At 41.2% G+C, this 144,179-nt stretch overlaps 4 protein-coding genes across 4 annotated transcripts; 3 read left to right on the forward strand and 1 right to left on the reverse strand.

Moving 5' to 3' along the window:
- Window positions 1-8,053: 8,053 nt before the first annotated feature.
- Window positions 8,054-11,576, forward strand: LOC145392522 (uncharacterized). The gene is made up of 2 exons (XM_080266916.1): window positions 8,054-8,809; window positions 11,067-11,576. Exons 1-2 carry the CDS (start codon window positions 8,139-8,141, stop codon window positions 11,527-11,529), a joined length of 1,134 nt encoding a protein of 377 aa, XP_080123042.1. The 5' UTR covers window positions 8,054-8,138; the 3' UTR covers window positions 11,530-11,576.
- A 13,148-nt stretch (window positions 11,577-24,724) lies between these two features.
- Window positions 24,725-34,078, reverse strand: LOC145392475 (uncharacterized). Its single transcript, XM_080266871.1, has 3 exons — window positions 34,063-34,078; window positions 25,957-26,770; window positions 24,725-25,172 (listed from the first exon to the last, which is right to left on the reverse strand). Exons 1-3 carry the CDS (start codon window positions 34,076-34,078, stop codon window positions 24,725-24,727), a joined length of 1,278 nt encoding a protein of 425 aa, XP_080122997.1.
- Window positions 34,079-34,101: 23 nt separating this feature from the next.
- LOC145392477 (nose resistant to fluoxetine protein 6-like) lies at window positions 34,102-51,410 on the forward strand. Its single transcript, XM_080266872.1, has 18 exons — window positions 34,102-34,307; window positions 34,916-35,076; window positions 35,550-35,721; window positions 36,470-36,656; window positions 37,274-37,380; window positions 38,476-38,567; window positions 39,633-39,741; window positions 40,108-40,192; window positions 41,270-41,430; window positions 42,104-42,266; window positions 42,863-42,956; window positions 43,332-43,425; window positions 44,532-44,667; window positions 45,070-45,265; window positions 46,145-46,287; window positions 46,824-46,935; window positions 50,889-50,957; window positions 51,382-51,410. The coding sequence occupies exons 1-18, from the start codon at window positions 34,102-34,104 to the stop codon at window positions 51,408-51,410; spliced, it is 2,316 nt and encodes a 771-aa protein (XP_080122998.1).
- Window positions 51,411-63,391: 11,981 nt separating this feature from the next.
- On the forward strand, window positions 63,392-107,148 carry LOC145392389 (protein FAM76A). Its single transcript, XM_080266791.1, has 7 exons — window positions 63,392-63,540; window positions 67,364-67,428; window positions 80,966-81,182; window positions 94,971-95,107; window positions 99,232-99,310; window positions 103,427-103,573; window positions 106,835-107,148. Exons 1-7 carry the CDS (start codon window positions 63,460-63,462, stop codon window positions 107,063-107,065), a joined length of 957 nt encoding a protein of 318 aa, XP_080122917.1. The 5' UTR covers window positions 63,392-63,459; the 3' UTR covers window positions 107,066-107,148.
- Window positions 107,149-144,179: the final 37,031 nt, after the last annotated feature.

Raw genomic sequence — 144,179 nt, forward strand, 5'->3', positions numbered from 1 at the left:
TTTCAAAGGGGAAAGTTGATAGTATACTGTGAGTGTTATGCTGGTGTTTTTAAGGCGACTTCTCGTCCTAAAAACACTAGCGACTGAAGCGGGGTCCTCTTTCTGGACCGGAAGTAAAGCACCCACAAAGGAACAGGACATAAAAAGCAGGCAGTATACTTTAACACATCTATTGCCTTAATTCTAACCGTTACAATAAAACACAGAGTGATATTTGAGATACAGGGGACAGGGACACAGAGTTAACCTTCAGCACCACAAGATAGTCACACTTAGTACACAATACAATGCACATACATCGATGTCTTGAATTATATATGTTATTATCTGTATGTCACTTTTAGGCAGGATATACACTGAGTCGACAACAAAGGGAATAAGCAAGATTGGAAATCCGTAGGGGAAATACTACTATAAATAAGACAGGGTGCGGATCGCGACACTTCACATAGTCACTTAGTCGCGGCGACACTTACACACGGGCTTTTAATCTACCCGCGCACCCTAGTCTATTCATTCACAGAAAGTTCTTTTATTGGGGGGACTCATAATTACATTAAGGTTCATTCTCTGTCCTGCCGGGCACTGAGTTCTTTTGGACTAGTAGTAACTGTTACTGGTTTTACACGTCTTCACTTGGTTACTCTTCACTATTATTTCCCCTGGTTTGTTCTCGGCACAAGGGGCGTCACTATTTACCTGTATCTCCTGGGTAATGTTCACTCCGTGACAGGGGCGTGAGGGGAGAACCCTAGGGGGACCCGGCCTGCTGAGGGCAAGGTATTACCCACAGGGGAGTCACTGCCCGGGTCACACTCGTCGGTGAGATGCAGGGAGGCCCTCTTGTCTGGGGGCCTCGACCTGAGAGGTGGCCCTCGAGTCGGAACCTCGTCGGTGGGGTGCAGGGAGGCCCTCCTGTCTGGGGGCCTCGACCTGAGAGGTGGCCCTTGGGACTGGGGCCGAACAGCTGGAGGAGTCGGGCCTGTCGTCTCAGGTTCCATGGGGTGAGGGAGTCTGGGCCGCCTTCGTCGGGAGCCGGTGGATCTGGCCTGGGGGTCCTGGGACTGCGGGCGCCTATGGGGAGAGGCGCCGACAGGGCTGGGCTGCGGCAACTTCTCCGTCGGGTCTCAGGCAGGAACAAGGATCTCCCAGGCGTAGGAGGTAGGTCCGAAATCGGGCCTTGCCACCACTCTAGCGACACCTTTGGGGTAATATTCCCGGGTGGTGACGAAGGGCTCCCACAGGGGGAAGAGGCAGGAGAAGGACTCATGTAGCCCGTGTCCTCTCCGATACGTCCTGAGGCCGGAGCCTTGGGTCGCCTTACCCTGGTACGTACTTTGGCTGTGGCCGTGAGCCTACCCGTCATACAAGGAGCAACTGAAGGGCGTACAGGGCCGCTCCTTCCCCGCCACGTATAGGGACCGTCGGCGCGGTGTTGCTCCCGTAGTATGGGAAAAGCAGGAGTAGGGGGCACAGAGGCCACACTCTCTCCGGTACGTACTGAGGCTATCTTCAGGGGCTTCTTTACCCGGATACGTGCTTCAGCCGGAGCCATACGCCTACCCGCCTTACAAGGAGCAACTGAAGGGCGTACAGGGCCGCTCCTGCCCCGCCACATATAGGGACCATTGGTGCGGTGTTGCTCCCATAGTAGGGAAAAGCTGCATGTATGATAGCAGGGGCTCTTTACCCTGGTACGTACTTTGGCCGTAGCTGGGAGCTGATCTTCCCGACGAGAAGCAACTGAAGGGCATACAGGGCCGTTCCTTCCCTGCCACGTATAGGGACCATCGGCGCGGTGTTGCTCCCGTAGGAGAGAACAGCAGGAGAGGGATGCACTGGGGCAACTCTCTCTCCGGGGTGTACTAAGGCCATAGCCTTGGGTCTCTCTACCCTGGTACACTCTTTTAGGCCATAGCCTTGGGCCTCCTGCCCTTGGGCCTCTTGCCCTAGAGGGTGTAACAATAGCCGTCAATACGGTGTTACCTGGGACTGAATCTGGTTCAGTCCCACCCCAATTCTGACGATGGTTGTCCCGCCCGCAAGGTAGTTGACTTTCCCCGGTCACCTGGTGTTGGGGCAGTTGCGGGGAACAGGGGCTCAGCACAGTAGTGTCCCGGTGACCCTCTTGACCTGGGTCACTAACCCCACTGTTGTATCCTCCTGGGGTGGTGGTGTGGTAGCGGCCCGGTGGTGGGGTGGGGGGTGGCGAGGTGGGAGGTCCGGTGGCGGGCATTTTAGTGAGACAGCTGGTCATTCATTTTTATTCATCCAGGCGATTCTCGTATTTTGTAGCTTATTTCCGCTAACTCATTGGTAGAATAAGACAGTGCCATGGCTGAACATCTTTCCCATAGCACTCTTTCGTGATTACCCCTTAATCTCTTGTTAGTTTGGTATTCAATAAGAGATGACACTTTTACGCCACGTTACATTGAACAGAATATACTTTTATATAGATGCAGATAATGCATTCACTGCCCACTGGATGCTTCTGATTACCCTCTGCTGCTCCTGCAGCTAAACTGAAGTTTGCAGAAAACAACCTTGAAATGTGGCAAACTTAAAAATGAAATTTACATGTTTTTAGTGAGAAAATCTTGTTTGTGCTGGGTTTGTGTGTGTTTTTTTTTAATGCGTCTTGTTTACGTTACGTTTGTAGTGCATATCAGTGTGAGTGATTTTTAAGTTATGTCATTAAAATGCAGTGCAGTGCCACAAAGGGCGACCTAACACCCCCAGAAGGAGCCCACAGAAGAGCACCGACAGCGCGCCGGACTCAGGGCGACAACGACATAAGTCCGCCCGGGCCGCGCATCCCTATGACCCAGAGCTCGCCTACCGCCACCACAGCAGGAATACAAGACTACCTTCCGGGCGAGCCGTCCCCATCCAACATCAGGGTGGAGCTGTTACTCCAGCTCCAGCTGCCCACAAGAGACGGTCTGTAGCCGCTCCAGGGAGAATCAGGAGACAGCCTGTAGCCGCCCCCGCCTTCGTAAGGAGATGGCCTATAGCCGCTCTGAAGGTGCCCCTGAATCGCCCTGTAACCGCTCCTCTCCCCAGGCCACGGCCAGTAGCTGGGCCTTAGCGACGACCTGCAGCCGCGCCCCCAGAAGGCCACGGCCAGTAGCTGGGCCTTAGCGACGACCTGCAGCCAGGTCATACGGCAGGAGATGGCTGGTAGCCGCTCCTCCGTCAGGTGCTGACTCCTGCTCATCAACCTATGACCCAGAGGGAGCTCCCAGCCTGGAAGAGTATTGGAGAGGGCCCGTGACTTCTTCCACCGGGCTCTTCTCCCTGCAGCCGGATCCAGAGAGGACCCACCTGACGGACCCCGACGTAGGTCGAGGCGTCTCCCAACACCGGGGACCACAGCCCTCAGGACCTCCAGACCGTCCTCAGGACCCCAGGCCAGGACCTCCCTACACCCAGATGCCGGTCCTCCATCAGGCGCCTGAGCAAGAAGTTCAGGCATTTAATTGGCCCCAGACCTGAGGGCTGTACTCCCACCCCAAGCCCCGAAAGCACGGGGCCCTTTGACAGCCGCAGCCCCGGACGAGAGAGGACGCCCCTACGTGTGATCCCATGGCCCATGAACACAGAGGCCCCCGGAGGTACCCAGCCCCATTAGTAGGGAGACTGGGCCACTTCCGCCGCCCTTGTACCTGACCGCCACGACGCCCAGACCCAAAAGGAGTGACAGTGAAAGCACAGTGTCCTTGACTTAGTGACACGAAGGAAGAGCAGTGAATTAACCATATAAAGGTAGTCAGTGCGAGAAAACACCAGTGACAATATCAAAGTGGTGGAGTAAATAAAAACAACAGTGAAACCGCGAACACGGCCAAATAGTGATATACGGGTCGATTACAGTGAATACGCTACCATCTAGTAACGCCCCATCACGCTAAGATCATACCCAGACCCCAGTGTTAAAGTAATAAGTTACCAACAGTGAAATAGTGCCACCCACTCCACAAATATCTAACCTGGACTTCCTGCAGTAACAATATATAAACCTCTGCCCTAAATGCTGTTCACCCTACCCGACCTTGACCTAAATAGTATCCAGCACGATGCTGAATAACCCATATCTAGGCCTAAGAATTATAATTTAGTGTATCCTTATTCATGACATCTACTCGTTCCACTGTAGAATTTAGTAATACACATGTAAGGTTGTTGCCTTGAGTTTTTGTATCCTGCCTCTCTCCTATTTGTCTAAGCTCCGGTCTAGAAAGAGAACCCAGCTACACACTAGGCATTACAGGGACGGGAAGCCGACCCTAAAACACCTAGCATTACAGTCCTAAAAGGTCTTGTTTGCTCTTGGGTTCGTGGTGCATCCTTTATTTACTACGTTAACGATATTGTGTGCGTTTATAGTGTGTCGTTTATTTATGACATAGGTATTTTTATTTACGTCATGTGCATATTTTACATCAATAGGTGTTAATTTGTCATGTTCATTTTATTTACGTTTTTTTTTTTTCTTTGTACGCCCTGTGCGTCATGTACTTAGGTATTTTTAAATTACAGCGGGGCACCAATTTTCGTTCCTAATTGGGTCCAAAAATAATGCGCGAAAGTAGAATTAGCGAAAATTGGGGCATTGTCTTTATGGCAAAAAGGCTAATTGGTTCGCGGTTATCCTAAAGTAACATCAGATTTTCATTTTCACTTGCAATACAGTACATCAAATCACTATTGTACATTGCATTGTGAGATACAAACAATAAAAACTGTACAGTACACATTATATGAGGAGAAACATACCACAGAGACCAGGTTGAGGTGTTTAATGGATGTTGGGGGTAAGTATCCGAGGCGCGTGGCGGACTTACTTAGCCACGCCAGACGTATTGGCGCCACCTCTTGTTGCCTCGCTACCACCATGCTGTTTCCTCATACTACGCACTGTCAATTCTGGGATGTTAAATATACGGCAGATTTCACTGTTTTTTGCGCCCTTGTCCATGTGCTCAACTATCTTCCTTTTCATTTCATTATTATACTGCCGTTTCTTCACTCCAACACGATACTCTCTTTTAGCCTTGGCCTTTCCTCCCGACTTTGAATGTCCCGGCCACTTTTTATCACCACCACTGCCTCCCGGCCCTCCCCCCACACCACCAGGCTCTCCCCCCACACCACCAGGCCCTTTCCCCACACTACCAGGTATAGTAGAGGCCATTGAACCGTGAGAATCCAACACAATGGAGCTAGCACGCTCGTACACAATGGCGGGAATGGGTGGACAGAGTGTTGACATGACGTCATTCAAGATGGCGGTGGGTTGCGGGCGGGCGGTGCAGGAAATTCAAAGTTCAAAATATTGTCCCAAACCCAAAATTTGTGCGCGAAAATCGATTTTTTTTCAAGCGAAAGTGGAAGTTAGGGAATATTTGGTGCATGCCACAAAAGTGGATTCCGCGAATCCTGCTGTAGCGAAAGTTGGTGCACTACTGTGCGTCATGTGCATCTTTTATTTACAGTGTTTTTACGTCACGTACAGCTTGAAGTTACAAAGTAGATACTGTTTACATTAGTGTCATTTACCTCATAAGTATTGTTTAGGTTTGTAGTGCGTCTTTTACGTCGTATGAGTTTCTTGCGTTAGGACCTCAATAATTCTTAGTTACATTAGGGTTGTTCTGCATCATTTGTTTATCATGTCTTATTTATGGTAAGTTTGTGGTATATCATGATTACGTCACATCCTCCTTGCATTATTTTTTTGTGTATTATTTTACGTGGTAGAGCTAGTTTACCATGGGTTGGTGATGCTTTTTTTCCATCAGTTTTTTTTTTTTTTTTTTTTTTTTTTTTTTTTTAGCTCAGATTCGCGAGCAAAGATCAGATTCCTCTACCTGTGTGTGTGTGTGTGTGTGTGTGTGTGTCCTCCACTGACCATACCCAGGGCGAAACTGTATGTGTTTGTCTCTGTGTTTGCCTTTCTGTTTTTTTGCCTCCCTACCACTCGGATAATGCTGGGGGAAGCTGTATACTGTGTGTGTGTGTGTGTGTGTATCCCTGAGTATGTTGGGTGTAAGAGCACGTTTGTTTCTCTGTATATCTGTTTATATCTATGTTTACATTTATGTGTCAGTCTCTTTGTCCACCACTTAGCCGAGTGAGGGTGTACATTGCTTAGATTATGCTGAGTAAAGCTGTATATGTTTGCAATTTTCTCTGTCTGTGTAACCGCTACTCATAATATGTTGGGCGATGAGAGAATGGAAATGTGACCTATTTTACTGGCCACTCAGATAAGTCTCCATTTTCCTGTGTTTGGATTCCTCCCACGCCATGTATTTACTGTAGTGGGAACCAAGGAGTTGATGATGGTGGTGGTGATCTTTAGTGGAAGACAAGGTTCTGTTAATGATGATAATGATGGTGATTGTAGTGGATGTGGTGGTGGTGCAGTAGCACATTTGTTCCGACCTGACCAAGATCCAAACCCCTTTTTCAACTAAAATTATGGCCAGATTTAGTCAGGCGAGAAGGTAAATTTTACTTATAACTATGGAAACTTATTCTCTTGCCATAACAAATGCCTGTCGAATTGCATGCAACCACGACTTAACCCACCCCGTCCCGACCAATTTTACACCACTGACTCCCCCTAATCCCGACCAATTTTGGGGAAAAAAATTTTGGCTCAAACCTCCGCTTTTGGTGAGAAACATCGAAAATTCATAGAGAAATCGCTCACCTGAGGTTTAAGATACTCGATACAGGTAGCAGTACCCCAGACCTTACTGGATTTTCTATCAGGCTGGCTCCAAAGAAAACGAGTTCTGTGGGTGGGTAACTATTCCACACCACTCATAAACTGTATTTATTAATTTATTTGGTACGAATTTATATGTAGTATAAGAGTATATTGGTTTTCACACAGTAATATAGGCAATATAAGCATTGTTTCACTCACCGAACATCAACATGCCTGACCTTTTTTGGCGACCTTACCTGATCATCATTTCTGACTGTTTCTTCCTCTAATGCTACATAAACTTTGTCCTCCACATTGTCATTGATTGGGGAATCACTCTGGTCCTGAATTTCGTACCGTGGCACGACATGGCTTTACTGGCCAGGTCACTGATAACAGGTGAATTGCCAAGACAATGGCGTGCTTGGGGGGGGGGTCATGCAGGGTAAGGCATTGTCCCTGCCTGGCATCTTGTAGAGGAGGGTGTACCATGTACTGTATACATACCAAAAACCATGCCCAAAATTTGAAAATTGTGCAAATTAGGGACCTTGCAATTGATGTGCATTTATATACGTCAGTGGGACACGGCGGGTTAATATTTGAGTGACCCAGTACCGTCAGATGAAAACAGACCAGCTATAGTAGCAGTTACAAAGCAACATCCACCCTTTTTAGGTGTTCTGACTATTTCTGACTACTAATATTTTTCGTCACAAAACATCCTCACTTTTTTTTTTCTTTTTTCAAGTGTAGCTATTTAAATCTAATCGCATAACAGCATCTTAATTTTACATCTACCTGTGGTACTTTTGTTGGTAGTGTAGTTGCATCGTACCTAGAGATACAGTATGGGTATTAAATTAATCACATAGCAGCTTTTCCATTTTTTGGCTAATCTTTGGTACCATTCGTGGTAGTATTTAAATTTCCCTGAGGCATATAGTAAGTTTCCCACATTTTGACTATTTTATGGCAGTATTGGTGGTTGTTTACTTGCCGCTGATCTAGGGATACAGCTATTAATATTAAATTTTCTTGCTCACATTGCAGTTTTCGTACCCTTTTTTTTTTTTTTTTTTTTTACTGTTCTGTAATACTAATTTTCTCCTAGTCAGCAACTTCTCCACTTTGGCTCTTCTGGCTGTTAATTTCACCTAGTCACGTAACACCTTCCCTATTATGGCTTTTTCAGCTAATAATTTCCCTTAGTAACATAACACCTTCCCACATTTGGCTCTTCCATGTTACTACTGGTGGTGGTTATGTTGCAGTGACAGAGCGGGGATGCATGTCGAAGGATCCAGCGACACTCATAACGGACGACCATGTGAAGGCGGCGCTAAGGGCAGACAAAGGTGATGCCGCCCAGCTCTCCTCCTTCACCACCTCCGTCTTTGCTGAGAAGGGTGACAACATGGCCACTGTTGTCACCAGGGTCCAGGTCCACTTCCAACAGGGAGGCCAACAGAACCAGGCATCTTATGTGGTCAAAATAAACCCGTGTCGAGATGATGCTCTGCCCGAGGAGATTAACCACATGTTATTTGAGAAGGAAATCGACTTCTACACCAAGATTGCCCCGGAACTGAACTCTGTGCTGACTGCTGGGGGGCACGACGAAATTAGAGTGCCAAGGTTCGTCTACTCCTGTATGCAGCTCTTGAATGAGCTTATCTTCCTGGCAGACCTAAGGCCAAGGGGGTTTAAGATGTTTGACCGATATAAAGGACAGGATGAAGCACATGTGAAGTTGGTCATGCAGGAGCAGGCCAGATTGCACGCCTCCTCGTACGTCCTGCAGACAAGACTGCCCAACCGCAACCTCATAGACAAGTACCCTTCCCTCAAAAAGGACTGGTTGAACATGACCGGAGAAAAGAAAAAAACGTTCACCAACATGATGGCCGGGAGCTACAGCAATGCAGTAGTGATACTGAGGAAGATTGGGGGGTACGAGAAGGTAGCAAAGTGGATGGAGGAGAACACACAAAACTGTTTGGACACTGTGCTGAAGCAGATCACTCCTGTCCCACCCTTTGAAGTCCTGTGCCACGGTGACTGCTGGAACAATAACATGCTTTTCAGGTGGGTAGTCGGTCATGTGGAGCGTTTGTTTTTAGCTGATGAAGATCCCTAACCCATTTTGGCTAAGTTCTTGGCCAAGTGTTGCCAGATTGAAGCGTCGATTTGACAGGTAACCGAGGTGATTCATTCTTAACTTATAACTAAAGCGTATAACGTTTCACGCAACCACAACTTGGTATTAAAATTGTGGAAGTGGCCCAGTTCCTTCATGTTAAAGCAAATCGAGTTGAAGAGTGTGAGAGAGTTGCCTGAGTGATGATGTCGCCTTCCCACAAAACAATTACTATATATATATATATATATTATTGGTAATTATTGGGAGGAAACAGGCAATGAACAAGGTATTTCTCCAAGGCGGATAGAAAGCTGGTTGTAGAGAGAACTGAGGTTCCAATTTCACTAGCTCTGAGAACTCTACTCCTGACCATCTTCCTTTGCTGACTTTTTTTCAGTGTTTCAGTAATAGCATACTAATATAAACGTATTTCTACAAGCATCTGCACCAGAATGCACGTATAACTAATCTTTCGTAATATAATGAGGATGGTAATGATAACAGTATATAATGTTAATAATTATAGTTAATAATAATTATAATAATAATATTAATAATCATAATATGACAATTCAGCCTCCGAGTACCAAGAGAATGGGACCTCGAATGTCTCCCACCAGTTGTCATTATCCTGGTGATGGCCACTTGAGATGAGCTGGTCCATTGTTTTACATTCTTCTGATTAATTATATATGCATTAAAGTATTTTTTCTCATTACTTAACAGCACCCCATGAATATCTTATAGTACTTGACGGACTGGGCAGGGATCGTAAGGGTCGTATTCTCCTTGGGTAAGGAAGCTCCTAGGCGATTTATTGTTTTGAATATTGCGCCTTACTGTCCTCGTGTGTGTTACATAAATCCGTTTGATATCACTATCCTCTCCAGAAGGATATTAACCACCCATATCCAGAAATAAATTGTTAAAGGGGAGGTGTTATTAACCACCCAAATCCAAAAATAAATTGCAAAGGAGACCATCCACTCACTTGATGTAGAGCTGCTCTCAGGTGTCTGCCCTTTCCTCTCCTCCGTCCTTCTTTCCTTCCATCCTCTTCTGTCTTTCCTTCATTCTTTCCTCGTCCTTCTGCCTACGGGTGACTTTACACTCCCTCTTCTGTCTTTCGTTCCTTCATTCTTTCCTCTTCTTTCTGCCTGTGGGTGACTCTACACTGAGTGACAAGCCAAATGGTTTTCTGTACAACAGGAAACCATTTACTACGCTGGGTGGTAACCATATAACCAAATTATGGCGCCTGGTGGTTTAGTGGGTAATTAAGGTGCTCCAATCGGATTGAGCCGATGAAGGTTTATATCCAAGGGGTTGTTGGGGTTTATTGCTCATGTGATGCCACCCAGGGATGAGAGGCTGGTCACTCTCTTCTTAAATGTCAGGACCATCTTGCCTGGCCCCGGGCTCCTACGCTCCTCATGGGGCGAAGTAGGTTTGGATGATGGATGGATATTATGAACCACCTCTATCCAAAAATAAGTTGCAAAGGAGATATTATGAACCACCTATATCCAAAAATAAATCGCAAAGGAGGTGTTAGGGAGCTGCCTCAACCGACGAGAATACGGGCCAAAGTCAGTAGCTACAGACGGGAAAAAAGTACATGTTACAGGACATGATTATATTTGAACCATTCATTTCCAATCACAAGTTTCGTACAGTTACCTCTCTGATATTTTGACTAGTAGAGTAGCAAAATAAAACATATGAACATGATATGTTTGATCCTGTTATTAAATATTTTTAGCATTAATTGTTGATAGCAGATACTATAGTTTACGGGTATTACATTTATGTTCTAAAAAAAAAATAAGCTCGATGGACATAACTTTAATGGCACAAATTATGAAATGTCTAGGAACGGAATTTTTTTTGCAATGATTTATCCTTTGGTCCCCCTCTCCCTCTTTTTAATTCTAATCACATTGGTTCGGATTCTTATCACTGGAACGAATTCGATGGATAAAGCATGGGGTTGAATGGGTTAGATTTTTTTTTTTTTTTTTTTTTTTTTTTTTTTTTTTTTTTAGCGATCAGTTCCTTGGCCTCCAATTTTTAAAATTAATCCAAATCACAGTTATTCGAAGACTTAGCAGCAGAAAGAACTGAGTTGATAAAGCATGGAGTTGAAAGGGCTTAAATGTATCAGTTTGTAAATGCTGACTTATTGTGCTTCCCACTATAAAGGTACAATGACGACGGCACACCAGCTGAAGTTATGCTGCTCGATCACCAGATAACACGTGTTGCCTCCCCCGCCACGGACCTCAACTACTACTTCTTCACCAGCGTGTCGTCAGATGTCAGGAGGCCAAATCTGGAGTCATTCCTGACCTGCTACTACAGCACCTTCAGCAGCATCATCCAGGCGGGTGGAGCGGAGATTCCGTTTAGTATGTCGGAGCTCCGGCAGGAGTTCCGGGATAAGATGCTGTACGGCCTTATGTTTGCCGTGATAGCATTTCCGTTCATAATGATCGATCCTGCAGGAACCCCCAGCGCTGAGGATATAATGGGCAAGGATGCCAGAGAGAAACTGGAGACCTGGCGGGAGCAGCACATCACGGATGACACACTGAAGAGCCCTCTGATGCGAACGCGCTTCTTGGATACACTAGATGACATGGTGGAGGCCGGGGTTATAAGCTAGTGTGTATGCAGGCTTATATACTTTTGTTGAGTCTTGTGACATTGTACTCTTTTTCACTAACTTGGCCTAAAATGGTCACCTCACCCTCTTGAGTGCTGAGTTGTGACTAGAGATTAACAGTAGAAAATTGTGCTAGTCACAAAAAAGTGCCTTGGGAAGGATGTAGAGTCATAGAGCTACTTTATTCTGTCACTGACCAATGTGAAATAAGCTGCTAAAGGACGAAATTCTAGGCCAAGTTAATGTAAAAGCAGTACAGACCATATTGCCCATTATACCAGCTTAGTGCTGACCTTGTTTCAAAGTTTCAACACTGGGCACATTCACAGCATGGTAGAGATGGGAGTTATAAGTCAGTATATCTGTAGTTTCTTGTATTTTCGTTGATTACTACAATATGGGATCCTTTTGTTCTGTTTTTGTACCATCATTCCTTAATTCCCTGAGCGACTTCTTTTTGGAACTTGCTCTTCCTGATTACCTTTCTCCCCAGATTTCATCCCACAGCAATTCCAGTCAGACCACTGCTGATTTTTTTTTTTTTTTTTTTTTTTTTTTTTTTTTAAATAATGGAGAACACCTGTTGCCTGTTGTATGAATTTTTTTCTACATTTAATTTGTTTTCCTTCTTTTGTTCATCTGTAAAAAAAAATCTAGCACCATACCCACTTGGTCCATCACTGCACTGTCCTACTCATAACACCATATCACTGTCCCTTCCTGCACTCTTCATACACGTTCTAACACCATGTCGTCTTATTCTTAACACCACTCATATTCCTTTTGATCCACAAAATCAGGACATCAGGATTAGATTAGGGGCATGATTGGAGCACCAGCTGACAGACGATAGATATAAAGAAAAGTCCATCTGCCTAAATTCACTTCTTGGACGCAGTGAATGGGTGGAGGCAGGGGTTGTATAAGCTATAGCCACTTTTACGCTAAGTTGACCTAAAATTGACATCTCTCCATCTTAAATTCTCAGTTGTAACAATGGATTAGCAAAAGAATATGATGCTAGTCATGAGGTGGTGCCATAGAATTGCTGAACAACTGTAGTATAGTCCTACTGTGCTGTCGGGCTATGAGAAATAAGCTCCAAAGGGACGAAAATGTGCACTAAGAGTAAAAGGAGTAGTCAGTCTGTAGCCTTTTGTAGTTTTGTTGATCGTTATAACATTGGTTGGGTTTGTTCCGTCATGGTACCATCTTAATCATTTTACATGCTTATGGCTTGTTTTTATAGTTTATTTCTTGCTTTCTCCACACGATTTTATTCAGCTTGGAAGAGGCCTCCGTAATATGATGAAGAAGTTAATGAATGTTATATCTGAAACCCTCCTGTTTGAAAAGCCTCCCCTACGCTGAGCAAAATCGTGCAATGGTAACGAAAATAAAGAAAGCGTCATGGGACTGAAGGGGTTAACACGGTACCTTCTTGTGGCACTCAGCGCTTTTTCGGTCTGACTCAGAGTGCCGTCTCATCGTGCGTTCTCGTAGCCCTTTCACCACGAGGAAGCTTTATCTCACTTCCTTCTTGCTATTTACAAACTATTTTTTTTTTTTTTTTTTTTTTTTTTTTTTTTTTTCAAACTAAAAGGTGTTACTTTAATGTGTATCTAACCCCTCCAGTTCGAAGACCCTCTTAAGCTGAGTAAATTCGTCTGAAGGTAGCAAGAACAGAGTGAAACGCACGTTCTCGGGGTGTAGGTGTTAATTGCTCTAACGCTGCTCCGTTTTATTAACACACACACACACACACACACACACACACACGTTTGAAAGCGATTCTTGGATGCCTTATGTTTGAGGCGGGGATTTTAAGCTTGTCTGTAACTTGTTGTACTGTTGTTGTTGATGATGATGTTTGTTTTAGCTGCATAGTTTGTTGTTATTGTAAAGTTTTATGTTTTTTTATTCATTGTTATAACATACCATCATTTATTCTGTAATTGTACCGGCTGCTGTCATTTTTTAGTATTTATATCAAATTTGTTGTATGCTGATGATGCAGAACTACTTGCAAATACCGGACAAGAATTTGGTAGACTAGTGCAGAGTTCTGCTGATGTCTGTGAGCATCGTACCTTGAGAGTAAATGTAGAAAAGAGTGAAGTGATGGTTATTGCGAGAGAAGGTGACTCCCAGTGCAATGTTAGAGTGAGTGGAGAGAGACTGGAATTGGTGAGACTTCAAATATCTGGGTACAGTGATAGAAGAGAGGAAAATGTGCAAAAGAATTGGAAAATAGTGTGACACAGGAAAGGAAAGTAGCTGGTGCAATGAAGGCCTTGATAAGAAACAGAGGCTTGAGTGTTGCAACTGCACGAGGCTTACGTGAAGAAGTGTTAGTGCCAACATAACATATGGATGTGAGACTATGGTGTGGCATGAAAATGAAAAGTCAGGAGTAAGAGCAGTGGAGATGGGATTGCTGAGGAATGTATATGGAGCACAGAGAGTGGATAGGATACGAAATAATGTGATTCGTGAAAGATGTGGAGTGAGGAAGTCTGTGGACACCAGAATCGAAGAGAGTGTACTGAGATGGTATGGTCATGTGGAGAGAATGGATAACAATAGAATGGTGAAAAGGGTATATCTGAGCGACACTGAAGGAGGGAGTAGGCGAGGAGGCCAAGGAGAAGGTGGAAGGATATGGTGGATGAGTGTGAGGAAGAGAGGTATGGAAGTCGGTGAGGTTACGGAACTGACAAGAGATCGAGCTGGCTAGATGAACGTTGTGAGGAGAAACGCATAATCAGGGATTTGACACCCCTTTTTAACGTGACAGCGTCCGGATTGACACTATCGGATACGGTTGTTTGAAGCTACAGAACGTGGTGAATGTTTTTGGCATACGAGATAGAGCCAGGATTCCGGGAGCTTGAATGATGAGGGAATGGAAGCGTGGCCCATTGAACTGGACAAATTTGGCCTGTCTGGACATCGCTACTCCTCACCCTGCTCTAGGGTGGGAAAGGAGGTCCGGATGATGATGATGGTGGTGATATCATTTACTTGCATTAACTTCCAAAACATTGTCAACATCCCTTGGTTAACATTATACCCTCAGTAGTTATCACTGTTAACTCCTGTCCAGTGATATTATATATATATATATATATATATATATATATATATATATATATATATATATATATATATATATATATACAGTATACTGTATATGCTGATATCCACAAGGAAAAGGAAATACGATATACCCCAAGCGCTTTCGTATATTCACGTATTCACATCATCAGGGGAGAGCAAAGTGAAGAAGTTGGAGTACACCTGTCATTTTTATGACAGGTGCAGTACACTTTGGCTTTTTATTATAGAACTGTGTTGTCTTGATGTACTGTCTTGTTATATCATTGTAATAAAACTGTCATCATATTCAGTTATAAATAATATCCAATCTTATCTGTTTTATTAACTGTTGTCAGTATGCTTTATTGTTTTATTATTAAATGCCCTAAGGTAGTACTATAATGTTTTATTATTTTAACACACGGAATGCTACAGAGGGATGCCTTCACGTGGTGGCGTGCCTGGTTATACAAATTTCCCTTAACTAGGATACTTCTCTACCTTCAAAAGTAGGATGATGAACTGCTGGAGGAGGGGGAACTTAAGCAGGCGGTCCACTCGGTTCACGTTCAGATGATCCTGGGTTACTTCAACAACAGCTACTACTACTACTAGTGGGCAGGTTGCTTAACAGTCCCGTGTCCTGGTTCTCATTAACTGCTGTAACACAAAGCTGTCATTATGCTGTACACTGACCCCTTCGCCCGACCAAACACTCACCCGGGGACACCAAGGAGAAAGTTGTGATGGGAGTAGCAGTTGACAAGATGAAGAAGAAAACTCATCTGAAAGCGCCCCTTGGTTACAGTGGATGGCGCGGTTATAAGATAATTTGTTCATCTTCTTGTATTGTTGCTGATAATTAAAACATTTATAGTCTTCGTTCAGTCCTTGTACCATTATACACCATACCCTCATGTTCTATAACTCTCACAATGCTGTACCGTTTTATTCTTAACACTATCCCGTTATACACTTTCGTGAGGTTTATTAGGTAGTTTCTCTTTACTTTCATGCTCACTTAACAAAAAAGACCGAAAAAATCAGTTTATATATATATATATATATATATATATATATATATATATATATATATATATATATATATATATATATATATATATATACTGTACAGTATACTGTATATTACAAGGAATGTGTAACCAGTGATTTCATAAAATCCCAAGGGAATTCGTGAAATGAGTTTAAATTAGGATAAGTTAAATAAGGTCAGTTTATTTTAGGCTACGGTTGGGTTAGACTGGGATAATCTAAGTTAAATGTAGATTAGGTTAGGTTACATTAGTTAGATTAGGTTAGGTTAATTTAGCTGAATGCTACGGTAAGTTATGTTTAGCCCCGGGGTGGGCCACGAAGCCCGGAAGATTTTGGCCATACCTTGATACCCTGAAGGTTTCATGTTGATAAAACAAGCTGTTCATGAGATATAATGGAAACTGGCACACACACACACACACACACACACACACAGGCGGACAAAAACATTATCGGTAAGCCTTGGTAAAGGCGGGCGATAACACCAAATATATATATATATATATATATATATATATATATATATATATATATATATATATATATATATATATATATATATATATATATACGGTAGGTGGGGGCGCTCACCATCCACTCACTCGATGTAGTGCTCCTCTCGGGTGTCTGCCCTTTCCTTTCCATCCTTCATTCCTTCCTTTCTCTTCTGTCTTTCCTTCATTCTTTTCTTGTCCTTCTGCCTACGGGTGACTTTACACTCCCTCTTCTGTCTTTCTTTCCTTCATTCTTTTCTCTTCCTTCAGCCTGTGGGTGACTTTACGTTGAGTGACAAGCCAAATGGTTTCCTGTACACCAGGAAAGCATTGACTACGCTCGGTGGTAACCATATAACCAGATTTTGGCGCCTAGTGGTTTTAGTGGGTAATTACTTGGCTCCAATCGGATTGAGCCGGTGAAGGTTTACATCCAAGGGGTGGTTGAGGTTGATTGCTCATGTAATACTCGTACCACTCAGGGATGAGTGAGGCTGGTCACTCATCTTAAATGTCGGGACCAACTGCCTAGCCCCGGGCTCCTACGCTCCTCATTTGGCAGTGTAGGATTGGATGATGGATATATATATATATATATATATATATATATATATATATATATATATATATATATATATATATATATATATATATATATGTATGTATATATATATATTTATTTATTTATTTATGGTATTTATAATTACTGGTTGATGATGATGGTGGTGGTGATGTACCTAACAAGGAAATAAGCCTGCTTTTTCTAAAGTACTTCCTATGTTGTATCACTGATGACACACTTAACAAAGAAAGCAGTATATTTCTTCTAAAATATTTCCCGTGTTACAGTGCTGATGAAGCACTAAACAAGGAGTGCAGTATATTTCTTCTTTTTGTATATTTGCTGTTGCAGTACTGAATATGTACTTGACAACAAAAACAGTATGTTTATAATGCAAATTTCCTGGATCACAGTACTGATGATACAGTGAGCACTAAGTACAGAGTGTCATTTAAGATATTTCTTGTGTTGCAGTGGCCGCCCCTGGGGAATCTAAGGCACTGGATACAAGCAGCGTGATCAGTGATGCTCACGTGCGGGGGGTACTGAGGTCAGATAAGGGCGAGGAGGCTGAGCTGCTGACCTGGCACACACACGACTTCGCTGACAAGGGGGACAACTATGCCACCGTTGTCACCAGGCTCAACATTAACTACTCCCTCAATGGCCACCAGGACACCACCTCATGCATCGTGAAGATCAACCCACAAAGAGGTTTTTTTGCCGCATATCCGGGGTTTATTAGCACACTATTTAAGAAGGAGGCCGGATTTTACAGTGAATTAGCACAGGCTCTGTCATCTGAACTGAAGACCTGTGGTATGAGTGCACTGAGGATGCCCAAGTTCCTCTCATCAGACCTAGACAATCCTCACGAGTTGGTGTTTCTTGAGGACTTAGCGCCTCGAGGGTTCCGGATGTATGACCGTAAGAAAGGCATGGACGTGGCACACACACTCCTGGTGGTACAGGAACTGGCCAGGCTGCATGCCGCCTCACTCCTCCTGCAGGCAAAAACGCCTCAGGACTTGGCTGACAAACATCCTTTCCTTAAGCCAGACTGGACCACTTTTGTGCCAAATAGAAGAGATTTTGTCAAAATTATGTTTGATGGCCACTTGGACATTTCATTAGAGGTAATGAAGATGGTTGGTGGGCACAAAAAGGCGGAAGAGTGGATGGCAAATGCTAAGGAAAACACGGCAGATGTGCTAGAGACGCTGTTATTGAGAAAATCGCCATTCGAAGTTCTGTGTCATGGGGACTGCTGGAACAACAATACTCTCTTCAGGTTCGTGACATATTGCTGTTATGTTCAAGCATGTGACCGATATAATTTTTATAGTTGTCAAAGGGCTTTCTTTAACGTCTGTCGGTGTCAGTGATATATGTTGCAATAAAATTCGTAACGTATGAATGTCCAGTTCTTCTGGTATTCAGTATATATATATCATCTGGTATTTATAGTTAACTTGAGCCTTGATATACAGTTCATGTACCCTACGGTTTTCTCAACTTCAAGGGCCGAGGGACTCTTAAGATGCTTGATAGATTCACTTGCTTCACCCAAAATAACAGGTTGCATACAAAAAATTAATTGCGTCATGACAGGGTGAGTAGTTCACGTAAGGCATAGGATGTAATGCTTTGTGATGACAATGATGATGATAATAACGATGATGTCTCCTTACAGATGCAGTATCTCAAGTGATCCAGAGCTGATGCTTTGTGATGATACTGATCATGATAATATTATTTCTTTTTCTTGGCAGGTACAACAGCGCAGGTGAGCCCGAGGAGGTGATGCTGGTGGACCTTCAGGTGTGTCGAGTTGCCTCCCTAGCCACTGACTTGGCTTACCTGTTGTTCACCAGCCTCAGTGGTGACACCAGAATGACCAACCTCCACCACTTCCTCACCACCTACCACAATACCTTCTCAGCCGTACTGGAGGCAGCAGACATGGCCGTACCTTTCACCCTGCACGAGCTTACTCAGGAGTTCAAGGATAAGGAGGAATATGGTATACTCTTCGCCACAATGAGTATCTTTGTCATGCTTAGCGATAAGAGCGAAGTGCCTGATGTGGATAACATGAAGGAGGAGGACATACCCAAGATGATCGAGGAGGCCCGTCAGCAGACCATTGAGAAGATGAACAATAACACTGTGTTTCGCTCCAGGTTCCTGGGTTTGTATGATTCCATGAAGGATGATTAGACGGCTTGAAGTACGACTAGGATACATGGATGATGACTAGGAGAGCATGGAGGATGACTAGGGGAGCATGGAGGATGACTAGGGGCTTGGAGGGCGACTAGGGGGCAGACAGGACGATTAGGATACTTGGAAGATGATTAGGGGACATGGAGGATGAGTAGAATACATCGTGAATTGCTAGGGGCTGATACGTTGACTAGGAGGCATAGATTACGGTACTACAAGGGAGCATGGAGGATAACTGGGATGCATGGAAAACGACTAGAGGGCATGGAGGATAAAATCTTTTTTATTTATGTAAGAGCAAGGAAAGAAAGTAGTTCAGAATCTCCCCATGCCTCTTATATCCCTTCTGTAAAAACAAATCAATGTTCAGACGAGAAATCTCGTGTAGGCAGAGGACAAGAGGAGGAAAGTATAATAGTTTCCCGTGACTTTCGTTCTTCCTCCAAATAAATTTCTGAGTTATTGTTAAGCATGAACCTGTTTCAACAATTGATTTTCCTTTTCGAGATTATTTAAGTCTCCATAGGATAGATTTTCGCACTGGAAGGGATAAGATATAGCCTCGTGGGCTTCTCGACTAGAGCACCCTTCCAAGCTGCCTAAACTTAGCAGGAAGCAGTAGTCTTAAAAAGTGCGTTGCATCCTCTGGTTGTGTTTTGCTTTGTAAATGGTGAATTAATGATTGTGAGTTATGTGATAAAAAAAAAAAAAAACAGTTGATCATGTTTCTTAATAATGAGTGTGTTTGGAATCCAGTTCTACACAAGAATATAGCTACTCAAAATCTATTGCTGAGCCCGAGGTAACTGAGAAAAATCTGTTATTCATTTATTGACCCAGCTGGAGCGTAAGTAGCAGGGGCTAGACAACAGAATACAGATGTTTAAAGGAGAATATTAAGGCGTAGTATGCAAAATAAATCACAGAGGATCAGCTGCTACGAAGGCATCTATACCAACTATACTTCGTTCACGTTAACTTGGCAGAGACTTTTTCGTCTTTTAGCAGCCAATTACACGTAGCTAGATGGCAGAATAGGACACTGCTACATTTCCAAAGTTTTTCTGACACTTCTTCTTTACTAGCATTGTATTGTGTTCATCTGCTTAGTACAATCAAGTATTCAAGATAGTAAATTTACGCCTATACTTCTTTTACTCTAAATAGGTCTAGAATTGCCTTTGCTCCAACTTGAAGTTTGTTACAGCTTATTAACAGTAGAATATGATGCAAGTCACAAATAAGTGCTATACTGTGGAGAGAATATGGAGCAGTAACATTGCCTTTTTCTTCCACTGACGTATGTTAAATAGTCTACAAAAGGCCGAAAATCTTGGCCAAGTTAGGGTAAAAAAGATAAAGTGAACAGAGTATTGAATGTGGCTCTGCAATGGCCTGAGCTACACCAAGGCAGTTCTTGTCGCGAAGCCTGTACAGTTGACTGTCTCCAGTGATTTTATCCAGCTTTGAAAGGATACCTGGTAGTGAATGGGTAAATACACGCCGTATCTAACCCCTCCAACTCGACAAGTCCAGCTTTTGGGCTGAATAAAATCATCAGTATGGAGCAGAAACGAAACATGTGATGTCATCTGGTTGGAGTCAGTATTTATCCATATCGGCATAAATAAGTAAATATAACAAATAGATGAATACATAAATAAGCAAAAAGTGTGATTAATAACAAAATTACAGGACAAGTTAGTGGTTTTGTAATGTGGTGCAGAGTACAGTAGGCTTGCTTGTCGGTCTGTACTATTTCAAACCCCTGTTAAGTTGATATAGTTCTTTCGCTTTAACTTGGCCCAGATTTGTCCTTGTATAGCTTACCTCGTGTAGTTCATTGACGGAAAAAGAGTGTTGTTGTTCTGTATCCTTTCTATGGCACTTCTTCGTGATCAGCACCATATTGTAGTGTTAATCTTTTGTTACAGCTCAGCGTTCAAGATAGAGATGGCAGTTTTAGACCAAGTTACAGTAGTGTGAAAATAGTATAGGAGTGTGGTATGAAGGCATTATGCTGACATAGGTTTTAGTGTAGTTATGGCTGGCATGGGAGGCTTCGTAACACCACCTCTTTGGCGATTTATTTTTCATGCACAAACCTTAACTTTCTCTTACACATTATTTGTATTTTTTTAATACTAACATAAGTTTTGCTAATGTAACATACGAGAAGACGTTCAGGTGTAATGTGCAGAATGAATCGCTAAGGTAGATGTGTTGCGAAATATATATAAATTTTTTTTAATATTGTTTGCATCAGGAACATACAAGAGAATATTCAGGTGTAAAGTACGGAATAAATCTTTAAGGAAGTGGTACTGCCAACTGTTTATAGATTTTTAATATTGTTTGCATCAGTAACGTACAAGAGGATGTTCAAGTATAATGCGCAGAATAAATCGCTTAAGAAGAGGTGTTGCGAAATCTCCAAATATACGTGGAGAACGGGCCGTAATCCCTTCAGTCCGGTGACGTGTTTTCTAATTTTATTCATGCCGCCACCGGACGATTTTATTCAGTCCAGGACAGGCCTGTGGTAGCGAAGGAGTCATTGAAGGCGGTATCTTACTCCTCCATTTCGAACATTCTCTCCACAGCTGAAGGGAATCGTCTTGGTGGCAGCAGCGAGGGAATACAAGGTACGTCATCGGAGGGAAGGGGTTGACGACCTTACTATTTGCCCCTAACCCAGTGTATATTAACCCCATCATTCCAGTGTCCCCCTTCCCTTTTTTTTTTATTCTTGATACTGCCAGACGATTTTCTTCAGCTTCAGAGAGATTTTTCGTACTGGAGTTGTGTATACCCCTCATTAATATCTTTATTGATGTGACACAGTCATAATCGTATGGAAAATTGCAAGAATGAAATGAAAAATATGTCATTGGACTGAAGGAGTTAGCTAATGTTCTTAGGAGGTCCCAGAGAAGATTTTGGGTATGCGGCCGGAGCATGTATCCGGCTCAGGGAAGATGGACGCCCCTGCCCTGCATAGTCCCGGGTCGTTCTTGGGCAAGGTGTAGTACCCGTTAGCCCACAATAAAGGTAGCAGGTGGATGGTTACCATCGTCACAGGAGGTACTACCATGGGAGTGACGTGGAGCCAAGGCCTTGCACGACACTCCCAGGCTGGAAACTCAACCACATTTACCAAGTAACCAAGTCCGGGCTGTGACTACTACTCATACATTATCGTTTATACACAGTCAGTCCTCCTGGGGGCTATACCTCCTCCATTTTCCATGCCCCTCGCCATGTGGAAATACCCTGTTCCTACCCTGCCGCGGAACTGTCTGCCACAAGGAGGCATCTGTTTGCCTGTGGTCGATCGGTCTGATCGGTCAGGGGGACCGGGGTAGAGCAACAACAACAACAACAAGAACAACAACAACAACCAAAGAAGATTTGGTTGGAGGAGGGGGAAGTATCAGATTTACCAGTTACCTGTTCAGTATACTGTACAGGGTGGTCCATAAATGGAGCTCCACTAGAAACTTACCTAGCGGTATCTTGTGGTCCGGGAGCGGCTTGGTGTGCTGGGTTCGGTGTGGGTGTGGCAGTGGGAGTAGGAAGTGAAAAGGATAGATACTGATAAAGCCGAGTGAGCCGCCGCAGCAACGCGCAAAATTTCCCGGGGGAGTGAAAGAGAAGTATTATAATTGGAACACCATGTATGTGATGCTTGGGTATGAAAAGTTAATATACCCATGTTGATTCCTTTCGCTCTCTTATATTCCCTTTGTTCTTGTGTGTGATGAGCAGTAAATATAGTTACACTGTAGGGTCTTTATTGCGTCCCCTCAAACTTCAGCATGTGAGGGTACTAGCTGAGTGGGTATACTGTATCTGCATGGGGCATCAAGGTATTACAACACCATCACTACAACACTTATTGATATACGACCACATCACCACTACAGGGCCACATGATGTGCTCCAAGTCCATTTCATTCACTACATTACCACATGTTGCACTGCAGCATCACATGATCCATGCGCAATAACATCACATAATGCGCAACAATGCCACATTATACAGTACAACACCACATGCCACAAGACATGGAGTACGAGGTAAGTTTTTCTGTATTCTGAACAAAATGTAATGTGAAAGATACCATAGTCACTTTGTCTTGACTGCAGGGACGTAACGGGGTGAAAATTTAGGAGGGGGAGGAAGAGGAGTGGGGTGGGAGGATGTCGTGATTATACCTGTTGGGCCAATTTGCAGTGAGTGAGAGAGAGAGAGAGACTAGTCTGCCCAGCAGACTTCCAGTACGTTACACATTTTCGCATATCACCACTTCATTTCTAATACCTACCGTCCATACCGAATACTTGCGAGGGCAGTCTCATTTAAGAACCAAGGTACTTTATAGTTTGGTAGGAGCTGGAAGATAAGTGCAATATATACCTCTTGGTTATAACGAATTATTTTAACTTGATGAAGATCCCTAACCCCTTTCAGATCAGTGGGTGGCTAATCATAATCAGACTGGACCAAGGAGACTCATTCCTGCTTCTTTACCTAAGGGACGTACACTCATGTCGATTAAGGTTACAGGTCTTCTATTTTTTTTTTTTTTTAGCTAGTACGTCCATAATTTATTCCTGTGATACTTTTACAGTCAGTGTCGATACTAAAGAAATACAGTTAACCTAGAAGAGAATAATTAGCTCTAATATGTGAAGTAATCATTAAGGAATGGGGTTCCAGGTACAGGAAGCCTTCTGAGCCAACGACAATGCTAAAGCCTTAGAGAGAGAGAGAGAGAGAGAGAGAATCATCAATTGTACTAAATGTCGCGTTTTTATACACGTTACGGCATAAGGATTTACAATCATATCAGAAGAAAGGATATAATCACTACAGAAAATCAGACCAATTTAGTTTCGCCTGTTACAAATTTCACGTAATATGACTCAGCTTGGTTGCTAATCTCTTCACCACGATGACACCTTTTTTTATTTTTAATTATTTTTTTAACCGCCAGACGGTTTTCTATATTTTACGAGAGCCATTTCGAGTTGGAGAGGTTAGCTATGGCCTTCCTTAACCTCTGCCCTTCATCAGAGCTCCCTGAAGTCGAGCGAAAGCGTCTGGTGGTACGCTGATTATGAAGGGATTTGGGGACCATACACTATTAAAGATAACCCACAGCACTGTGCTGTATTATATTATCTCGATGGCTGTTTTGTCAATAGTGTACTCCTTAAGTAAGTTGACGTTTTTTCTTGTTTGATTTTTCTACCTCTAGACAACATAATTTACCTAGAGAGAGGTTTCTTGAAGTGGGGGAGGGGGGGTTAAATACAGATTACATTAACTCCCTCCGCCAGCAGATCGCACTCCTAGACTGAATGAAATTGTCTAATGTTAGCAAGAATGATAAAAAAAAAGGGCGCTCTTGTAAGAACACGAGTCCTTCATCTGATAAAGAATTGAATAACTTGAGCCCTACCACAGATAAAACTGGTATCCTAAACAGTGTTGGTTTGGTTGAAGCTGATGCTAGTGTGTTTTGCAGTTGAGGTTCTATGTGTCCCTTAGTCGTCCTCCATGCCCCCTAGTCGTCTTCCATGCCTCCTAACCACCCTCCCTGCACCCTAGTCGCCCTTCATGCCCCCTCCCCCTCCCCACTTGCCTTCCATGTCACCCAGTTATCTCCCATGCCTCCCAGTCGTTCTCACCGCTCCCAGTGCGTACTCCATTCCTGAAGTCGTCCTCCATACTTGTTCGTCCTGCATGCCCCTATTCGTCCTTCATGGAATCATACAAACCCAGGAACCTGGAGCGAAACATCGTGTTATTGTTCATCTTCTCAGTGGTCTTCTGACGGGTCTCCTCGATCAGCTTGGGTATGTCCTCCTCCTTCATGTTATCCATATCAGGCACTTCGCTTTTATCGCTAAGGATGACATAGATAATCATTGTGCCGAAGAGTATACCATATTCCTCCCTATCTTTGAACTCCTGAGTAAGCTCGTGCAGGGTGAAAGGTACGGCCATGTCAGCTGCCTCCAGTACGGCTGAGAAGGTTTTGTGGTAGGTGGAGAGGAAGTGGTGGAGGTTGGTCATTCTGGTGTCACCATTGAGGCTGGTGAACAACAGGTAGGCCAAGTCAGTGGCCGGGGAGGCAACTCGACACACCTGAAGGTCCACCAGCATCACCTCTTCGGGCTCACCTGCGCTGTTGTACCTGCCGAGAGAGTGACATCATCACAAATCCTCCTCCTCCTCTGTCTCACCAATGCTGTTCTACCTCTAAGGAGAGTTACATATCAACATCATCGTCACTCTCATCACCATGCATCATTTCCTGTGCCTCACCTATGCTGGTTTCCCAATGGAAGATGCTTTATTGAAAGCAGTCAACCTGACCTTCTTGTGCCAGGAACAGCCCTTATTTTATTTATTTATTTATTTATTTATTTATATATATAGGAAGGCGGTGCCAAAGGCTAGACGCTGCAAGGTTGTTACTTCCAAGAAAGAACAAAAGGCCAGATTCAAGATACTCGAGTCTGAACTGACACATGGCACTGCTACATCCCATTAACATTTTGTGTCTACAGTTCATTTGTCACATACAATATACAGCATTTGTATGATTCCTCTCATAATGCAGCATACTAATAGTTCATGCAAGGGAGGATGGGTAGGACAATTTAAGGAGGATGGAAGGGTTAGGGAGGTTATGTAAGGTATTTTGGTATATGAAATATTCAAGCATTGTAAAAATCGCCCGGACCTTAAACCCAGAGCGATAGCAACATGATACATCTTACAGTACATGGAGTGTAAATCATGGGATAGATTCACTAAAAATACAAGAAGAAATATCGTATGCTAGAAATAGATATCTACGCTACATCTTTTAAAACATGTATCATGGACACTGACACACGTAAAAGAAAGCCCATTGACAGTTATAAAGAATATGTCGGTCACATGCACGAACATAACAAAAAGTTGCCACAAACCTGAAAAGCGTATTGTTGTTCCAGCAGTCCCCATGACACAGAACTTCGAATGGCGATTTTCTCTGTAATTGTGCTTCGAGCACATCTGACGTGTTTTCCTTAGCACTTGCTATCCACTCTTCCGCCTTCTTGTGCCCACCAGCCATCATCATCAACTCCAGTGAAAGGGACAAGCTGCCATCAAACATACTTTTGACAAAATCTCTTCCATTTGGCACAAAAGTGGTCCAGTCTGGCTTAAGGAAAGGATGTTTGTCAGCCAAGTCCTGAGGTGTTTTTGCCTGCAGGAGGAGTGAGGCGGCATGCAGCCTTGCCAGTTCCTGTACCACCAGGAGTGTGTGTGCCACGTCCATGCCTTTCTTACGATCATACATCCGGAACCCTCGAGGCGCTAAGTCCTCAAGAAACACCAGCTCGTGAGGACTGTCTAGGTCTGATGAGAGGAACTTGGGCATCCTCAGTGCACTCATACCACAGGCCTTCAGTTCAGATGACAGCGCCTGTGCTAATTCACTGTAAAATCCGGCCTCCTTCTTAAACAGTGTGCCGACAAACTCTGCAAAGCCAAATATACCTCGTTTAGGGTTGATCTTGACGATGCTTGAGGTGGTGTCCTGGTGGCCATTGAGGGAGTAGTTAATGTTGAGCCTGGTGACAACGGTGGCATAGTTGTCCCCTTTGTCAGTGAAGTCGTGTGTGTGCCAGGTCAGCAACTCAGCTTCCTCGCCCTTATCTACCCTTAGTACCTCCCGCACGTGAGCATCGCAGATCACGCTGCTTGTATCCAGTGCCTTAGATTCCCCAGGGGAGGCCACTGCAAAACAGCAATTAAGTTTTTAGGAGAAGAAATATGCTGCGCTGCTATTGAAGTGCTTCATCAGTACTGAAAAATAAGAAATATTGTAGAGCATACTGCATTCCTTGTTTAGTGGATAATTCTTGTTACAATAAAGGAAATAGTGCTGTGTTAACTCGGCTCTGCCAGGGAATGTATGGGTGCGTTTTGGCTTTTTCCACCACGGTTTGAGACGTGATAGTTCCAGTTTTTACCGGAGAGGTTGCCCCACTCTCCTTTCTAAGTTTTCAGGTCGTGTCACCCGCCCTTCGTCTCCTTCAAGCATTCAGAGATGCAACATGTCTGTGTGTACTGACTGCGTTGATATACTAACAGTATCAGCAGTATTAGAGGGACTGTGGGTTAAGAAATACATGAGGAGTGGATAAAGCAAGAATATGTGTAGAACTTTGTGGCAATCTTATAAATGTTAATCTCTAACTTCCAACTTATGCTTTTAACGATGATACAAAATAAGTGTTATATTGAGTGCGGCCATTATGTAATACTTTTATAGCACTTTGCCGTATATATATAGGTTTCGTGTGAAGTGGAACTACTTGAAACTATTCAGTGAAGTTATCTGTGACAGTTAGATTATTGTTGCACGATTATTATGCACACAGTGGTTGTATAACAAAATTAGTCAGTCGTGCTTGGAGCAGTTTCAGCCAACAGCGGGAAAGTCAAATGTTCCGAATACGCATGTACATATAAGTGCGTTTTGTTCTTATTCATTGTGATACATTCTACCTTTTTGTAAAGCTGGAGGTAGTTTTTCAAAGACCTGAGAAATCCCCAAATGGAACATACCGGTAAGTACCTGACTCTTACTTTCTGTTGTTTACGGATTAACTCAGTGGCGAAGTTGTTAGTAGTCTTACATAGGAGTGTGTCCGCAAGGGTGCCATGGTTGAATTTTTTTTTTTTTTTTTCCTTTTTTACGTGGCGTAGGGTGACTTCCTGTGGCCTAAATGATCAAGATGAGAGTAGCCTAGTATGCCCTGGGTCCTCAGTGGCATCCATGTGGAGTGCTAATAGGCTGATACCTTATGTTAATTGCTTCCAGAATCAATTTTCTTATTCAGTTTTATTTTTACTTTGTTTTTATCCACTTTTTTTTCCTAATTGTGGCTCAAAGTTTACTATACTTATTAGGGTGATGGAGTTAAATTCTTTATTGTGTTTTTCTGTTTTATCTCATCACAATTTCTCTCTCCTCTCTTAACCCCTTAATCTGAGGAGGAGTAGAACTAAACCGACAACTTAGATTCTTGGGCCGTAGTTATGAGGTAAGAATGAGTCTCCTTGGTTTCTAGTTATATTTATCCTCCAGTCTGACTACAGTTGGCCATCAGTTGAGCTGTAGGGAATTAGGAATCTTCGTCAGGTTAGAACAAACGCTTTAGTCACCCCTTCCTAGGTCAGAAAAAGGTTACATATGATTTTTTTTTTTTTTTTTTTTTAGAACTGCCAGTCTTAGTCCTTTCAGTCCGGTGACGTGTATTTTCACTTTTTTCTTGCCTTTGAAGGAATATTTAATTCACCTTGAAAGATTTTTTAGACTGGAGAAGTTGGGTATATATAGCATACATTTTCTCTTACTATAATGGCGCTATCCCAGACTGAAGAAAATCGTCTGGAAGCAGATACTAATATGCCCCAAGGTATCAATGTAATTTTTTTTTCCCCATGCACCTTTCTCTGCTTGGCCTTCAGGGACACTTCCTCTGAGTGTTGGGGGTTGTACTGAATGGTAAATAAAGAACCTGAATTAAAAAAAAAAAAAAAGGTTAATTTAGAAACACGTCCCCAGACTGAAGTGGCTAACCTTCTTTACTCTGACGCCGGTGCTGGAAAGGGACGCCATCACGTGGTGGCACTGATATAACACCGGGTGGTTCCACTGTCCGGTTATGCATACATCTCTTAGTTTCCTTCCTACCCCCTGAAAAAAAAAAAAATGAGGGGGAGGGGAACTGTGGACAAAAGAGAGCACCTTCAGCCTGCAGTCCGCTGGGACCATATTCAAGCGAGCAGGCGTTGCAGCTTGACCACATTCGCATTGATCTGGACCAGATATTTTTCTCGTGCAGCGGTAATTAGAAAGACTGCGCTGGGGTTCTCCATCCTTTTCATTGCACTTCATCATGACTAGCTTCTTATTCCAGTGTTAATCTATTGTTCCAACTCTCGAATTGGGATAGAGAGAGGTCAGTTTTAGGCCAGGTTTGTGTAAAATGAGTGTACTACCACAAGTGGATGTGGTGTATAGAATTATAATTGAGATTAAAGTGATAATCATAAGTATTTTTCCTCGTGCGGCACCTAACTCGCTGTCACCCATACTCTCTGCTGCATTATATTCTCAAATCTTTCTTCAGCAACGTCCTCTCCTACGGAAAGCCTCAATGTGATTTAGTTTGTATCTGAGTGTGATGTATAGAAGGAATATTAAGAGATGGACATATTACCAGGGGTGTCTTTCCCTCGCACGGCACGTAACTCGCTGTCACTTTCAGTCCCGGTCACTTGATATTCTCTGACCTTTCAACAGAGTCCTCCTCCTACAGAAAGCTTCAATATGACCTAACTTGTATCTGAATGCGATGTATAGAGGGTATATTAGAGCGTGAGATATTAATACAGGTGTTTTTTTCCTCTTACGGCACTTCATTCACTGCTGCTCTCAAGTTCATTCGCTCTGTATTCTCTAACCTTTACCAGCGTGCCGCTAGTACTGAGAGTGTTAATGTTACTTTTTACTGCAGGTGATGTTTCGAGGTAATATTAGAGCTGGAGTTATTAACAGGGGTGACTTTCCCTCTTACGGCACCTAATAACCTCCCCTAAACTCTTACTCAAGATTTCCCCCTTATCAGCGTCGTCCTGATACTGAGAGTGTTAATGTTACTTACTTTTTACTGCAGGTGATGTTTGGATGAAATGTCAGAGCTGGAGATATTAAAAAGGGTGACTTTCCCTCTTACGACACCTAACTCACTGTCTCCTACACTCTGCATCCTCTATGATGTACCCTTATCAGTACCGATATCCTCTTATGGTAACAGTAGTTGTGTTATCGTAAAACATAACGCTAAGTACACATAGCCAAACATGGTCATGAGAATTTTATCTTGTATGAACCCAATGAAGCAGGGTGTCGCCCCCTCTCTCTCTCTCTCTCTCTCTCTCTCTCTCTCTCTCACACACACACAGCTATATTGTATCTACTCCGTATACAAAATTCTCCGTTCCTGCCTCATTTTGTTTTTGTGTAAGTGATGTGTGAATTTGAGTTTTGTGTTAGTACAGTTATTATTATATTATGTCTGTCTTACGGCCTTGAATGGGAGTTGAATTAAGAAAGAAAGAGAGAGTTGCATATAGACACACACACATGCAAAGAGATGGACAGACACAGACACAAACGCAGATAGGCAGGCAAAGGCAACGACGCACACAATCAGTCAGCCAGCCATTGTCATCCAAGTCCCAAAAGTCAGTGTACATCAGGAACTTGCAGGTCATCATGATTTTACTCTTCAACATGGTACGGCTGTATTACACAGAGTTCAGCATGATGCCATCTAATTATACAGCATAGTCCGTATACAGAGGCTCTTATTAAACTCGCCCGGCGGTGACTTGTGTGTTGTAGGGACGGCCCGATCCGCAGGTGTTAGGAACGCTGACAGTTTGACTCATTCATGACATTAATCATCCGTGCAATAAAGGAACGTAATATAATCAGCCATGCAATAAAGGAACGTAACATGCTGACATCATAAATCTTGAAAATGATGCAGGGTAGACACTGGTAATGCTGACAGAGCCGTCCTTGCAACACACGAGAATTGATATGCATAATATATGGACCATCCTTTAGACATACTGTCCACTGACAGACGGTTTTATTCATCGTAACCCCATGAATCCGGATGACGTTATTTACCAAACAATTTTACTCAGCTTAGGAAAGACCTCGTAATGGCGGTGTTTATTCATGCCATATCTAACCCCTCCAGTTCTAAAGGCTGTCTTAGGCTAATTAAAATCGTCAGGAGATGGCAAGAATGATATGAAAAAGATATCATTGAACTCATTTGGTTAAGAAGTTCCTGGAAGTGACGAACTTTAGAAATGTAAATTTAGGTAAATCTGGTATATGTGTAGTGTACATACGAGAGAGAGAGAGAGAGAGAGAGAGAGAGAGTGTGTGTGTGTGTGTGTGTGTGTGTGTGTGTGTGTGTGTGTGTGTGTGTGACTATGTTAACAGCAGTATTTTATCAGTCTTTTTCACGATGACAAGTAAACTTTCTCCCAAAGACGTGATTAATGATAATGATAGCAGCACAGATAAGCTGGTCTCTCGTTTGTGCGTATATGGTCAACGGTCGTGGTGCCGTGCAAGGCCTTGGTGCCGTGGATTCGAGCCCCTTCACTACGCGAGGTACAATCAAATGCAAAAGTTCGCTCCCCTTTCCTACATGTCTTTAATTGCTGGATACTCACGGGCTTAAATGTAGCGGCCTAGAGTGCATACCTTCATCCTTCTGTGGGTGATAATATATACCTGTTGTCCACTACGTCTCATTCAGGCATCAGTGAATCTAGTTTTAAGGCAGGCAGGAGAGGCGAACGAATTTTTGTAGTTGATTGTACTTGCTAAGATTAATAAAACGTCTGGTAGTAGGAAGATTATTATTTTGATTATATTCTTAAAAGTATCTCAAGCACTGTATAGGCGAAGTTGTAATTAAACAGATTTATGTTTTGGTTATGTAAAAAAAGAAAAAAAAAAAAGTCATATAACACTGTATAGGTGGAGCCGAATTTTAACACGCCTTCATAACTATAACGCGAATCGATCTGTAAATAAATGAATGTTTGTGGGATCGGTGATTTGAGTGCAGTTTATTTTAAGGTTTCCCACAAGAAGAAGAAGAAAGACAAGCTTAGGTTCTTCTCATTTACCCAGTTTCTCAGAGGGTTAGCTTCTTAATCCGATCTCTCTCTCTCTCTCTCTCTCTCTCTCTCTCTCTCTCTCTCTCGATTCTTGCTACCTCCAGACAATTTTAATGGCTTTCGAGAAACTTGTAGCGGCGGGTTTAGAAACAGCCTCTCCTTAGCAGTCATATTCTTCTTCCACGGGTAAAAAAAAAAAAAAAAAAAAAATGACCAGGGATAAGGGACTGAGTAGCGAGGCTGCCAGTGATCGAGCAGCATGAAGAACCGCCATTAGGTGACCAAGGCCGATGCATTCAAGCATGTTGGACCGTTTATAAACGAAACAAAACGAAAATAGCGAAAATAATATGGAAACCTACATCATGAGACTGACAAGGTTAAAGAAGTATCGAGTGAGAGGATGTGCTTGGCCCTGAGAGGCACTTACATTAGTTATTCCTTATGATAGTAATTCCTTATCTTATCCATAGTTATGATTACCAAGTGTAGTATTACCAAGGCCACTCAGGGAAAAGCGACTGGTCACCCTTGTCTCGGGTACCTACGCTCCTTATGATTATGATGATGAAAGCGATGTTGATAATAATGGCGATGGTGATGATGATGATGATGATGGTGATACTTGATGATGAGATAATGATGATGATGATCGTAAGTTTCTAGGCATCAGGACTCACGTTTCACAGCATCAGGATCTTAGTTTTAACACTGGCTTCTCAACTCAGCTGAGGAAAATCGTCCGGTTTTAGTAAGAGAAGAATATTAATGTTGCTTCACGTTAACTTGGCCCAGATTTTCGTCCTTTTGCAGTTTATTTCACGTACCTCTCTATCAGAACAAGACAATGTTACGGTTCTGCATGCTTTTAATAGAATTTTTTCGTGACTAGCATCCTATCCCAGTGTTAGTCCACTGGTACAACTCGGCACTGGAGATGGAGAGGTGGTAATTGACTGGAGAGGTGGTAATTGACTGGGGAGTTGGTGATTTACTGGGGAGTTGGTGATTTACTGGGGAGGTGGTGATTTACTGGAGAGGTGGCAATTGACTGGGGAGGTGGTGATTTACTGGAGAGGTGGTAATTGACTGGAGAGGTGGTGATTTACTGGAGAGGTGTTGATTTACTGGAGAGGTGGTAATTGACTGGGGAGGTGGTAATTGACTGGAGAGGTGGTAATTGACTGGAGAGGTGGTAATTGACTGAAGAGGTGGCAACTGACTGGGGAGGTGGCAATTGACTGGGGAGGTGGTGATTTACTGGAGAGGTGGTAATTTACTGGAGAGGTGGTGATTTGCTGGAGAGGTGGTAATTTACTGGAGAGGTGGTGATTTACTGGAGAGGTGGTGATTTACCTGGGAGGTGGTGATTTACTGGGGAGGTGGTGATTTACTGGTACAACTCAGACTGGAGGTGGAAGGGTGGTAATTTTCGACCAGGTTAGAGTAAAAAGGGTAATGAGACGATTAATGGCGGCAGTATTAACACCCTCAGGCTCGTATCACCTGAATAAAAATCGCCTGACGTCAGTAGAAATAAAATACTAGAGTTGTCCCGACCACGAGAAGGCCAAGGGGGAGGCGGTGATGCATTGGTTAGCATGACAATCTGCGAACTTAAAAAAAAAAAATAATAATAATCGTGCCGATCAGACTCTTGGCCAAGGTTTGTTTCCTCCCGTGTTCTCGTTCAGTCAGCACTTCAGTTAGGGACCTGGATGTATCGCCCGCCTATTTGTATTCTCGGACAGCTGGGACTTAAAATAACCTGGTTGCCTGAATGACTCCTGTAGAAGTGATGGAGCCTGGTTGTTTATTTTATTTGTGTCAAGTATATGTAGCCTCGCCCCAGGCCTTCATAACCCTGAGAGTTCGATAAAGGACTGCATGAGAGAGAGAGTGAACAGGTCCCACCACCGACCCCTAAAGGACTGCACTGGTATCTGGTGCATAGAGTGATTCTTCATCGTTTTAACTTTCTGCTTCCTTTGAGGCTCAGGGAGTGAGATTTGAGTCACGTAACGCCTACAGCAGTAACCTTTGTGCCAGTAGATTGCCTTCCCTCTATCACCGACCCATCAGCTTATCAAACACATGTGACCAGGTAGAGAGAGGGAAGATAGGGCGCTAATGCAGCTGATACTTGCATCACTGACCTGTGTCGCATAGGTTATTTATCCGTTATCACCGTGGCCATCAGAGTATCCTGAGAGAGAGAATAATCAAGCAGTCAGCGAGCCCAAGCTTCGGTGATAAACTTCGATAGTGACAACCGTGGGAGACAGACCCTTTCTGGAACCAACCACACCCCAGTGTCATAGTGCGAGTAGGTGGTGGCAGAGATGGCACTGTGGCAGTGTCAGGTGTTGGCAGCCATACTGTTGTCACTCTTCTTGGTGGCAGGGGCTTGGGAGGCAGAGGAAGGGGGAATTTGGGTGGATTCTGAAGCGTATCTGTTGGAGTTTCAAGACTGGGTAGGAAGTACATCCCAGAGAGGCTTGGAGAACTTGCCTAGGCTTCTGCTGGATAAGGATGAGGAAGAGAATATGTGAGTAAAAGAGAGAGAGAGAGACTCCTTCCATCAATATAGCGTCTTTATTTAGGAACTCGATTGTTGTTTTCATTTCTTTCTCAGGTCGTGGATTGACGTGTACCTATTAATTGATATCTCCTTCAGACGATTTTATTTCTTCTTGCTGCCCTCAGACGATTTTATTTTCCTCTTGGTACCCTCAGACGATTTATTTCCCCTCATGCTACCCTCAGACGATTTTTCCCATGGTATCTCCAGACGATTTTATTTCCTCGCATCCCCACATCTGTCGCTCTTCACTCAGCCATCTCTTATTACTCGAGCCTCAGACGGTTTTATTTCTCTCACAGATCCATTTATTCCGTATTTCATGTCACTCGGACGATTTTTTTCCCTCTCAGGTCCTGTGATGACGTGTACCTGTTATTCCTTTGGTCTTCAGACGATTTTTTCCCCTCAAGTTGTATGTTCATGTCACCTTCAGACGATTTTTCTCCCTCAGGTTGTATGCTTATGTCACCTGCAGACCATATTTTCATTCAGGTTGTAAGTTCTTGCCACCTTCAGACGATTTTCTCAGGTATATTCCCGCCACCTTCAGTACGATTTTTCTCCCCTCTCAGGTTGTGGGATGATATTTTCTCCGTGTACCTGCCCTCCGTGGACCCCAACGTGACGCAGAGCGAGGAGTGCAGTGCCGCCGTGGAGAAAATACGGAGGGTGTATGACAAGTTAGGCGTCTTGGCTACCGTGCTCGCGAAAGGACATCTATGGCCTCTGCAGTGTGAGTTTTGAGAGAGAGAGAGAGAGTGTGTTCCTCCCTTATTTCCGTACCCAATCCCTAACTCATTCCCCAGCCTCACTCCCCTACATCGTACTCTCCCTCACCCCATCTCTGCCTCACACCACACCCTTGTCTCACTACCATTCCTCTTTCCTCCCTCTCTGCATGTCTTCCTCACCCCATTTCTGCTCTTTCCTCCTTCCTCTCTACCTCTCTCCCTCAACCCATCCCTGCCTCACCCCATGTTCCTGGCTCACCACTATACCTATCTTCCTCCTTCACCACCTCTTTTCCTCACACCATCCCGACTCTCTCTTCCTCCCTACCTCTCTTTTTTTCACCCCATCCCTGCTCTCTCTTTCTTCTTCTCTACCTTTCTTCCTTACACCATCTTTACTGTCTCTTCCTCCCTATCCACCTCTCGTCCCCATCGACCTCTCCTCCTCACCTCGTCCCTGCGTCGCCCCCTGCAGTACCGGACTCGTGGGGCAAGCTCCCTGACGGCCTCCTCTACGGCAACATCCACCCCTGGGGCATGCAGGAGGAGTGTACCGCCCTGGACGTGGACGAGGAGGTGCACTCTCTCATCGGCAGGCCACTCTTCAACGTCACCTTCAGGGGTCGCTACTGCCTCGTGACCTACGGGTGAGCACAGAACACGGGTGAGCACGAAATATAGAACACAATGCACGGGCCATCACAAAACACGGATGAGCATAGAACACGGGTGAACAAAGTATAGATGAGAACAGAACACTGAACACAAAGCACGAGCGAACGCAGAACACGGGTGACTCAAAAATTCGCATTATCACTGGGCAAGGGAGCTCCGTAACACCTCTCTCTTACCAATTTATTCCTGCACATGCCACGGTAGCATCATCTTGTATGCTGAATATACTGTGTTGACGTTAAAAAGATATAACCAACATACAAGAGAAAATTGATGTGGTGGATGGAAAATAGATCGCTAAGGAAAAGATGCTAGTTCTCGTCTCTATAGCCCGTTTTCTATGAGGCTTGGTAGCAAATAAGTATGCCTTACTAGCTTATTTCCATTGAATGTTATTTATACAAGAGAACAGCAATAGTATGTGCCAAAATATTGAACAGGAGTTTGCTAGAGATCGAGCAGCCTGAAGGGCCGCCATTAGGTGACCAAGGCCGACGCATGCATGTTGGAGCCTTTATAAACGATACGAAACGCTACGATACGAATAGACAGGATGATCCACAAATAACACTCTACTGGCCTTCGTTAACCCCCTTCAGTACTGTGGACGTTTATAAAGTTGAATAAAATCTTCAGGAATTGGCAAGAATAATAATAAAAAAAAAAAAAAAATTCATTGGAGTGAACAGGCTAAACCAAAATTAATTCTCTCACCGGCAGGAGGTACGAGGAAAACAGCACGTCGGTGAGGGATGACGACCGTGAGATCCCCAACAGCGCCTCCGTCAGCTTTGATATACTTCCTCCCTCTGTCAGGTCTGGTATGCTCATGGCCTACCCCAACACCCCGGCTATCCTCTCCTACGGCACCTGCATCCCCAACGACTGCACCCTTCAGCACTTACGGGTACTTTATTTTATCTCTTAACCGTATTGTAGGTAACACAGATGGCTTCGTGACACCTTTTAAGCGATTTATTGTGCATGTTTCACCTTAACTTAAACCTAACATTTTGCCTTCACAAGCTTGATCAGTGGATATAAAGAGTGCGTTATGTAGTGTGGAATCACGGGTCTGAAATGGGAATCCTGAGACATAACACTAATGTTCAGGTTATGTGAACAGTTTAAGCTTTTTCTCCCCTGGTTAACAGTCATGCTAAGGTCTTGCCCTTAAAATGCAGTTTTTTTTTTTTTTTTTAAGCGGAGTACGTCTTAAGAATTTGTGCATACCCTGAACATTGTTTTGAAGGATTGTGTCACACCTCTGGCCTGCCATATCTCCGTTCCATCTCTCCCCTCCATCTCGTCACGTTCCCTCATATCCTATCCGTCATCATCATCACGACCATCCTCTCCTCTTTTCACTTATCCTCCTCTCTTCTCCATCATGATCATCATCATCAGGTCCCCTTCTCTTCCCATCCCTTCCGTTCTCATTCTCCTCTTCCTCGTCCTCTCTTCTGTTCTCCTTTCTGTTCATGCTCTTGTTCATCATCATCATTATCTACTCTCTCCCTACAGCGCAGCCTCAACCACGTCCTTCACCCCCTAGGGAAGGACGCCACGTACCTTAATTGCCATGAACTCGACGAAGCCATCACCCTCAACGCCGGGGACATCGCCTACATGTGAGAGACCCAGCATGCACAGTTTGATTCTTGCAGTTAGTCCAGGCACATAAATCATGGTCTAAGCCAAGCAATTCAATCTTAGCAGTCATCATCTAGTTGTGGCATTTAGGTTAATTTCACCAGTCAAAGTTTAATCCCAGCAGTCAGTCTAATTGGTTTAAAAAAAAAAAAAAAGTAAATCATGTACACGTAAGAAATTATGGCTACATTTTACGACCTTTCCTTAATGCCTTATTTTGTCTGGTATACTTTGGTTTTCTCTTCTTTGGAATTTATGGGGTTTTAGTGCCGATAAATATTCCATAAACATCATACCAGAGAACTTTTACGGATCATATAGAGAACTACTTACGGACCATATAACGAAAATTTAATGGGTCATGTAACGAAATTTTTAGACCATATAGCGAAAATTTTACCGACCATATAACAAAAATTTTACGTACCTTATAGCGTAATTTTCACGGACCATATAACGAAATTTTAAGGACCATTTAACGAAATATATATGGATCATATCGATTTTTTTTTACGAATCATACAATGATTTTTTTTTACTGACCATATAGCGAAATTTTTACTTATTATATAACAAAGTAAAACAACGAAAGGAAAAGGTTCTAGGAAGCCCGTATCCTAATTGTCTTTGGAGATGTCGTAACTCCTGTTCTTGGCGATTTATTCTGCATAGTACACATCAGTATCTTGTTCTATACTTATGTTAACCATTTCGATATTAAGACAAAAAAGAAAAAAAAAAACATAATAGACAAAATTAAGATGTGGTATGCAGGATTAGTCGCTAAGGAGAAGACGCTACGAATACAATACTGCATTAAGGTCCATAGTGTCGCTTATAGAGGCTCCCTAGTCCCTAGCACCTCTTCCCTAGCGATTTATTGTTGGATATGCCGGGTAAATATTCTTTTGTACATTATTTATCCAGTGTGGCGATATTAGAAGGATTTATGTGACACAGGGGAGGACAGTAAGGCATAATGAGCAAAATAAATCACTTTGGAAAAGGTGTTTGGTAGCTTCCTTACCCGACTAAAGTACGGGCCCAAGTCTTATTCCTCCGTACTTCCCCAGCACGGTCCTGTCCATCCTCGGCCTGCTGTTGCTCTCCTCCTCCGTGCTGGACATTGGCATCAACTACTGGCATAAACAGCAGCTGAGGAAGGGTAGGAGGCTCTGATTTTTCTTTTTTTTTTTTTTTTTTTTTTTTTTTTTTAAGCTGGCATCAAGACCAGCTTAGGAAATGTTGGGCTGTTTTATTGATTGTTTTTTTTTTTTTGTGTGTGGTTTTTTTTTATCATTCTAATGCCATCAACAGCAGCTTGGAAGAGGTGAGAGGTTGTTTATATATATATATATATATATATATATATATATATATATATATATATATATATATATATAGGCTATATAACCAGTATCAACTGTAGCTCTGGAAAGTTTAAACTGCAGGTACCTTTCTCGTGTTGTTTTTTAGCAGTGTACCGTTTTTTTGCTCTAAAAGTGGAATTAATGACAGTGACAAGTACTTGTTCACGTAAAATCCCATAAACCAGCCATTAATCACAAACTCCCATAAACCAGACATTAGTCATTTAGAATCCCATAATGCCATGCATTCCTTACTTAAAATCCCATAAAACCATGCATTCCTTATTTAAAATCCCCCCAAAACATGCATTCCTTATTTAAAATCCCACAGAACCACGCATCGATCACTTAACATCCCATAAAACCAGGCATTCTAAACATATAGTCTTATAAAATCTTGCATTTCTCAGACGTAAAGCCACTTTAAAAAAAAAAAAAAAAAAAAACAGGCAATCCTCGCATATTACTAAAAAAAAACAGTGCCTTAACAAGACGTTCCTCACTCAAAAATAACTTAAACCGTGTGACAGCATGAATAGATAAGAAATGGCGGATTCTAAAGGTCAAGTGATAGTTATTTCCCTTCAGTTATCAGGATTGTCACATTTTTACTCTTTATTTATTTATTGTTTTTCTCATTATCTCTTGCTTTCTTTCTTTCTTTCCTTCCGTCTGCCCTTCTTTCCCTCTTTCCTTCTCTCTTTCCTACCTTCTATGCTTTCTTACCTTCCTTCGTTTCATTTTTTTCTTTGTCTCATTTTGTTTTTTTTGTCATTCCTTTTTCCCGCCCTCCCTCCATCCATCCATCCATCCTCCTTTCTGAAACAATAATTACTAAACTTCACCTCCATTCTGTCCAGGTCCTCTCCGCTTCCTCCTCGTCTTCTCCGCCTACACCAACCTGCAGAGGGTATTTCACATTAACCTGAAGGAGAGTCCGGAAGTTGTCTCCTGTTTGCATGGGATGAGGTAGGTGGAGGGAAGGAAGGTAGGGATGTATTCTCTCTCTCTCTCTCTCTCTCTTGTCTATTGGTTACTTTGTCATTTCAACACACATGACTACCACTGTCCCACACCAGCACACTGAGCCGTCCCCGCAACACGTAAGGTTACCAAGTTTACGAATCACCCTGTATTTCAGTCTGTTTTCTTGTTCACTCAGTTTGAAATTCAGAGTAGTGAAAATATGATGTCATTGTTGTTGATGATGATGATGATGATGATAACTAACAATACACCGTCTCCCTCTCCCTCCACCCATGCATCCACACCCACCCACCCACACCCATCCGCACACACACACTCGTACACCCATCAACACACCCATACCCACAGAGTTCTTTCGATGGTGTGGGTGGTATGGTGTCACTCGTACAATTTCCAGGCCGCCGTCACCAACAACCTCGTACACTTCGTTGAGGTACGTCACTTTAGGGCAGGTGGGGTTAGCAGAGGTTAGAGATTTGCTGAGGTTAGGTTAGGTTAGTTCAGGTTAGGTGAGGTGAGGTTGGATTAAATGAGATTAGCTAAGGGAAGGTTAGGTAAGGTGAGATTAATTGAGGTGAGGTTAAGCTAGGTAAGGTCAAATAACATGAGGTGAGGTTATGCTAGGTTAGGTCTAATAACGTGAGGTGAGGTGAGGTTAGGATAGGTGAGATTAGGTTACGTGTCAGATAAGGTACAGTCAGATACAAAAGTTCGTTTGCTTCAGCCTTTCTCATCATTGGATTCATTGATGCTGGAATTTATCGTTGTGATCGAAAGATGTATGTTGTCACCCACAGGTACGCCTCATCCAAGTGTCTGTCAATCCATCAGAGAAAAGGAGGCAGGGGAAGCGAACGAACTTTACATGAGCAAATTTGAAGTTAGGGAAGATCGGGCTAGGTTAAGTCAAGTAAGATTAAGTTACATTAGATTATCATGAGTTTGGTCATTTTTTATTGTGCTATTTTTAACGTTAGATTAGGTTAGGTCTGGCTAAGTGAAATCAGATGGCCGGTATATATCAAAGTGTATTGAGCAACGTTAGATCTGACTGTGGCTGCTTACAATGGGTTAAGTAGAGTTAATATTGGTTAACGTGGATGAGGTTAATTTAGGTTTAAGGTTGGGTTTGGTTAAAGTAGATCAGATTATGTTAGTTTCGTATTAAGTTAGGTTTGGTTAGGTTAAAATCAGTCCTTCAACATATATTTCAGTATCATTTATATCTACGGTCCTCCAAATTTCCAGTTGCAATAAACCTTGAATCATCTCGCTCTGACCTCAAGATCTTTTTAGTAGTATCTGTCAAGTAGTATACCTCAAGATCTGTATAGTAGTATCCCTCAAGTAGTATACCTCAAGATCTATATAGTAGTATCTCTCAAGTAGTATACCTCAAGATCTGTATAGTAGTATCTCTGAAGTAGTATACCTTAAGATCTGTATAGTAGTATCTTTCAAGTAGTATACCTCAAGATCTGTATAGTATATGTATCCACGTAACCTGCAGATGTCCAAGGATGTGGTGGACCAGACAGTAATGAACGGGTCCTTCTGCGTCGACACCTTCTTCTTCATTAGTGGCCTCCTGGTGGCCTACGGGAGCCTTAGGGAACATCAGAGGGCTGGGCGAGTTAATTGGATCATGTTCTACGTCCATCGGGTTCTCAGGTGTGTGTGTGTGTGTGTGTGTGTGTGTGTGTGTGTGTGTGTGTGTGTGAATCTGTCTATTTATATCTATGTGTCCATCAACCCGTGTTTTCTGTTTCTGATATGTGTTTGGCAAAATACGTATCTGCAATATTGATATCCACTCAGCGATATTCGTCGAGCGATATATTGTAAACAAATAACGGGGTGATGTGGAGCCCTGTGTGGTGCCCCTGGTAACTGGGTGAAGAGAAGCAAATGCAGCATCCATCCAGGAGCCAAACTTCCACATTTCTCCCCGCGCCTCATTGTGGTGAAGCACTGTCTGCCGCAAGAGAACATTGGTTCAGTGCACGGGACGACTGCTTGCCTACGGTTAATACCGGTAGGTCTGCTCGGCCAAACAGACCAGAGTTACTCAACAACAGCAGCCTAACGGTAGTTACCAATATGTCTGTCTTAGTAGAAAATAGACTCTTGTAATATGATGTCTTAATTATTTTTTTTATATGTCTAGGTACAAGAACATAGATGTCCTGTACTGTCTTCTTACCTTTGCCCAGATTAATATCCTTTTGCACCTTATTTCAGGTAGGTCATTGCCAGAAAAATACAACAATCCTGCTGTGCTTCTTATCTGTAGCACTTCTGACTAGCATCGCGTATTAGATACATATTATCCACCTCTCCACAGACTAACGCCGGCCATCCTACTGACAGTGGCTGCCATGGCCACAATCGCTCGGTTCGTCATGGGTGGCCCCGCGTCAGGAATGGTGGAACTCGGCTACGGAACTTACTGCAGGGAACACTGGTGGGTCGACCCGTTATTTGTCGGCAATTTCGTCCACCCAGCGGTACGTCCTTTTTATGGTTAAGTACTAAATGTGTGAGTGTGTGTGTGTGTGTGTGTGTGTGTGTGTGTGTGTGTGTGTGTGTGTGTGTGTGTGTTTTAAGAATATAATTTACCAGGTTTCAGAAATTAATAAACGGCAATTCAGTAATTATAGCTAGTTACCTTAACCCCGGTAGATAATTAAGTACTAACTGTCTAGGTATTGTTTATCAGAGTATAGTTTGCCAGGTCGCAGTATTTGAAAACGGCACCTCAGAAGTTATCATCCAGTTACCAAAACTTCAGTAGTATGCTAGTTAGTGCAAACCATGATTAGAAGTAAAAGAGTTAATCACTTAGAATAAAATCATATCTTTAGAGATTTAGCATGGATACCGTAACGTTTTATAATGTCTTGCCAGTCACTTTGATATTTTCACGTATTGTTATACATATTGAACTAATTTTAATTTCATCTCAGCTTTAATCCTTTGTATTCCATTGCTTTAAACTCCTTTTTACTCATCGACTTTGAATTCCTTTGTATGTTTCGTTTAGGCATCATCCATTACTCTTTACGTCTTTGAATTCCACTGAAATGTTTTGTACTCCACCCAGTGCCTGCCTCAGTGCTGGTACACGGCGGTGGATAGTCAGTTGTACCTGGTGATGCCCCTCGTGCTGTACCCACTGCAGCGCTGGCCAAAGAAAGGTGAGGCAGGGGTGAGGTAGGGTGAGACGGGGGTGGGGTGGTAGGCAGGAATGGTAGTGGAGAAGGTAGAATGTTGAGAGGATGATAGAATGTTGGGATAAAGATAAAATATTGAGAGGAAGATAATTTTGGGAGGAAATGTTGGGAACAAGATAGAATGTTGGGAGGAAATGTTGAGAGCAAGATTGAATGTTGACAGGAAGGTAGAAATGTTGGGAGGAGATGTTGAGAGGAAGATAGGATGTTGAGAGGAAGCTAGAATGTTGAGAGGAAGATAGACTGTCATTGCTGCCGTAGTTATCACCACCACCACCATCATCATCATCATCAGTTATCATCATCATCATCATCATCATCATTATCACTGTCCCTCAGGTTTGATATGGCTGGGATTGGTAACTGTCCTGTCCTGCGCCATCCCTGCCATCATCATAGGCGTGTACCACCAACCTGCCGACCTCTTCCTTGCGTGAGTTGACCCTACCACATCTTTACCTAACACAGGGAGATTTATTCACCCGGGAGAAATTTTAGCATTGGGAGAGTAAGAAAAAAATAGATTGATTAATACAAATAATGCTATGGACTCAACTTTGGTCATTAGTCAAGCAAATGCGCGTCCACACCAGATGCTCGTTGACGCGGGCGGGAGTTCAGGATCACGATAACCCTTTAAAGTTCTCGCGTGAACCTACAACTTGTATGGATCACAGTGATACAAAAACACCCGCCCTCGTCCACATGGATTCGGTGTGGACGCAACCTTACAAAGGGTGATATTACTCCACTGAGAGAAATTGTAACAGTCAGAAGATTAAAAACCGTATAGACTCTCCTTTCTCTTTCCTAAACTCTAGTCTTGTCGGTAAAGGAGGCTGCTTAGCATATCTTCTGTCCCAGTTTATTTCTACTGCTGGTACATTCTCTTGGAGGTATGAAAGGGGTTGGACGGATGGACAGTACTGTATACGTCGATATGGATAGTATTCGTTGATAATAATAAGACAAGTATAACATGCACGAGAATGGAAGAATGTAGTATGCTAAATATACCATGAAGGAAGAAGTGAGGAGAGAAATAACATGTAAGAGAACTGATACATACAAAGAAAGGAAAACATGAACGAATGTGGACAAGTGTAGTATGCAAAATATATATAGAGAGTTGTAAGTTGATGGGAATACGACCTTATACTACTGGTTCATTTTTGTTAGACTGCCTTCTCACGTGCGGAGCCCCGACCCCGTTTAAGTTGAATAAAATCTGGTCATAACAAGAATAAACTTTAAATACATCACCGGCTTCAAAGGGTTATTGAAAGGCGTAAATCTCTCTCTCTCTCTTTCTCTCTCTCTCTCATATATATATATATATATATATATATATATATATATATATATATCAGGCTGTGTTTGTCTTTCTCACTTTGTTTGTTTACCCATCTAGTATCTGTATATCCATCCATCAGTCTCTTTCTATAATTATCGTCCAATCTCTCTACCTGTACCTGGTAGTGTGTTTGTCTGTATCTCCTGCAATTATCTCCTAACCAAGTACTGCCGTCCGTCCCCCAGAAAGCCGGAGGTGACCCCCGAGGAGTGGGTGGACACGTACAGCACGCCATGGTGCCGCGCCTCCGCCTACCTCGTGGGAGTCTGGGCCGGGTGGATCCTGTTTACGGTCAAGGGAAAGACTGTAAAGCTTAGGAAGGTGGGTGGTGCTGGTGCTGTTTCTTTATTCATCATCGTCATCGTCTCTGTAGTCGCTTTTGCCATCGTCTTCATTATAGTCATTGTCGTCATGCTAATCATCATCTTCATAATCTTCATCATAATCACCTTCAGCATCGTCTTCATCTTTTATAGTCGCCATTTTATCGTCATCATCTTGATCTTCATCCTAGGCATCTTCATCACCATCATCATCATTATCATCATCATCATCAGTACGTACAGCATGCTTTGGTTTGTACACATCGGCCCTCATGGTGGGCGTGTGAATAGGATGGACTCTCTTTCCTCTCAGGGAATAGTGAAAATTATTACTACATCATCATAGTCCAAGTTGAAAGGAAAAGAGTAGAGGTCCCCCACAACGTCTTCTTCTCAACAGTGGCAGTGGGCGTTGGGGTGGGTGTTATCGACTGCTGTGGCCTTGGCGGTAATCTACGGGGTTGCCAACTACAATACTTTCGACCACCGTGACCTCCTGCCGCCAGAGGTCAGCATTATCTACGGCGGGTTGTCGCGGGCTTCCTACGCGGTCTCACTCCTCTGGATCGTCTTCGCCTGTCACACCGGACATGGAGGTGAGTGCAGGCCAGGTAGGAAGGTAATTGTAGAGAAAAGTTGGAGTTAATTTGAAGGAGAATGCAGGCCAGGTAGAAAGGAAAGTGTAGAGAAAGGTTGGAGTTAATTTGAAGATGACAGCAGACCAGGTAGAAAGGTAATTGTAGAGGAAAGTTGAAGTTAATTTTGAAGTGAGCGCCAGCCAGGTAGAAAGGTAATTGTAGGGAAAGATGGAGTTAAGTGTGTGGTTAATACAGAAGAATGATAGACTGTTATAAAGTTAAATTTGAAGGTCAAGTGAGACAGTTACGAAAATGTAGAAGAAAGTTAGAGGCCATTATGAGGTTAAGGAAGAGGATATGTAGAGATAATTGCCAGGTTAATGTAAAGGAATGGCAGAGTTAATTATTTTATTACTGTAGAAGAAAGGCAAAGATGATAATGTTCCCAATAAAAGTCCTACTGTGTCTACTTCTCTGTATGACTTTCGGAAAGTATTATTATTATTAGTAGTAGTGGTAGTAGTAGTAAAAAGTAGTAGTCAATCAATCAATCAGTCATCTTTATTTCGTATTTAACATGCATATGACCAGTAAGAGGGACAACAGCCTAGCATTCTTACCAATAAAATCATATCCACTAATGTATCATTTAAAAAAAAAAGTAAAATTCTATTATGTAGTAATAGTAGTAGTAGTAGTAGTTAGTATTCGTCTTCCTAATCGTTGGAATGGTATGAGTAGTAGGAGTAATAGCAGTAGTGGTTTAGTAGTAGTTGTAGTGGTAGTAGTAGTAGCTAGTGTTCGTCTTCCTAATCATGTCGTTATTTGATTCTCCTTTTGCTCTTTCATCATCATCTCCCTCTTCTTTGTACCCCTCATCTTTGCTCCATCCCACAGGTCCCATCAACTCGATCCTTTCTCATCCTTGCTGGCAGCCCCTTAGTCGCCTCACCTACTGCCTCTTCCTCACCACCATCCCCATCCAGATTATCTACATGGGTGTCATCTATACCCCTCTCTACATCAGCCATATAAACAAGGTATTTTACGCAGCGCCTTTGTGTTTGGATGTTAAGAGGTGATTCTGTGGTAATGAAAGGTGTGTGTGTGTGTGTGTGTGTGTGTGTGTGTGTGTGTGTGTGTGTGTGTAACTTTCATACACACACACGAACATACATTACATGGGTTCTAAGAGTGTGCCTTTGATAATAAAACTTACTATGGACCCCTCAGTATGGTGTAAGAGATATATCTGAAAGTGTGGAAGTAGACACCGTAGACTTTTGACTGATTTAGCAGGGGGATGATTGAGGGGGGGGGGTCTTGTGGGCAGGTGCAGGATGGGTAGGTTAGCTTAAAAATAAAGTTGACATGGTGGGAGAGGTGAGTGGGTGGTGGTGGACAGATGGAGTGGGTGGACAGGCAGTGGGTGGGATAGACAGATGAGTTGCATGAGAGTGGGCAGAGTGCTGGGGATAGATAGATGGAGTGGATGGGAGTGGGCAGATGGAATGGGAAGATTTCGAGGGCAAACACATCTCCACTACTATTTTTTTTCTCCTCGTTTCCCCTTCAGTTTATCGAGTCCTGTGGCTACCTTTTCATCGGGGGTCTGGTTGCTGTGCCTCTCACCCTCATGGTCGAAGTTCCCATCCTGAACCTCGAGAAATTGATCTTTAAGCGTCCTGGTAAGTCTAGGAGAATGAGTGAGGTCTTATGTTAGCTCAAAAAATCGTTTGGTTTATGGCAAATATAAATCAACAAATAAAGTAATAAAAATAATAGAATAAAATAAAGTAATAAAAATTAAATACTTAAATATAATGATAACAACAACAGTAATAATAATAATGATCATCATCATCATCATCCGGACCTCCTTTCCCACCCTTGGGCAGGGTGAGAAGTAGCAACGTCCAGACAGCCCAAGTTTGCCCAGTTTAATGGACCACGCATCCATTCACTCATCATTTAAGCCCCCGGAATCCTGGTTCTATAATAGTAATAATAAAAAATAATAATAATAATAATAATAGTAATAATAATAATAATAATTATCGGTGGAATTTCTTGATCGTCGCCTACAGGTCGAGCCATGGAGGAGGTGAAGGGCGCCGCCAAAAATTGAAGAGAAAAAAAATCGAATGCCACTGCCAGCGAGCACCCCCGTCATTACCAGAACATCATGCGTTCGAGGGGTGGGACTTTGAACTTATTTACAGAGTATAACATCCATGAAGTTTACACAAAGCAATTTTGTTTTTGTTTTGCCATGTATCGTATCTTTGATATTCAGGGCGACTATAAATATACTGTTAATAGATGTAATAACTAAATAAATAAAGAACAAGCGGTGCCAAGGCACAGCAAACCCGTCCCCGGCAGTCATTTTAATGCTGACTTATAAACACAACAGGATACCTAGTCAGAGATGACTCATATCAATTTTCGAGTAAATCTGGTGAAAATTGACGATTTTATGCCCATCTGTAATTTTAGGGCTCACCCACATGACACTGATCCCCCTACCGCTAATAGGGGGGTGACCCCCCCTCTGTTGTAATTATACATGTTGTAGGATGCAGATTTGAAAGATGCTCCTTTAGGGTTTGGTTTCATGTCGATATGACGATTTTGAAAGGAGTTGAAAAAACTATTTTTGTTTACATTTTTAAAAACATTTTTTGGGCCTGCAGCCTAGGCCTTGGCCGAATTTGGCCCCAAATTTAATCAGGTGGTCAGAACGCCATAGCCCATCATCCCTGTAATTTTAATCAAAATCACACCAGTAGTTTCGCGTAAAGTTGTTAACAGACAGATAGACAGGCACAGACAATCAAACAAGCAAATAAACAAACCGAGTGAAAACAATACCCGTCCCCGAGCCCTTCTGGTGCGGAGACGGATAATAAAACAAGTACTGAAAAACGGTTATTGAAATGACACATTATTTTTAACTTCGTTTTAAATGGAAAAGAAAAGTAGAAGTACGGAGAGAGAGAGAGAGAGAGAGAGAGAGCATGCGTGAGTGAGAAGTGAGAGCGGGGAGTGTAGAGGTAAGATCGTCATCCCTGTATGTAGTATACGTTACGCTACCTGATCACCCGCCAGCTAGGCCATGGTAAGTGAACACCTCAAATTTCGCTTTGGATACTTCGCAGCACCATTTCCTTAGCGATTTATTCTGCACATTTCGCTTTGAGGATTTCGCAGCGCCTCCTCCTTAGCTATTTGTTCTGCACATTTCGCTTTGAGGATTTCGCGACACCTCCTCCTTAACGATTATTCTGGACATTACACCCTAGTATCCTCTCTTTTGTTACTGATGAAAAGTATGAATATAATGAAGCAGTTCAAGAGACTATTGTTTATTCACTTTAACGTAGCGGAGATTTGCGTCTTTTGGCAACTTATTTCCTGTACCTTTGAGCCAGAGACAAACAGTACTATACAGCCTTTCCATAGCGCTTCTTCGTGACTAGCATCGTATTCTAGGGTTAATCTCGTCTTTCAACCTAGTGGCCTATTCAAGATGGAGAGACGATAATATTGTGGCTAGTTAAGGCGAACAGAATATAACGTACAGTCAACCAAAAATATATCATGGTTGTGAAAAGAAGCGAGTTTGGCAGACGCACAAGGCTATTAAACTGTTGCCTCAAAAAATTCACCACTCAGTATATGACCTTTGGGCGATTGCAAGTCCTAATAATAACCAAAGACAATATTTGCGCCTATAATGACAGGGTGTCCTCTGTATCACAATGCTTGATTCATGTTTCAGAATGATGCGTGCAGTAAGGTGACCGATACTTTTAGGGGCTGGCTGTACAAAAGAATGTTAACATTTTATATATATTAACTACAGGTTGAACAATATCGTACATTTTGTCAGCCATCGTGAGCGGAAGAACTTAACACAGATGAGGGTGCTTCACGGTACAGTGTTATGTAATCTGTCGTTAAAACAGGTACAATTTCTCAGCCATCGTGACAGGAAGAGCCCCACACAGACGAGAATGTGAAATTATAATACGCAAAATAAATCTATAAGGAAGAAGTGCTACGGAGTCTCCTATAGAATACGGGCTTTTTAATTTGTTTCTTTTTCTTACTTTCTTTTTTATTAATTCAGCAACTAAAGGTTCAAGTTAACGCTTTATTAATTTACTTTGACCCCTTCTGATTGATGACATTTTTTAAGTTTATTCTTGCTGCCATGATATATATATATATATATATATATATATATATATATATATATATATATATATATATATATATTTATATTTATATATATATATATATATATATATATATATATATATATATATATATATATATATTTCATTTTCAGCGTGGAAGTGATTTTTCGAGTTGTAAGGGTTAGAGAGAGTCTTCATTAATCTACTAACTTACAGATGTTTCTCATTAACTAAATTAAATCGTCTGAAGGTAGAAAAAATAATAAAAAGTAATCACGTCCTCATAGTTCTTGATCGTCATTTGAATTGCAGGAGAGACGGAGATAATTCAAAAGAGTGGCCAGACATCGCCTTAGTCCCCTTCGCCACTACAGCTGAATAAAATCGTCTGGGAATGGCCGGAATATTGTGAAAAATACGTTTTCGTGGTGAAAAGGTTAATGGGACTCCTCGTAGTGAAGGGGATGGAGAATAAGTAGACTGGAGTGTGATAGGGGAAGTTTTATTACGGTGACCTTGCCCTTCTCTCTCTATCCCTCTCCCTCTCTGCTTTTTTTCTTTTTTCCCCCCCTTTTTAACACCTTCGTCCTCATTATCGCTCCGCCATTAACCTGTCACTGATACCGATCTTCCTCCTCCTCCTCCTCCTCCTCCTCTCTTTTCTTTTCCTCTCCCTCGTCCTCTTCCACCTTGCAAGTAGATTCACAAACCTACGGTCAAATTCCAGTTGCTTGTATTAACAGTTTTTGCAGGAAAGGAAAGAAGAAAGCAAAATCTTCCCATGTCTCTTGTTCCTCATGCAATTGACATATATCTTAAATACAAGAACGTATTGTAAATTATAGTGTGACTCAGGATGTCAGAGCCACGGAAAACCCTTTCAAGTATGTCATGACGTCACATCCGATGATAATGTGGGATTGCGTGGAGGTTAATACGCGAGACTAACCTTTTCGTTACAGCGTCTCCACTAAGCATAATTAAAAAAAAAAAAAAATCCCTTGGCGGAATCAAGAGTGAAGAAATCGTCAAGGTTAAGTGAGATTATTACTAACCTGTTCACTACGATGTCTCCCGTAAGCTTAGAAAAAAATAATAGTTTGGTTAAATCAAAAATATATGAATAAGTCATTGTGCTGAGGGGTTAAAACATTTTCCAGTCCTGTGCTGGGATGGGTAATGATGCCTAAGTTCCCGGGCGCCAGGCGCCATTTAGGTTAAGAGAGCTTCAGACTTTTGAGATTTTGGGCAGTCCTACATTTGTTCCCATCCTGTAGTGCTCCTATTCAGTTATTTTATTTTGTCCTCCCTCGTCTTTTCTCCTTGGTTGTCTCACATGTTGTCAGTGATAAAGCTGAACTCTTTGCATAGACTTTTAGGCTTCTTCTAACTCTATCCTGAATGGTTCCCTATTTCTCTGTTTCTTACTTTTCCAGTCAAACCTTCCATGAGCTTGACTGTTCTCACCATGTTGGCTAAGCATCAGGTCATAGTTAAACATCAAGGTACGCACTCACCAATATCATAGATGCAGTAAGCAAGAATTAGCGGCATTAGTAACTTCAGTAACTTAATGATCACCCTCTCCAACGCTATAAGAGTGGTTGATGGTAGAGTTAAAAAGAACCATGTCACCCACTCAATGGTTACCGCGTTCTCCTCCCGATCTACATGTGTCCTGTATCTGGGGTTTGAAACTCGTGCCATAGCGGATATTAAAGTGGATGAAAGTAGTATAACCATTCGTATATACGCTTGCATGTGCTGGGACCCTGTCATTACGTCCCTGTGACATACAGAACCTAACACAACACACCTTTCATGTAGGCTATACTGATGTAAATACAAATACCCCCCTCCCTTTGGTTTGTACTTGGCCAGCGTGAGTGAGGGTTAATTCTGGTTGTGATTTCCCTCCTCCCCCCACAGGAGGTCTGATCCTGCAGTGGCCCACCTAACATGCAGTCATATGAAATGCCAACGTTTTCAGCCTGAGGATGTAATTTTCATCATATTCTTGCTGCCACCTGGAGAGCATCCTGTTAGTGAAGGGGTTATTAAAGTCTGTAGCTTACCTGGTTTGAAAATATCTTGAACTAAGAGTAAAATGAGAGAAAAAAACAAAACAAAAAAGGCAGCATCGTCTTTAAAAACATAAAATAATAATAATCGATGCGGAAGACTTGCACTAATCGTAATGGTCCCCTTCAGTTAATAGTAAATACGGAAGACTTTGTAATTATAATTGTGCCACGTTATATGGTGCTGAGTGGGAGGGTGAGGGGAGGGGAGGGGGGATCTTTACCTTTGACTGCAGGTAATGAAAGGTGGGTCATTAAGATCCATATTCACGTTGGCTTACAAGGCCTTCTAACAACTCTTTCTTAGCCATTTTTTATCTCTCAAATGACCGCTTACTTTTCTCTTCCGCGTTTTTCCAGGTTTTTCAATAAGGACATGGTTTGTATAGATGGTGGACGAGATTATAAAAGTACCATATACAGAAGTGATGTGGTATAAGATGATAGCCTGCTAAGGTGAAGAGAGTACGACACTTAAGCCCTGCATTCATCATTAAGATCAAAATGCAGTCTTGTGTTCCTTATATGTCTGTCATTCACTGTCTTGCAATCAGCATATCAGATTGTAGCACCGTGAATGACGCGCATCTTACACCATATGCAAGGAGCTTTTCGTAACGGATCATTTCTTGTTCAAACAATACTATTTTGCTGTATAGATATTATGATTTGTTGTCATATTTGTCGATCCTAACCTTGTTTATTATTGGCCAGTGTATTCGACATGCACCGGGGAATCATCACTGCTCTTGTCGTTACGAGATCCAGAAGCAGAAACGAGAAAATATGAGAACTATTAACAGAGTGCCTAGAGAATGGGTCACGCGCCCATAATAGTATTACGAAGCACTTCTCGTGTGGATCCATTGGCCTGTGAGGTGGAAACAAGAATTTCGAAAGGTTGAATGAGGAGGCGATGAATACACACACACACACACACACACACACACACACACATATATATATATATATATATATATATATATATATATATATATATATATATATATATATATATATATATATATATATATATATATATATATATATATATTGCACATTCTCAAGAATTTAAAGTAAGAATTACATGCCTCGAGCTTAATGCTTGCCTCTTAACCCCTTCTATCGGATCACGTGTTTAGTATCTCCTGACGTTTTTACCCAACTTAGGACAGACTTTTAGCGATGAAGAAGTTAATGCAGGCAATATCCACCTCCTCCAGTTGGAAAAGTCCCTTCTAAACTGAGGAAAATTGTTTAAAGGTGACAATAGGAAGCTAGAGAGGACGTCATTGGATTGAAGAGGTTAACGTTCCCGCCAGCATCAAGGTACGAGATGGTGGTGTCTAGTGTGATGATGGTGGAGGGGGCAGTGTGTGGTGATGATGGTGGTGGAGGAGGCAGAGTGCGGTAATGATGATGGTGGAGGGGGCAGTGTGTGGTGGTGATGGTGGTGGAGGGGGTAGTGTGTGGTGGTGACAGTGGTGGAGGGGACAGTGTGTGGCAGTGGTGGTGGAGGGGGCAGTGTGCGGTGATGGTGGAGCGGGCAGTGTATGGTGGTGATGGTGGATCGAGCTGGTTCAAGTGAAAAACTAAATGCTTCTAACTTAATACTTACCACCAGCATCCAGAAACCGGGTGGTGGTGGCGTGTGCTTATGCTGCTGCTGCTGATGATGATGATGATGATGATGGAGAGTGCAGTGTGTGGAGGTGGAGGGGGGCGGTACTCCCTGGTGGGTCGCGGGGTGGAGCTACCGAGTCACCTGGTGTGGAGGACAGTACCAGCACCGTCATCACTACAGGTACAGTTCAAGTAAAAAATCCGTGGTGCGGTGAGTGGTACAGTATGGCGGACAGGGGTGAGATACAGTACACATATATATTACGATCAATTTTGTGTTGTAACTTTTTTTTTTTTTCCCGAAGAGAGACAAAAGAGAGGATTTTTCCATTCGGTGAAGAAAATAGACATAGAATAATTTTCTTCTCGTTACTGTATTATGATTTTGTAGGAGGAACAGGAGACATGAAAACACTGCACTCTTCATTCTTGGTCCTCCCTGCCAGACCAAATCCCACTTACGACAGGAAACCAATCGTAACTTTGTGAATACTCCTCCATGACAACACTTACAAGTTTCGAATAGTTTAGGGACATTCCGATTTTGCGTTTGCGTGAAGGGACGAGAATAGTCGATGTGAAGCTTGAAGAATACACTTAGGTACAAAATATTAAAATCAACCGTGTTTTGGCATGAAAGTGGTGCATTCTTTGTAATAAAACTATCTGGAATTGTACGGCTTTTGTGTGTGTGTGTGTGTGGAGGGGTAAACTAATACAAAATTCCGTGTGTGTGTGTGTGTGTGTGTGTATTTGCTTATGCTTAGCGTAAACTAAGTACCTTAGTGTAAAAGGCTTTCTTATCATTCTCTCTCTCTCTCTCTCTCTCTCTCTCTCTCTCTCTCTCTCTCAATACCCAAACCAACCTGATCGGCACCGCAAGATCTGTATGGTATGTATAACTCACCCAACAGTGCGGTATGCGGGCGATACAAGCAGGCGTCTCAACCTTCGGAAGCCGTCCTGATGAGAGTGGGCTAGTGGATTCAGGCGACTGGGTGTCTTGTACCTTACTCCATCCCGCCCACACCACCCTACCCACCCTCACAACCACCCACCAGCCCGCCCACTCTGTCTGGACTTTGCAGGTGAGAAAAATATGAAGTTTTAATTAAGGTAGGCGTAAGAAGCAAAATAAAAAGTTAAGGAAGAGGTGCCACGAAGCCTCCTGTCACTTAGAATATTCGTTGGGGTGATGATAATGATGATGATGATTATAGCCCTTTACCACCCTATCCCACCCAACAACTCGCCCACTCGATCTGGACGCTGCAGGTTAGAAACGTAAATAGTTATACTTTAGGTAGTCGTTTAGTTCTCCTTCGCCTATTTGCATGATGGTGGATATGCGTGTGTGGTGTTTTGATTGTGCTTGTGTAACTGAACAAAAATCGGTCTCCTTGTGTGTCCCTCCGCTGAAGTCGGTGTGTCTGTGTCCGTTCATCTGCGTATCGGCGTGTCCGTGTGTGGTGTTTAGACCCAAAGATTATATGGACGTGAAATCGGTAGACTGCAGACCAAAGTTACCCTTCTCATGCAATCCATATTTGGGGAATCAGGAGGAAGCTGACGAAAGCTTGCATAACTACGCGGGGAAGCTGCCCGGTTATATTGATGCCACCACATGAAGGTGTCCCTCTTCAGCAGGCTACATGCCCATTTATCTGGCCTTTATGCATGGTCAAACCAAAGCACTCGGAGTGGAAACTTTGCACGGGAACCTTGAGCTGTACTGTATAAACAGGGTAAGTGACGTGGATATCGAAGATAATCCCATTGAATTGGGAATAATTTTTTGATGTAAGACCATATCCCGGGTGTGTAGCTATAAAACTGAACGGTCCAGCTAACTCAGATTTCACATATTTCAAGACAGCCACACCTTTTACTACTTGGTGATCATGTCATCTCGGAATATATCCTTGCCATATTGTTAGAATTGTTGCTTAACCCCAGTCTGTCTGGCCAAGCAGACCCATCGACCACAGGTAAGCATTTGCTTCTGTGGGGCCGTCTTATAGATCTTATAGATAGAGTACAGCACATACACAGTGTAGGGATCCGTGGCCCCCTTGTGGTAGGCAGCTCCTCAGCAGGGTCGGACCAGGGTCTTTCCCACGGCAGGGCGCAGGGAAATTTGAAGAAGTTTGGCTCCCGGCTGGGATGCCCAGCCTCACCTCGTGTAGGCCTCTTGACAACGCCCTTTTCTCATATAATATTATTAAGCATAGTAAACACAAGTCAAAAATTGTCAGCCTGTTGTATGGTGGCTATTGTCTATAGTACTTTACTTCCGGTTTGGATCTAAAGTTTTGCTGGCCCTTGGCTTGAAGAGTTGGGTCAGGTGAAGCCGGAAGAGATTTGGTTGAATTTGATCAAGTTAATTCAGGCTGAGTTAGAATTGGTTTGATAAGGTTAAGTGAGATCAGCTTTGGTTAGGTTTGGCTTTGTTTGGTTAAGGAAAGTTAGACAAGATTGGATTAGATACCCTAACACAGGTTTAGGTTGTCTGACTGTAGTTTTTGTTTTTTCAGACTAAGGAAGAAACCAAAACCTTCACCTCACCAACAACTGTTACAGCTCCTACAGTTGCAGCAACAACTGTTGCAAGTACAGCCTTTACTTCATCTACAACCATCAGCTCAACCATAGCCTCAACTACAACCCCCACCTCCCCAGTGACCACAGCTACAACTCCCACCTCCCCCTCAACCACAAGTACAACTCCCACCTCACCTACAGCTACCACCTCGGCCACATTTACATCTTCTGCACCACCAGCAACCACAGCAACTGCTACCACGTTCCCTACAACCTCCGCAGCTCCTACAACAACCATATTTACCACATCCTCTTCAGTTCCAGCCGCTACATCAGAAGTAACTACCACACAGACAGCTCCTACAGCAACCACATCCCCTACCGTTCCAACTACCACAGCAGCCACCGCAACCCCTACAACCATTACAAGCACAGTCCCTACAGCAACCACAACCCTACCACCTACCACAACAACCACAACTCCACCACCTACCACAACAACCACAACTCCACCACCTACCACAACAACCACAACTCCACCACCTACCACAACAACCACAACTCCACCACCTACCACAACAACCACAACTCCACCACCTACCACAACAACCACAACTCCACCACCTACCACAACAACCGCAACTCTGCCACCTACCACAGCTCCTACAACTACAACCACCACCACAGCAAAGGCAGGTAGGTGTTCAAAAGGGGAAGCCAACAGTATGCATTCACAGTATCGAAAATAAACGTTCTTGCGCCAACAACTAGTCGACAGTTAACAGATCAACTCAAATACTCTGATCCTCGCTTCTAGAATGGTGCAGTTCGATAAGAGAGGAGGAAAAATCATGAATAAGAACCGATACTGAGCATTCTACATTGAGAAAATGTATGTACAGTACAAACAACATCAAGTTTACAGGCCACAAATCAGCTCAATTACTCCTATTCCCGCTTCTGTAATTCTGTTCTTTGGCCAAAAAAGGACGAATATCTGTTTTGACGTTTTTAAATTGCCTTGGCAAATTTGGAAGTCCTTAGGAGTGAGATGTGAATGCTAGGAAAGATGTTTGTTCAGCCAGAGTTGTTTACATGTATTTCCCGTGCTTTCTGCTTCGTCACATCGTATGTTTACTTCGTCATTGCTGGCTTAGAATTTGTTTAGTGCAGAGTCGGCTTATTTGGGATGTAATATGTCTTCCTGGTACAGTGTATTTGGTCAGTATAATGACTGTGTTTCTTTGTATAATTGAACAAATAACGAATATTTGGAGTTCATACATGTTGAGCTACTTGTAAATAGGTATTGTGAACTGTTCTCACCCTTTGATACCCAAGGAGTGGGTCTCTCTCTCTCTCTCTCTCTCTCTCTCTCTCTCTCTCTGTCAATAACGTATTCTATATTTTATTTTTGCTGCCTCCAGATGATACGTAACTTTCGCTAATCCTTACGACAAAGGATCATCCCTTAATCTGATGACTCTGCTTAGTGTGCCTTAATGCTTTGGCCAGGAAGCAAGTAATTTTGTGGAGAGAGAGAGAGAGAGAGAGAGAGAGAGAGATTCAACTCAAACTACTTATCCTGCCTTCATGTTGTGGCCGTGCAGGAAATGACGTGGTCTACCCTGGCGACGCCTGTGACGAAAATGGAAAGTTTTACCTCCACCCCAGCGACTGCACCAAGTGAGTTTCGTTTATTTATATATGCTTAGTATTTATTTATTTATTTATGACGCTGCCTTACGACTTTATTAAACTCCGAAAAGACCTCTGGAACTGAAGGCGTTTAATGTAAAAATGACCAGTCGCCTTTCCCTTACTGTTTTATATGAACAGTAAACCTCAACCTCTTATCCGAAGACCTGTTTTTATAATTTATTTGTGTTTTCATTTGTCAACATCATTCAGATCAGGATGGACGGCTGGCAATAAAGGGTTTAATAAAGGCTATATTTAACCCTTCCAGTTCTAAGGCGAACGAAAAATCGTCTGGGAATAGTAGCAGTAGCAGTAGATACATCCACAGTTTCATCTGATATGTAAACACAGTGGACTGCTGCCTTATGCTGGTCTCCCGTTCCTTTTGGATTTGAGGTATAGGAAAGTAGTTGAGGGGTGTTGGTATAACCAGGTAGTTGGGCGACCTGGTTATATCGGTACAAAAAAGAAAAAAAAAGAAAAAGTATCACATGAAGGCGTTCCTCTTCAGCACCCTAGAAATAACGACAAAGGTATACAAAAGACGTCACCGCACTGAAGGGGTTAAGCAAACAGCCCTTATTAACCCCTTGAGACCGATGGCATATTTATGTTTATTTCCAGACGATTTCATGCATTTTTATTTCCAGACTATTTCATTTATTTTAGGAGCGACCTTTTGCTGTGAAGCGGTTAGGGGTTGAGTCATTATTGCCCTTTCGCTCTTGTGTTAAAACCTTAATACAATATTTGGATTTAAGATTTGTATTTTTTCATGGGATTTAAGCCTTTCTGTAATGGATTTGAATAGAGCTGATGCAGTGTTGACGTGTGTGTGTGTGTGTGTTTACTGTATTTAATATATGTGTTTTGCAGGTACTTGTGGTGTGATCATACAGTTGTCGTCGAGATGTCGTGTGGAGCTTCAACACTGTACTGGCAACACTCCATCTCGACCTGTAACCACGACTATCTCGTCACTGAACCTTGCACCTCTCTGTAAACACACACACACACACACACACACACACACACACACACACACACACACACACACACACACACACACACACACATTGCTGGAACTTTGCAACACACATACATTTTAAAGGTAAACGAAAAAACAGTGGGCAGATGGCTTGGGGCGTTCTATCACGGTGTTCACGTTCGTAACTTGCGTGTAACTTCGTATCTTCGTGTAACATCGTAACTTCGTAACCTGCATGTAGGCCTTTGAGTCGGTGATGGTTTATTCATTCCCAATCCTGAGATGCTAAGTCACTCTGCATCATCCAGGATACCACGGTTGCCTCCTCAAGGTATTACCCTACATATTAATTTTACCTGCCACTTGTTCATTTTACCTATTACCTGTTCATTTTACCTGCCACTTGTTCATTCTACCTGCCACTTGTTCATTTTAGCTGTCACTTGTTCGTGTTACCTGTCACTTGTTCGTGTTACCTGTCACTAGTTCATTTTACCTACCATTTGTTCATATTACCTGTCACTTGTCAACGCACAAAGGGTGGATGGACACCTGAGACGAGTGGAGCCAGCTACATGCACCTGGATTCAAAACCTGGTACTGTCATGCTAGCAACCTCATTTAAACCGTTAATCAAGATAGTTTTTAACCCTTTGCGGAACAGGGCGTCATTTCTAGTGTATGCTTGCTGCTACCAGATGATCTTAGTCAGCCTGAGCGTACTAGTAAAGGAGTTATTGATGGTTACATTTCTCTTCTCTAGTTCACCCATCTCCTGAACAAAGTGAAATCTTTTGGAGACAGCAAAAATGAACTGGAAAAAGTGAAATAATAAAGGCGGTGTGTTTCTCCAGTCTGAATAGAATCGTGTGACGTTAGCCATAATAAAATACAAAACTGGCGTGTTGCATCCAGAGGGTTGATGTACTATATGTAAATGATATGTAATGTCGCTGAACAAAATCGTCTGACGGTATCCTTAATAAAATACGAAGTTCGCATTTGACATTTAATATGTTAATATGTTTTGTGCAAATGATGTGTACTGCAGCTGAATAAAGGTGTATGACATTAGTTTTTGATAAAAGACAATGTTAGTAGCTCAATATGATGTATACCAGTGATCCTTGTCTTATTCCACCTAATTGTAGTGATGAATGTGCGTTGGTTCTTTATTATCTAACAACTTTAATGCTAGGTCGGAGTTTCATGAATACGATGAACATTTGTTGTGAGATGGGGATGAGTCGTTTTGGTTACTAGTTAGATCAATCCTCCAATCTACACTTGGCGATCAACTGAGCTGAAAGGGGTTAGGGATCATCGTCAGTTAAAGAATAAATAGTAAAAACTGTATAATCGGCACAAACTTACGATCAATTTTTCGTTGTAACTCGGAGCTTAGATCCATATATATATATATATATATATATATATATATATATATATATATATATATATATATATATATATATATATATATATATATATAATGTAACTGTGTTTTTGGGAAGGACAAGGAGAGTAGAATCCAGAATCTTCCCATGTCTCATGTTCTTCCTGCAGACAGTTTCCAATAACAACATAGGATTGGTCAAAAATTTGCTTGTGAATCTCTGCTATGTTTCGTTTTTCCAGGAAGGACAAGGGGCATAGTGCACAGAATCTTCCCATATCTCTCGTTCTTCCTGCAGATTTGTTTCACAAGGATAGAAATGGACACAAATCATCCTATGTCTCTTTTTCTATTTGCTGATCACTGAGGAATGGTGATAATAAGTTCATTAAGTCAACAAGAATGCGACCCTATAAGTTCACGAAAAAAGGTGGAAGTGGGAAATAGTTCCACAGCTGATACTTTTCATTTTTTTTTTTCATTAGATTATTGCGTTTATAAAGACCAGATGGTTTAATACCAAAGAGATGGCCATAAACGATATTCTTCTCCAATTCACCCTGTCCTCTGTCATCAGGTTGCCGTCTCTCCAACTCATACCCCTCATTTATATTCCCTGTCATCCCATCTCCATCTCATCCTCATAGTCTGACAATTAACATAAGTAATTCTGTGGTGTTCAAATATCTAACGTAATAATCCCATACCTTAAGTAAAATGGCACGGTTACTCATCTTTTACTCAGTTAGCGTCGAAATATATCTGTGTACATAATTGTTCACGAAAATGTCCGAGCCAGTACAAAATCCAGAATATACTGCAGCAGGCACAATGCGGTGGGTCACAGGAAGACTGGAAAGTGGCAGACTGAATAGTGAAGGAAGCCTAAAGTTCAACACATTGCAGTCTACTTAGCAATGATGTTTTGAAAATGTGTGTGTGTGTGTGTGTGTGTGTGTGTGTGTGTGTGTGTGTGTGTGTGTGTGTGTGTGCGAGGAGAGAGAGAGAGATACTGGATTAATAGCAGTAACTTAAGTTTTAAGGTGTCAGATTCTTTGATGACCTCATAAATGTACAATAATCTCTCCAATAGTTACTTTGATACGAGGGAGTGCCGATATAACAATGCATAGCCTATACTCTAACTTGACAGACATCCCTAACCCTTTCCAGCTCCATGGAACACCAGATGTAGTCAGTTTGAAGAGTTTATTTAATTAGTAACTATGGAGACTCATACCTACCTCATAACTAAGGTTCACTGATTTATGCAAGCACGACTCACTATTATTTGAGAGTGATCCATTTCCCACAGATGAAAACATACCAATTATAAATATTTCAATGGTGATTGTGTGTAACCCTCCTTCACCCCGGGGGTTCTTAGAGTAAAATCGTCTAGCTTTTTAATCAGGATTAAGCAGTACGTCCCCGTATTCGGTTAAGCCATGATACTGCTGTTTGTAAAAAGAAAGAAAAAAAAAAAAAAGGACAAGGAAACAAAAGAAAGGAAAATAAGTTGATATTATGACCGGGAAGTTTGCCAAGAATAAAGAAAGTGGCCACCTAAGCCAAAATAAGTGCCCACCCTAGTTCTTACGGTGGTGTTGGTGGTGGTCCCAGGCTTATTTGAAGTGTCATCTGGTTGGAGTGCAGGCTGGAGTTGCCATTCTGCAATCCACCATCCTCCTTTCGGATAGGGAGGGGGTTGAGAGACGTTTATACAACCAGACAGTGGAGCCGTCCAGTTATATCGGTGCCATTATGTGAAGACCTCCCTTACCAGTTGCACCCACCCCTGTGCCGGAGGTAGATATTGGCTGCAGTATAATTCTTTTATGATAGCATTGACCCTCCACTTCAGTGACGCATTTATCATTTGTTATTGGTACCTCCACATATTTTCATTCAGCCTAGGTTAGACCTCATGATGAAAGGGTTAATGAAGGCTATGTCAAACAGCTCCTCCTCGAAAATTCTTCCATTAACTGAATAATTTTGTCTGGGTGTAGCAAGGAATATCTCTTTAATGAGTCGTCATCGGATTGACTGGGTTAATGCGAGTGTGATGAGACTGACTTATTACTGTACACGCACTGCAGTGGTTAGGTAATGTTTTTGCGTGTCAGTGTCTGTTTTTCTGGTTGGGCTCTAACTTGTGAAAATCTACCTAAGCCGATCCAACTTTTTTTCTGTGGCTTGTGTTAGCTGCTGACCATACCTAGGTTAAACCTGTACAGTATATGGAGGTCATGAGAAAAGGCAAGGTCACTACTTAAAAAGGGGGGGGGGGTGGAGTCCATCTTCACTGAGGCATTCTGTATAGTGGATGCGCGCTTAAATGATAGCTTTCCTCAAAACTTTGGTCAAGACAAGAATGTGTTGTCACCTTAAATGCTTAAAATATGAAAATGTAGATGATGTGTATTTGGTATTTACACGGAACTAGGCCATTCCCAAAACTCAAATACTAGGCTGTGGTTGCATGAAACTGGATGATGCACGTAGGAATGAGTCTCCTTGGTTACTAGTAGATTATCCTTCCAGCCTAACTATATTTGCCCATGAACTAACCTGCACATGTGTTACGGATCTTTGCTAGGTGACAATAAAGGCGCAATAGCAAAGGAGAGGGAGGAACAAAGCTTCCACGGGAGAGCAATCATAGGTGGTTTCGGGATTAAACACGCTTGCAGAAGAAACATTCGGAAGGATGTAAATCAGACTGTGACCCTACAGTAACCCATCACACCCGTATGTGAGGCTTGTTCCGTGTCCCCTCCTAGCCGCGTCCATCACGGGAGGAAGAGGAGGTGTGATGTAAGATTTCAAGTTAGAGAACAGGACAAAGTGGGAAATGTGTGAGGAAGTAAAGAATTTCGTAAGTATATAGAAAATGAGAAAGTAAGGAGATAAGGAAGTTTAGAAAAAGCAAAGGAAATCTGAACACATGAAAAGTAGAGGTCCGGCGAAAACCAGTTTTAGTTTAAGAGGATGACTATGGCCAAAATGCTGATGGGGAAGTGGAAGTTCGGGAAAAAGTAGTTGCAAGCGCTCCAACTAGTCCTACCAGAGAGGTGGGTCTTTCTCACATTTTATGGTAGTGTTTGGATACAGGATCATACAGATTTAGTTAGAAATAACAGGCAGAGACGATGAGTCGTGTTGGAAAGCGCCACAGGAGAGGATCGTGAAGGTAGGATTTGTTAACCATTTCCTATCAAGTACCACTTCACAGGGAATACGATTTTGGACATAACATAATTTTATGTCAAGATGTGGATTGAAATTTCGAGTCTGCGTGTTTAGTGAAATTTTGAAAGAGGCGCCATAGTAAATTCTATTGGCAATCGTGTTTAAATGCCGACGGTAAAGTTGGTATTCCTGCCTTCAGTTGTCTATTCACTTTCTGTGATTTAATAATGCATGATGTATTTAGCCTGTCGAGAAGTTTTACATTGATCAGTTTACTGTTTATGGCTCACTGTAATCGTAGTAAGGATAAAAATGAAATGAAACCGGATTCCTCTTTGTAATTAAAAGGCGTGTGGCATCGAGAGACCACTGACGCCATCCTGTCAGTTATTGTGGCCGTGTGTTGTATGGAGGTTTAACGGCTCCTTTCTCCACAAAACCAGTTTCAGTTTTTCTCCAGGGTGCACTGATACCCGTAAGCAATGTCGGCCTTGTTCGCCTGCTCACGGTGCTTCAGTAGACACCCGTTTGAGGAGCTCTCACAGGGGCAGCAGCTGTGTAAGGTAAGGCAAAGCCAGGCATCATCCACTCCGGTGGCGTACTTACTGCTGGCTTGACCCTATTTACTTTTCCCCCTTTATTTCCAGTGGCTTTCACTTCAATAGTCATGCTCCTTAATTGGTTGGTTTTGTGTGGAATAGGGAGAGTGAAGATTGAGGTACCCTGATTTTTACCCCCACACCTGCCTTGTTTACAACCTTGCTTTCTGTGTACACTGACGAACATCCTTATTACGAAATTCGAGAAATTAACCCCCCTTCCACTTTCCCCAATGAGTCTACCGGTAGGATATTTTTTCGGTTTCATTCCATAATTGTGTTTGAATGAACCTGTATCATAGGTGTTATTGATTTTCAGGGTAAGTATTGTATGGTAAGGGAATGTTCGAATGAGAGACCTGTAAGTTAGACAGTGCTTTATATTGTTGAGTGGGTATTATTGTGCTTTCTGACAACACTTTCAATTTCTGTAGGTTAGATACTTTGCCTTTTGGTTAATTCAGTTTTGTTCAGGTGTGATTTTAGGTTGACAGAATTGTTTTTCCAATGGGTTTTGTTGTGTTTCTTATGAATTACCACCTTCGTTCCTACTGGGAGTTGGTAGTTTCTCTAGTTTCTAATTAACCCCATATTTTCTGTGATCTTCAAAGCCCTCCCCACTGTAGAGGAGTTTTAAGATTGATGGGGGATTGAAATAGTGTCTGAGAAACTACTGATTTCCTGTATAAATAAAGGTCAGATTCGTCTGTAACACAAAAAAGGCCATCGGAAGTATATAAATGTCTGAAACGGCAGATTTACTTTTGATTGAACTTGTGGATTGAAACTGAATACCGGTACCGTAAATGTTTACAGAACCATAACACTCGATTCATAAGAAATAATAATATGAATCAGTTCATTGCATGGTTTCAAATCATCTTTCCACTGAAGTTTCTTCCACAAATAAAAAGTATAACTGAGATTGTGAGGTCTTCAGTGTACGGTACTGTAGGGTTGAGGCTTGTAAACAGTAATGCCAGCCTAGGCTTTTTTTTTTTTTACTTCCCAATATTAAAGATAAACAAAGAATTTACTTCAGGCCATTGTAGTCATTTACCTACCCAAATGCCACTTAACCTAATGTAGATCCATGTCATTCAAGCCTGATTGTGACGAATTTCCACTCATTGAGAGTTGTTGGCAGATTCCATCTTCACTAATTTCAGATTTGAGAACACATGACAGACCCACTTCCAGCCCTATGATTGGCTGAATCAAAACCATAATGCCCTAGTGAAAAGAAAAACTTATCGCCAGCAACCATAATGCAGCACCAAGAAATGAAATAGATCACCTTTAATGGACAGAACATGCAAACAGCCAGCACAGCCATACATCAGAGACTCCACAATATCTCACTTATTTTTAAATTTGCGGAGAAATGTCATAAAAGAATGTTGATAGGAAACTGCAGTGAACTGACTCATGTTACTATGCCTTCGGAATTTGGTGTCATGGTTTTGTAAACATTAGCTATGCCTGAATTTTACTAAGTTAACCTAGGTGATCTTGGTTATCACTGATTGACTAAGACCAAGCTCGGGCTTAATCATGCTCCCTTCTGCTGCTTGATTGTTTGATTCTAGGATGGTTGACAGAGAGCAGCATGATTGGAAATAATGAGATAGATAGATGGGGGAGCATGATCAGAAATCACTTTAAACTAGCTGTTGCAAGATGCAGATTCAAATGCCATGCTTACGGAAGTAATTTTCAGGACAAACATGAAATCCCTAAAAAGGTATGTTTCTGAAGGAAATGCTATAGAGAACCCCCCCCCCCCATATGATGAGAAAATATCATAGATCATACCTTACAGTTCTAGCATCTACTTGCCCCCAGCAACCATGACTTCCCTTTAAACATGCAAGCATGTTGGAGCCTTTAAGAACGAAAACACACAGTGAGGAAAAAAACAAAATGTACAGCCATTATGAGCCAGACTACAGAATTACCAAGTAGCTTTAATGGCTGTCAGAGGTTAGGACCAAAGAATCACCAGATCAGAGCCAATGGACATGACTTTCTTGTGTAGGTTGGGTTCTGGTAGGTTTTGTATCTGTAGCCTAATGCAGATAAATAATCTATCAAACAGTACCAAAGTAAGGATTGGAGGCAGCCAAGGCTAGGTGTGGAGAAAGCGACATTGTTGCATTGGTTGCCAAAAAATCTTGAAAGTTATATCCAAGATTTAGTAGAATATATGATGATGTGACCCTGACATCAATTTCTCTGCAAAGTTACCTTTATTCCCCAAGACAAACCACAAACTCACTCCTCTCTCTCCCCCAGAAAACCATGTAGCAGGTATTTCGTTTAAACTATGGCCAGATGTTTTCTTGAGAAGTTAAATTGTTTCCTGTCGTTTCAGATAAAATGTAGCTGCCTCTTTTTAAAAATTTCATTTGCTCTTCTTTTAGTACGAACATAAAGGAAAGACTGACGAAGAGAGTGTATGTGAGTGCAAAAATATTCCACGGCCAAATATGCCACGGGAAATTGGTTATATCGGTATAAATTGTATACCATCATCTTCGCTGGTGTTTATAGTGTAAGATAAGCTAATAAAAACATAGAAAACTGATGAGTCAAAGTACTGTACAGAAATGCAGTGAAAATAAATAGTGTTCAAGAGTAAAATTTACCTTCATATAACTTTTCACCATCCTAATGCAAAATTTTGCCAGCACCTTCCAAGAGTTAAGCACATGTCTAGATTCAGAATTTCATGAGCTTTCTCATGGTCACTTCAGAGTTTTGATAAGACCAATAGTATTTGAATAAATTGCAAAAAAATGGAAAAACTCATGAGTCAGTGCCATCAGCTCAAAGGAGGAGAGGGACTGGGAGTGAGGGTGGAGCTGGGAGGGTATAGAGGAGGGATTGGAGAAGGGGAGAAGCAAGGCTGTGGGCAGGATTTTCACCTTTCTCTCACAAGGTGGATAGACGCTTGTGGTCTGTTAGACACATGGTGGCCATTTGGAGACAAAACTACTGGTGACCAGGCGACTTTGGACGTTTGGTAGAGAAGCAGACGGCTGCTGTCACCAAACATGTACTCGTGGTTTGTAGTCTGTGTTCTATGCATGGTGGCAGTTAGGAAAGACTTAGCCCAGTGGCTGTATGACTTTGGACATTCGGTGGGGTTGCGTACAGGCGTTTTGGCACCACTTGTGGGTTACAGTCGTATTTTTTTGGGTGCTGGAGGTTCGTTGGGAGTGATTGGACCAGCGCGTGACTTTGACCATTCAGTACAGAGGTGTATGGACATTTTATCTCTGGTTGTGGGTTACGGCTATTTCCTGGTCACAGCTCGAGGTTTTAACCTGTTGGCTGGCTGGCCGAAGTTCTTGGGGACTTTTAGGTCCAGATAATAGCAAGTAAATTCGGATAATGGTTTAATAGAGCCAAGATCCTGTATCTGGGTACTGAACTGGTCCAGATGCTGGACATCTGGATAAATGAGGGGTTACTGTATACGGTACTGTGTATACTGTACAGTATAGCCTATATATATAGGCTACCGGTATGGACAGAAATAACATCCATCCATCATCCAATCCTACATTGCCCCATGAGGAGCATAGGAGCCTGGGCCTAGGCAGTTGGTCCTGACATTTAAGATGAGACTGACCAGCCTCACTCATCCCTGAGTGGCATTACATGAGCAATCAACCCCAACCAACCCTTGGATATAAACGTCTTGTCATATTTTTACTATAATGAATAAGTTATTGGAAAATTTCATAAAATGGACGTTCATACACTGTATGTTCTTTTTCAGGAGTGCAGAGGTTCGTTTCCTATTGTCAAATGCACATACTGTCGCAGTGAATTCCAGCAAGAAAGGTAAGAAAGGTTAAGTTTATTGTTAAAAAAATAATCCGTCGAGTTAGTGTCCTAATGTTCCATTGCAGATGCATATTTGGTGCAAGATAAAGGTTTGACTACAACTGTGTGTGTGTGTTGGAAGGAGATTTGTTGTTGCTGTAAAATCCTTCCTGTGAGAGTAGTAGCATGTATATGAAGGAATGGGAACAGCGTGGTGCTTCCTTTTGTATTGGATCATATATGGACAAGTGTGTTACTGTGTTTCCATGTCTTCATATTCTCCATTGAGAACTGAAGATTTACTTACAAGTGAATGGAGTTGTCTTGGGATAGCTACCCAGAAAACAGTTCTCAGGTTTGATATATGGATCTGTATGGATTTATAGAAAAAGATTGAACTTAATCCAATGCTTGGTTGTTAATTAATCAAGTACACCTTGCTAAGCCAGTAGAGAACAACATTAGAGAAGGCGGTAGCCTCTTAATCCTCTCCCATATTAGTACTGTTTTCACTAACTCACAAAGTAAATAACATTGAATCTTTGACAATCAATGTAGAGCAAAGCAAGATCTACCACTAGTTAAAATAGACAAACAGAAAAGCATTGTAATGATATCTCAATAACCATGTCATCCTCTCAACTTACAAGCTGCCCTTATCATCCTTGCCATATTTTTCTGGTGATATGTATGGAGGTAATACTACTGACCTAAATACCAAAAAAACTCTCCTTGCCAGACTCACAGGACAGTCTGATAGTGCATAAATTGTAGGAACATGTTCAAGAAGTACAGTACAGTATTGCACAGTACCTCTGCATGACTGTAATGCAGCCTCTAACACCATGGAACTCTTACTCACCTCATATACAGTACATTTTTGTGACACAAACGAACCTTAAATGTAACCAACAAAAGTTCTCTGGTAGCACCTTTATGAAATGCCTGGATTACTTCAGTCCATTGGGTTCACACTCGGGTTAGCTCAGGAGCCACAAAACTTTTTACAAACTACTTTAAGAACCTTCCATGAATTGTCATCAGATGTCTCTCTAGTCCCCATTGAGCAAAGATCCCCTCCTCCTGAACACACACACACACACATGCACATATTCTACTGATAGAATCTCAGTAACTGAGGATTTCTACATAAGCAATCACCACGCACCTTTTTTAAAGGTGGATGAATTCAATTAGAAACTGTCCCTATTAAGAATTATAGTAGCAGTAAGAGATACAGATATAAACAAGAAGTGGTGCCAAGGCAGCACACCTGTCTCCAGCAGTCATTTTAGTGTTGACATAAGCACAACTAGATAGCTTGTCAGAGATGTAACATATCAAATTGTATGCCCATGTGAAATTTTAGGCCCGACCCCCCTGATGTAGTAAGACATGTTATAGGATGCAGGTTTGAAAGATGCATCATTAGGTTTTGGTTTCATGTCTATCTATCTATCTATTGCCAGACGCCATAATCCTGTAAGGGGTGGCCGTTTGATATTGAGTTACTTGTTTTATGGAGGGGGGCACTAAACCTCCACCAACCCACTTGTTGACACGTAGGGAGCACGTATGGTTTGGTTATATGGTTACCACCCAGCATTGTAAATGATTTCTTGGCTTACAGGAAACCATTTGGCTTGTCACTCAGTGTAAAGCCACCATTATATGACAAATTTGAAAAGAGTTATGACGAGAAAAATGTTTATTGGGGGAAGGAGGGGCGTTACAGCCTGGGCCTTGGCCCAAAATGTAATCAGATTATCAGACGGTCATAGCCCATCAGCCCTGTAATTTTAGACAAAATTGCACCTGTAGTTTTCGTGTAAATTGTTAATGGGCAGACTGACAAACCGAGTGAAAACCCCTTCAGGGGCGGGGATCGGTAACAAAGCATTTGATGAAGTAGCATGTTATATCTTTAATAACCAAAACCAGAACAACAGCTTGCATGATAATGACCCCCCTGCCCCCCCCCCCTCAAAAAAAATAAATAAATAAAAAATAATTGTCAGCAACTTCCTTGCAATTGGGCAAAGCCAAGTCCTTTTAGGCAGTCATCATATCCTGTTCTTCAACATCATACATGTTCTTCTCAACTTTGTAAATCTTATCTCAGGAAACTTAGCAGTGCAAACACAGCACTTGCTTCCCTGTGATGAAACCTCATGCTTGTTACTACTGAACTGTTTATCCACCTGAGTCACTTGCATCCCAAGACATGCAGTATTTTTCATTTTGTTCTTGCATCCACCAGATTATTTAACTTACAAAGGACCTGTATTAGTGAATGGGTTAATGAAGGCTGTATCTGGCTCCTCCAGTTTGAACCCTCCGAAGATTAACAAAATTGTCTGGGAATAGAAAGAATATGATATACATGACATCCCAAACTGAAGGATTTACAAGAGATCTCTCAGGGAAGAGGTTGGAAATGGTTTCCAGGAACACCTTGAGTATGAAGAGGTTTTAAAATTAAGGTTTTGACTAGAGCCTGAATAAAAATATTATCACAATGATGTAGTAGTTGCAGGCACAATTCAGCAAAGTTGCCCCAGGATAGCTGAACATGTCTAGCACAGTGGATGTTACAAAACAAAAAAGAAACAGCTTTACCAACCGATTTGATCTACTGTACATTACTTTCACTACTGAAGGAAATGAATCTTGACCACAAATCTGTGTCACACTTTAACCAGCCACTCCTTTAACTGGACATGCAAAATTCTTGATTCACTGGATCTACACGTGACTTTTTCTTTGTTCACAAACGGCATCTCCAAAGGCCACCTGTAAGCTCAGTGTACTGAAAACATTTACAAACCTATCATTTGCACATCTTCCTCCTCCTCCTCCTCCTCCTCTGCACCGTGCAGTCCCCCTTTTGTCTATAAGACACCCCATCTTATATATTTTTCAATCTCCCCAATGCAAAAAAGGTAATATCAGCGCAGATTAGGATCTGCACAGGTAGCCCTGAGTTAACGGTCATTACTCTTACTCTCGACCTGTGATGGGCTGTGGATTACTGAGGGTCCCTGTTAGTCAAGTGACCACCATTTTTTTTTTTTTAAATGTACCAGGGGTCACTGCTTTAAGAGGAAACTTGTGTACTTTTCCCGCATAGGAGAGTTCCTTGTCTCAGTGGAGTGAACGGAACTAGAGCCTGATTGACTGCTGCCTACCTTAAAAGCGCCAGGCAAGGCTGCCGCACCACCCCTAAACATCCACACTGTGCGCTGTGTAGTTTCCATGTTATGTCCAAAGACGCCCCATTAACTCAACGTATCTATTTATAATGTCATGCCGTAACCATTAGTTTATTTGATTACTTTCTCTTTCAGGTTACTCAAATGGGTAGCTTATAGACAAAGTATTATAGAATGTGACTTTTCCTTTCCAGTATTTCCTGTGAAATTTCCATGTCAGTTTTTCCATACTGCATGGTGGTTTTTCTCACTTTTTCCTGGAGAGTTTGGGGGTGAGGGGAGCCTTCTTGCTTTACTATCCTTATCCTTCAGCATGTAGAATTAGATCTTGTAGTGATAGTTTTCTTTGTAACAAGCAGCCTCGAGAGGACCATAAGCTCTGTTGCTGTTTTACTTTCCAATGTAATGTAATTCCATTGTAATTCCTCCTCCTCCTGCTTGTTCTTTTCTTCTTCTTCTTCCATACTGTGAAGAGCATTTTTTTTTTTTTTTTTTTTTTTGTCCATTAACTCAGTGGTTCTTAAACCTTGTTTCACCCTAGTATCCCCAAGACATACCTAAACTGCAGCAAGTGCTTACACAATGAAATCCAAGATGGTGTCATGAAGGCATCATAAAATTGTTTGTAGTTAGCAAGAATAAATCAGTATTGAACATGTTACCAGTTTGAAGGGATTAAACAAAGTCTACCCTTACAGTTATACCGTAACACAGACTTCAGGTACCTTATTCTCACATCATTACTAAAGATCCCATTTATTTGCTTCAGTCCAATGACATATTGTTTTTGTACATTTGTGCCACCTCTAGATAATTTGTCATTACTAGGGAAAGATATAGTGAACAGGTTAATGGCTGCAGTTAAAGTCCTCACATTCGACATCTGGTCTTACGGTATTTCCGGTCTTTCGGTGGTTTTCATAAATATTCCCAATACAAAAGTTCTCTGCTCTTCCGGCACATATGCTGAGCCGATCAGCCAATTTTGTGCTCTGGCATTAGATCTGGCACTTTTCATAATAATTAGCGCCAGTAAATATTAGGTTTCCTTCTACATCTAGCATGTTTTGAAGTCCAGTTTAGCCCGAGAGTTTGAGCAGTTCACCTATAGCTTAGCGCATTTTAAAGTTGAGCTTAGTGCTTTTGAAGATTTCGGCTTGCCAACATTTAATGCGCTGTCAGCCATCGTGACTTATGAGTGTGATGAGTGTGTGACTTTGTGAGCAGAACCTTTCCAAAGTTTGGAAACTTTGCTGTGCTATTTTACGGTCATCCTCTCGTTCTTGTGTTGCGCCATGGCCTGTGCTAATGGAAAGCCTACTGGTGTCGTGAAAAAATGCACCCGTAAGGTTCTGACTGTCACCAAGAAGATTGAATTATTGAAAAAATTGGAGGCGGGTGTTCCTCCTAGGAAAAAGATAATGGAAGATTTCGGTGTGAGCTCTTCAGTATGTATGACCTTAAGAAACAGAAGGTTGATTTAGTGCTTAGGGTTGACCAGTAATACTTACTAGACACTGTGATTGCATTGGGGTGACCGAGCATGATTGTTAGAAAGTTTTTGGCAGGTTTTCCTGGTCATTTAGCAGTTTCTGGTCTTTTGGCACCTGCTTGGTCCCGTAGATGCCGTGTGAGAGGGTTTTTACTGTATATAACCCCTTTAGTTCAGAAAGTTTCTCCAAAGCTGAATAAAGCCATCTGAAGGATGCAAGAATTAAATGAAAATTGTTATCAGAGTGAAGGAGTTAATTTGGCCAGAGTCCACAGCCCTTCAAGTTCATGTCTCTGTGAGCCAAGGACCACAAAAACATTCCGTTGGGATTTCTGGTTCACCTTGCAGCTGAATAAAATATTTGGGTTTGTGAGTCTGAATGGGATATATGTGGATGGAATAATGAGGAGGAAGTGATGACAGCAATCATAAATACTGAAAAGGGTAGCTAACATGTGATGTGTTGTCTGTGTACTAATGGTAAAGGTTTGATGGAAAATGAAAAGAAAAAAAGAAAAAGAAAAGAGTTAATTTTAGTATACACTGTAATCCCTCGATTATCCTACATAATAGAGCCAAAGGCATATCCGGAAAATTGATCCATCCGAATAATGGGACTTCTCCCTTGGCCCCCCTTCGTTCATAAGCTGACTTTGAAAGTCATTGTAAAAAGTCATTTCAGCACATCGTACAACATTTGTTCCTGTTGTTTAACCCGCTGTATCCTGGCCAATTTTTCACCAATGAACCCCCCTTCCCAATCCTGGCAGATTTTCATTCCCCCCCCCCCCAAATCTCTGCCTTTTATAAGAAACATTGGAAGGAAAAAAAAAAAAAAAAAATGCTCACCTGAGCATAAGTGCACTATACAGGTGTCCCTCCGAACATCTGGTACCATCTTCTCTGGAGCCGCGGTGCTGTTGTCGCGTTTTCTGTGGTAGGGATAACTATTGCAAACCACTCAGGATTGGTAGATATTTGTTCATTTGATATGAATTTATATGTCGTACAAGAATATATTGGTTTTCACACAATAATATAGGCAGTATAAGTGTTGTTTCACCCACTGAACACATCAACATACCGCACCTTCCTTGGCAATGTTGCCTCCTCATCATTTGTGCTCATTTCTTCCTCCGGCGCCACGTAATCTTTTTCCTTCACATTGTCATTGATTGGGGAATCACTCTCGCCTGTGAAGGCATCAAGGGCAGCTTGAATTTCGTCATTGGAGAGATCGCGGCGCGACATGTGTTTACTGGCCAGGTCACTGCTAACAGGTGAGTTGCTGAGACAATGGCGTGCTGGGGTCACATGGGGTCAGGTAGTGTCGCCACTTGGCAACTGGTAGAGGAAGGTCTCCCACATATGCCTACCAAAAATCATCTGTGAATCTTGAAAAATGTGCAAATGATGGACCTCGCAATTGCAGAACATACTGGTACGTCGTCAAATCTCAGGGTGAAAAAAAGTTGTGATGTACCGATACATTGACGGGATGCAGTGGGTTAACACTACTCTGTCTGGTTAAGCAGACCTATAAACCACAGCCAAGCAATTACCATGGTTCAGCAGACCTATTAACCACAGTTAAGCAGTCACCACAAGAGGGCCATACCCTGCAGTGCCAAGAAAAAGAGATAAAAAAAAAAAAAAAATGGCTTCACAAGAAAAATGCAGTGGGCACACTGAAAATAATGGCAAAATGGAATAAAATCATGGTAAAATAGAACAAAATCATGGTACAGTACAGTAAGCTAGAATAAAATCGTCAGCACTCACAATTTGACCATCCTGCATCAATCTTAGCCAGGATCTCCCGCTTCTTCTCCAGAGTCAGCACTACCCTTTTCCTTTTCACTTGTGGGGGCCATCATCACGCACCCTAGGCAGAGGTATGCAATAAATAGCAAGGCCTGAAGCAGGTAGGGAACAACCATAAAAGCCACCACGTGCGCCACCCGGATGCAAGCATTTTGTCTGGATAAAATTGAAAAATGTATGAATGATGGTTTTGAACAACGAGATCACAGTATCCGGGTAATAGATAGTTCGGATAATGGATGTCTGGATAATCGATTGATTACTGTACAGCAGCCTACTGTAACTGGACACCTGATGACCTTGTGGGTTAAAGCACACCAACCAGCTGTGGTCCACAAGAGTTTAAATATGAGGAGTGTAGGTTTATTTAGTACATACAGTACTTAAATATCATTCAATGTACACTCACATTAATCCCAAGTCTGTCGTACTGGTACTGCCTACCTGTTAGATGGGATGCCTGTAATGTGGGAGATTTGGGAAAATTTATCTTCCTCACTTCAAGAAATGTCATAGAAAAACTTAATGTAATTAAAAATCTAGTGGTAGGTGGGAATGCACACCATCCACTCACCACATGTAGTGCTGCTCTCAGGTGACTGCCCTTTCTTCTCCTCCTTCTATCTTTCCTTCCTTCCTCTTCTGTCAGTCTTTATGTCATTCTTTCCTCTTCCATATGCCTATGGGTGACTCTGCACTCCTTCTTCTGTCTTTCTTTCCTTCTTTCCTCTTCCTTCTCCCTATGTGTGACTCTACACTGAGTGACAAGCCAAAGGGTTTCCTGTACACCAGGAATCCATTTACTGTGCTGGGTGGTAACCATGTAACCAAATTATGGCACTTGGTGACTTAGTGGGTAATTAAGGCACTCCAGTCGGATAGAGCCTGGGCAAGGTTATATCCGTGGGGTGGTTGGGGTTTATTGCTCACATAATGCTACTCAGGAATGAGTGGCATTATGTGAGCACTAAATGCCAGGACCAACTTGCCTAGCCCTGGGTGCCTACAATTCTCATGGGGCAACACAGGGTTGGATGGTGATGATGATGAATTAAAAAGCTATACATCAGTAAGTCAGTCTTTCTACTTGTTCATGAAACAAACTGGAAGACTCAGGCGTCTTCATTTGCACGTAGTAATGAGTTAAAGACACTTTGTTTTGAGACATCTTCAGTCATCAGAGCGTGTTTTAGCCCATTAACACCCAGATGGATATGAAATATCTACCACCAAGCACCACATGAGACAAGTTTTTTTTTTTTTTTTTTTTTTTTTTTTTTTTTTTTTTTTGTGTGTGTGTGTGTGTGTGTGTGTCCGACTCTGGGCAAAGGCTTCAGGGCCTATATCTCAGGGGCAGTAGCCCATCCCAAGGCCCAGTAGTCCTCCTACACCTCCACATGTCACCACTTTGGCGCTAACACCCACCGTCCATACTGAATACATGCTAGGGCTGTCTCATACAGGACTGGTGTATTGGTATTAGCGGGGGTATTTTTACGACATGTCAGCGGGTCATCTGGTAGATCAGGAAAGTCTGCCTTTTATGAAATTCAAATCCTTAAACTGTTCCCTGCCCCAGCCGGGATTCGAACCTGGGTCCATCAGGACTGCAGGCCGCCTCTCTACCGATTCAGCCACGGTTGCTTCAGTCTGCCTCTTGCTACTCACCAAACAGGCTGGTATACATGTGCCTCTTGCCTTATTTATATATATATATATATATATATATATATATATATATATATATATATATATAGGTAAGCCCTTAATTCACGCGAGGGTTACGTTCCCAGACCCTTCGCATATGTGGTAAATTCGCGTATGTTCTGCCCTTGTGTGCACATAATAATGCATGTCTACTAAGTATATTACATCTGAATAATACTGTTTATGCACTACGTACACCTTATAAACTAGCAGAAAGTATGAAAAACAACAAAAATGTAAGAAATTTAACACTGAAACCTGACAAGCACAGTTGTAGGTGGAGACACTTCAACAGTCTGGTGCACAAGCCCTCACTCCTCCCATATGCTACATTCTGCCTTCTTTATTGTCCAAACAGTTGACTCGTCCACCCCAAACATACGGTTCCAAGCCAGTTCACAGGCGTAGGTGGAGACACTTCAGCACAGTCTGGTACACTAGCCCTCACTGCCTCCCGTATGCTACATTCTGCCTTCTTTATTGTAAGAACAGTTGACTCACCCCAAACACACGGTTCCAAGACAATTCACCACGAAGTCAATTCACCATCAAAACATGGACGATTTCCTGTCATTCTATAAATATACTTTTTATTAATTAATTAATACTTTAGTAACTAATTTTCAGAGGGATTTTATAACTCATATAAGTAAAAAACTAGTGTATTGTACTTGCATAATAAACTGGTATGTAAATAAATGATGGGGAATCATCCTGACGGAGAATTGTCGCCAACATTCCTCCATTAAGTTTGTCCAACACTTTAACTTTCTTTGTCAGCAACATCACTTTACTAGTCCGTTTTGATGTGTTACCACATGCATCACTAGCACTACGCTTAGGCCCCGTGTTGGCAGACAAGGCAAGCAATCACTGGAAGGCAGAAAAATAAGCCACAAATAACAATTCGCAAGTCACACATATTTCGACCGTCGGATTCAAACTGACTGTGTGGTGCGTGGTAGACCGACCTCCCACACACACACACATACAGTATGTATGCACACGGGCAGCTGGTAGGCATTTTTATATTTTATTTATTTCTCTTGTATATTAAAATTATTTATTTGAATACTATAATTTTATATTTTAATTATTGTATGAAAAATTCGTGGATAACCGAAATCGCGTGAAAAAAGTTCGCATGAATTAAGGGCTTACCTGTATGTATATATATATATATATATATATATATATATTTTTTCTCTTAAAAAACAAATTGATCAGCATTGAGAGCTGCCATTAGGTGACCAAGGCCGACGGATGCAAGCATGTTGGAGCCTTTATAAACAATACAGTATGATTGGAAGGCACAACAGGCTACTAGAAATGCCGTCTGTGCCACAACAAATAGGTTAAATGTCAAGACTGAATGGCCTATCTCTGGGTTTCTGTGATCCAAATGAGGTGAGATAAGATTAGGAGAGAAACTGAGAAGAACTGCAGTGCAGATAGCTCTGCTTGAAAGTGCAGTTTGTATATTGGTAGTCTTTATGAAAGTGGAATACAAGATATGAGAGATCACTTAAGCGTAGAAGAACAATTGGAGACCGTGGAAGGATTGTATTCTAAAAGATTGGTTAATTGGTTTGGATGTGAAGGTACAAAGAACCCTTTGTGAATGTGCTGCTGCTGGCACTCGTTCGTAGCCTAAGTGGAACCAGGACAGTAGTCCTAATGGACCCAGGTTCGAATCACGGCTGAGGCAGGGAATAGTTTAAGTTTAAAGATTTGAATTTCATGAAAAAGCAGACTTTCCTGATCTACCAGAAGATCCGCTGACTTTCGTAAAAATATCCCTGCTAATACCAGTACACCAGTCCTGTATGAGACAGCCCTAGCATGTATTCAGTATGGCCAGTGGGTGTTAGTGTTGAAGTGGTGACATGTGGAGGTATGTAGGAGGACTGCTGGGACTTGGGATAGACCCTAAAGCCTTTGCCCAAAGTTGGACAAAAAAGAAATAAATAAATAACTTTGTTGCTTCATATGTGAACCTTCTGTTTACCATTTGGTATTATCAGTTGTCTCACAATGTTAGAGGTTTAAGAAGGATGGTGAACAAGTGTTGGAGAGTGCTGTGGTATTGTGGGATGGAGAATGAGAGATATGGTATTGTAACAGAAAACTCATTCATAACACACACAAGTGTTTATATACATAATACTGTACTGTGTTGCAACCCCTCTTGCCCTGTCATTAAACATATGAAAGGCAGTAGAAATGAATTCCCTTACTAACATAACTTGTGTGTGTGTGTGTGTGTGTGTGTGTCTATGTGGGTGGGAGGGTGGGTGACTGGTGCAGAAGGTGAGATGTGTGAATACAGGGGGTAGGGTTCCTAGAGGCAGACTAAAAAAAGACCTGGGAAGAGGTCATACAGTGTGACATAGGAGATAAAAGACTGAATAGGGAGGCTACCAGAGATCGTGCAGCATGGAGAGCCTCCTTTAGGTGACCAAGGCTGATGCATGCAAGCATGATGGAGCCTTTATAAATGAAACAGAAACAAAGCAGTTTCTTATGTCAGAAATGTCACTTTTTGGCATGATGTAGGTGCATACTGCTGATGAAGGTAAGAGAGGTGTCTCATGAGTAGCATTGTCTTAGCTTTTACTTGTACCATTATACAGGCAGTCCTCATTAAACTTAGTTTTATTTTTAAAGAATATCACAACTTTTTTCATACAGCTGGCTCTGTAACCTTGAGGAAATTTGCCAGTCAGGTATAGAGATTGGAAAGGAACTTTACTAAGCAGTTTTTCTGTGTTTTAATGATCCCATGATAGCAGAAAGGACTATATAAAAAAGGTGACCTAGGTAGGACCAACTGTCATTTATGTTTTTAATGAACTTCCGTTTGATATATATTCTTGCCATCCATTTATTCAGTGTAGTGCTTCTTCAGATGGCCACACCAAGTGACCAACCATATGGTTTCTTGTAGTCAAGGAAACTGTTTACAAGAGTACTTGGATGCCAACAATCAAACCAGATGGATGCCTAGTGGGTAGTGGATCGTGTCACTCCAGGTATACTGATGAGGTCCTTGAAGATTCATGTTGTAAGGGTGGTTGGAGTTTATTGCTCACATAATGACAATGGCAAGTGACTGGTCACTCTTGCCTTAACCCCTACACCGCGGGCTTGTTTACCAATGACTTGCGTGTGCCGCGGGGTTATTTGGGCTCCGACAGACTCTCAAAAAATATTTGCCAAAAATCAGTTATTAGTCCTAGAATAATAAAATTACATATGCTTATGGCACATACCTTCAGCTTTCTCGTGGAATGATTGTTGAGCCTTCGTCGGTTACCGTAGGACTTGTGGAGACCTCTGAAGTAGGGTAACGAAGTCTCCACTTTACACTTCCCGACGACCCGTAATATGATTACCACAGCCAGATACAAACACTATAAACACTATTCTACAATTTTCAAGTAGTTTGGGATCCATACTCAAAAAAAAAAACACTGTGAAAGCAATGGAAATTACGAGCGCGTCTGATCGTCGTACTGGCACTAGTTCGCTCTTGGTAGTCTGTCATTTATTATTCATAAAACCCCTCACACTTTATATTTCGATTACTGTATAACACTTATATATATCTACAGTCTTTATCCATAAGTTTCCTTCAGTAGTATTAGTTTATTGTCACTGTAGCGATTCAATTTCTTTCAGTAAAATACGTAGCATTCACTTTCTCTTCCTGTATACTGTACTGGCATTGAGAGTGAATGTCACTTTCATCTTCACTCTCATAACTCATAGCATTCAGACATGCTAGAGTGAAACTTTCACTTTCATTACTCCTAGGGTATATACTCGTATTCTTATAATACTACTCATTTACATTTCTATTTACGTTCTCTATTTTATTTACGTTATTTACATTTCTATTTTATTTACACTGTGTTGTGCACTGTCACTTGAAATAACTTATAAAACTATTTTCCATTGTTCACGTATATTTACATTCATTACTTTCACTTGCTGTTTACACATTATTTACACATTATTTACAATTCCACTTGCACTGTTTTACTCAATAGAAAGATCGTAGTCACTCTTTTATCAATTGTCAGCCCTTTACCTCTTTCCACACGAGGTTTAGTAGGGGGTAAAGGTCACAGGGCCATTTGCATGGGGGTGAAAAAAGGCCTTGAAGTCAGCAAGAAGAAACATACGTCCTCTCACTTCGGAAGATGAGAGTGAACTGATAACGGAGGACCAGCATGGAGGCCTGCTAGGGGTTATTCAGAGTTACCAATATTACTTCTTGAAACAGCTAAGTCTAGCACTGATATGATTGGCAGGAAATCTAGACAATACATTATAAATTTGGTAGTTCCAGGTGAATGTAAATATAACTTAGGCTTCTCCCTTCCCTCCTTACATGTATATTTATTACGAAAATAGATTAGAGGCCTACTTAGGAGATATATATTCAGAGCTACCAATGTTATATCTTGAAACAGCTTTGTCTAGCACTGATATGATTGGCAGGAAATCTAGACAATACATTATAAATTAGGTAGTTCCAGGTGAATGTAAATATCACTTAGGCTTCTCCCTTCCCTCCTTACATGTATATTTATTACGAAAATAGATTATACGGCATATTTCAAGGGGGAAAAAATAGCGAAAATTAGCGAACGAGTGCACGTGAGGTGTTGTCAGGTGATAATTAGCCAATTCCAGGTGTATGGCACTCTCACTTACCTTATTTCTTTCTTGTATATATTATTTGGTATAAGAATAGGACATAGGGCTTATTTCAATGGATGAAATCAGTGAAAAATTCCAGGGAAGATTTACTTAGCGTAGCACGGCCGGGCAGGTGAGAGGATAGGGTAATGGAGGGGGGGTAGGGAGGGGAGTCAAGAACTGAGAGAAATGGCTAAATTGTCAACAATGGATGGGAGTACAGATGAGATTAGGAGTGCTGACTAGTGTTGGACATTGGCAGTACTGATAGATGATACAAGCCCCCACTTGGAAGCCCGGGTGAATTCAAAATAACACAATCACAAAAGCGACGCCCCGCGGTATGATCCCTTGCTCCCAAGCGTCACGAAAGTGACCCCCCGCGGTTAAGGGGTTAAATATCTAGACTGAGTAGACAATCCCAACACCTCTGCACTCTAAATGGGGGGTGGGGGGGAATTAAGATTCGGTGATAGATGAACAAAACATAATATTCCATTGTAGAGAAGGTCACTTTAGTGATTTTCTTTGCTTTCTGTATAGTATGCTGTTTTAATACAATGAGGGTGAGTTTAGTGTTTTTCCTCATTTTCTGTTTAACATTTTCTTGCAGTAAAAGCAGCACGGTGACAATCTGCAAGAAGTGTGAATCTATGGTGAAGCAATATGGGAAGCCATCAGCATGTGAATACTGCAATGTTATAGCCGCATTTATTGGCAACAAGTGCCAGCGATGCACCAATTCAGAACGGAAGTATGGCCCACCTCTGTCCTGTGATCAGTGCAAACAAAAATGTGCTTTTGACAGAAAGGATATTGACAAAAAGAAGGTTAGTTATGTTGTAACATTTTACCATTGTATTACCCCCTTTACATCTATATATCTATCTATGCTGTATATATATATATATATATATATATATATATATATATATCTCCATCCGTCCATCGTCCAATCCTACGTTGCCCCATGAGGAGCATAGGAGCCTGGGGCTAGGCAGTTGGTCTTGACATTTAAGATGAGAGTGACCAACCTCTCTCATCCTTGAGCGGCATTACATGAGCAATAAACCCCAACCATCCCTTGGATATAAACCTTCACCAGCTTAATCCAATTGGTGCACAATAATTACCCAATAAACCACCAGGCGCCAAAATTTGGTTATATGGTTACCACCCAGCATAGTAAATGGTTTCCTGGTGTACAGGAAACCGTTTGGCTTGTCACTCAGTGTACCCATAGGCAGAAGGAAGAGGACAGAATGAAGGAATGAAAGACAGAGGAGGGAGTGTAAAGTCATCCGTAGGCAGGAGGACGAGGAAAGAAAGGTAGAAGATGGAGGAAAAGAAGGATGGAAGAGAGGACAGGGCAGACACCCGAGAGCAGCACTACATTGAGTGAGTGGGTGGTGAGTGCCCCCACCTACCACAAATTTATATATATACAGTATATACATACATACGTATATATCAGGGCTCTTGTTTGGCGAGCCACAGCTCGCAAATGCGAGTAATTTTTCCCTTCGGCAAACAAATTTTATATGTAAGTTGCCTTTTGGTGAGGAGAAAATACATCCACTTCAAAACCCAGTAAACTACAAAATAAGTACTGTATTTCGCGGCATGTAAGACGCAGCATTGTGAAAGACGCACCCTAATTCTGGCAGGGCAGTTCTGTGAAAAAAAAGTTTGCCCCAACCAAGACTGCAGTAAGGTTTCTTGATAAGAGCCATTACCACACAGATACACACTCACCTTTCAGAATCTATTCATTACTGATCATCAGCCTTTGGTTTCTTTTTTTATATACAAAGAATGGTACAGGAAAAGAAAACAATGCCCCTTCTTGACAAAACGTGACTGATATGAGCCACTATCACTTAGATACAACACTCACCTTTCAGAATCTATTCAGTACTGCTCATCATCCTTTAGTTTCTTCTTTTATGTACAAAGAATGATACAGGAAAAGAGAAAACAAAACCCCATCTTAACAAAACGCGACTTCAAACCACGAGGCCATCTCAACTTTGTTGATAAAAATGTATCAGTAAACTGATCTAAACACTGTTTTTAATATTTTATTAATTTTTAATATTTTATTAATTTAAAACCACAAATGAAGTCAATAAACTCTATTCTTTCATTCACTGACGAAAACATAAAATACAATGAATGTTCACATCAGTTCAATTATCCTAAAAGAACCCCGTCATATTCCACACCTGTTACGGAATTTCCTCACATTGCCTTGACTCAAGCACAATATCAGACGACTACCATCATTAATCATGCACTCTAACTAACCTGTAATTACCTCCACAAATAATATAAAAAGGTAGCACTTGTAAATACACAAATTACAATGTTTTACAACCAAAGTTCAATATAGCAAGGCTGCTTGGGAACAGGATAGACAGCTGTTTTTACTCTCTTCTCTCAGTATCACTCCGTCACTGTCAGCTATGTTTGCCTTGCAGCATCAACAATTAAAAATGTATGCTTCACTGATCATAATTTACTATAAACATTCATTTCAAAACATACTATGGTGAAAACATCCATTGTTACACGTTGTTGCCTCCCAGTTGCTAGACAGCAGTCTCTACCCCTTCCTCTCAGTATCACTTCCTCACTGGCAGCGATGTTTCCCTTGCAGCATCAACAGTTAAAAGTACGTTCTTCACTGATCACAATTTACTAAAAACAGACATTCATCTCAAAACATGTCGAGAATGGTGAAACTATCTCTTAGCAACACTGCTGCATCCCAAGCGCCAGACAACTGGCTCAACCCTCTTCTCCCAGTATCACTCCATTACTGTCAGCTGTTTTCCTTGCAGCATCAACAATTAAAAATGCATATTTCTCTTACCAGAATTTGCTAAAAACAGACATCCATCTCAAAACATTCGAGTACTGTGAAAACATCCATTTTTGGTCTTAACACTGCTGCCTCCTAGTCGCTATGGTACACACACACACACACGCACACATGGACACACCACATGCAACATTCGCTCACCTCTGAAACATTTACATCAGTCCGTTTTGGAGTACCCAGTGGCTTTATTATGTGCCAAAAACATCAAAATGTATTTGGTTGTTCAATATAAATATCATCACTTAAGGACATGAAACATCTCAAACAATTTATTCATCCAAACATCGTCAGTGCAAGACTAAAGGTGTACAGCACCATTGATCCTAAATTTTCCATGGTTGCATCTGTCATGATCACCTAAAACCTATATTCACTTCATATTACTGACATGGTGAAAATTTCACTCGTCTTCAAATCCTGAGAATTCATCACTACTTCCCCCGAGTCCTGAAGCATCACTGGAAGTCATCACCTCAGTCATCATCACTGTTTCACTGTCACTTTCATACAGTAAATGGTCCTCAGTACCATCCATTGAATTGCTTATACCACACTTCATACGATTTTAACTTGGCAATTGTTTTAACTGAGCACAGGCGATATTCAGACTTGGGGCATTTGATACAGCCCACATTAACCTCCTCAGTACATGTTTCCTGAACTGAATAAAATCATATGGCGAGCATGAATAAACTACCCTATAAAATACATTGCTGGGCTGAAGGGATTATAATAAGCGGATTATCAGTTCCCTAGCCTGACTCTTCCCACTTCTACTTCCTTAACTACACCCACACCAAACTCTCACCTACACCTTAGGATTCTGGTCATTTCGGCCGTAACGTCCAAAATGGCAAACGATTTTACAACCTAACCTAACCTAACAAATTTGGACGTTACGGCCTAAATGATCCCCATTGCCGATCATGAGAGCTTTGCTTAGGCAGCAGAGATGCAGAGAGTGAATGTTGTCAATCATTCTGATCGCTTCGTCTGCTAAGAATACAGCAGAAATGGCGGACGCTGATATGAATGCCCGTCAGGCACTGCTATTTCAGATATTGCATCAGTTATGCTACTCAGTGAATTTTATCCTATTTTCATAACAAAATACTGTAATTGGGTGTGCCCTGAGTTGCATAGACATTGCTAAAGTACTTCACTTAGCTGAAAAAGTGAAGCTGTAACTTCGTTAGCTTGCTAGAGTAGGGTGTACGCTAGACACTAAACTGCTAAGTTGCTAAACCGCTAAACCCCTTGACGATATTGGCCAGTTGAGCTGAAAACAATCCCGTGAATGCTTTGTGTTCTTGAACTTGCATGTTTTAATATCTGCTGCATATATACACTCACAAAATATCACAAAAGTAACTGACCTAATTAGGGTTACTGAATTTCCATACGTGACGAAAGTCTGTTTTGATGACTTGGCAGTTTCACTAGCCAGCATCTCTCCAGCATGATTGCTTTGCTAGTTAGTGAATGGATGGCAAGCAAAGTGGTCATGATTGCCTTTCAGAAGGTTAGCAGACAGTTCACCAGTGAGCACGTTAGCTTGCTAGAGTAGGGTGTACGCTAGACACTAAACTGCTAAGTTGCTAAACCGCTAAACCCCTTGACGGTATTGGCCAGTTGAGCTGAAAACAAACCGTGAATGCTTTGTGTTTTTGAACTTGCGTGTTTTAATATCTGCTGCATATATACACTCACAAAATGTCACAAAAGTAACTGACCTAATTAGGGTTACTGTATTTCCATACGTGACAAAAGTCTGTTTTGATGACTTGGCAGTTTCACTAGCCAGCATCTCTCCAGTATGACTGCTTTGCTCGTTAGTGAATGGATGGCAAGCAAAGTGGTCATGATTGCCTTTCAGAAGGTTAGCAGACAGTTCACCAGTGATCATGTACGTTAGCTTGCTGGAATAGTACGGATGCTAAACTGTTAAATTGCTAAACCGCTAAATATCTTCACGATGTTAGCCAGTTGAGCTGTAAACAAACCTGCGAAAGTTTTATGTGTTTCTAATCTCGGGTGTTTCTTAAATCTGCTGCATATACACACTAGTGTATATTATTTTTAACAATAAAATCAAGTCTGCATACTGTAGAAAACACCTGTGGTTGCTAAGCATTGAGATGATCATCTTTATAAGAGTTTCTTCTCAGTGAAGCCTAACTAACCTGCCTTAGTCTAACGTGCAGGACGCATGGAGATATTTTAAGGTAACTTTGAGACAAAAAAGTGCGTCTTATATGCCGCGAAATACGGTAAATCTCACTTAACTGAACAGAAAGGCATGTTGTGATCGATTATTAAGTCTTTCCTTGTCGCCACAGTGAATGTTTAAAACCTCATTTAATGATTCTAATCATCACAATGTGTTAATAAATAAATATATTTGTTGCTCATAGAATATTTCGGCTCATAGTCAGTTTGGCTACTAAAGATTAATTTGGCTCTGAAATCTCAGGAGCCAAATGGCTCACAACCATTGGCAGTTAGCAAGAGCCCTGTATATACAGGCATACCCCGGATTAACGATCTAATTGGTTAGGTAAAACCCCATCGTTAGGCAGGGTATCATATATTGGGGTACTTTTAACATGCATTTCAATGTGGACCGTTTACCAGCCTTGGGTTTCCCTCCAAACCAAGTCCAAAACCCACCTAGATGAGCCCCAAAACAGGTTTAAAGGCAATCTAAGTGCCTAACAGCTGTCAGTGATGCTAACCTGTCAGTAACTCACCAAAACCAACAAATCAGATCTGAATATCGTCAAATGTAAGTCTGGAAAAAAATCAAGTTTAGTAAATTGTACCCCAATATGTACCCCAAAAAGACAATGTTCACCCCATGTGTGGCTAAAACACATTAATCGAAGTCTAAAAGCAGTTTATAAATCAACCTAAACACACAATTTTAGTCTGAAATATCATCAAAATCGGTAAGAAAAATCAAAACCCATCATTAAACTGGGGTTTGGCCATCGTTAGGCGGGGTATGGTGCAATTTCTACTCCCATCGTTAAGCCGGGGTATTGCATCTAGGGGTATCATATATCGAGGTATTACTGTGTATATATAAATATATATATATATATATATATATATATATATATATATATATACAGTAATCCCTCCAATATCCGACGTAATAGAGCCAAAGGCATGTCCGGATAGTGATCCTGTCCGGATATTGGGCCCCAGCCTCCTGGACTTGTACTTATGGACCCTAACTCAGAAACACACCTATACAACTCCCTCTGGACATGCATTGCACCTATTTAAGACCCAAATCACACCAATACGGGACATAAAAGACTGAAATAAATGCAAAAGAACCATAAAATGGGGTTTTAGAGGTGAGTTTATACAATATTAAACATTCTGGGAACTTATAAGTCCCTGGCTCCTGGACTGGTTTGAACCGCCAGTTTGCAGTCCACAGTTAATCCTTTGCACTCTAAATTCTAATTTCTGCACAACACTGTAAATTCCCGTGTGTTCTAGTGGTGAGGTATTGCAGTTTATTTACTGTTTATTCACAAAAAACAAGCACCTGTGGCTTGCACTGCTATAAGCATCTGCTCTCGATCAGAGTTTGGCTGTGACTGTCGATGATGGCGGGGTAACAGAGTTGCCAGATCGCAACGGCGACATTACCAATCTCCTCAACTTTCATTACCAAATTTAACTTTTCATTACCAAATTCGTAAAGCTAGCATTTATTCTTCACTAATTATATATACAAGTGGAAATACATGTAATCACTCTCCTTATAATTAACACCATGTTGATTATTTTCACGCTATGTAGGGTAGCAGATTAATAAGAGAAAGCAAACAATCCACCATCTCCATCCTGTGTATCCTCATACATGTGAAAAATCCATTTGGTAATGCATTATTCTGATTCATTACCAAACAAATTTTTCATTACAAAATTGGCCGACACTTGGTAATGAAAAATACCAAATGGCAACCCTGACAGGGGAGGGGGGAGAGGGAGGAAGGAAGGGGTGAAGGGACCATGGTGTAACAGCCGTGTGGCGCCATGCAGCAATTTCAAATTATGGGAGGGAAAAAAGTCAGATTTTTTGGAATTTTTTGAGGTTTTTGGCCCATTTTGGGAATATTGGATCCCGGGACGATTATGTCCGGTTAGTGGGGATGTTCGGATATTGGGCGTTCGGATATTAGAGGGATTACTGTATGTATATATATATATATATATATATAATAGATAGATATATACACACAAATGTGGGCAATTGTGTGTGTGTGTATGCGTCAATGCAAGATCGTGGAAGCAGAGTGAGAGAAGAGTTCAGGACAAATGTGGAAGTGTGCATGGAAAAGTTTGGAAGGAATGACAGTGTTTTTGATCGGTGATATGAATGGTAAAGTAGGGAATGTGAAGGTGAATGGAATAGCTGGTGAGTGGGGCGTGCCTGCTGTGATAGATGAGAATGGCAGTGTAATAGTGGACATTTGTGCTGGGAGGGGGTTGGTGATAGCCAATACCCTCTTCAGCCACAAAATGATCCACAGGTATACATGGCGAGTGATGAGATGGGTGAGTGGTGAACTGAATGAAAGGAAGGCAATGATTGATTATGTGTGTGTGGACGAAAGGATGCGAAAATGTGTAATGGATGCAAGAGCTTATAGAGGTTGGGGGAGTGGACTTTCTGACCACTACTTGGTGGTGGCCAGAATCAAGGTCCAATTAAGATGGAGAAATAGAAGAAGGGAAGGATGGGAAGAAGGAGTATTTGTAAGGAGAGTGGAAAGGTCACAAGAGGATGAGAATAAGGCAGAGTATAAGAGAGAAATGAAGGAACGATTGGGCAAATATGAATTGGAGCAGATGGGGGACGTAGAAGGTGTGTGCAGGATATTCACAGAAGAAATATGTGCAGCATGTGATGTGGTGTGTGGGATGAAGAGAAGACGGAGGGCCGTGCAAGGAACAGCATGGTGGAATGAAGAGGTGAGACAGGCTGTGACACAAAAGAAGAAAGCATACAATGAATGGATGAGAAGTAGGAGTGTGGAAGAAGTTGAGAGGCGGAAGAGAGAGTTATATGTAGAAAGAAAGAGAGAGGTGAAAAGATTAGTAAGAGAGAGTAAGAAGAGAGCGGATGAGGAACTTGGAAGGAACTTGAGTGTAAAGTGGAGGGACTGTAAGAAAATGTTCTGGAATGAGGTGAAAAGAGTAAGACAGGGTGGAAGTGAAGTTAGCTGGGGAGTGAAAGATATAAACGGTAGATTACTAGTGGAGAAGGGAGAAAAAGTGAGCAGATGGAGAGAACACTTTAAGAAATTGTTGGACATTGAGAATGGAAACAATGTGAGTATAAGTGGCTGGGGAATGGCTGGGAGAAGGAGGGAGGTGAGAAGACAGGAAGAAATCAGTAGGATAGAAGTTGTGGAAGCAGTGAAGAAAGTTAAACTGGGGAAAGCACCAGGAATTGATGGAGTGTGTGGTGAAATGCTGAAGCATGGGGGAGAGATAGTAGTAGAATGGATGTGGATAATGTGCAGATTGGCCTGGGAGGAAGGTAGTCGCAGAGGATTGGAAGTCAGGTATAATTATTCCCTTGTACAAAGGAAAAGGGTGAAAAAGAAGTGTGTGGTAATCATAGGGGCATTTGTCTTCTTAGTATAATAGGAAAAGTGTATGGTAGGATACTTATTGACTGAGTTAGAGAAAGAACAGAGGAATTAGTTGGAGAAGAACAGGGAGGCTTTAGGAAGGGAAGAGGTTGTGTAGATCAGATATTCATTCTTAGATCTTTAGTGGAAAAGTTTTTAGAGAAGGGAAAGAAGTTGTATGCAGCTTTCATGGATTTGGAGAAAGCATATGACAGGGTGGATAGACAAGGATTGTTGAAAGTATTAAGAATATATGGAGTAGATGGGAAGCTGTTGAGTGCTGTGAAGAGTATGTATGTGCTAAGGCTGCAGTGCATGTGGATGGTGAACTGAGTGAATTTTTCTCTTTGAAGGTTGGGTTGAAACAGGGATGTGTCATGTCTCCATGGTTGTTCAATCTGTACATGGATGGGGTAATAAAAGAGGTACAAGGTAGGGTAGTGGATGTTGGAGTGGCCCTGGTGAGAGAGGGTAGTGTTTGGAAACTCCCTGTACTGTTGTTTGCAGATGATACTGTGTTGTTGAGTGAAGACGAAGGAGAGCTGTAAGGCTTGGTGGATGAGTTTGGGAGAGTGTGTAAGAAACGAAATCTAAAGATGAATGTAGGGAAGAGTAAAGTGATGGTCTTTGAGAGAGGTGAAGTCAGTGAATGTTCAGCGAGGTTGGATGGTGAGGAATTGGAAAATGTGAGTACGTTTAAGTACTTGGTAGTGTGATGAGTAAGGATGGAAGTTTGGAGAGTGAAGTGCTTGAAAGGGTACAGCAGGGAAGAAAGGTTGCTGGTTCCTTGAAAGCAGTGATAAGAAGCAGAGAAGTGAGCATGGAAGTGAAAAAGTTACTACATGACAGTATTGTGATACCAACTCTGACATATGGAAGCGAAGCTTGGACGTCGTTGGAAGGACACAAGTCAAGAGTGAGAGCAGTGGAAATGAGTTATTTAAGAGGAGCCTGTGGAGTCACATGAAGAGACAGGCTGACAAATGAGGATATAAAGGAGCTTTGTGGTGTGGATGTGGATGTGATAGGAAGCATTAGGAGGAATACACTGAGGTGGTTTGGCCATGTGGAGAGGATGGAGGGTGAAAGACTGACGAAGAGAGTGTATGTGAGTGAGGTGGAGGGGGGAAGAGGGAGGGGGTGGCCGAGGATGAGATGGAGGGATGGGGTGGAGAGGTATATGAGAGAGGGGTGTGTGAGTTGGGAGCGGGGCAGTGAAATGGCATGGGACAGGGCGACGTGGAGGTGATTTGTTTGTGGCCATCCTGAACGGGATTGAGGCATCTGGCAATAGATAGATAGATAGATAGATATATATATAATACATACACTGTAAGACCTCACTATAACGGACCAATTGGGGCCCAAACCATTCCGAGAAATGCAAAATTCCAATAAAAGCGGCATCCGGATTTCCCCTGCTAACTCGGACTTTTTCCGATATATCAGACATTAGTCCGGACCTCAGGAACGGTTTTTAAACCGTTTTGACTACCATTCTGGTACTGTACCATTATAACTTCACTAAATTAATCAAATGGTATTTTATATATCATAATACTGTACTGTACACTGATAAACATGTTTTTTATTTACTTTATTGTGGTGAACATTGCTGAAGTGGTCAGGCAGTCCGGACTGCTTCTGGCTTTATCAGACTTTTTCCGTTATGTAGGAATTTAGTCTGGTAGCTCCTCGAGTCCGATAAAAGCGAATTTTGGTCTGGTGAAGTCCGTTATATCAAGGTTTTACTGTATATCTTTACAGTAAAACCTCACTGTAATGGAGTAATTTGGGGCCCGAGCCATTTCACAAAAAACAAAAGTCCGATAAAAGCGACATCTGGACTTCCCCCGTGCTAACCCAGATTTTTTTATTAAATATCAGACATAAGTCCAGATCGCACCAACGGTTTTTCAATTCCATTGCAGTACTGTACTGTATTCTACATTCACAGCAATAGTCAAGTGGTCTAATATTTGTACTTTATATAATAATACAGGGTACTGTACTGTACACTGATAAACATGTCTTTATTTGCCTTATTGTGGTGAACATAGCTGAAGTGGTCAGGTAGTCTGGCTTGATCGTACTGTTTCTGATATACGAGAATTTAGTCTGGTCGGCTCCTTGATTCCGATAAAAGGAATTGCGGTATATTGCAGTCCGTTACATTGAGGTTTTACTGTACAGTGTATATTTATATATATATATATATATATATATATGTATGTATGTATATATATGTGTATGTATGTATTTTTTTTTTTTTTATGCGAGGAAGAAGGAACCAAAGGCCATGAGCCCGCAGTAACAGTTCCCTCCAAGAGAAAAACAAAATACAATACAGTAGAACCCCGGAATTCGTTCACAATTCGTTCCTGGAGGGTGTACGAGTTGCGAATTGTTCGAAAACCGAATCATTTTTTTCCACAAGAAGCAATTTAATTTGCATTAATCCATTCTTTAGTATGGATGAAATGGTAGATATCACCATACTATAATGAATGGCAAGATCGGAGACTCGGGTTCCACTTTCAAACTTTGCAGTGAGTTCTTATTTCAGCTCAGTTGTTGTTTTCACTGCTTTACTTTTAGCTTCATCTGACTTACAAATCTTCTTAGGGCCCATGATTATGTACAATTTTCTATCGAAAATACGTAATTCATCACAATATTTAATCGAGCTTGTATGGCTGATGCATAGCTGGCAGAAGACAAAGCCAGACTGGCGACCACGTGGCACCTACGACGCTGCATCTCTTAGTGCGAATGACAGGTCACTGTACGAAAACTGGAGCGATTTTTGGGCAAAAAAGCTGTACGAAAACTGAGTTGTACGATTTCCGGGGTTCCACTGTGTATATATATATATATATATATATATATACATACACTGTGTATCCATCTACCTATCATCCACTCCTATGCTGCCCCATGGGGAGTGTAGGAGCCCAGGGCTAGGTATGTTGATTGTGACATTTACTGTACTATATTCTGAAACAAGGTCGATATACTGTAATATGGTTTTAGTTGGGATAGGGAGGGTGCCCTTGACCAACAAACCTAAAATATATTTAAAGAAAAAAAATCTAACTGTAAAAAATGTTAACTATTTAGGCTGTATTTCACAAAGAAAGTTACCACTCCACTTAAAATTACTCACTGCAGGATTTGTTATGCACTTGCGCTGTTATTTGGTGATAGTATTGGTATTTCAATGGCCTTTCATGCGCAAAATGAAATGAAAGGCAGACAATAATAGGAAGTGTGGTAGGTGGGGGTGCTCACCATCCACTCACTCGATGTAGTGCTACTCTCGGGTGACTGCCCATTCCTCTTTTCCTTCCTTCTTTCCTTCCTCCGTCTTCTGTCTTTCTTTCCATCATTCTTTCCTCTTCTATCTGTCTATGGATGAATACACTGAGTGATAAGCCAAATGGTTTCTTGTACACCAGGAAACCATTTACCATGCTGGATGGTAACCATACAACCAGATTATGGCACCTGGTGGTTTATTGGGTAATTAAGGCATTCCAGCTGGATTGTGCCTGTGCAAGTTTATATCCAAGGTGTGGTTGGGGTTTATTGCCCATGTAATGCCACTCAGGGATGAGTGAGGCTGGTCACTCTCATCTTAAATGTCAGGACCAACTTGCCTAGCCCAGGGCTCCTACACTTCTCATGGTGCAACACTGGGTTAGATGATGATGATGATGATGATGTAAACACTGGGTGGCCATTTTGACTCAGACAGGTGAGTGGGAGCCACTGTCATCAGCTGGCTGGGAGGTAGTGTACCCAGATTAAACATGATTTCCCAGTCACAAGTTTCAGTTTTTCACATGCAGAAAGTTATAACTTCCCTTAATATTGCATGCTGCACTATTTCTTAAACTTTCACATTGTTATTTGGTGATAGCAGTTGCCTTTCATGCAGAAAATTGAATGAAAGGAAGATGATCACAGCAAATGTAAACACTCGGTGGTGTTCTTGGCTCAGTTAGCTGACTGAGAGGAATCAGTTTATTTAATTCGTGATCGTTACACCATTGTTATCCCGAAAATGGTTCTAACTTTTTGTTCATCATCATAGCGATTTATTGCACAGCGAACAGTCGTATAACAGGATCTGACTGTGTGTGTGTGTGTAATAAGTAGACACTTGTTATAGTGAACCTCAGTATAATGGATTTTGGATTTAACGAATGCCTAAGAGTGTTGAACTTTCATCGGATATAATGAACAAAATGTCTTTAAATGGGGCGCAGTGGATTGCTGTACATGTGTTCCCTACCTATTTTGCTCCAACTTGGTCTGAAATTGCCTTCTCCCCTTCGTGATTGCCGAGTTGTAATAACAGTACCGATGGTAGGTACTGTACAACTGCATAAGAATAATGTCGTCAGAGTGAAAAGACAGATTTGGATTGCCGATCTGTTACCTCCACCAGTGAAGTTGGATAGAGGTTGCACGACTCATGTGTGTTTATTATTTATGTACAAAATATTCCAAAAAAGTTATCGTATTTTAATGAAATGTGATGAATAGGTGGGCAGTGGGTCAGTGTAAGAGTTTATTAGATTTTGAGGTGGATCCTCTCCGTACGTGTCAAGTGGGTTGGTGGAGGGTTAGTGCCCCTCCCTGTAAAACAAATAACTCAGAGTCAAATGGCCACCCTGTACGGGATTATGGCATCTGGCAATAGATAGATAGATAGGTGGATCCAGATCCAGGTGAGGGAGTAAATCATAAATTTCATTGGTGTCAGTGGAGGTATGTGCTTTCTGAGAGTGTGTAATAGGGCAGATTAAGACTGTAGAATTGACCAATTGACTATACGAGACCAAAAAAATATTCAAGGAGAGGAATTACTCCCAAAGTTTTATTGTCCTTGGTGGAAGTATTCACTCACATGAGGACTGTCTAGTTGTTAAAGTACATTGTTACCCATATATTATTAGGATTTGTTTTTTTAAATTACTTGCACCTCTTAATACTTAAATCTTTCAGTGTCCATAATGCATACTGAGATATATAAGGCATTTACAGGTAATTGCTTTTTTGAGATACTCCTTGTGTGCTTTAAAAAAAATGCCATGTGACAACATAATTGTCATGTACCCTCTTGAAGCTTTTGGTTTTCCCCCTACTTCTTTTTTTTCTTTCTTTCTTACTTTCTTTAATGCAAAGTACATGAAGTTTGGTACTGTTTTATAGTTATGATAGTTTAAAACAGATTGGAGTCTCATCACATGTCTGATGTTTTCCAGTTGCATTACCTACTGTCTGTATACAGTACTTAATAGTTTAGAGTCTCATCACATTTCTGATATTTTCCAGATGCATTATGTACTATACTTAAAACTTGTGGTAGTGATAGTTCAAGATAATAGTGTATATGTCTTTTAAGATAGTCATGTGCCAGTAGTCTGCTGTAGGGATATATTATAAGTGTATAATCACATGTGGAATAAAGTACATCTTAAAGGACTGTTGTATTTGCTTAGTACTTAATATTTGTCATAGTGAGGAAATATTACTTGAGTGTTTTTAGAACACATAATATGTATTACATTTTATGTGTCCACTATTTGATCTCAGTCCTCCAGAGAAGAACAGTTTTGAACTTGTATATTTTCCAACCACATCTTCATAAGCAGGAACTTCCTTTGTAATTATGTATTTGGCACAACTTGTACTCAGCCTCAGTAAGTATGTTAAGTATAGTTGTTCTAATTGTATCTTTCTCTTCTTACATTTTTAGTTAAATCCTTTTTACTTTATGCTCGTTGTTAGCACTTATTGTACCAGTATCAACTAGCTATCTAGTATTTCGTTATATAGATGTTGCATGATGGAACAAGGTATGGCTACGAAACCAGAGGTCGGGGGGAAAAAAAAGTTAAAATGAATCTGGCTTTGCTATTCTTTTCACCAATACTTACGTCCTTGTAATGTTATGATTTTTGTATAATGACTTTTGATATGATAATAAGAAAATTTGTTCCATATAATGTATATTATGTTTATGAACGCTAGCAGTTTCTTATATTTATTCTGTGCTGATGCAGGTTGATGGGAAGCTGTTATGTTGGCTGTGTACCTTATCATACAAGAGAGCACTTGCTAAAACTAAAGTGACAGACCCAGCTCGCCATTCGCATATCAAGCTTGGGTCACGCTCAGGCCACCACAAGGACAAGGAGAGGTGGGTGGGCAGAAGGTAGTATGGTAGGTCGTAATTCTTAAGAAGCATTTCCTGAGGGGTGGTATGATAGCCTTGCCATGGAGAGGGAGGTCGTAATTCTTGAAAAGACTTTGATAGAAGGTAGTATGGCAGATATTTAGAAGTAGAATTATATGAGAGGGATGGCATTGATGATGAAGGATGGAGTATGTCAAATCTGATGTATGAAGATGATGCAGTGCTGCTCGCAAATACTGTACCATTGTGTACTGGAGCTTGGTAGACTGGTGGAGAGTGTTGTAGATGTTTATTAGCATTGGGCCTTATAAGCAATGTAGATAAGAGTACAGTGATGGTTGTTAAGAGAGAAGGAAACTCCTAGTGTGGTGTTACAGTGAATGGGGAAGGACTTGAATTGCTGAAAAATTCAAGTGCATGGGTTCAGTGATAGAAAAAGAGATGAATGTGCACAAGAAGTGGAAAGTAGAGTGGCATGGAAAAGGAGACTGACTGGCACTATGAAGACCATGGTAAGAAGCAGAGATATGAATGTGGTGACTGGAAGAGGCACGTGAATGTTTCAGTGCCTACTGTAACATGCAGATGTGAGACAGTAAATATGGCTTGAAAATGAAAAGTCGAGAAGAAGAGCAGTGGAGATGGTACTGTTGAGGAATATGTATGTAGTGTGGAGAGTGGGTAGGATAAGGAATAATGCGATTCGTAAAAGGTGCTGAGTAAGGAAGTCTGTGAACACTAGAGCTGAAGAGTGTGTATGTAGATGTCATAGTTATGTGGAGAGAATGGACTGGTTTATTTATTTATATCTTTTTTTAAGTATGCAATTTATTTGGGTGTAAAATGTGCTGAATTATCCTATGATACAGTTAATATGACAAACCAGAGTAAAAATTTGGAGATATAAGCCTTCAAAGTTGCACAAAAAGAGGTTGATGGCAGCGCGAGCCTTGAGTGGCTGTGACGTCATAAACCCGCCAGGCCCGGAGACAAAACAAGGCTGTGATCCACAGCTAAGTTGTGTGATTGTGGTTCTGCTGATTAGTCAAGCTTTGCTTCATCATGGCCAAGTCAGCAGATAACCACCTTCAGTGCTTTGCTCCACTGTGCAAGAACACAAGTAGAATCACTATCTATCTATATATGTACCTAGGCTGCTTCCCCCAAGGAAAGGGAGGTAGTCAAGACAGGGTGACACACTCCCAATGTATTCATCCACTCAAAACACATCCTTTCGCATCTTAGCCCCCAAGGGGAGAAGGGACAGATCCTCACCGCACGAGGGTCGACTGCGCAGTACAGTCAGTGACATCCACAGCAGAGCTAGTTTACCCCTGCCCCATCATAATGGACTCATTCCCTTACATGCACCTGACTTGATCAGCTGATCAGACAAAATGTGGGAGAATATCCCCTCAGGGCTGCGTCATCATTTATTCATTCACAGTTTCTCTCCATTCATTTCTGTCACACATAGCCACTCTAACTTGCTCAACAGACATCCCTCTCACATCCAATGTTCTCTTCACGCTGTTCATCCATCCTTTTCGTAGTCTTCCTCTCAGCCTTACACCTCTCACATCAGATCTAGTTATCTTTTTTGCCAGTTGCTCCTTATCCATTCTCTCCATATGCCCAAACCATCGCAACACCCTCTGCTCAACTTAATCACACCAGAAAAAAAGATTTATCTCTGTTCTAAGAGACATGAAAACCAGGAAGCTATGATGGCGAATAGTGTGTCGGTAGTACCCGATCACAAAGGGAAATTCCTACTGTTGTGAAGGAGTGCGAGGAAATATTGAATCAACACCTTTAAATGGAAAATATTAAAATTTTTATCACCACGTAGGTTCATGAACACTAATATCCTTTCAGAAATTTATGCTTAATATGACTCTTAATTAAAAATCAGGTTTCAAAGTTAAAACGTCCTAAAAGTTAGCAGATATTTACCCTTCCGAGCACCAACTCGCATTGACAGACCTCCATTTTGCTTAAATATTGATTTAAAGTACAAATATATATATTTGCATTCTAAATCAATATTTGCATAAAACAGAAGTCTGTGAAGGTGATTTGTCAACCTAGAGGTAAAACATTTACGCTGACTTTAGCAAATTTTTGCTCTGAATCCCGAATTTTTAGTAATTACGAAGTTAAACACAAGTTTTTGACCAGTTTTCCGATGATTAAGTGTTTACGAATCTATATGGTGATAAAATTTGTAATAGCCTAACATACACAGCTTAACCTAACCTAACAGTCACCTGCCAAGCAAAACCAACCCTAACTTTGGCTTAAGCCATTGGTAGGGATGTGAAAATTTTATTCTCCAGATCAGACTGGCTGTTACTGAAAGAAAGGTTCAAACATCATCAGTACATAATACCAAGAAATCAGATAACCAGATACTTCACAGAGGTCTAGCTGTCCATGGTCAGGCCTATCTAGGGGGAAAAAACATTGAAATATTTCAATCTTTGTGACATCTTCCCAATGTATTACTTCCCAATTCCAGGTCTATATGCCCCTGGAGTCAGGACCTAGCAATACTCATGCTGATTTAGTCATGAGTCACTTCATTACAACCACTTTATCAGATCTAATCTCTGGGCTGCCGAGCTGACCTACAGGTACCTGGTTGTCATAAGGTTTGCTATAACTACTAGTCTCTCCAAAACCAGCAAAACTCTTCACTAAAGCACAGACATAGCATATTTCATCTTTAAGAGAGCAGTCACACTATATCTTACATACCTAACCAGATAGTAACAGCTGAAAATAACAGAAATCTCACCTGTACTGAAGTATGATTCCCAGACATTTTTGTGAATGGCGGTCAGCTGTGGCTTTGGTATGGTTTGTGATGGCACATCGAGGGTGCGTGTTTCGCAGTAGGTACGATAATCTCTCTCTCTCTCTCTCTCTCTCTCTTTTTTTTTTTTTTTTTCCCCCTCATGTTAAACCAGAGAGAAAAAATAATGATATTCCAATGACTACGTGTGACCCTCTTATTATTTTATGCATCTTGTACACTACCGTCAGCCAATCCATTGGTGTGAATGGTGATGAAAAGGATATATCAGTGAATCTGAAGGTGAGAGGTGTGATAGGCTAAGAAGATGGTATGGTAAGTGATTATATAAGATAGACAGGTATGGAAGCTGATGAATCTAGGGAACTGACAAGGGATTGAGCTGGCTAGATGAATTTTGTATGGAGGGGTATATAACCAAGATTTGGCACCCCTTTTTAACTTGACAGTCATCAGATTGACTATGTATGATAGGTAAAAGTGAAGCTACATGTGAAGTAAGTGAGCTTGTGTCTGTACATATTAATATTGAAGAGTGCAAAACAATTGGGAATGAGGGTTGTGGGATGTTTATGTATTATCATAGTGATATCTAGAGGGTTAGATAGCTATTGATAGTTTATTAGAAAAGTAGAGAATAAGTGATACTAATAATTTTGTTATACATTGTCATATTTATGTCATTTTTAATTAGCACATTTGGAAAAGTGCAGTGTTAGGGCACTGTAGACATAAAAGTATAATGTGGCTTATTGAACATGGGTATAATTGCTTAGTAATCTGTGTTGTAGTAAGCTAATGTATGGCATTTTTGTAAGTAAAAATTGTAATAATAAATTTTGTTGGGTTGGAAAGCCCCACTCAGAGTGACAACCTTCCTTATGTTTAATTCCCATTGGATGACTGAAGAGTTGTCTGGTCATGTAATGTCACTGGGGGACTAGTCTGATCATCTGCCTTTTAGTGTACTGGACTGGTTGCCTAGTGTTGGACCCCAACATCTCAGGGCGGGGAAATGGAAATGGGATGGGTGCTTTTTTAGTCTTGGTATTCCCTTCAGTGTCATGAAGAAGGGTGCCTGATTGCTTTTCACTCTTAGTTGGCCTAAAATTACATTCTTCATGTTGAATGCCCACAAACGATTAACATAGAATACAGTGCTAGTCATGAAGAAGCATTGTCCTTTTTTGCCATAGGCTACATGGAATGAGCTGCAAAAGGACAAAAATCTCTACCAAGTTAAGGTGAAAGATTTATAAGTTTACCCATAAGCCATTTGGGTTTGACATGTTACTCTTTGTTCCTGCAGACATAAACTGAGTGGGCACAACAAGCGACCGAACAGGCCTGATGTGACGAAGATACCACAGGAGGAACCCCCAGCAAAGGTACCACAGTAGCCATGTGTCCTGTAGGGTAACCCACCGCTGGCGTGTACAGTTGGCCATCAGTCTAATCAGATGACAAACATCTACAGTATTTCTTTGTGAAGATCTTAAGTTATTTTTATTTTACTTCCTCATCCATGTAGATGTACAATACTGTACTGTATTTTGATTTACTGGGAGGATATTTACCCATTTTCACTACACCACTTTATTTATTTATTGTTTTTATTTGTTAATTTTTTCAAATGCATTATTTGTGATTAAGATTGGCCACCTTTACTTTTGTCCAGCAGTGTTTGAGGAGTAAGTTATGGATTGAAAGTTGTGGCCAGGGCATTGCCAAAAAATATTAGTTTATCCTTAATTCATACCTGGTGCATTTTGAATTAGCACCAGGTATGCAAGGACACAGCATACTCCCAGTATTCTAACTTACATATCTGGTCTTTGATTCTCACTGTTCAACTCCTAATATTTTATTTGATTGTCATATACATGTATCATTAAGTCCTTTCACATGAAGATTTAATTTCCTGAGAACAGATGAGTACAGTGCTTATAGTTTTATTGTAATAGAGGTGAATGTTATTGCGAGACAGGAATTGTTTAACTGGACTACATCCAAAAATTGCATTTTGCCAGGAAGCAACTCGAGTACAGTCCACTGCACTCATGAAGCCACATACTTTTTCAGCATTAGGTATTGTTATCAAATATACATTAATGATTCATTTGCACTGCACCTCAATTGTCGGAGGAGTTGTGGATTATACCGTGTAAATGGGGTCAGGAATCTTCAGGAAGCTTTGAACGAGTTTTTATGATGGCAGTGAAGCATGTGTAAGGGTAAATGGACATCTAAGTGAATGGTTCACGATTGGTGTGGGCGTGCAACTGTGTTGTGTGGTGTCCCCGTGGTTGTTCAATATACTGTATATATATGGATGGGGTGATGAGAGAAGTAAAGACACAAGTAATGGAGAGAAGGACGGCATTGGTAATGAATGGTGATGGATGGAATACCTCAAATTTGTTGTATGCTGATGATGCAGTACTACTTGCAAATACCGCACAAGAACTCAGTAGACTAGTGCAGAGTTTTGCTAATGTCTGTGAGCGTCGTGCCGTGAGAGTAAATGTAGAAAAGAGTAAAGTGATGGTTATTGAGAGAAAAGGTGAATCCCAGTGTGATGTTACAGTGAATGGAGAGAGACAGGAATTGGTGAGAGTTCAAATACCTGGGTACAGTGATAGAAAAGGGAGGAAAGTGTGCAAAAGAAGTGGAAAGTAGAGTGACACAAGGAAGGAAAGTAGCTGATGCAATGAAGGCCTTGATAAGAAACAGAGGCTTGAATGTTGCAGCTGCATGAGGCTTACATAAAGGAGTGTTAGTGCCAACTTTAACATATGGGTGTGAGACTATGGTGTGGCATGCAAACAAAAAGCCAAGAGTGAGAGCAGTAGAGATGGTACTGCTGAGGAATGTGTGTGGAGTACGAGAGTGGATAGGATACGAAATAATGTGATTCGTGAAAGATGCAGAGTGAGGAAGTATGTGGACACCGGAATCGAAGAAAGTGTACTGAGACGGTTTGATCATGTAGAGAGAATGGATAACAATAGAGTGGTGAAAAAGGTATATCTGAGCAAGTTTGAAGGAGGAAGGAGGCGACGTAGGCCAAGGAGGGGGTGGAAGGATATGGTGGATGAGTGTGTGAGGAAGAGAGATGTGGAAGTCGGTGAGGTTAGGGAACTGACGAGATCGAGCTGGCTGGATGAATGTTGTGAGAAGAAATGTATGGTCAGGGATTTGGCACCCCTTTAACATGACAGCATCCGGATTGACACTATGGGATGTGTTTATGTGAAGCTTCAGAATGTGGTGAATGTTTTTGGCGTATCAGATAGAGCCAGGATTCCGTGGGCTTGAATGATAAGTGAATGGAAGCGTGGCCCATTGGATGGGCAAACTTAGGCTGTCTGGATGTTGCCTCTCCTCACCCTGCGCTAGGGTGGGAAAGGAGGTCCAAATGATGATGACAGGGCTCTTGTTTGGCAAGCCACAGCTCGCAAATGCGTGTATTTTTTCTCTTCGGTGAATAAATTTTACATGCAAGTCGCCATTTGGCGAGGAGAAAATACATCCACTTCAAAACCCAGTAAACTACAAAGTAAATAAATCTCACATAAATGAACAAAAAAGCACGTTGTGATCGATTATTAAATCTTTCCTTGTCACCATTGTGAATGTTTAAAACCTCATTATATGATTCAAATCATCACAATGTGTAATTAAATAATTTTTTGCTCATAAAATATTTCTGTCCATAGTCTGTTTGGCTATTAAAAATTTATTTGGCTCATAAATCTAAAACCTTAGGAGCCAAATGGCTCCCAACCATTGACAGTTAGCAAGAACCCTGAATGATGATACATTTGTTAAAGCGGTGCAGTAAAGTATAATATTGAGCAACCCAATTAATCCTTATGTTATCCTAGCTTTATAGCAGCCGTATAATCAGACGTACACAATATGTGCAAGTCAACCATAGTGGATGAACTGGTAAAGGATGAGATTTTTATGTTTTTGTGAATGATGAGGCAGAGATCTGTACTTATTATTAATTTGTCTTAAGCATTTTTTCAAGTACGGATGAGGGAATGTATACTGTACCTTTTACTGTAGTTGCTAATTCCCCTTTTACCCGACCAAAACTGGGCAACAGAAATACAGTTTATACAATTACTTTGTCAGTTAAGGTTGAACTTACAAATATTTTTGAATGCCCTGGACATTCTAATCTTTTTATTCCAGTGTCTGAATTAACTAAACTACTTGCAGCATATTGATAAGTATAATGTACTGTAATTAAGGTTTGATTATCTTCTACCTCAGGAAGTCGATGACTTAGATTCAGTGTTGTATCATTTTGAAGGATATTTGACTTTCTTAACCAGATCTTTGAAATGGGAACTGTCTAAATGTCGTAGTTTTCATAACCTGTGTACTGTACAAGTTAATGAAATATATAGCTAGAAAGCATCCAGTATCTTCTTCATAATTGCTGACCTCTTGCATTAGATGTGAAAATGTAGTTGGTGATCATTTATTCCGTGCTTGTTCTTGTCAACACTTACAGGTGTTTTTCGTGTTTCAGCTTGGGTTAAAAGATACTGACAAAGACACTCAGAGTATGGATAAACTAGACAATTTTAGTGCTTTGGTAAGTTAAAACTCATGGCAAAATTATCACAACTTCCAAATTATTCAGCGAAGAATGGGAATCATCCAAATGCAGTTATCTTTAGTCCAATGGTATTTTGTAAATTAGTGTTACAGTCAGTAACTTCATGAAGAGTTTTTTAGTATGTCTATCAGAATGTACCGGTAATATTGATTTCAACTTCTGGCACTATAATGGTAGCTGTTTTGGATACACAACTCATTTTTGTATATGCTTTCATTATTAGCAAGGCTTTCTGTGAATCATTTCTTAATTTGTTGTAACTGAAGTTGATCCTGGTGATACTCAGTTTTGTAACCATGCTATACTTCAAATTGTGCATGTTTAAAAAAAAAAAAATGCACAGGATTGAATTTATTTGAGTTTGTGACAAAAATTTTGCTAGATGATGATAACTAGCATCCTAACCATACTACATGTTATTTAGTGTGTTTAGGATTGTTAAAATGTCATTATTCCTTGCTACAGAATAATCACAGGGGAAGTATCAACGAAGATATTATTCTTTCACTACTTAAGTTCAGCATCTTCACCATGTGCTGTACAAGATGGATGACATCACTGTGTCTCACTGTACTGATAAAAAGTGTCATTGATTAAAAGGGTAGCGAGCTTTGACAATTTGGAATAAATTAAATTTCAGGGATGCTTGAATTATGGTTATAAGGGTTATATGTGGCTGTATGATTTAGTGTTTTGTGTCCTTTAATCAAATTTACTTGAACAATTGGTTAAGTTCCAGGGAAGGTCTTGCTTTTCTTCTAAGACAATATCAGTTGGTCTATATCACCCTGTTATTATTCTGCAACAGATTAAGTGGTGTGCAGTCTGTTTAATGTAGATTTGGCATTTTCCTTCCGTCTTCGACTAGGTATCACGAAATTCTGGTCCAGTGAGAGATAACGACCCAAGTACAGCAGATCAACTAGTTCTTATTACACAGCTGAGAGAACAGATCGCAAACCTAGAAAAGCAGCTGTCGGGGAAGGATGCTCAGTTGCTGGCCAAAGAAAAGCAGGTCTGTGCTTTTATCTTTTGTAACTGTTAACTTTTTTAATGAAGTTTATATCTACTACTGTAATAATGTATAGTAGTTTGTGCAGTTAAATTTTTATCAGATAACTACAAAGCTTAAATGAGTAGATTTGTAACAAATGCAAAATAGCTTTCAGTGTACCCATGTACTGAAGTAAAGACAGAAGTGAGTGGGGAAAAAATAAAATAAAATAAAATTGCTAACATTTAGGTATTATTTGTAAGAACACTGATAGAGAAGGAAAGGCATACAGTACACCCTCGATATAAAGAACTAATTGATGCCAGACCCATGACGTTAAAGTCAAACTCCATGTTGTTTGGTAAATTCCCAGGCTTCGTGGCTTGTACTTAACAAATGTCGCTAAATATAGAGTGTTGTTGGGCTGTACAGTCGTACACGGTAGCAAACAGCAAGGTCTTAATGTCTCTTTAGCTCAATAAGTGCTCTATTTATGGCTCTTCTCATGATGCTGGTCACCCAGAGATTGATGGGGTGTTCTGCAGGATCCAGAGGAGTATGGATGTGTGTGCGTGTGTTCTCTCACGTTTCTATTTTCTCTTTCTGCTTTTTTTTTATCCTGTCTCTTCCCATCTTTAGTTGGGTAAAAAAAAAAGTGATAGAATAATAATGATGAAAGTGAATTATTTTTCTTTTGTAGGAGGTTATAGATTTAGTGTTTGCAGTAAGGCAGAATGTGGAGAAAGTATATGTAGAGGATAGGATTTTACAGTAATGGATCAAGGAGATACAAAAGTAAATGACTGTAAGAGAAAGAGAGGTATTGAGGTTGATGATGCCAGGAAACTGACAGGGGACTTAGATGATTGGACAAACTGTGTAAGGAGCAGCACATGACAAGGGCTTGGCTCCTGTTTTTTTAATGAGTCATCTGATGACTCGTATTGGGTAGGTAACATGAAGCATTTCTGTTAAAAAATAATGATAAAAAAGTAAGGACTGTGGGGTCATCAGAATCACAGAACTTGAATGTTGAGCTAATGAATGAGTGGCCCTTTTCACAGGCATTTGATTGGTTCTTCCTCCATTATGTTTTTAATCTCTGCCTTCAGGAATCTACCGCATCCCATCCATAGGTGGGAAGCAGAGGTTGGAATAGTGATGTTGAAATGAAATGAGTCAGGAAAAAGTATGTGACTAGATGAGTAAGGGTTAATTATAGAAGTTGTTTTAGAGTGAGACAAAAATGTGTAATATTTTCATGGTTTTTCAGTAGATGAGAGAGAAAATGTATGAGTTGTGGAAAATGGCGTGAGTAGCCTAGCCCCAGACCTTTGCACTATTCTGGGGGGGGGGGGTGAATAATAAATAGATAAGAATGGGGGAGGGGTTCGGTGATGAATAGTCAAATGTTAAGTATTTTAAATCTGAAGTATGCAGATGATACTGTGCTGCTACCACTTGCTTATACAGTAAAATACTCTCATTTGGCATCTTCGGGACCAAGCAGGTGCTGAAAGAGCAGAAACTGCTGAATGACTGGGAAGACTTGCCAGAAAGTTTCTAGCAATCATGGTTGGTCATCCCAATCCAATCACAGTGTCTAGCAAGTATTATTGGTCAACTGTAAGCACTGAATCGGCCTTCTGTTTCTTAACGTTGTATATAGTGGAAGAGCTTACACCGAAATCTTCCATATCTTTTTCCTAGGAACACCTGCCTTCAATTTTTTCAATAATTCCATTTTCTTGGTGATAGGCAGCACCTTGTGGGTACATTTTTTCACAACACCAGTAGGCTTTCCACTAGTAGAACCCATATCGCAACACAAGAACGAGATGATGGCCATAAAATAATACGAAAGCTTTTCAAACTTTTGAAAGGTCCTGCTCACAAAGCCAGACACTCACGAGTCATGATGGCCAACATCGTATGCAGTGTTGCAAACAGAAATCTTCACAAGTGCTGAGCTCAGCTTTAAAGTGCTCTTAAGCTGTAGGTGAGCTGTTTAAAGTTTCATGCTAAATTGAACTTCAAAATGTGCTAGATACAGAAGAAAATGTAATACTTACTGTATATGTACTAGATTATTATGAAAACTGCTAGATGTAGCGCCAGATTGGCCGATTTGCTCAGCATACGTGCCAGAAGAGCAGAGAACTTTCATAATGGGATTGTTTGTGAAAACCTCCGAAAGACTGGAAGTACTCGTGCCATTAGACCAGCTGCCAAATGAGAGGACTTTTACTTTATTGAGTATGGTAGGTTCTCTTTGGTTTAGAGCTTTGTAATTTCTGTCAGCAGAGTGGTTTGAAATTAAGTATAAATTAAATATGTGAAGGTTGTTAAGGGAGAGCTGGACCCTCTATGTACTGGTGAATGGAAAGAGATTGGAACTGGTGGGAGAGCTTTAGTGCCTTGTTGTAACAATTGAAAACAGAGGTGAATGTGTAAAGAAATGAAAAACAAATTGGCTCAAGAAATAAAGGTGACCAGTGCTATGAAAGCTTTGTTACAAAATAGAAGATGAAGTAGCCTATGAAGGCTGCAGGAAGACAACATAGTGCCAGCATTTGGCTTTGAGTCTGGTGTAACATGACTGTACAAGAGTGGCAGCAATAGAAATGGATAGTCAAGTAGTGTATGTTGGTAGATAATGTGGTTAATGTGAAGAAAAAGCACCCAAAAAATTTTGTGCATATGGTGGAGTTGGGATTCTTTAGGCATAAATGATAAAGTTAACTGAGTGTCAAGCACATCTTACTAACCATGCTGTAAATTGTCCCTGTGTCATGATTTCTTTTTCCTTGCTTATGAGCCTGGCCACACTCCACCCTTTGGTGGGAAAGAGGTCAAGATGATGATGATGATTAAGATATTCATGATAATATAAAAGAAGAATGGGGATTGAGAAGGTGGAGGATGTAATGAGTTTTAAATATCCCTTAGCTATACAGTGTGTAAAGTGGAAATGGGAAGTATAAGGTAAAACCATGTGAGAGATTGCTTCTTGAATAGTGTTCAGGGTAGATAGCCTAGAACTCAAGACATTGGAGACAGCGAGGAATAGATCTTGTCCTGTATGTGAGATGAGGTGAGCCACTTAATAGCTGAAAAACAAGAGAAGGAAAGTAGTGAGTACAGTATGAGATAGATGAATGGGGGGGACAGTATGCCCTCCCAGTAGAGTTAATTGGACTGGGAACTTGGTAATGAGATTAAATGGTAAGTAAAATGGTAAATGAAAAGGTAATTTTGTTCATTGTCATACCGCTGTTACAGATGACAGAGTTGAAGGCGTCACAGTTCACAGTGGAGCAAGAGATGCGTCAGAAGATGAAGAATGGAAGTCGGGAATATGACATTAAAATTGAACTTCTACAGAAGAAAATCAGGGACCAGAGCCGAGAGATTGCCTTACTAAGTAAGGGCAAGAAGAAGGAGAAGGGTGCATCAAATCTTTCAGCAACAGATGGAGGTTCCTCAGGCACTGACAGTCCCTCAGTTGGGTAGTGTGCTTCCTGGCTTAATCCTCATGTTTTCGTCAGTCTTCTGTCCATGTCCTTTCTCTGTACTGTAATCACCTTTTCCTTTTCTTTTACCACATATTTTCCTCAGTTTCCTGGCCATGTCTCTTACATATATTTATCTCTTCCTGTTCTTTTGCATGTCCAATAATTTTTTTATCATATTACAGCCACTCCCATTCTGTTCATATACTGTATTCATTTCCTATATCTCATTATTATATATTTAAGTTCTTGTTATAAGTTGCCTTTTTTCACATATATTTTCGGTAGTAACTCCTTATTAAATTTAAGAAAAATTGCCAGTTAAGTTCCCTGGTATCCTTTGAAGCAGATTTGCCTGTTTCACCCAATTTCCAGTGCTAGTTTTATGTAAAAAGCCAAGATATTTTAGAAGACATCCCTTGCACATAGCCGGGATTGTTTGTAGTTGTCTCAACGTTCTTTCATATAGCTGCAAGCCTTCATGTATAGTTGCAGCTCATCCCAATGTGTTTTTTCTTCCGTTTACTTTCCTTTTACACATCCCCCTGTGTTTTCCCTGTTTTCTCTCAGTTTTAAGTATCTTGGCCTCTGTTGTCATTGCCCTGTTACTGTTTTTCCAGTGGGTATCATATTTGCTGTCTGTCTGATATTATTATGTAATAGATATCCCTTACATCAAAATTTTAGATCTATATAAAACAACATGCAGCAACAGCCAATTGATCCTTTGGGGATCCTGGAGAGGCTGAGTTGAGGCTACCATAGTTCAGATCATTTATGCCATCCTGGAAATTTTTCAGGCCATCCCTTGGATTCAGTCTGTGGCACATTAACACATTCTCTCCTCAAATATGAGATCCCTATTAATCATATTTGGTGGGGGGAAATATTATTGAAAAAAAAAAAAAAAAAATGTGGGATAGGACATGTTTTTTCTTATTAATAGCATAATCATGACATTCATTCAGATACTTTTATAATATTGTGTTGCGATGAACTTGAATACTTATTTAGAGAAGTGTGTAAAAAGATAGTTTAATGTTAAGTTTGCCTCAAGGTGCAGATGGAATACTCATTAATGAGAATTTTAAATAGCAGTACTGTAGTTTATTGTGATAGGTCCTACAGCAGTTGTGACATCAAGGAAGATGAGATCCGGCTTAATTCATATGAGTTTTGTATAAATTGCATTTATGCACAGTTGGTTTGGAATATGCAGTTTCATTCATTCATTCATCATCTAATCCTTTGTTGCCCCATGAGGAGCTTATGAGCCCGGGGCAAGGCAAGTTCGTCCTGATATGTAAGACGAGAGTGACCAGCCTCACTCATCCCTGAGTGGCATTACATGGACAATAAAAACCAACCACCCCTTAGATATAAACCTGCACAGGCTCAGTCTGATTGAAGTGTCTTAATTACCCACTACACTTCCAGGAGCCATAATAGGGTTATATGGTTACCACCCAGCATAGTAAATGGTGAAACCATTTGGGTTGTCACTCATTGTGGAGATCATAAGGCAGCACTACATTGAGTGGATGAGGGGCACCCCCACTTGTCACATGAGCAATATGCAGTACGTAATTTAAGTGATACATAACGTTGATTCATCATTGCTTATCACAGACAATATCTTGAATATTTCTTTCTTATGGTAGTAGGCCTTCCCTCAGTAGAAAAATTGTCTAATGGTAGCCAGATTAAAATACAGAAGTGCCCAAGTCATTATTAATAAGTTCAGATAAATTTATGTTTTACTTATTAGAGATTGGGGTGCCTCCTTCAGCAGAGTAAGATCTTTATACAGCCATCAGCATGTCCTTCCCACCTTGGACATAATTTATAATAATCTGTCGCTAATGTCACCTGATGCTTTTATGTTCAGAGAAGCATTTAGAAATGAAGGAGTTATGGTTTTCCTCAAACCCTTCTCTGCTGGAGGGGGTTATCTTGAAGTTGAATAAAATCAGCTGGTGGTTGCAGCAAAAAGGGGGGGAGGGGAGATGATTATAGCAAACTGTACCTACAACTTGTTCTTCACATTTTTATTTATTAGTCATATATTATTTTCACAAAATACATTGTTGCAAGTCAGTGTTAATACAACCCACATAAGGTTGAAGAAGTCTTTAGTCATTTCTCATATTGGCAGTAACTGACATTATACATACCGTATATATTTATATACATACAGTATGTATATACATATGTATATCTCTCTCTCGGACATATTTATTTGAAGCTACAGAATGTGGTGAAAATTTTTGGTGTATCAGAGCCAGGATTCTGGGGGCTTGAATGATGAATGAATGAAAGCATGGCCCATTGGAGTGGGCAAACTTGGGCTGTCTGGACATTGCTACTCCTCATCCTGTCCTATGGTGGGAAAGGAGGTCCAGATGATGATGATACTGTATATATAAAACCATATAACCAAATAATGGCACCTGGTGGTTTAGAGGGCAGTTAAGGCACTCCAGTCAGATTGAGCCAGTGTGGGTTTATATCCAAGAGATAGTTGAGGTTTACTGCTCACGTAATGCCACTCAGGGATGAGTGAGGCTGGTCGTTCTCATCTTAAATGTCAGGACCAACTTGCCTAACCCAGGTCTCCTATGCCTCTCATGGGGCAACACTGTATTAGATGATGAATGAATGAATTATATAAACAGGCATACCCCAGTTCAACGATGATATTGGTTAAGTAAAAACCCATTGCCAGGCGGGATACCGTATCTCGGGGTAGATTTAATGTAAAGTAAAAGGATGTGTTTTTGAGCCATGGGTTTCCCCCCAGCCAAGTCCTAAACCCACCCAAATGACTCCAAAAACAAGATTCTAGCTAACCTAAACTCCCAATAGCTGTAATACAAGCTAAACTAAGCCTAAAAATTTATAACTCACCTAAACCCAAAAAATGAAATATGAAAATCTTAAATGTCAGGATCAACTTGCCTAGCCCCAGGTTCCAACGCCTCACTGGGCTACATAGGATTGGATGATGGATGGATGGATCAAAAATAAGTCTGGAAAAAGTATAAAAAAAAAAAACCTTCATAAATCAACCTAAACACAAAATTTAAATCTAGAATATCATAAAAATCGGTAAAAGAAAAAAAAAATTGTTATACCGGGTTATGGCATCATTCGGCAGGGTAGGGTGGTATTTCTACCTCTGTCGCTATGCCGGGGTATTGCATCTAGGGATATCGTATCTTAGGGTCTGGATATATATATATACAGTATATATGTATATATAAAACAGTTTTGTGTGTTTGCAAATGCATTTCATTTCTATAAAAAGCTAAGCATGCTGCACTTTCATTTATCTTATACCACCAGTAAATATAATATGTATTTCAGTAAATGTATCATATGCTGGTGTGATTAGGTAGCCATTAAAGTTGTTTTTAATTCTGAAAAGACGCAGTTCTGGTTGCCGTTTAATCTTGAAAAGACAATAAAGGTAGGCTTGCAGAACTTGAGACTGAAATAATGTTTTATCCATTTAAAAATTCTGAACGAGATGAAAGGGAATTGGATGATCAGCTATATTTACTTAGAGAATTTATTCATCCATCATTTAAGCACTTCTGACATCAGGTGGTAGGTGGGGGTACCAATGATCCACTCACTCGATGTAGTGATGCCTATTTCTTCCTTCTTGTCTGCGATTCTTTTCTGTGTTGGTCCTCCTCTGTTCATATATGTCCCATCCTTCCTGTCACTGTTTACTACTCATCCATCCTCTTAAGCTGGTTCTACATTGAATGATAAGCCAAGAGGTTTTTTGTAACTCGGGAAGCCAGTTACAGTGTTGGGTGGTAACCATATAGCCAAGTAACAGGGTGAGGTGGATCCTGCTATGGCATCCTTGTTAAGCGGGTGGAGAGATGTGAATATGGCATCCACCCAGGAACCAAACCTCGTCACTAATCCCCACGCCTCGCTATGGCGAGGTGCTGTCATCCGCATGGGAGTGTTGGTTCACAGCATGGGATGGCCCTGCATGGGTGGTTGGTTGCCTGTGGTTGATGGGTCTGCTTGATCAGACAGACCATGGTATTACAACAGCAGCAGCCCCTGACATTGGGAGTGTAGGGATACAGAGCTTGGCTATTCAGTCTGCATATTTAAAGGGAGGGTGATAGTTTTATTATTTTTATTTATTATTGTAATGAATATTGATTTTTAATAATTTTATTTATTATAATTAATTTTACAATTTATTTATGTTTAAACTTGAAACCCATGACCAGTTTATGTGCTTGTTATTATACATCCCTCAGCTTTTGTCGCTATAGGTTATTGTCCCCATCATCCTAACCCAGTATCATACTGTTTCAGTGTGGCTGGTATGATTCAGAAGTAGGATGAGGAAAAAGATGAGGGAAAGCTAACAACAGTGTGCAGAGTAACTTGCATTGCAGTTCGAAGGCTTATGATGAAAATATACTCTGCACTCATATATGATCATAATGTATATCTTCTTGATGCAATACAAATTGATCCCTGATATCCTTATAATGTATATCATCTTGATGCATTAGTAATTGACCCATATGTCAATTGCCACTTTAGTTAGGTAGCATTTTACCAGAGGTACAGTCGAACATGATATAAGCTTTCCTATATCCCAGTTACAGCCCACTCAACCTGCGTTAGTTTGAAGGGATTCTGATGGGTAAAGTCAGAAAACTAACAGCATTTTCTTTCATTATTCCTAACTTTTGCACTAAGCAAAGCAAGGAGTATACAAGTCTGCCAACTAATTCTCTAAATAGTCCTTTATATGACTTATGCCAGCCCTCTAATATGCCTTATTACATATAACAAAAGAATCTCGAGCATTCTCCGGTATATCACCAATCCTAAAGTTAGAAACTAGCAAACAAACACCAAGACTCCAAATGTTGTACTGTATCTTCTTTCTCAGTGGGGGTGAACCTGATATCTCAGTTACCCTACCACAATAAGAAACAGATAATGTACCAGTGTGTGTTATCACTAGGCTGATGAATGGAAAACAGTTAAGGGGATGTGTGCCACAGTGCATGTAACCTCAAGTGTGTGTGTCTTAGAATGTGTCAGTAATCTCTTGTACCTTCTAAACAAATGCAGTATTTAATCTAACAACAGTACATCTCAAAGAAAATCAGAGATAGCATGTCTAATCCTCTAATCCAAAAGGGTCTCTAAACATTGGAACTGTAGGTAGCGTATGATCATAAGACTGTGTATCTGTCAATTAATAAACCAGTGATTAACTGATCATTGACCTGTCTACTCATCATCTAATCCAACATCATCATAAAAAAAATATTTCTTATTTCCTTATCACAGTATCACTGACCAATCTGTAACAACCTACTCATCCACATTATTGAAATATTCAGTTTGATGTAACAAGATTGCACAGTGGTATTATGGTACTTCTTACATCATCAAAATAAAGACACACTGTATATATATATATATATATATATATATATATCATCAGCTGTTTGTGTATCCACTGCAGAACGGGCCTGTCCCGACCAAAGTGGGGACGATACAGCCTGTGTATCTCTGCTAAGGCTGTCTGGTAGAGATTGTATCTAGGGTCAGAAGTGATTGTAGTGTTGGAATGGCTTTGGATGTGTGTGTAGTCTGTGAACCAAGTGTAATCGGCCCACGCAAGCTGACTGGGTGCAAGCATACTTTATAGTATGCGACACTGGTTCAACCACAGCACACCTTATGTCTGCCAAAGCAGTGAGTGGCCGGAAGAACATTCTCAAAGTTTATTACCCTGGCAGGGCATGAACCCTCCTTCCATGTACGAAAAAGCACACTCTACGACTGTACCACAGAGGCTCTATATATATATGTACACGCACACATAATACCTCTCAGGGATGAGTGGGGTTGGTCACTTTCATCTTAAATGTCAGGACCAACTTGCCTAGCCCTGGGCTCCTACACTTCTCATGGGGCATCATAGGATTGGATGATGAATAAATGAATGAAGGATAGATGGATAGAGAGCTATACGTACATACATACATACAGTATATAAGTAATCACTCGATTATCCAGACGCTTCATATCTGGACATGCTTCATATCCGAATGTTAGGCCTTGGCTTTATTTTGTCCGTATCCAGAAAAAAAGATTTCGACATTGCTGGTTGGGCGGCCTACAAATTCAAAAAATCATTTGGGCAGCTGGCTGGCCTCTCTGGCCACACACGGGTAATAAACCACAACCCACCTGTTGAGCAAAAATGGCCGTCCACCTCCTCACCAAACGGTCAATGTCCTCCTGTCGCCCGGATCACTCGACCAGCCTCGCACGAATAGTACAGACCCTAACCCACAATTTGAACAAAATTGACTGTCCTCCTCCTGTCCGACTAATCAAATTCGCCCGGTCAGTCTCGTGAGCAGTGTCGCTTGCTGGTAAAAGAACCTAACGCGCCAGCTGAGCAAAAGTGGCTGTCCACCTCCTTACCGAATAATCAAAGTTGCCTGGCCGGCCTGTTGAGCTGAGCTGTGCTCTGGTAAAAGAACCTAACCCACCAGCTGAGCAAAAATGGCCATCCGCCTCCCTAATGAATGATCAAGTCGCCTGGCCAGCTAGGAGAGACATGGCAATGCCGTGTTCGGTAGCAGGTACCACACGTCCCCACTCATTGTCTAGCTCCGACGGTTGCAGGAGGAGGAGTTTTCCGATATTTGTTAAGTTATTGCTAGTGATGGACGATACCAGTGATTAATTTTTAGATATGATACTGATTACAGTACTTTGTTGTCCAGTATCGGTGGTGTTGATAACCAGTACTGATAGCTTGGTAGTTTTATAATTAATACCTTTTTAGTCTGAAGAACTACCTAAAAATTTAATAAACTTTCTCATAACTGGCCCAGTCTGGGTTAAAGTACAGTTCAGGTAATTATATTGCCACAGTTTTAGGGGAATGAGAGCAGCAAAATTGCCATTCAGTGCACTAGTAAATTTTAAAATCATCACTTCCTAATAAAATACAGTAGTATATTTGAAAATACATTTTCATTTAATTGGAAAGTCTATTTTAGTACTCTCAGTAATTGATATCTAACTATCGGTATCGATACTTGCAGATAAACAGTTAGTATCAGAAGTATTGATGCTTTGGTATTTATACGGCCACCACTAGTGATTATGTCAGTCACTAGCGGGTACCGATGTCTGTCTGCTGTTCACTTGGTGATAAGTGCAATACAGTGCAGTATAGTACTTTTTAAAAATTCTTTTTGTAACCTTCGTCTTCTTTTATTTATGGATTTTTGTTGTTTATGCATTGTTTTCTTAGTGTTATAGCATTATACTGGATATTCCCATGTGTGTTTTGATGTCTAAATAACTGGAAGGCCGAAGGCCACCACCACAGTTAGGAGGGGTACAGTACCTATAGGTAGGTAGGGTATTGCTCCATATCCGGATTTCGTCCGTATCCAAATGTACCAATGGCTCAATTTCGTTGGATAATGGAGGGATTGCTGTATATATACTCAGCACACACACACACACACACTTACTTACTTCTGGTCATTTAACTTTGACAGTTACAATAATCATATAGGAACATAGAAATCATACACTTAGGGTATGAAGGACACCTCAACTGAATTCTTGTCACCATTATCCTTTATCCTAGGTCAGCATAATTCATTACCTCATAAAGTTTGTTCAGGTAAGTCATAAAATCTAACTCGTTATATATCTCTGTATCCAACTCTCTTCCATATTCCCCAAAATCACTATCTGCTCACTGTTACCACAAGGTGACACCAGTTGCTGGAACTTTTTTGCATAATCACCATGGCTGATCTTGCCCTGTTTCTTCCTTTTTTGCTGTCTAGCCCCTCTTTTTTTTTATCTGCTTCTTCAGCACACAGGTCTCCACTTAGAGAAGGATAAAATTACGTTATTGACGGGTCATGGTCTGGATGTTCCATAACATTCGTTCAGGCTTCCCAGAGTGTTACCACACGAGTTGTCCACAAGTGTATGGTAACTACTGAACCATTATGGTAATGATTCGTGCTTTTTCTTGTACTCCATGGATATGAACCACAAGTGTTAATGCACATACATCGTAGGTTTGTAAAACAAGTCATAAACAAGAGAGAGAGAATCGTTTCACTTCCTGCTCATTAGCACAGTCATAACTACTTTCAGTTGCACTGAAGTAATGTTGTGTTGCTCTCGGATGTTCTTGAAACATTCATCAGTCACCAGGATTCTTCATACTTATTCAATATTTTTCCGGATTTTTCACTCCATAACCCTCTCCAACTGCCTTATTTATTTGTACTTGTCACCCAAAGTCTTTTTATAGCCCTGGATACTCCATGGGACTGCAAGATGGTACTCCACCTCTTGGAACACTTCTGTTCTCTTCATTGAGTTGTTGTTTGGAAGGACTAGGTGCTTACGTGAGAGCTGGCAATAAGGTTGACCTCACCAACGACAATGTCGCGGGGTGCCACCTGTGATACCTGACATGCCGATACTGAGTTGATTGACTACCAGGAAATTTGCCATTGATCAAATAAATTTGGCAGATAACATGTGCTCTGAATGTTTGCAATAGTTGTATGCTTATAGCTTTGCTTTGTACTTCTTATCATCTGGTTGTAAGAGTATTGTACAGTACTGACCATATCAATAAGAAGATCTGATAATGATTTTTTTTTTTTTTTTTTTTTTTTTTTTCCCCCCCCCATAACCAGCTTGTGCAGTTACACTACTCCGATAGTTATACAATACTGTATATAGATTGACACTTTGTATTTATGACTAATCTAAATAAAACTGTTTATAGATACTGTATATTTATAGGTAAAAGCTTATTGTTTTTTATTGGTTGATTATAAATCTCCCTTTCCTTCATTCTTTCGTCTTCCTTCTGTCTACGGGCGACTCTACACTGAGTGACAAACCAGATGATTTCCTGTATGCCAGGAAACCATTTACTACGCTGACAGAGAACCATATAACCAAATTATGGCGCTTGTTGGTTTAGTGGGCAATTAAGGCACTCAAATCGAATTGAGCCGGTGCAGGTTTATATCCAAGGGGTGGTTGGGGTTTATTGCTCACATAATGCTACTCAGAGATGAGTGAGGCTGGTCACTGTCATCTTAAATGTCAGGACCAACTTGCGTAGCCTCAGGCTTCTCTGCTCCTCATGGGGCAACACTGGATTAGATGATGAATGAAAGAATTATTATACATCTGCTGTCTTTTGTGGTATTGTCATGATTGAAAGTTCTCCAGTACTCTCTATGGTACTATCATGACCAAAAGTCCTCCAGTACTTCATTGCCAGCTGTGATGAGGAAGTGCTACATGAAATACCATTTTGTTAACAGTATGAAGCACAAAACTAAGGACTATGAAAAGGAAGCTCTCCTATGTACAAGAAGAAATGAAAAATATGGAAGGCAGGACAACACTGGCAGGGGATTGTTGGCAAACTTTTGCATGGGGTAGCTAGTTCCTGCTGCAGAGAAGGACGAGTGTATACTATCTGCCTGAGCTACAGTATTGAACAGGCATTCCTTGGTGTAAGTCAAGGAAGTGTTCTAATATGTCTCAACTTTTTTAACTGGTGCTTTGTATTTTGGAAAAGTTGTCAGATCAACTTCACAGGCAGCAGTGGAACTTTAATAGGTATGCTTTTGTGTTTAACCATGTACTTAACCTCTTCAGTCTGATCATTCATTTTCATTATGGTCTTGGTACTTTTAGACTTTTCAGTTACTTTCACAGCCCCCATCACTACAAAGGTCTCCCCTCAGAAAACTCAAGATTGTCTCCTGGAGACAATAAGATTGAAGAACTTGATAGGAAAAAATGAATATATATATATATACTTGTGTATATACATGTGTGTGTATATATATATATATATATATATATATATATATATATATATATACAGTATTAAAAGAATAATAATAATAATAAAATGAGGACTTATGTACATTGAGCCGGAGGTGAAGACACAACACGGGGAGCTATTGCTTTTTTGGTATGTTTTCTGTTTTGCCCCATCATTCTCTCTCCTTTTAATTACATCATTTTCTCTATTTGGCTCTACATTATTTTGCATCATTGTTTTCATATTGCTTCATTTTTCTAACAGAACTCAAGGTTTGTGTTTCCCTCAGACCACACACCATTTGTATAGTACTCGGCTTCATGTCAGCTAATAAATTAAGTTTAATTCATCAGATAATGACAATGAATATAGGTAAGCACCCCTATTAACCCTTTGGCTGTGAAGTACCTACTTTGCCCTTTATTTTGACTAACAGTAAACTGTTTTTGTGCTCAAATTGTATGAAGTGCACCATATATATCAAAGTACCACAAGTAACTTTTATGTTTACATATAGAGACTGTTGACCATGGTAGTATGTGTAGGTCATTCCACATGATGGCAGCTTTCAGATGCCACCAGTAAGCATTATTGTGTCCTTACTTGCTCAGAAATTAATCACAGTCAGAGGGGAAATCTGTTGTGCAGCACTGTAAACAGATGTAGCAGTAAGGTACTGAGTTGTGACAGGAACTGTAATTATGGCCTGATGTATTTGTTTTGGACAGAAATGCCTGAACCTTTACCTCAGCCAGTGTATCTTCATAGAAACAGAGTACAGTACAGGTATTCTGTGGAGATTGAATTTTAAGGTATTTACAGAAGTCAGTCCTCATTATAAGTAAGGGATCTATTTTAAAATATAACTTTATACACATAATTGATAGAATAAATTGGGAAAGACTAGCAAATCAGCTTCTTAGGTAATGGTGGAACTTATGTTTGACAGTTTTTTGTTTCTTTACTGAAGTCTTAATAGCTTTAAAAAAAAAAAAAAAAAAAAAAAAAAAAAAAAAAGTTGGACTTGAGTAACTTGTAATGAGGACTTCCTGTATTTAAGACAGACCAAACTCTGGCCCCTGCTAACATGGTCACAACAGAGCAGAGTAATAGTAGTTTAATCCTTAGTAGTTCTGTAATGTATCTGTAAGCCCTTGGTATTATTGTAATAAAATAGGTGGTGCAGAGAGTGTACAGGCAGGCAAACTGGGTTGTGCAAAGTGTATATACTTGAGTAGAAGTACTGATTGCAGTGTTGTTATGTACAATATTTAATGCTTTCAATATGGTAACATACTTTGTGTTTTATTGCTGATTCCAGGTAAGTTTATTCAGCTTTAGGGAAATACTTTGAATTAAAATGATTATATATACCTTAATTAACCCCTTTACTACAAGAGATCCTCCCTAAAGTGAAGAAAACTGTCTGTTGATAGCCTGATTGAAATGAAAGAACCCACCATCCTACTGGGGTTTAAGGGAGAAAACTTGAAAGTTTTATGAAGTTCTACTGAGGTTATAAAAATAGTAATAGGTAAGCCTGTACAGGTATGTTTCCTTTTGACCCCCTGAATAGCCTGAGAACATAGGCTTGATGCTAGGCTACTTTAGTCCAAATCAGTGAACTTCTGTTTGATAATATAGTTTGTATTATATTTGTGCTTCTCCCAGATTATTTTATTCAGCGTAGGGGAGCCACTTGTAGTAAAGGGATCAGATGAAGACTATATTAACTTACCTAGTTCATAAAATCTTTCCAAGCTGCATAAGAACCCCTGGAATTGAAAAGAACAAAATATGAAAGATGTCACAAGAGCCTAGGAGATAAGCCATAGGAGACCACCCTAACATCCTTAGCAGTGGTGTGTTAATGCATGGCTTCACTGAAGGAGGTTACACGAGGTAAAAACCTCCTATCCCCTCTTGGATTCGAGTGCCAGTATGTCAAAGCATGGCACCAAGGGAGGTTACGTGATACAAAAATCTCCATCCACCTCTTGGATTCAAATTACAGTGTATTAATGCATGGTGCTATGAGGGCATATAAGATATGGTATCTAAACCTCAGACACCCTTTTGGATTTGATCTGCAGTGTAACTCATGTTGCAAAGGGAGGATACATAATGTGAAAACTTCCTTCCACCTCTTGGATTCGGACTATGATGTGTTAACTCATGGCTCCTCTAATCGAAGATTTTCCTCCAGACAGCCACATCTGGTAATTACTGATCTGTACCTTTGTAAATTAACTGTATATATTTTGAAACTTAATGCTGATATCAGTGTTATGTTTTTGTTCCTGATGATTTCAGACTATGAAAGTATTATAGATCAAACAATATATATAATAATAATAAATGATACTATGAAAACTATTACATGTTGTTTCTGCCATTGTATATATGCATTTGTATATTAGAGGCTACTGTTTGTCCTTACATGTTTGAAACAAGTTTGATCTACATGTCATGTGAGCAAGTACTTACTGTGAATGAGCAAATAAATATATAATGTGTCTTGTCACTGCAGTTGAAATATATCAAGATAGATGCTGTATATATATATCAGGTGATCTATGTATGACAGAAAATAAAAAGATCCAGTTCCACATAACCTTGTCATGTTAGGGCCTGAAGGCAGACTGTTTTGGATGAAAACAACCCCTTCTGTCTTGTGACATTCTCTCTTCTGTTTGTTCGTGCTGCAGTCAGGTAATTTTTTTAATGTTTGAGAAATGATTTGTAGTGATGAGGTTGGAAATGGGCTTCATGAAGCACCTTGCCACCTGGTTTCCTTCCCTAAACTAGATCAAATCATTTGTAGGTACCACAGATAAAAATCATGATACAGTGTGTCATCCGATTGAAGGGGTTGATGGCAGTTGACCAGCCAATGCCCTGGTCATATTCTGTGATCGAAATTACTCCAGTCATGCACTCAGCAGCTGACTTTCACAAAGGCTGAAAGTTTAGATCCTAGACCACCAGGCATCCATGGTCAAGAAAACAAAATACAGTATGTTGAAAGAAGTATTATAGTTGGATCATACACTTGTTCTTATCTGTAATAAATGGTTTGTTGCTGTAAACTTCCGTCATTAATATACAGTAGTATGATTCTTTGACAACCATGATAAATGTATTGTGGGCTTTAAAAAATAGATGGTATAATATTTGAACAACCATGATAGCACATTGTGGGTTTTAAACTGTTAGTGGTGCTGGAGAGGGACATCATCACGTAATGGTACCAGTATAACTGGGTGTCTCACTTCTCAGTTATAGAAATGTACCTCATCTCCCTCCATGTCCCCTGAAAGGAGGATGGTGAACTACATAAGGAGGGAACTTCAAACTTGCAGTTCACTGTGTTCTTGTCCAGATGAGTCTGGGGCCACAAGAAGAATGGTAGTCAGGTATACGAATACAGGAGAATACCGTACAGATATTTGATGTTGCACTTGGGTATAACTTTTCTACTGGCTTTTAAGAACTTGGCAGCTGTATTCACACTAAAGAACAGTTGACATAGCCGAACTGTTGATGCAACAAATCTTTTTATGCTTTATGGCTTTGTTTACTAGAGTGCAGAGTTTACTTTTGAAGTTAATTATCATCAGAGAGTGTAAATTATATTATTAGAGTGTAAAAACAGTCCTCTCTTCAAGTCTAGGGTGTGTGGGGGTAAAATGCTGCAATAAAATGGAACGACTGTAAAATGATGCACAGTTCTGGTTCACAGCTGAGGGATTAATACAGTAAAATCTTGATATAACGGACTTCAGTTGACTGGAAACAAGGAGCTGCCAGACTAAATTCCTATACAGTATATCGGAAAAAGTCCAATAAAGCCAGAAGCAGTCCGGACTGCCCGACCACTTCAGCCATGTTCAACACAGTAAGGTAAATTAAAGACGTCTATCAGTGTACAGAATGGTATTATATATATTATACCAAAAGATTATCGTAGAGAAGGTATAATACAGTACAGTACCGGAATGGTAATGAAAACAGTTTAAAAACCATTGGTGTGATCCTGACCATGTCTGATATATCGGAATAAGTCTGGGTTAGCAGGGGGAAGTCTGGATGTTGCTTTTATCGGAATTTCACTTTTTTTGGGAATGGCTTGGGACCCCAATGAATCCGTTATAGTGAGGTCTTACTGTAGTTGTAAAAAACACTTGTTGCTGACAGATAAACTTTATAGTGAACCACGAACAACTAAAGTAAAGAAAGTGCTAATTCACCAGCTACTTAAAATTGAAACAGCTTTTTATGTGAAGCAACTTTAAATATGGGGTATCAGTAATTTAACAATGAAGTAACTTTAAATGAGGACTAAGTTTAACTTGAAGACAACAGTTACTTATATAATGAATTATCTTTTATGAGGTATTACTTTGTGGCAAGAAGCTCTTAGGTTTGTTGCATGTGTTATCTGTCCATATATGTGAATATTTGGTAATGTGCATTAATATTTAAATATAGTATATACCTGTACAGGTACTATTATATATTTGTTTTTTTCTGTATTTATTATCCTGTAGTCACTACCGTGCAATGGAGTTCTGAAAGTCAATAAAACTGTAACAGCCAGTTGTATATTGCCTCTTTGAGGTGTAGATGCCTGAGGCTAGGCAACTGTACTCCAGCACATTTAAGGTAGGTGACCAGGCTGCTACCCTTGGTGGCATTATGTGCCTGAAAAACCTGTCACCTCTTGAGGTTCATATTCATGCAAGGCAGTCACTTCGACTTCGATGATAAAACCACTGAACTGTATTTTCATTATGACAGGCAGGAGATGGTTGGTAACCATTGACTCTGAAAGGTGCTGTGACAAATGTGAACTCTGGCAATAAGATTGATAACAGCTATACATTTGTGATTTGCTGGGAAACTAAGTCACGGGTATTTTTTCCTATCAAAACCATACTTAGAGTTGACCTGTCAGTCTGAAATTTGATATGTAGGTAGTAGTAGCCAAGATGTAAACCAGTACCATGTAGGATCAGATCACTTGAATGAAGGGAGGTTAGTTTCATCAAGGAAGTGCTGTGCTAGTAGCACCCAATCCCATGTTCCACAGTTCGGGGTGGATGACTCTCCTCATTCCTGCTGCTGCCAGGAGCTGTTGGGAAGTGATCAAATGGATATTGCACCCTTTAACTCCAAAATATCAACGTTGCTTTGTATTTCTGCTGAATTTAATTACATAATGGATTCCTAGTGCCAGGTATCAAAGACCTTATGGCACTAATTGAAGGAAGATATGTGACAAAATGCAGCAGAAACAGGGAAGGAGCTGTAGGAATGATTTTGGGATTGAATTTTGAAATGGTCTTGGTGTCGAAGTGGTCTTGGTTCTAAAGCAGTCTTGGTGTTGAATTGGTCATGGTATTGAAGTGGCTTGGCAGTAAAGTGACTTGGTGATGAAGTGGCTTAATTTGTCGGTTGATTGAAAGGCTTGACCCAGAAAGGTAGGAAGGATCGACGTCAATGGGCCCGTAAACTATTCATGTCATAAAACCAAGTGGAATCTGATAGGAGCAGAGGGAAAATCATCCATCCATCCATCCATCATCCAATCCTACATTGCCTCATGGGGAGCAAAGGAGCCCGGGGCTAGGCAGTTGGTCCCGACATTAAAGATGAGAGTGACCAGCCTCACTCATCCCTGAGTGACATTACCTAACCAATCAACCCCAACCATCCCTTGGATATAAACCTTCACCGGCTCAATCCGATTGGAGCATAGTTGTATGGTTATCACCCAGCGTAGTAAATGGTTTCCTGGTGTACAGGAAGCCATTTGGCTTGTCACTCACAGGCAGAAGGAAGAGGAAAATAATGCCCGGAGGTAATATGGAAATTTGAACAAGACAGTAAGGATAGAAAGACTTTAAAAAAAAAAAAAAAAAAAAAAAAAAAAAAAAAAACTATTATAAACTGGGGAAATATTCTTTTCCTCTCCCATCTCATCAGGGGATGTATTTCTACCCATAGACAGTGATGCTCTATGCGGAAGAGTAATCTAGGGCTCTATAAATGTTAAACTTCTCGAACATGATATTGGTTAAGAACAGGAAATTTTTATTGAAGCTTATGATGAACAACTTGATGCAGCCAGAGGGTTAAGCTTCCAGTTGTACCATTGCCATCTGCAATTAGAGGGTTCGTTTTTGTTTTCAATTTATTATAAGTACAAGACAGGTGAGAATGCTAGAATTATCACCCAAGGTTGGTGATTAATTGTATAATTCTTAAAAAATCTCCATTGTACTTTTGACTAGGTAGGTAGGTGGATTTCACTGATCCTGGGATATGTAACCTGGTACTGAGGAGTGAAATGTGGTTCAGTAGCGTCACAAGAAGCCTAGCCATAAGTAAATGGTTAAGCCCAAGCTATTATATCGTTATTATTTTGGTAGGTGGGAATGACCATCTAATCCACCGATATTGCACCCACACATGACCACCAAGAATGAGTGCTCATACGGGAAAGAATACCACGCCTGTATGCTTTGTATGTTTGAGGAGGAAAAAAGAGAGTAGTGAGGACCAGGAATCCCCTTATCCCCTACAAATTTCACCAGATGTAGTTCCTGTGCCTGTCCAGGGATAAAACTAAGCAACACCGTAAAGCAATGGAAAGCTGGCATGTGCAGCACACTGCAACCTGATTCCCTTTTTAACATGAACCATTGTCACTGAAATCTCGACCCCTTTGTCAATAGCATGCATTCCTAACCCAGATCATCAAGGCAGCAGAGATTATGAAATGTAGTAGAATCATGTATTTTGGGGGAACGTGTAAAAAGGCATGAACGACCTGAGTTACACAGACATGGATAAAAGTTGTGAAAATTGAAGATTAACACCAAGATTGATGTGCATCTCTGACATATCAGTACCAGTGTGTTGTTCAGCTAGTGTTAGCAATGTCAGGTGTAGAATGAGGGGGCGGTGGAACAAAGGAGTTACCGATAAATTAATTGTTTTCCATATTCTGGAATATAATCTGCAAGTGATAAATTATTACTGATTAAGAAATAACATTGTTACTTGAGTGAGGCATCTGCGATCTATACGATTCACTAGCTCGGCATTCACAGGTCTCGGTTCGGAAAGCACAGGTCTTTGATTCACAAACTTTGCATCCCTTAATTTATGATTTCTCATTGCAGGAAGGACAAGAGATATGGGAAAACTGATTCTGCACTCCCATATTCCTGCGAGAATAAAGTAAAGTTGCGACTGGAAATTTTTGAATCCTGGTCCAGTATTCCCGGACGAGACCCATGAACACGTAGGTGGATCTCCGCGATGGTGCAAGCGTCGTACCAGTTGAGTGCCGTTATGTAAACGTAATTGTCCAAAAGAGGTGGAGAATTATCGTGGGAAAAGTCTCCTGAGTGCTGTAGAGGTATATGGAAGATTAACAACAGAGAAGGTAAGTGATACCTCGATAAACAGTGGTTTTAGGAGTGGTATGGGTTGTGGGGATCAGATATTTACAGTCACGTAGTGGAGAAAGCACATTGGAAGGACGAGCTATTTAAGGAATTTGTGAATTTATTTACAGTGAGTCACGTTGTGAAGAAAGCACTTTGGAAGGACGAGCTATTTAAGGAATTTGTGGATTGTATGATGGAGTAAATAGGGAGGGGCTGAAAGTTTAACGAAGATGGGAAACTGGTAATGTATGGATTTTGTATGGTAGTGGAGATGTAGATGAATGCTGCTTGTGACTGGTTTAGTATTCGTGTTGGTGGAAGATATGGATACAGGTTTGGCCAGATCCGTGAAGTCACCCTGCTTGACGTCCAGAAAAAAAAAAAAAAAAATGCATGATTTCCACCCAGAAACATGGTTAGTAGGAAAAAATATATATGTATAGGTGACACTACTCAGTGGCAGCAAATCGCCTGTAATACTGGATGTGTTGTGATAAGCTTTTGTTTGACTACCTTATGTCTGAAAGTCTGTCATTGTTAGGCATTCCAGCCAAAAGATGGGAGGAGGCAAAATTGTATTATTTATTTATTTATTTATATGTTTATTCATTTATTTTTACCTCGAGCATAAATCATGGGGATAATTTTTATAAGCCAATATTGGATTCCTTGATAGGCTATTCTGGCTGAAAGGAAAGGCTGATTTTAGCGGAGGGAGGAATGAGACGAGTGTGGTGAGGGACGTGGAGGATGGAAGTAATATCAGTAATCTGGAAGCTGTAGACAAGAAAATATCAACAATTACATGAAGAGGATGGACAAGTGGGTGGGTAAGATCCATGTACAAGAACCGGTAAAAAGGAGGGTAAAAAGTTATATAATAGGTTAAAGAAAGGGAGGGTAATGTGAAGATGTAGTAACCAGAATTCACTGGCATAATTACCGATGTGATTTATATGCTGTTATGTCTGGGCGGTGGTGAATGTGCCAGATAGCTGAAACAAGGTCATTTGTCTATTCCTGGTTCAGATGAAAGAGTGAAAGATGTGAATCTGAAGGAACTAAGTTGTTGGAAATACCTGACTATTATGATTGTTAAAAATTAATAACTTTGGAGAAACCATTTGTAAAAAAAAAAAAAAGATACAACTTTCACACACGTCTTCACAACCTGATTTCTTTTTCTAGGCCGAATATAATCGCCTGAAAGTGTGCGGAAAAAAAAAACAAAAAAAAAAAACATAGGACTGAATGCTGAAGATGCGGAGATGACGATACGGGATATTTAGAGCACAATAAGGGCCTGGGATGATGCAGGGTAGAGTCGATTTGTTTTCATTAGACGGAACTGGGCCACTCCCAACCCTTGAATACCCGTGAATACAACATTGTGGTTACCGTACATGAAATTCGATGAGATTTCGTTTTGAGATGGGAATGAGTCTCCTTGGTTATTAATAAAGTCATCCCTGCAGTCTGACTACACTTGACCGTCGACTGAACAGAAAGGGATGAGGGATATTGTCAGGTTAGAGTAAACGTGGTATAATGATGCAAAGTAAGGGACACGATTGGTAAATGAAGGCTTGGTGTGAACAGGCTAAAGATGAGCGGGATTCTGGGAAAGTGTGTGGGATGGAATGCCCAGTGAGTACACATGCGATGATGCTTTGTGTGTGATCAGTTGATCGGGTCAGGTGCGGGGAAGGGGATGGGTCGATGGGTCCATTATGATGTGGCAGAGGTAAACCAGCTCTGCTGTAGAGCTTTGCTGGGGATGTCGCTGGATTCCTCCAAGCAGTTGACCGTCGTGCGGTGTGGTGCAGCAAGGAGCGGTCCCTTCTTCCCTGAGAGGCTAAGATACGAGTAAATGTGTGTTGATGAGTATTTTGGTGAGCGTGTCGTCCTGTCATAGCTACCCCCCGTTAGCTTAAGTATAATAGTGTTTGTGTGTGTGTGTGTGTGTGTGTGTGTGTGTGTGTGTGTGTGAGAGAGAGAGAGAGAGAGAGAGAGAGAGAGAGAGAGAGAGATTCTTTTTGACAGGCTAGACTTCGTTTCCTGCCCAACAATCCCGTACACTATCAACAAGTGCCACTACGAATATTCACACGTCACCGTTTGGATACTAATACCGATCCATCCATGCTGAAACATGCTCAGGATTGGTATGATGGTATAAGTTGGGATTAATGTGTGTGGGTTTTTTGGCAATCATGTCAGAGTGTTAGCCTTGACTTTTGTAGCTTTTCACGTAGCTCTATGAAAAAAAGAAAAAAAAAAAAAGAAAAAACAAGGTACATTCTTTCCGTGGCTTCTTACCGTGACTAGCATCGTAGGCCTATTCTAGTGTTAATCTATTGTTACAACTCAGTAGACAAGGTGGGGAGACAGCAATTTTAGGCCAAGTTAGAGTAAGAAGGGCACGGTCATCTATTATTAATCTATTGTTACAGCTTAGTGGTTGAGATGGAGAGGCAGCAATCTTGACCAAGTTAAAGTGAAAAGAGTATAGTCCAGTAGAGGTGCATTCAAAACTGAGCGGAACGCCAATGTGCTTTACGCGCAACAATTTGAACCCTTCGTAGGTGACTGGTAATTTGTAGATCTTGGAGAAACCGCCGGGGAAGTATAGACTAGTATTGTGGGGTATTGTGTTTTGAGGCATAATGAGTTATGGTGTTGTGAGGTACTGTATATATGATGTGAGGAATGGTGTTGTGATGCATGGCGTGAGGTATGGTGTTGTGATGAGGCGGAAAGAGGGGTGGGTATGGTGGTGTGATGTGGAGATAAAAAATGATGCATACCGGTAGGTGGTGTGATGTAGTGAAAGATAGTGTGGGTGTGGTGGTGTGATGTAATGAAAGATGGTGTAGGTGTGGTGGTGTGATGTGGTAAAAGATGGTGTGGGTGTGGTGGTGATGTAAAAGATGGTGTGGGTGTGGTGAGGTATGGCGATGTGACCCGGAGGTGTAAAGTGGTATGGGTGGTGGTGTAGTGAGGTATGGCGGTGTGATGTGGTGAAAACTTGGAAAGAGGAGTACTGTAGGTGTGGTGGTGTGGTGTGGATGATGATCCAGAGAGCAGTGCTGCGGTGAGACGAGTGGCGTGAAGCAGTGTGGTGTAATATGGAGATTTGTGGTAATGATGTGGTAAGATATGATGAGGTTGTGATGAGGTGTTACTGGGTGTGGCGAGGTGTGGCAGGGGAAGATGAGGGGTGTGATGAGGTGTGGTAAGGGTGTAAAAAGTGTGGTGAGTGTGTAGTGAAGGTGGATAGGGAATGGTGCCTGTAATAATGAAAGATACACTGTAGATGCATGGTATAGTAAGATATGGTGTTATGATGAGGCTGTGTAAAGTATGGTGGAATTGTGACAGGTATAGTGGTGTAAATGTGGTGTTTTGACGAAGTTGTGTAAGGTATGGTAGAATTGTGAGAGGTACAGTGAGGTGGCAAGGTTGTGGTGTTATAGTATAGTAGGAAGGCAAGGTATGGTGGAATGTGACAAAGTATGATGCGATGGGAGCTGTACCGGTATGGGAGATTTCGTAGCACGTACATCTTGGCGATTAATTTTGTACTGGTACGTTACGCCTTCATATTATGAATGTTTTAGCCTAATATCGACTTAGTTTGCATCAGTAATATTCAAGAGGATATTAAAGTGTTATAGGCTGAACAAATAGCAGAGCAATAGGTGTTGCGAACTCAACCAACGAGAAAAGTACGATGGTAAAAATGAGACAAGATAAATAATATGGCAATCTCTAACAATGTGTGCGGTGTTGTGATAGGGCGGATTGATACGGGGTGTGGCGAAGGTGAAAAAAGTGATGAGGTAAGATATGGTGAGGCTGGCGGAGGTACGGTGAGGTGAAATGAGGTGTGGTGTGACTGGAGGAACTCAATGGGCATGAAGACGGAGATGAAGGGGGGGGGGAGGATGGCAGGACGGTCTTAAATACGGGTCACACTGTAAACCTGTCCTGGGTGTTTATGGCTTGTCTCTCACTCTCTCCGGTGCCTCTCCCCCCCCCCCTCCTCTCTCTCTCTCTCTCTCTCTGATTTTGTTGTAAGAGATTAGTTTTCATGGAAGTACTTTCCGACGTACAGTACTATAGTTTTACTCATACTCTCCACAGAAAATGCCCCTCTTGGGGAGGGGGAGAAACAGTACTTCCACAGTATCTCTGCTTGCCGTAAGAGGCAGCTAAAGAGGGCCTTTTTGTCTCCAATCTTTCTTTTCTTAATGTCATCATCTTCTCTTCTGTCCAACCTTCGTGATATTTCCATGTTTCTTCCGGCCTCTATTTTCCCTTAACACCTATCAGGTTAGACATTTGGTCTCATGGCAAGAAGAGTTTAAGGACATCCCACTAACGTAATTATGCCGTTTCTACAGACAATCCATGTCCTTCACCTATTCTAAAATTCCTTTCTAATTCTGCCATGTCCTCTCCACTTGCTGCTATACCCTCAAATCATAACATAGTGCCATATGATCTTTGCTATCTGGCACTTAGATTTCATTCACCCACTCCGTAGAAAATGACGGGAAGGTGGAAGGAAGGGGTAACTAACTTGGAATGAGCCCTGTAATCACCGTTAACTGTTTAATATTCTGTTCTCTAATTCCCATCCCTCTCCCACTTCTACTCTTTCTCGGCCGATCTCCGTTTCCAGTCTTATTCTCTCCTTTCGTCTTCATCCTCATATATAGCCGAAAACAGTATAGTCTAGACTTTGACTGATGATGATTCACACATATACTATTTAAAATGAGTGTTTTACCTATGTAACACTTGAAAATAGAAAGAACTTCCAGCTTTAGTCTGGCTGCATAGTTTTTGCCACGTTAAGTCAGTGTAAATAAATATATACCTGTCTAGGTTTGTTTGAACTGTATCACTAGTATTTCTGCTGTAGATATATTAATGATTACATTTTTAGCAGGGAATTAAAAGTATACATGCACAAAATTAATGAAGTTGCAGTGAAGAAAAATGCACGAAAACTCCCACATTGCGTGGCAACAATTTGCTTCTGTTATTTGTTACTGATGTGAGAAATATGAACTTAAGGATTGGGGCTGTTATTTACCAGTATTTTATTAACTTTATCGGGTTGTAATATTAACACAGTTTGACATTATTCATTGTTAATAATTATGTTCTGTTTTCTCAGTATTTACCAACATGTTAGTCATGATAACCACGGATCCATGAATGAATAATTATATATAATAATGATGTACAGTAAGGGTCCGGTTAATATTTCAGGGTAATATCAGAGGATTTTTTTAATATGAAAAAAAAAGGAAAATTTTAAAGGTTAAGAGACGGACCGGCATAAAAAATTTGTTTCTATTTCTTTTACATTTCTTAATCCCTGTCTTTTATTTCTTTACGTCTTTGTTTCTTTTCTTCTTTACTTTTAAGACGGGTTTGACTATAAGGGTCCCTCTGGCAACTGGAGAGATGGACGACTCTCTCTCTCTCTCTCTCTCTCGTAATTAGTAGTGTGGATTCGATTCTTTTCCTACTCCTTGGGCGGAGGTGGTGGTTAAGTGGTTATGGAGTTGACTGTTGACTGTAAAATTACCAGCTTAATACCAGGTGAGACAGGAACAGTGTGTGTGTGTGTGTGTGTGTGTTCAGATAGAGTGCAGGTGTTCACAGGTGGGGGGATGGAGGTGATTAAGAGGGATTGGGGGAGCGGAGGTTAGGAGGTTGTTCAGGACGGAGGCGGTAGAACACACACACACACACACACACACACACACACACGTAAAATATAACCTGATCCCCGGCAGATACGAACCCACATGAGACACGGACAATGCACAGTTCCGGTCCCTGTAGTAAGTCTGTTTTCATCTGACGGAACCGGATCACTCTTGGAGATCACTGAGCCTTAGTTTACAGCTGGCTGTGAGTATTCTTTGTCAAATCGACCCTCCAATCAGACATTAAACCGATCTGAAAGTTTGTGTGTGTGTGTGTGTGTGTGTGTGTGTGTGTGTGTGTGTGTGTGTGTGTGTGTGTGTGTGTGTGTGTGTGTGTGTGTGTGTGTGCGGACAGTACACAAACATTTGAAAGGACACACTATCAACGCCCGCTTTAAATGACTTTCACTTCTTAAGGTAAAACAAGACTTCAGTGTTAAAAAGTCGTCAACTCAGAGGGATATTGTGTTTGCACCAGGGATGTATGGTAGGTGCTGAGATGGGACAGGGGAGGGGGAGGGGAGGAAGATGGGATGGGGTGAGGAAGAGGGTGGAAGGGGGTTTTAGAAATAGGGGAGGGGGAGGACAAAGGGGAAGGGAGTGAGGAAGAAAGATGGGTAAGGGGGTGAGGAGGAAGGATTGGGGTTTAAGGAGTGGGAGGTTTAGGAGTACATGGATGGGGTTTAGAGGTAAAGGGGTTTAAGGGTAGGGGGAGGAGGTTTAGGGAATGGAGGGAGTGGGTTTAGAAGATTGAGAGAGGGGGGTTTAGGGGTGGTTTGAGTGGGTTTAGGGGATGGAGGGAGTGGGTTTAAGGGGTGGAGGGATTGGGTTTAGAGGATGGAGGGAGTGAGTTTAGGGGATGGAGGGAGTGGGTTTAGGGGATGGAGGGAGTGGGTTTAGGGGATGGAGGGAAAGGGGTTTAGGGGATGGAGGGAGTGGATTTAGGGGATGGAGGGAAGGGGTTTAGGGGATGGAGGGGAGGGGGGTTTAGGGGGGTGGGGGAAGGGGGGTTTATAGCGTCCCCTCCCCCCGAGTGTTAAAATACCCTGCCCTGCGACTTTGACACCCGCGTCGAATCCGGTTGACGGCCACCATCTCGGCTACTTTATCTCCTTCGGCCCCCTTCCTAAAGTGTCTTGTCTCCTCCCTTCCCTTCCTTGGCCTTTCCTGCTTCTCCCCTTCCCTTCCCTGTCACCTTCCCTTCTCTTCCCTGTCTTTTCCCTTCCTTGTCTCCTTTCCTTCCACTTCCCCACCCTTCCTTTCCTTTCCATATCCTTCTGCTTCCTTCCCTTCCCTTCTTTTCCATTCCATTCTCTTCCGTTTCCTTCCTCTCACTTTCCCCTTCCCTTCACTTTCTCCTTCCTTTCTCTTCTCATCCCTTCTATTTCATTCCCTGCCGACTTCCATGTCCTCTCCTTCCTCTCCCCTTCACCTTCCCATTACGTCCCATCTTCCTTTCCTGCTCCTTTTCCCTTCCCTTCCCTTCCTTGTTTCCTTTCCCCTTTTCTTTCCTTAACTTCGTTTCCTTTTCCTGAACACCCTCTCCTCCTCTCGACTACTTTACCTTAGGACTTTCTCATAATGTTCTGGTCCTTCCTCCCGCACCTTTTCTTTCCTTCCCTGTCCCCTTTCCATTACTCCCCCCTTTCCTTCCCTTCTCCGTCCTCCTCGCTTCCCTTCTTTTCCCTCTCCCTTTAACATTCCCCTTCCATATTTTTTTTTCCCATTCTCCCACCAAACAAATGTATATTAATCAATGAGTTTAGATTTTACATTGCCATCAAGTGTGCAAATGGAAGACGTATACCCACATACGGAAATGATTTATTATTAAATACCTTCTCAGTAAATAACATTAACATACATGCCGTAGGTATAATTCTTCTACTGTACATCAATTAGTGTTTCCGTCCCGCTGTAAAACAAGGATATAAAACTCTTAGTCTAACGAAAACTTTTGAATGCTTAGGTATAGGGTGGATGGGGTAAAGCCAGGTATCACACGGACAGGTATGATGGGGGCGTCTTAGAAGCAGCAAAACAACAACGAAGTGAGAGGATAAGGCAGAGAACCAGCAAGACAGAGATATGCAATATGCAGATATGTCGAGATGGGATGAGGCAGGTTAAATCCACTAGGTCAGAATAAGAAAACACTGGAGAGGCGTTCATCCTGTAATCGACTGACTCAGGCTGATGATGATCATGAACAGAATGAATGGAGAGGCGTTCATCCTCCAGCCGAGTATCAAGCTGCTAATTGTGATGATGATGATGATCACCATCATCATCATGATAAAGAGAAAGGTTTGGAAGACGTTCAGCCTGCGCTGGGATTGTTTTCGCTGGTGATGATGATCATCATTATTAAAAAGAGAAAGATTAGGGAAGCGTTCGTCTTGCTCTGGGGTGTCTCTGACTGATGATGATGATGTTGCACAGTAGACTATACAAGGCTTGCATAAATGTTTATGTTACATTGAGCTGTCTCATATTAATGATGATGAATCTGACAAGCATTTCCCCACTGTAACCCCGGTGTGTGGCTGACCGTCTCGTAGATCACTGCGTATCCTGTCCCCCTGGCGGCGGGGTGAGGCACTAAACGCTCGACGCTGCACTTAACATGACAAACCAACACAGTCAACAACTACCACCATGCTTACCTGCACAACGCAACGCACTGCGAGCGAAAGCTATCCTACCCCTGAACGAAGAAAAAGATGAGGAAGAGGTGGAAGAAGAAGACGAAGAAAAAGAAGAAGAAGACTTACAGTTTGCCAACAATCTACTTAACATGATAAACCAACGTAATTAACAACCACCATCACACTTACCTACACAACGCAACACACTACGAACAAAAACCATCCTCCCAGTGAACGAAGAAAAAGTAATGGAGGAAGACAAAACCGAGAAAGCGTAGATGGCCTAATACTGTAGTTAATATGATGATCAGCACAGCGAACGCGCACCCTCCAACTTACACAACGCAACACAGTACGAACGAAATCCATCCTATAACCTTGAACGGCGACGACGACGAAGAAGAAGGAAGTGAGTGAGAAGGAAGAGAAGAAGTGGAAGAAGAGGAGGGAAAGGAGGAGGGGGGGAGGTGGAAGAGAAAAAGGAGGGGGAGGAGGAAGAGGAGGAGAAGGGAGCAGAAGAAGTTTTAAAATTAACCCCTGAAGCCAGTGATATCTATCTAATTGTCTGTCCGTGTATGAAATTTAATTTTGCTGTTTATACGGTACATGGCATATCTGAGGAGGGACTTCTCGAACGAGGCATGTAATAACTTAGGATGTTGTTGTGTTCATTGGTGATTCTTTGATAGGATGCGTTACGGAAGAAAGTGACAGATATAAGAAAATTTCCCCTAATATTTCACATCTGATTCTCACTTTCCTCTGGTGGCTAATATTCCTAAGCTGAGAGAGGCTTGTTGTATTTCTCTGCCCATAAATGACTTTTTGATAGGATGCACCGGAGGGAAGTATGGAACATGGCTAAAGTGTGGAGCAGATGCAGAGGAAAAGAAGAAAAACTTTTACTCTTGACTGTACCTCGAGATTTCATATAGTCGTTTTTCTGTGGTGTATAGATGGTGAAGAGGGACGACTTCATGTGGTGGCACTGATATGACCGGACGGCTTAATTGCCTGGATATACAAACGTCCCTCAGCTACTTCCCTGTCCCCCAAAAGAGGGTGGTGGACCGATGGAAAAAGGGCAGTTTCAGTCAGCGGTCCACCGGGTTCGCGTTTCAGATGAACCTGGGTCTGCAAGGAACAATAATAGGTAAACAACAGCAACAGGAACAAGAACAGAAACAACAATAACAACAACGACAACAACAACAACAACAACTACTACTACTACAATTTTTACAACTACTACTACTATGGTGTTCGTTTGATGCGTCAGAGAGGAAAGTGAAAAAGGTCGAGGGCAACATTGACGTGAACTTTTATCTCTGCCTCCAGATTTCAGAGAGTTTCGTTTCAGTGGTGTTTAGTTTCGCGTGTTTTGCCTGAGTCCGGGTTCTCAAGGGTGTTTTAAGACTTCCTGATTTTGACGTAGGTGGGTAGTTAGGATGGACATAATATTTAGACTCATACATGACGGGTGGTAATGTGCAGCTTTGTTGGGGGGTGGGGTGCTACCTGCCTCTCTCTCTCTCTCTCTCTCTCTCTCTCTCTCGTCATTTTTCCCATTCTCAGCTCTTCCCTCCTTTTCAGCTCCTCCTAGATCATCCCCCTGAAGCCCTGTGTCAGAAATCAGTCGTTCCCGTACAGTGGCTTTCAGAACATGACGCTTCAGGTCTTTCAAGTCTTTTTCTCAGGTATTTTCAGGTCTTTTTTCAGTTTCTTTCAGGTCTTTTCATGTCTTCACGCATAGTTTCATAGTTTCTGTCGGTTTAAGGGGGGCGGGATGGATAGTGGTGGTGGGTGGTGGGGCCAGACGTGTTTGTTGAAGACAGACTGACGAGATATAAGTCACGCGGGGTCTGAAACATTCGATTGGAAAGTTTGTTGTGTGTGTGTGTGTGTGTGTGTGTGTGTGTGTGTGTGTGTGTGTGTGTGTGTGTGTGTGTGTGTGTGTGTGTGTGTGAAAAGTAGTTAAGGCTTCATCCAACCCTCCAGTTCGAAAAGTCTGTCATAAATCGAATAAAATCGCCTGGAGATAGCAAGAATTAATCACAAACTGCGTCGTCGGGAAAAGGGAGTTAAATCAAAAGTTCCTCCAGTCAGAATATATAACAAGAATAAAGGAAGAACATAAGCATACTTTTTACGATGCAGGTAAAATATGTCGTCGCGATGAGAAGGTTAATGGTGTGGTACTTTCTCTCTTTTCATTTTCTTTTTGTTTTGCCTTTTATTTTTCTTCTTCTGTGAATGCAAGGATGTATCATTTTCTGCAACTTCCCGTGGTGTCCTAGCGCCATGACACCCAGGACAACAGGTGGCCCAGGACTCACTTTACTCACCGCCACATTAACCTCTTGAATCCGTCCAGTAAAGTTGGACGAAGGTTCTGTATTCATCCATGTCTGTTTATCTGTTTGTTTGTGTACAGGATTATATTTTAAAAGTTGTTATCGGATTTCAGTGACATATGGTACACAGGTGGGTAGTGGGTCAAGGAAGAGTTGATTAGATTTTGAGGTGGATTCGTATCCAGATGCGGGAATAAATCATACATTTTATTGCCGTTGGAGGAGGTTGTGTTCTTTGAGACTGTGTAACATGGCAGACTAAAACCGTAGAGTTATTTGGCTATGTGAGACCGTGAAAGTATTCGTCTGTGGGAGGAAAGAGGAATTACAGGAGTCAAGTACAAATTTTATTGGAGTTGACGGAGGTACGGGTTCTTTGAGTGTGTTCCAGCTTATTATTGTTTCAGTCAAAAGATTTTGTTTAGTACAGGAAAGGACTCGTACTGAAGGTTAACTGAATCGACATCTAACCCTCCCAGTTCAAAGCATCTTTCCTAAGCTGAATAAAATCGTCATGTGGCAAGGATAACATGAAAAAGATGTTCACGGTGATGTGATGAGTCGGATCCTCTTTAAACATCACCACCTGCAGTAAGAAGGGGAGGGGGGATAGTGTGGTGGATGCCGTCACTATTACACGCACTTCTGCATTGATTACGTTTGGGAAGTAGGAGTGGGGAGATACAGTGTGGTATGGTAGGGGTGTGTGGTGTAGGGTGTGGTGTGTAGGAGTGTGGTGTGTGGTGGTGGGTATGGAATGCGAGTGTGGTGTGTAGCGGTAGATGTGGAATGGTAGTGTGGTGTGTGATGCTGGGTATGGTGTGACAGGGGAGTGGTCTGTAAAGTGTGTGGTCCAGTGTGTGGGTGTAGTTTGCCGTGGAGATGTGGTGTGATGAGAAAAATGTGTAAAGTGTACTGTGATGGTGTGCTGTAGTATGGTGACATGTAATGGGGGTGTGTATGATTATGTAGGGTAGTTCGCTGGTATGGAATGTGGTGTAGTGTGGTGTGCGTGGTAGTATGGTATATGGTTGTAGATTAATTGTAGTGTTGTGTGGTGGTATGATATGTGGTATTTTGGTGTGGTGTGGTGTAGTGTAGTGTGACGCAGTGTGGTGGTAGGAAATGTGGTACATTGGTATGGTGTGGTGTGGTGTGGTAATGTGGAGCGTAGTGTACAGGTGTGTGTGTGTGTGTGTGTGTGTGTGTGTGTGTGTGTGTGTGTGTGTGTGTGGTCTGGTGGTATGGAATGTGGTATACTGGTGTGTGTGTGTGTGTGTGTGTGTGTGTGTGTGTGTGTGTGTGTGTGTGTGTGTGTGAAGGGTTGGTGGTGAGAAAGGGGGTGTAAAGTTTGTACCAAGTAGCAACATGTGGTCTTACTCATTACCGTTTCTCTCTCTCTCTCTCTCTCTCCGATTTCCCCATTCTCATTCCATCCCTTCTCTCTTCTTTTTCTTTTCCTCACTTTTCCCAATCCCATCCCCATCTCTTCCCATCCCCTTTCTCTTTTTTTTTTTCTCCCCCCTCCTCCATCTCCTTTTTCTCCTTTCCTCCTCATCCCCACCTCTTCCTCCCCTTCCCCGTTCTCCTCCATCCTCCTCCATTTCTTTCTATTTTCCTCCCCATCCCTCTCCTTTTTCCTCTTTCTTCAGTACCTTCCACGTCATCCCCTTTCTCTATCCGTCATCATCTCCCATCCGTCTCTTCTGTCTTACTTTCCCCCATCTCATTTCCTCTTCATCTCTCTCTCTCTCTCTCTCTCTCTCTCTCTCTCTCTCTCCTCCTCCTCCTCCTCCTCCTCCTCCTCCTCCCTCCACCCCGCAATCAGGCATCTCCCACGCTTTCCACTAATGTCGCCACTGAGTTAATTTACCAGCATGCTTTCAACTTCACTGCATATAGGAGTGGGGAGAGGGAGGAAACTGGCGAGTAGAAGGGGAGCTGGGGAGAAGGAAAGAGCATGGGGAGGGGGAGGGACTTTAGGGATTGGAAGGGAGTCAGGGGCATGGAAGGGGGAAGGATGTGGAGGATTGAGAAATGGAAAGGAAGTCATTGAGTGGGGCAGTATTTTGGAGAGTGAGAGAAGAAAGGGAAGAAAGGTTGGGAGTCAAGTTATCAAGATGAGTGAAGGAAAAAGGAAGTTAGGGCAATGGTGGAGTGAGTGTGGTGGAGAGAAGAGGAGGGGGAGGGAATGTATGGGAGTAATATTAGTGGCAGAGTAGGTTAAATGGATATGGAAGTGATTTTAGGCTATATACCGTGCATATATATATATATATATATATATATATATATATATATATATATATATATATATATATATATATATCGTGTCAGTGTTTGTGGAAGTAGGTAAGCATACACACCTGGGAATGAGTGTAAGTGTAGGTGCGTGCAAGTGCGTGTGAGTATGGTAATGAGGTGGAGGAAGCAACAGCTGGGATGAAGTAATTGCTCTGTAAAGCACTCCACATACCTCCTACACTCGACTGGCGTTCACGTGTACTTGTCTGGACCACGTATAATTAAGTGAATTGAAGAAGTATTATGCCTCGTAAAACTACAGAATGAAATTCGAACTACCTTACTGCTCTTCGTAATTTTTTTTTCCCCTCGACATAAAAGGCTGTTGTGGTAAGCTGGTCTTGAATTCCATGCCTGAGCGTGCAAATAACATAATAATATAGTTCTTAAAACCAGGGTACGAACTCTGAAAGTCCTTACCACTCTCATGACGTAATATGTTTTGTTCAGATAGGGTGTTCAGATAAAGCTGTCTTAAATTTCATATTTACAGGGATAAACGTCAACGTTATAGCTCGTAAAGTTTACGAACGAAGTTCGAGAGTCCTTTACTGTAGTTCATTGCGCTGTACTTGTCCATTGTAATGGGGTTAATGTAGTCTTAAACTCCATAACTACACGGTTAAATGTGAACATTATAGCTCTTAAAACCAAAGAACGATATTTGAAAGTCCTTAGTGACTTTACTGTGTTCATTTACTTCATTATATACGGTGTTCATGTAAGGCGATCTTGAATTACATATCTGAATGGACAAATAAAAATGTTAATTCTTTTGAAATTAGAACGAAATGTAAACATCCTTAAATGTGGTTAACTACGTTCTTTTGATTCATTTTAATCTTCAATGTTCTTGCTTCAAGTCGTGAATTCCCTCTCTGATATATATATATATATATATATATATATATATATATATATATATATATATATATATATATATATATATAAATTATATTACTGCGGAGAATGATCAACAATGACAAATGCGCATCGTAGCCTTCCTTTGTTTTTTGTAATAAACGTCTAAGCATGGCGTCCGTGGAAGGTGGAGTGTTTCATTGTAGTGGAAAATCATCTCTCTAGGTTTTAATCTTGCTGAAACGTTAGCTGGCAGAGTGAGCACAAGCGGGATTGTGATTCGTGAGTGACGTGAGGTGAAGAAGACAGAAGTAAGCCCACGAGAATATTGATTTTAAGGTACCGGTAAGTGCAGTCGAATTTAAAAGCCAGTTTAAAGTTCTCTTGTAGCTTGCCGTGGCTAGCGTCGATTTCACTTACTGTTCGTGTAATCTGATGAACGCGCTTTTCTACATTGCTTATAGAACTAGGAATGCTGTAGATAATAACAAAAAACGAAGTAAATTAGTACTTGGGTTGCATTTCAAAGTTGGCTTGGGACGGGGAGTGGAAATCCCTTCCATTCATTGCGATTTTGCCGTCGCGATTGCATGTTTATTAACTTTTCGCCAAGATTTCGGCGATATTATGTAATATATCGGAAAGATAGGTAGGTATGTTATATTTGTTGTTCATGAGAAGTTGCCATTTCGACGTTTGGTTTTATTAGGATAGGACTGTATTGTGATGAGCTAGTCGTCAATGTAGGCAAGCAGCGTTATTTTACCGTTGGATATTTACAGCATTTACACCAGTTAATGCAGCTTTATGGAGAATAAATACGCATCCATTTAAGCATTATTCTGACGTGATAGTTTCCAGATGATTAAAACTTTGTCGTAAAAAGGACTTGGTTACACACACAAGCTTACACATAAGCTAGATTGCAATTTGCAGGTATTTTAAGTTACAGTAATTCAGTTCATCATCATCATCATCATCATGACCTTTCCAGCTAAGGATGGGGGAAAGTTTATTTAAACTGAGTGATTTAAACATCAGAAAAAAGTGAACATTTATTTATTTATTTATTTTTACATGCAATCATAAAACTCCACTATACCTACAAACTTTTCAATATTCCATTTCTTGAAACTTGTAGCAAAGGTATGTATTACCAGTATAAACAACAGAACGTCTTTGTACTAAACTAATAAATCCTGACTGCTTCATTTGCTTTTGAAGGCTGACTTCTGTTTAGCAAGATTGTTTCAAGGATTTTGGTTAACATTATAATATGGCTTTACATGCAGCTTCTTGTAAGTAATACGGTACATTTTTAAAAGTACATTGTAGTATTCAGTCAATTGATATGAGATTTTTTAAAATCCCTGGTTACTGCTACAGATTTCCCAAAGTTAAATGAAGTGTCTGGCAGTAACCACTTGTCAGATTTTTTTTTAAAGTGGTGGCTTCTTTATTGATAAAATATTGACAGCTTTCTTTCAACCTTTATGAGGAGGCAGAGTTTTGTTGTGAACTGGGAAATGAGTTATTTGCTTCTCTGAATCAGATACATTATACAGCATATGCATCTCCAATTGACATAAAGATGCATTCATTATTACAGTAGGGTATAATCTTTTGCTTAAAAAAAAAAGAAACTTCCCAGAGCATATAAATATCAGAACTAGTAACAGTTTATAAGCACAAAAGAAAATACTGTAATGAAACTTTGAACCAGTATACAGATTTCAAGTTAAGCTTACTATTTGAAGATGATTTTTAATTTTAAAATGTTTTATGCACTTTAGGCAATTGCATACTGTATAACTAGTGACCATTCATTGTGGCAGTAATGAATTATCTGCAGATTAGCTATTGACCGGTGATTGATGTAGCCTGTAATTTATCATCCTTTTCTTTACTGTTAGTAAAATATATGTGAGAAACACTTATTTATATTTCTTAATGAGAGTTTTTAGAAGAAGATTTCAATTTTTTGCTAGCTGATTTTTTTTTACTGTTTTGCAGTAAAATATTGTATGTTTTGCAACCTTAAACATGTCTAAAGCTATGGTTCAATAGCATGCTAATGGAGGGGGGTGAATAATGTTTTTTTTTTTTTTTTTAAATATCAGGGGACTGATTAAATCTGGTTACAAACTGTGTTGCTAGACTGGAAAAGCAATGATTGGAAACAATTAATAACCATTTTAAAGTAAAAATACCACTGATTTTTCAGTTACCCCTCCCCCCACACACCTATGCTATATATATACAGTAGCTACTTATTTAATTTTTCAGCTTTATTTTTCTGATCCTTACATCTCCAAGTTTAATATATACAATAATGTTTTTACAGGCTGATTTTAGCTAGTCTACCTTGGCCTAAATTTGCCGTCTCTCGATCATTTGTTAGGTACTGGAAAAATTTTCATAGGCTAGAAATTGTGGCTAATTGTTATTTGTATTTTGTTTGTACTTAGAATACATTAATTGCATTTGTGCTTGCATTTCCTGACATTATTTTCAGTTTTTGCCCTACATGCAATATTTACAATACTTGGTGGTCTTATCATCAGATGTATTTTGATTATAGGGTCTGTTTTAACAATTTTGTAATATATGAATTATATCATAGAAGGAGGGATGGTTCTGTACAACACTTGTTACACTTAATCGTGGCAGATGGGTACAAAGGAAAGTAAACAGCAGCAGCCCTGTTGTTCTATTCAAGGCAGCTTTAGTTAGGCAAGGACTGTTGTTTTCAAATTTAACTTTGATTCCAATAGCATATTTTTCATTTTATTCCTAAAGGTATAGAAGGAATTTATTCATCTTAGGAGGGCATTCCAGCAGAAGTTAAGGAAGGCAATACCTAACCCCTACAACTAGAAAAGTGTCTCCTATGCTGAGTAAAATCTCCTGTAAATCGCAAGAATAAAGCAGAAAGAACGTCATAGAATTGAAGTTATTAAGAGCTCAAGAAAGGATAGTAAAGGAGATGGGTAAACAATATACTGAAAAGTTAACTCTTCCAGCAACTGTACAGTAACATTTTCAGGTTTACTCCTTTTACTCAGACTTGGCCAGAATTTGCCATCCTCCATCTACTGAGGTGTAGTAGTTAATTAGCACTAGGGACTGTGATGCTAGTCACGAGGAAGGGCTATGGAAAGAACATAGAGCCGTAAAATTACCTTTTTCTACCACTGAGCCACGTGAAAATAAGCAGCACAGGGACGAAAATCTAGTCGAAGTTAAGGTGAAAAAAGTATAGCAGTCTTTGGAGACTAACTGAACCCCCCAAACTCGAGTACATGTTATTTTTTTACCTCCCATCACCAGACGATTTTATTCTGCTCGTTGAAGACTTCGAATTGGAAGGGTTGGCCATAACTTCACGTGACCCCTTCACTACGAGATATCTCCCAGAAACTGAAGCAAATCGTATGTTGGTGGCAAGAGTAAAACTGAAAAGTCGCCGACGTAGTTGAAAGGTTAATGATTTCTTAGTTACAACTTATTCAATTCTTCTTCTTCCAACAACAACAACAACTACTACTACTAACGTATTATTATTATTATTATTGTTGTTGTTGTTGTTGTTGTTGTACCTACTTGAGTTAAGATCGATATCGTGTACTTATTGGATAAAGGACTAGCAGTCACACTCACTTGCCGCTTAATGGAGATCAGTGTAAAGAATGAGAGACAGGCATGATGAGTAGGCTTTTTTTTTTTTTTTTTATCAGGCAGCTGTGGGTGTTTGAGGGTTAACACTCAGACCTCGGTGACTCACTCAGCTGAATAATATCATCTGGGGTGAGCTGGGGTAGAATAGTAGACTTGTTCAGACACTTACGGGGAGTTTATGGTACCAGTATTGACACCCCCAGGCTCATATGACCCACTCAGCTTTTAAAAATCGTCTGGCGTTAAATGAAAAAAAAAAAAAAACTATACGTGACCTTGAGAGGGTTCACGAAATCTTCCTGAGCATTGGATCAAACTCGTGAAATTGGGATAGGCAGTGTTATCAGGCTGGTTACGGTATAATCAGTGGGTGCCTCTGTTATCTGGTTTGTGTGATTGTTCTATGGTGGGAAGTTTTGTGTGTGTGTGTGTGTGTGTGTGTGTGTGTGTGTGTGTGTGTGTGTCCCTCTCTCTCTGTCTCTCTCTCTAGTTATATCATCTTGTGTATCATATTTAGTGTGACCTTGTATCGGCCATGCGTTGTTGAAATAAATTCTACCGACATAACTGAGACGTTTATTGGGAAGGGAAGAAAGAACAGTTTAGGCCCTACTTGGACCCTATATAGAGATGAAGAGGGACCTGAGGAGAGCCCAAGTAGGGTCGAAATTATCGCATGTTAACTGCAAATGTCGGTATAATTCCATGTTATCGCATTGTTTTGACTATATGTATTTACGTATCCATTTATTGTAGATTATGTGTTTACTCATTATTTATTTTATCCATTTATTTATTTGAGTTTTGGATCACGCTGGGTATAGGCAAGTAGAGTCCGTGTTTAAGGGCTTTCTTCATTATGCGCATATATTTCCTCTGCTTTGTACCCTCTTAGACGATAATATTGTTTTACCCTCCCCAGTCCCGTACACTCTTAATGAGGCAAAAAGAATGTGATGATGGATAGATAGATAGATAAATAAATATATAGTTAGAGATAAGTGGGCAGTGTTGTATACCCTTTTAACATTCCTCCACACGAGCTTGTGCTGTAAATTTTCGTCTCTTTGCAGCTCATTTTTCGTACATACAGTAGTTAACTTGATGGCAGAGTAAGGCAGTACTGCACCACAACATCTTTCCCACCGCACTGCTTGATGACTAGCACTACTGTACATTCTAATGTTAAATTCTTATTGCAGCTCAAAATACAAAATGGAGAAGTGGCGATGTAGGCAAAGTTAAAGTAAATAGTAACCCAGTTGTAAAACTGAAATCTCATGGGATGGGGAGAATGAATACCACCCGCATCAGGAGTCCACAGTCCAGACTCGGAGAACAGCTATTAGTGAACCCTTTCAATCTAGTGACGTATTTTTTAAGAATTAATGTTTGCCCTTTCCGTACTGTAAGACTTCACTGCTACTTAAGTTTGTCAACAGCAAGATGGTCATTAAGGATGAGAATCTATTTTTGCAGTGTCAGGCTTTCCTTAGGACACGGCCCGCGGTAGTCCATGTTATATCCAGGTCGTTGAGTGAACCAGGGCAAGGGGAAAACGGATTTTGTCTAATAGTCTGACCGTCCTGGGATAAAGAGTGGATTGGTAGAGGGGATGGCCGGGGTAGGGGTGTGTTAATAGGAAGAAAGGTGAGGGGCAGGGGGAATAAACGGGAACAAGAGGAGGGGTGAAAGGTTATGGGGAAATGGTCGATATTAAGGGAGGGGGGAGGAGGGTGGAAGGCTGGAGAGGAGCGGGTTTACGGAATGGGTGAAGGTGGGGTAAGGTAGGGATTTAAACAAGTGTAGGGAGGGAGGGGAGTATGGGAGACGGGAAGGGGATGTAGGGTAAGGGTAGGGAGAGTGGGGAGTGACGGAAGAAGGGGAGGATAAGGGGGAGGGGGAAGTGGGTGTAGGGTAAAGGTAGGGAGTGAGGGAGAAAGGGGGGGATAGGGGGGAAGGGGAGGTGGATGTCGGGTGGAAGATTGAGGAGGAGGAGGAGGAGGGTTATGAAGCAGAGGGAAGGGGTAGGAAGAGGTGGATGTGGAGGATGGAGGTTGGGGTCAGAAGTTGTTATATCCTTTCGACCAATGCACTACGATGACTTGTTTTTTTTTCTTGATATTTCGACGATGTATTCAGTTGAGGAGAGGCTTTTCGAACTGGAG

Source organism: Coenobita brevimanus, chromosome 22, assembly GCF_032717465.1.
Source record: "Coenobita brevimanus isolate Jiangsu-jjx chromosome 22, ASM3271746v2, whole genome shotgun sequence".
Classification (NCBI taxonomy): Eukaryota; Metazoa; Arthropoda; class Malacostraca; order Decapoda; family Coenobitidae; genus Coenobita; species Coenobita brevimanus.

Excerpts from the sequence above, each read along its gene's own strand:
- LOC145392522 (XM_080266916.1), top strand. The coding sequence starts at position 8,139 with ATGGCCACTGTTGTCACCAGGGTCCAGGTCCACTTCCAACAGGGAGGC. Across the intron at positions 8,810-11,066 it reads AACAATAACATGCTTTTCAG|GTACAATGACGACGGCACAC; the intron begins GTGGGTAGTCGG and ends CCCACTATAAAG.
- LOC145392475 (XM_080266871.1), bottom strand. Across the intron at positions 25,173-25,956 it reads AACAACAATACGCTTTTCAG|GTACAACAGCGCAGGTGAGC; the intron begins GTTTGTGGCAAC and ends CTCTCTCGGCAG.
- LOC145392477 (XM_080266872.1), top strand. The coding sequence starts at position 34,102 with ATGGCACTGTGGCAGTGTCAGGTGTTGGCAGCCATACTGTTGTCACTC. Across the intron at positions 38,568-39,632 it reads TAAACAGCAGCTGAGGAAGG|GTCCTCTCCGCTTCCTCCTC; the intron begins GTAGGAGGCTCT and ends CATTCTGTCCAG. Across the intron at positions 40,193-41,269 it reads ACCTCGTACACTTCGTTGAG|ATGTCCAAGGATGTGGTGGA; the intron begins GTACGTCACTTT and ends CGTAACCTGCAG.
- LOC145392389 (XM_080266791.1), top strand. The coding sequence starts at position 63,460 with ATGTCGGCCTTGTTCGCCTGCTCACGGTGCTTCAGTAGACACCCGTTT. Across the intron at positions 67,429-80,965 it reads AGTGAATTCCAGCAAGAAAG|TAAAAGCAGCACGGTGACAA; the intron begins GTAAGAAAGGTT and ends ATTTTCTTGCAG. Across the intron at positions 95,108-99,231 it reads CACCACAAGGACAAGGAGAG|ACATAAACTGAGTGGGCACA; the intron begins GTGGGTGGGCAG and ends TTGTTCCTGCAG.